The sequence below is a fragment of the Bufo gargarizans genome, chromosome 6 (assembly GCF_014858855.1).
Source record: "Bufo gargarizans isolate SCDJY-AF-19 chromosome 6, ASM1485885v1, whole genome shotgun sequence".
In the NCBI taxonomy this organism is placed as follows: Eukaryota; Metazoa; Chordata; class Amphibia; order Anura; family Bufonidae; genus Bufo; species Bufo gargarizans.
In genome coordinates this window covers 30,820,105-30,934,546 of record NC_058085.1, presented here as the reverse complement: position 1 = coordinate 30,934,546, position 114,442 = coordinate 30,820,105, and the positions used below count along the sequence as shown (strand labels likewise).

General features: G+C 45.4%; 1 protein-coding gene across 1 annotated transcript; it reads left to right on the top strand.

Annotated features, from left to right (window-relative positions):
• Nucleotides 1-34,363: 34,363 nt before the first annotated feature.
• Nucleotides 34,364-92,468, top strand: LOC122941917 (oocyte zinc finger protein XlCOF7.1-like). Its single transcript, XM_044299415.1, has 8 exons — nucleotides 34,364-34,458; nucleotides 37,942-38,038; nucleotides 66,073-66,217; nucleotides 66,342-66,521; nucleotides 66,604-66,727; nucleotides 66,811-66,905; nucleotides 85,972-86,074; nucleotides 90,329-92,468. Exons 3-8 carry the CDS (start codon nucleotides 66,146-66,148, stop codon nucleotides 91,348-91,350), a joined length of 1,596 nt encoding a protein of 531 aa, XP_044155350.1. The 5' UTR covers nucleotides 34,364-34,458; nucleotides 37,942-38,038; nucleotides 66,073-66,145; the 3' UTR covers nucleotides 91,351-92,468.
• Nucleotides 92,469-114,442: the final 21,974 nt, after the last annotated feature.

Below are 114,442 nucleotides of genomic sequence, written 5' to 3'. Positions count from 1 at the left end.
GGTGTGTTCAATAAAAACATGGTAACATTTAATTATTTGTGTGTTATTAGGTTAAGCAGACTGTGATTGTCTATTGTTGTGACTTAGATGAATATCAGATCACATTTTATGACCAATTTGTGCAGAAATCCATATCATTCCAAAGGTTTCACATACTTTTTCTTGCAACTGTGTATATATATATATATATGTATATATATATATATATATATATAGGATCCATAAAAGAAGTTTCAGGCAGCACTCCTGTCGTTTTACTCAGCCGTAGCTGTGTGGTGCCGGCGGTGGTCCCTCGATGCGAGACGTAAAACAATGAAGAAAATCCGCAGCACTCGCGTCTCTCCCTCCTCAGTGCGCATGTGTCAATTCCATCCCCACTGACAACGCAGTACATAACCTCTCTGCGTCATCCGAAGGCGGAGATCTAACGTCATGACGTCAGATCCACTCCGTCCGCCACCACCATGCACGCATGCGTGCCAGTAAGCCGCGGCAGTGATCCACGCCAAGTCATAGATCTCTTCCGCCATTTTACTCTAGGGCAATTGTTTGGGCATTGTATTGCGCCTTTAACTCCTTCTGTTCCTTCTTGCCTCTTACCAACCAGCAAAGGTAAAGGCTTGAACCATATTTTCAAAAAGAGCATAGAATATTCTATCATGAATTCGTCATGTAACATCCATTGGGTCCACCCCATACATTATACTGAATACACACAGAAGTTAGATCAGTGAAAGGGCATTATCCAACCATCCCTCCTGTCACCCTAAATTCGACATTTAACCCTTTGGGTTTCAGAGTATCTAACCGAAAAATCCATCTAAGCTCAGTTTTCTTTAAGATGGTTAAACGGTCCCCTCCTCTGTCCAATGGTTTTACATGATCCAAAAGCATGAATCTCAACTCACTCTCTTTATGATTTTTTTCGGCAAAATGTTTCGATACGGGCAAATCTCGTCTTTTATTCCTGATAGATTGTCTATGGTTATTCAACCTAGTTTTTACATCGCATGTGGTTTCGCCCACGTATAACACCTTGCATGGACACCATAAAACATATATCACCCATGATGAATCACATGTGAGATAATGCCTTATCTTGAAGATTTCTCCCGTGTCTGGATGCGCAAACGCTGATCCTTTTTGCATCAGTTTGCAATTAACGCATCCCAGACACAGGAAAGATCCCAAGCGCTTCGTCTTCAAAAAAGTCTGTCTCAACTGACCCTTTTCGGGCAATCTGGGTGCAAGATCATATATTAGGGATACTGGGGATTTCATCACCAAAATTAGTGGGACACGGATCCCGCCAGGGGCGATTGTAGCATCTTTTGACATTGTGTCATTATACACCTCGATCAATCACGAAAAGGGTTTGAGGGCTGTAGCGGAGATGTTGCAAGGTTCAGAACATCCCGCTGCAGTTCAGCAGTTTGTACTGATACTATTGGAGTTGTCCCTAAGGAACAATTATTTTGAGTTCCAGGGGCAGTTCTATTTGCAGGTAAGGGGCGCGGCAATGGGGTCCAATGCCGCGCCCACTTACGCAAATATATTTGTACGGTCATTTGAGGAGCGTCTCGTCTATGTATCTCCCCACTTCAATCGGGTTTTGACGTGGTGGAGATACATAGACGACATTTTCCTCATCTGGACCGGCACCATGGATCAGCTGATGGACTTTCACGCATTTTTGAACTCCCTTGATCGGGAGATCCAATTTACGTTAACGGCATCGGCTGACCGGGTCCAGTTCCTGGATACGCAGGTGTATATTGAGGATGAACAACTACACATGGATTTGAATGTTAAACCCACCGATAAGAATACATTGTTACACTTTACGAGTGGTCACCCTAGGAGAATGGTGAATTCTTTGCCATATAGTCAAATGTTGAGAGTGCGGAGAATAGTTGATAAGGACGAAAATATGACTTCAGCATTGTCTAAGATGCAACAATCCTTCATAACTAGGGGGTACCCTAGTGGGTTAGTGAAGAAACATGCTGATAGAGCAAGGGATATCCCTAGAAGGGAATTATTGATGTTGAAACCAAGACAGGCCAATGACAGATTACCGTTTGTGTCAACTTATAATGAATTGAGCCCAAATATTGAAAAAATAGTGAGACGCCATTGGGGGCTGCTTAGCAGTGGACATCCCAACATAGAGGCCTTTAAACAACAGCCTATGATGGCATATAAAAGAGCGGGCAATATTAGGGATAAAGTGGTGCGTTCCAGATTGCCCGAAAAGGGTCAGTTGAGACAGACTTTTTTGAAGACGAAGCGCTTGGGATCTTTCCCGTGTCTGGGATGCGTTAATTGCAAACTGATGCAAAAAGGATCAGCGTTTGCGCATCCAGACACGGGAGAAATCTTCAAGATAAGGCATTATCTCACATGTGATTCATCATGGGTGATATATGTTTTATGGTGTCCATGCAAGGTGTTATACGTGGGCGAAACCACATGCGATGTAAAAACTAGGTTGAATAACCATAGACAATCTATCAGGAATAAAAGATGAGATTTGCCCGTATCGAAACATTTTGCCGAAAAAAATCATAAAGAGAGTGAGTTGAGATTCATGCTTTTGGATCATGTAAAACCATTGGACAGAGGAGGGGACCGTTTAACCATCTTAAAGAAAACTGAGCTTAGATGGATTTTTCGGTTAGATACTCTGAAACCCAAAGGGTTAAATGTCGAATTTAGGGTGACAGGAGGGATGGTTGGATAATGCCCTTTCACTGATCTAACTTCTGTGTGTATTCAGTATAATGTATGGGGTGGACCCAATGGATGTTACATGACGAATTCATGATAGAATATTCTATGCTCTTTTTGAAAATATGGTTCAAGCCTTTACCTTTGCTGGTTGGTAAGAGGCAAGAAGGAACAGAAGGAGTTAAAGGCGCAATACAATGCCCAAACGATTGCCCTAGAGTAAAATGGCGGAAGAGATCTATGACTTGGCGTGGATCACTGCCGCGGCTTACTGGCACGCATGCGTGCGTGGTGGTGGCGGACGGAGTGGATCTGACGTCATGACGTTAGATCTCCGCCTTCGGATGACGCAGAGAGGTTATGTACTGCGTTGTCAGTGGGGATGGAATTGACACATGCGCACTGAGGAGGGAGAGACGCGAGCGGTGGCGTGCCTCCACACAAGTTCAGACGCCATCTCCTCCTGTTCCTTCATATATAACCACAGCAAGGTAACTTAGGAAATAGGGTTTATATTGCACTTTGCACTTTAATTTTGGCACTTGTATGTAGGAAATGGGAATCATGAATGGAGAAGCACTGTGATTAGTCTCTATCTGGGCACAGAGAGAGAAGGAATGAATTGTAACATGCCCTAAATATGGGAGTGCACTGATTTTGTATTGGTTGATGACTAATTGATTACAATGTGATGATGTATTTATACTAGCACTTATGCACTTTATGTTCACTTGACTTGAAAAAGGTTCTGTGAGAGAACCGAAACGTTGTCTTATTTGACATGTGTGAATAAAACTACACATTTTTTCTACACTTCAAGGAGTGCTGCGGATTTTCTTCATTATATATATATATATATATATTATCAAAAAAAGTAGACTGAGGCAGCACTTCAAAGTAGTGAAAAATGGTGGACCGCTTGTCACGGCTGAGGATGGGGAAAACCCTCAGCCGTGCGATGCCAGAAGATGTTACGCGCTGCTTGACCATGACGACAGTATTAGGGAGCAGGTCACCTCCTATCGCGTCCCTAAATTGACCCTGACTCCTATCCATATGAGTCAACCCTGAAGGTGGGAGGACTCATACACCGTATGCCTAGGGGTCCCTACTAGCCCTCAGGATTGCCCTGGAACAAGGAGCAGGGTAAGACGACCTGTTCTTTCTGGACACTAATGAACAGGAGTCTCACTGGCCAAGCTGCAGGGAAAGGAACATAAACAGCCTATGGATATAGCAGGAGGCTGAAAAGCACTTCCACACCTACCTGCCACAGACACTCAGACTGGATCCCGTGCAAGACAGCAAGTGTCCACACCCAAACATAGATGGACACACACACAAACACACAGGAAGCCAGATCCATAGGTGCATAACATAACAAAGGAAAACATCAAATGGACATCAACATAAACTTAAGAGTCACAGTTAGTTTGTTTATGACCACAAGGGTGGCCCCCACTGGCAGATGGAATGCACAGGAGGCTGCTCCAGCTAAGCATGGCTGAAGCAACCCACTGAGACATGCCAGACACAGAGGCTTTATAGGTTTAAGTGGCCACACCCACACAGACACACGCAGTGTCTCACACACACAGAAAGGGAGTTAACCCTTCCACCACCAGGGAAGGGAAAACACCACTTAAAGGGGAAGTGCACACCATACACACACACCTAACATAAAGGTAGTCAGGTGTAACCGCATGCCACTGCAGCAAGCTGCCTAGCACCGCTCAGACTGCTCTGCTGACACATACACAACACAACTAGTTGCCCGTGGCAACCACAAGTGAGGCCACACACCAGCGGCCCTCACCTGTGGTTGAACACCCAAACTAAACCGCAGGCAACTGCATGCGGTAAGGAGTCATGACCATTACCGTGGCCGTGACACTCCCACCCCTCAAAGCCCCCCCACCAAAAAAGAAAACTAGTGGGGGACTCACACAAGGGGATAGGAAAAGGGAACATCCACTCTCAGGACAATGGTTCCCACAAAGTCGCTGCCAGCTGCATCCTCTCCCAGCACACACTAAAGCCAGTCCAACGAGGCCTGCAGCCAGCCACACCTACACAGGGAAGAGAACCAGTGAGACGTGGACGAGGGGACTCTCCACTCACGTCCCCACTCCAGTCGCTGCCAGCAGACACTTCTAACCAGCAAGCAGCCGGACCACTAACGGAATGCTGCCAGCAAACGACCAGAGATGGGAACATGGAGAGGGACGAGGGATCACCAACACGGACACGGAAGGTAAGGTGTCGGAGAATAAGCCACCAACCGTGCCGTTAACGGTGATCCTCCTTAACACTCTCCCTCCGGAGAATGCGCATGCAGGCCACAAGCAGATGGCACTGCATGCTGCACCCTCTTTCGAAGGTGTGCACCCGCACACCAAACAAACACCACGGTGCAATAAAAAATCATGGGACGCCAAGACAGAGCACAGTGAAGGGATGGCGGGGAAAAGCCAGGTCACCGCGCCGCCAGCGGCGAAACCCCCACAACGCTCTCCCTCCGGAGAACGCACATGCACCCCTTCCGCAGATGGCGGTACATGCTTCACCCTCTTTCGAGGGAAAACCAAGTGAGGAGCCTTTGTGGTCATACTGTCACAGCTGAGGATGGGGAAAACCCTCAACCGTGCGATGCCAGAAGATGTTACGCGCTGCTTGACCAGGACGACAGTATTAGGGAGCAGGTCACCTCCTATCGCGTCTCTAAACTGACCCTGACTCCTATCCATATGAGTCAACCCTGAAGGTGGCAGGACTCATACACTGGATGCCTAGGGGTCCCTACTAGCCCTCAGGATTGCCCTGGAACAAGGAGCAGGGTAAGACGACCTGTTCTTTCTGGACACGAATGAACAGGAGTCTCACTGGCCAAGCTGCAGGGAAAGGAACATAAACAGCCTATGGATATAGCAGGAGGCTGAAAAGCACTTCCACACCTACCTGCCACAGACACTCAGACTGGATCCCGTGCAAGACAGCAAGTGTCCACACCCAAACACAGATGGACACAGCACACACACAAACACACAGGAAGCCAGATCCATAGGTGCATAACATAACAAAGGAAAACATCAAATGGACATCAACATAAACTTAAGAGTCACAGTTAGTTTGTTTATGACCACAAGGGTGGCCCCCACTGGCAGATGGAATGCACAGGAGGCTGCTCCAGCTAAGCATGGCTGAAGCAACCCACTGAGACATGCCAGACACAGAGGCTTTATAGGCCTAAGTGGCCACACCCACACAGACACACGCAGTGTCTCACACACACACAGAAAGGGAGTTAACCCTTCCACCACCAGGGAAGGGAAAACACCACTTAAAGGGGAAGTGCACACAATAACATAAAACACAGTGCACACCATACACACACACCTAACATAAAGGTAGTCAGGTGTAACCGCATGCCACTGCAGCAAGCTGCCTAGCACCGCTCAGGCTGCTTTGCTGACACATACACAACACAACTATTTGCCCGTGGAAACCACAAGTGAGGCCACACACCAGCAACCCTCACCTGTGGTTGAACACCCAAACTAAACCGCAGGCAACTGCATGCGGTAAGGAGTCACGACCATTACTGTGGCCGTGACACCGCTTCATTCACCCAACTTACATAACACAGTCAGTGTTGAGCAAGTCTCCACAGTTAATAAATAAATAGAAGACAGAGGAGTGTTGCTTCAGATATTATTCTAATAGAAATGTACGATTTAACTAATTAAAGTATATTTCAAAAATGGTCAGTATCACTGCCCCTACTCATTACAAAAAAAAAAAAAGAATGACAGTCACACTTTAAACAGGTCCGATCTTCTGACTCATCACAGACTTTAACACAAAATAAAAGTTACAGAAGAGGTGTTAAGTGTCAAACAGCGCACGTGAAAAAGGAGCCATTTTCATGTTTAGAATGTGGAAGATGTTTTGACTATAAATCAGGATTTGTTAGACATGAGAGAAGTCACACAGGGGAAAAGCAATTTTTCATGTTCAGAATGTGGGAAATGTTTTAACCATAAATCACATCTTGTTTATCCATCAGAGAATTCACACAGGGGGGAAGCCATTTTCAAGTTCAGAATGTAGAAAATGTCTTAAACATAAATCTGATTTTGTTATGCATCAAAGAATTCACACAGGGGAGATGCCATTTTCTTGTTCAGAATGCAGGAAATGTTTTCACCGTAAATCATCTTTTGATAAACATCAGAGAATTCACACTGGAGAAAAGCCTTATTCATGCTCAGAATGTGGGAAAAGTTTTAGGCATAAATCAGTTCTTGCTACACACAAAAAAAAAACTCATATGAAAAGGTATTTTCATGCTTAGCCCGTTAATGACCGCCCTTACATGTTTTTATGGTGCCCTCAAACTGGCTGTATTCCAAAAGATACTTCTTTTTGCAGAGAGCATCTTGCTTTTGAGGACTTGGAGTGATGATCGGGGCCACTGTGAAAGGTCCCAAAACACGCATGGTCTCCTGTATTGAATGAATACCTATGATCAACTGACATACAGTTAAAAGTGAAAGTAAGTTTTCTTTTTTATATATATCTCCTCTAAACAAAAATGTTTGGTGAGAGGAAATATAAAAATCAACCCTAACATTTTCCAAAGCTGACAGCTCTGCGTAGTCAATAACTCTCATTCTAGATAAACAGTAAGAGTCAATGAGTCAGAATAGTCATTAAGATTCGATTTGTGCCCTTGATCTCTTTCCTTGCTGACTTTCTCCGCCGCCATAGGCAGCCATGTTGAGGAACAACTGTCCGTCGTCTCACAGACTGTTTCTCTACAGGCCAGGGAAGATTGTCAAATTGAAGCACCTCTTTAGCCTCTTGGGGGGAATAATTAGGTCTGTGTGAAGTCATCCTTGTGGAAAATTATCAAGACTGCTGGATATACCACAGCAAATTTTATTTGTCACGGTATAGTGCTGAGCAGATTATGGAGAATTCTCTTCTGCATCTTATGACCAGATAAAAAAAAAACACCACTTAATGGCCTCTTATTTCTAATGGTGTTCTAGATCTCTTGAAAGGTGCGTACAGTCTTATTTGCATTCATGAGGGTGATAAGTGGAAGACCTCTTTTAACATCCGTGACCATCACTACGAGTATGTCGTCAAGCCTTATGATCTATGCACTACTCCCGTGGTGTTCCAAGAATTTGTTAACAACATCGTCCGAGACCTGCTCTATGCCTGAGTGATAGTTTACCTAGTTTCCAGATCTGACTTCTCACCAAAAGCATGTACAGTTAATTTTACAGTGGTTAAGGTAGAATTGATTATATGCCATACTTGAAAAGTGCATCTTTAAGAAACCTTCTCTGCCTTCCTTGGGGTACATCATCTCCGATATAGGGTTGCAGATGAATACAGATAAGCTGAATACAGTGGTGAACTAGCCATGCCCTCGGGTTCTTCATGGGATACAGTGGTTTATCTGCTACACAAATTTTTATCACCAGTTCATTCCTAATTTTTTGTCTCCTATATCCCCAATCTCTGCTCTTACCAATAAAAGTGTGAACACCAGAGCCTGGACTCCAGAGGCTGAAGCCGCCTTCGTTCAATTAAAGAATCCCTTTGCATCAGCACCTATTCTTCACCATCCTGATGTTTCCAGACAGCTCTTCTTAGAGATGGATGCTTCCTCCATGGGAGCTGGGGCAGTCTTATTATAGAAAAATTCTAAGGGTAAGCTGTTACCTGTTTTTTTTCCCAAGCTCTTATCCCGTGCTGAGAGGGAATACTGTATAGGAAATTGAGAACTTCTGGACATAAAACTAGCCTTAAAGGAGTGACGTTATTTGTTGGATGGTGCCCAACATCCAGTGGTTATCTTCACTGACCACAAAAATCTTACATATTTTCAAATGGCACAGCATCTAAATTCATGCCAAACCAGATGGGCACTCTTCTTTTCTCATTTTAATTTTACGTTACACTTCCATCCAGCTGAGAAGAAAAACAAGGCTGATGCTCTGTCTCAGTCATTTGATTCCTTGGACCAGCAAGTGGAACCCCAGTACATTATCGAGCCCACACACCTGATTACCATGGCCTCTGTCCTGGTTAAAGACACTCCTCATGGGAAGACCTTCGTGCCACCTGCCAAAAGGAGACTAGCCTGGGTACATGACTCCAAATTGGCTGGTTATCCGGGGATTCGCAAGACTTTAGAACTTTTATCGCGTCGCTACTGGTGGCCCACATTTCCAAAATACCGTATGTACATGATTACATGCCTGCTTGTACCATCTGTGATCAAATGAAGATCTCCAGGACCAAACTACCTGGTCTGCTGTTGCCTCTTTTATCTACTAACGCCCCGTGGCAACACATTGCCATGGATTTTGTCACTGAGCTTTTAACCTCTGGCAGGTGTACAGCTATCTGGTTTTGGACCGTTTCACCAAAATGGCTGACTTCATTCCTTTATCTGTTTTGCTCTCAGCTGCAAAACTTGCCAAATTGCTCATAGAGCACATATTCCGATTGCATTGACTACCTTTGCACATAGTTTCTAATCGTGGAGTTCAGTTTACCACAAAGCTCTAGAGAGCTCTTTACTGGCTGCTCGTGATGGAATTGGATTTTTCTTCAGGATATCATCCACAGACTAACAGGCAGGTAGAGTGAGTCAATCAAATACTAGATAACTATCTTCAACTCTTTTTCTCTGCACAACATGACAATTGGGTACAATTGCTACCTTGGCCAGAGTTTTCTTATAATAACATAACTGTTCTTTGTTGTTTATGGACAACATCATTGTACCCCTCTCCTTGTTCCTATGTTTTCTGGGATTCCATCTGCAGATTCTTCCTTTAGAAAAGATATGGTGTTAGACCAAAGACTGCATTATCAAGTTCTCGTCAGGAGACAAAGTATGACGCTCCTCTAAAAAATACACTTTTAAAGTCCCTAGGTTAAAATTCGCCCCTATGTTCCTGCAACCTTTTGAAGTGTTATAGAAGATCAATGAGGTCAGCTATAAGCTACATCTGCCTCTCTGTCTGCAGATTCCCAACTTCTTCCATGTGTCCTTGCTGAAACTGGTAGTTCTAAATAGATTTTCTGTGTTCCATCTAATCCAACGCCTGTGACTGGAGATTCTAACAATGCATATAAGTATTGTTTTATATGAATGATGATGGGGTCAAAAACATGCTTGATATCAAGAAGCGTGGCAAGAAGACCTACTATCTTGGAGAATATCTGTGCCCCAAACTTGATAAAAAGGTTCATGTCCCGTTTTGGACCCAAGAAGAGGGGGTTTAAGGTGGTGGTTACTGTAACTGCAAGTGATCCTGCCCTCTTCCTAGTTGCCTGAGTGTCATAGGTCTATGTGTCCGACAAAGATCCTCATATCCCTTTCTATACCTTTCTGACGCTTGCCTTTTCTGCCTTGGCTCATGACCCGGACTGTCTGACCAGTACCATGTCCATTTAGGATCTTCCTATTTGGACTGGATGCCTGTGGCAGCCTATCGCCCCTCCAGTAATTAAATACACCTGTGTCATGGAACCATGAACCAGACGTACAACAAGAGATAAGTGGAAAATAAGAAGGTTTTATTGAAGAGCAAGCCGTAGCAAAGTCCGAACGGATGGCTAAACCGAAGCAGGGTCTTGCGGAGACAGAGGTCAGGAACCAGAAGGGTAGTCAGACGAAGCCAGGAACAGGAACCAACGGGGTAGTCAGACGAAGCCAGAATCAGGAACCAACGGGGTAGTCAGACGAAGCCGGAATCAGGAACCAACGGGGTAGTCAGACGAGGCCAGGATCAGGAACCAGAAGCAGCAGCAGTCTTGGAAGCATGTGAACACAGGAGGACCAAGCAAGGAACTGAAGCCACAGACCTCCTATATATATGAGCTAGGCATCCAGCTCCTCCCAGTGGGAAGGAGGAGCCGCAGGGTGGGAGGCTACAAGAAAACCCAGAAACCAAGATGGCCGCCAGCACATGTCAAACGAAGGGAACAGCAAGGAGGTAAGACCATGACAGTACCTCCCCCTCAAGGGCCCCTCCTCCGCGGAGTAAGGAACGGTTTCTGAGGGAAGCGTGCGTGGAAGGCTCGGAGCAAGACAGGAGCATGGACATCTGCGGAGGGAACCCAGGAACGCTCCTCTGGACCATAACCACGCCAATGGACCAAAAACTGCACCCGGCCGCGGACCAGGCGTGAGTCCAGGATATTGCTCACCTCATACTCCTCACGATTGCCCACTTGGACCGGACGAGGCCGAGGAATCGAGGAAGTGAAACGATTACACACCAGTGGCTTCAACAGGGAGACATGAAACACGTTGGAGATCCGCATGCCAGGAGGAAGCGCAAGGGCATAGGCTACCGGGTTTACCCTGCGAAGCACTCGGAAGGGACCAACAAAGCGAGGCGCCAGCTTGGGAGTGGGCACTCGAAGGTTGAGGTTGCGGGTGGACAACCATACGCGGTCTCCGACCTGGTAGGAAGGAGCGGGCGCTCGTCTGCGATCAGCCTGGAGTTTCTGGCGCTGCGCAGAGACCTCAAGGGACCTCTGGATCTGTACCCAAGAAGCACGTAGGACGGAAAGGTGATCCTCCACAGCCGGAATATCCTGGGGAGAGAATACCTCCGGTAACACGGCAGGTTGGAACCCATAATTGGCCATGAAGGGAGACGTCCCAGAGGAAGAGTTCACCGCCGTGTTCCTGGCAAACTCAGCCCAAGGCAGGAGGTCAACCCAATTGTCTTGGTGATCGGAGACATAGCAACGAAGGAATTGCTCCAAGGCCTGATTGGATCGTTCTGCGGCCCCATTGGACTGAGGGTGGTAGGCCGAGGAGAAAGAGAGATGAATCCCCAACTGGGAGCAAAAGGCGCGCCAGAACCTGGACACAAACTGACTCCCCCGATCCGACACAATCTCCTTGGGCAAACCGTGCAACCGGAAGACCTCCCTGGCAAAAATCGAGGCCAACTCTTGTGCAGAGGGTAACTTCTTGAGAGGAACACAGTGGCACATTTTGGAAAACCGATCCACAATCATGAGAATGACCGTATGGCCTCGGGATGCAGGGAGGTCCACAATGAAATCCATCCCCAGGTGTGACCATGGACGCTCCCCGGTGGCTATGGGTTGCAAAAGGCCCAACGGAAGGTGCCGAGGGGACTTACTCTGGGCACAAACGGAGCATGCCGCTACATATGCGGCGATGTCGGAACGTAGAGAAGGCCACCAGAACAGACGTGAAACCGCCCAGGACAGCTGATTCTTTCCAGGGTGCCCCGCGGCCTTGGAGTTATGGTAGGTTCGCAACAACCGAGTGCGCAACTCCTCAGGCACAAAACATCTGCCGTTGGGTCTCCCAGAGGGAGCACCAGATTGAGCCGCCAAAATCTGCTCACCCAGAGGAGAAGTCAGGCTGGTGCGAATAGCGGCCAGGATCTGATTCGGGGGTATGACCGTAGTCGGAATCGACTCCTCCCCGGACAGCTCGGAGTACTGCCGTGATAAGGCATCCGCTCTGATGTTCTTGGAGCCGGGTAGGTAGGAGACCACGTAATTAAAACGTGACAAGAACAGAGCCCATCTGGCCTGACGTGGTGTCAATCTCTTGGCCTCAGAGAGGTAGGTCAGATTCTTGTGGTCCGTCAGGATGAGAACCGGAACCACCGAGCCCTCGAGCAAGTGCCTCCATTCTTTAAGGGCCTGCACGATGGCCAATAACTCCCTGTCAGCAATCTGATAGTTGCACTCCGCGGAAGACAGTTTCCGGGAGTAAAACCCACAAGGAAGCAGAGGACCCTCTGGTGTTCTACGCTGAGACAGGAGGGCGCCTACTCCCGTCTCAGACGCGTCCACCTCGAGGACAAAAGGCAACCCAGGGTTGGGATGCGACAGAATCGGAGCCGACACAAAGGCGGACTTTAGAGCCTCAAAAGCTCGGATGGCCTCGAGCGGCCAGACCTGAGGATTACTGCCCTTCCTGGTCAGATCCGTGAGAGGCTTGGCTAGCATGGAAAAGTCCCTGATGAACTTCCGATAATAATTGGCGAAGCCCAAAAAGCGCTGCAGGGCACGAAGCCCACTGGGCTGGGGCCACTGTAAGACAGCCGAAACCTTCTCAGGATCCATGGAGAACCCCTCAGCGGAAATGATGTAACCTAAGAAGGTTACCTGGGATCGGTGAAATTCGCATTTCTCAAGCTTACCGAACAGCTTGTTCTCTCGTAAGCGTTGCAACACTCGTCTGACATCCAGAATGTGGGCCTCCATGGATGCAGAATATACCAAGATGTCATCCAAATAGACCACCACACACTGCTGCAACAGGTCACGGAAAACATCGTTGATGAATTCCTGGAAGACTGCGGGCGCATTGCACAACCCAAAGGGCATAACCAAGGATTCATAATGACCGGTCCTGGTGTTAAACGCGGTCTTCCACTCATCGCCCGCCTTGATCCTTACCAGGTTATATGCCGCCCTCAGGTCGAGTTTGGTAAAGACCGTGGCCCCTTTGAGGCGATCGAACAGCTCGGAAATCAAGGGTATCGGGTAAGCGTTCTTGATCGTGATGCGATTGAGACCCCTGTAATCGATGCAAGGCCTCAACTCGCCGCCCTTCTTTTTCACAAAGAAAAATCCAGCCCCTGCCGGGGACGAGGATTTGCGAATGTGTCCGCGTGAAAGCGCCTCCCTCACGTACTCCTCCATGGCCTCATTCTCCGCTACCGACAGTGGATAGACTTTGCCACGAGGAGGAACGGCACCGGATTGTAACTCTATGGCACAATCGTATGGGCGGTGCGGAGGTAGGGCAACCGCGCGCACCTTATCGAATACATCCCGGTACTCTTCGTATTCAGGAGGCAACAGAGAGTCCGAGGAAGTACACAGCAACTTGACAGGCCCATGGATGCAACTAGCCCCACACTGCGGTGACCACGAGAGGATCTCGACCGATCTCCAATCGAAAGTCGGATTATGCTTCTGGAGCCAGGGGTACCCCAAGACCACCGAGTAGTGTGGAGACGAAATAACCTGGAGACAGACCGACTCTCTGTGAACGGCACCAATGGCCATCCCCACTGGAAGGGTCTCATGAGTCACGTGTGGCGGCAGAAGGGGTCTGCCGTCTATCGCCTCAAGAGCCAGTGGGGAACCTCGAGGCTGCAGAGGAATGGAATTGGCGGCAACGAACACTCTATCAATGAACAAACCACCAGCACCAGAGTCCACCAACGCCTGGGTCGTCACCGAGCCCCCGACCCAGGAGAGGACAACCGTGATCAGTGGTTTGTCAACACGGGAAACCGGGGACGAGGAGACTCCACCCAAGATCTGCCCCCGACAGGACCTCAGGTGCGAGCGTTCTCCCGGACGGTTCGGACATGCCAACCGAAAATGCCCACCGAGACCACAGTACATGCATCGGCCCTCGCGTCTCCGGAGTACCCTCTCCCCCTCAGACAGGCGAGCAAACCCCCGCTGCATGGGTTCACCCCCAGACAAGTCATCCCCAGGAGGCGTGGGAGGAGAGGGAGGCACGGGTGGGACAGCAAACGTAGGCGCCAATCTGTTAGGAGACCTCCGCAGGCTCTCCTTAAAGGAAGGTCTCTCCCTGAGTCTGGTGTCAATCAAAATCAGGAAAGAAATAAGAGACTCGAGCTCCACTGGTAGGTCCTTAGCTGCAACCTCATCCTTCAAGGCATCCGAGAGACCATGAGAGAAAGCAGCGACCAGAGCCTCATTATTCCAGCCCACCTCTGCTGCCAGGGTACGAAACTCAATGGCGTATTCAGCTACGGATCGTGAACCCTGTCTGATGGACATAAGGAGCTTCGCAGCAGAGGCAGCACGAGCCGGCACATCGAATACCTTCCGAAGAGAAGCAACAAAACCGGAAAACTCGGCAACCACCGGATTGTTGTTCTCCCATAAAGGGCTGGCCCAGGCCAAGGCCTTGTCCGAGAGCAGCGAGATCAAGAAGCCCACCCTTGATCTCTCAGTAGGAAAGGCATGTGGCAGCAACTCGAAGTAAATGCCCACCTGGTTAAGGAAACCTCGGCACTGAGTTGGCTCTCCCCCAAAGCGCTGTGGAAGGGGGGCAGAACCGGTCATACCCTGAAACACCACAGGCGCAGCAACAGGTGTCAGGGTAGACTCTGGCGCAACAACCGGAGCGGCAGTAGGAGCGGGCCCAGGAGCGACAACCGACCCATCGGCAACGGAAGCTAAATGAGCCGTGCGTTCAAGCAGGGTTTGCAACGCCACAGCGAACCGACCCAACAGGTGATCCTGCTGATCAAGTCTGGCAACCAGCGTAGGTAGCGAGGGTGGCCCTGTACCGTCAGAATTCATGGCTTGGTCCTAATGTCATGGAACCATGAACCAGACGTACAACAAGAGATAAGTGGAAAATAAGAAGGTTTTATTGAAGAGCAAGCCGTAGCAAAGTCCGAACGGATGGCTAAACCGAAGCAGGGTCTTGCGGAGACAGAGGTCAGGAACCAGAAGGGTAGTCAGACGAAGCCAGGAACAGGAACCAACGGGGTAGTCAGACGAAGCCAGAATCAGGAACCAACGGGGTAGTCAGACGAAGCCGGAATCAGGAACCAACGGGGTAGTCAGACGAGGCCAGGATCAGGAACCAGAAGCAGCAGCAGTCTTGGAAGCATGTGAACACAGGAGGACCAAGCAAGGAACTGAAGCCACAGACCTCCTATATATATGAGCTAGGCATCCAGCTCCTCCCAGTGGGAAGGAGGAGCCGCAGGGTGGGAGGCTACAAGAAAACCCAGAAACCAAGATGGCCGCCAGCACATGTCAAACGAAGGGAACAGCAAGGAGGTAAGACCATGACAACCTGGAACTTTTTCACCTACGGTCCTTCCTTTGGCGCCCTGCCTGGATATCTCAGACTCTTTCTATCCAAAGGGTCTGTGACTAACCTCATCTCTTTTTTTATTCCTCTTGTCCCTGCCTTACATTTGTTCGGCCGATGGGGGACCAACGGCCGACCAGAGTAGCAGAGGCTGACTTAGGTCAGACCTACCTTGAAAGAGATTTGCCTGATCTATTTGAAAGAATAATAAGAGAAATTGAAAGATTACCTACAAATGAAGATTTCTCAATGCCTGAAAATATCCAGACATGTACATGGCGGAATATCTGTAAAGAAAAACGATCAAATACGAACAATAAAGCTACTGGAATACAAAGTAAGACTACCAATACATCACCGCTTGGGATTACCAAAGATTTTGTGAGAAATTAGATAGACTGGTTCTTTCTCACAATCTACCTTCATTTAAAGATCATTCCAAGAGGTTTGAGGATTTCCCTCAAACCCACTTTTGGAAATGATCCTGCTTTCATCAAATCCTGGCTGCGGCTCAGTGATGTCTGTTCCCTGGACTATATCAAACTCCTAATAGAAAAAAGGAAAAAGATATGTAGAGACCTAGGCACACAACTAATAAATTTCCTGGAAAAAAGCCCTGACATATCATTAAGTTTTAACACTAACACCTTAAGGGCCTTTGAATATAATGAGGCCTTAAAGAAATGTAGAAAACAACTTAGAGATCGAACAGATTACCATAATAACACCATTAGGCCATGGGAGAAAAAACGTGCTCAACAGACTCTCCATTGCTTCCCAGTTTGGCCTATCACTACTCCAATGGGTTTATACATTAACAACGACAGCCCATCCACCACGTCACATGGAGTAATGAAACCATCCAGAGCTCCCTTTGCTCAGAGATCTTGGATCCCCAGAAGGACTATCTATAACAGTAATCACCATAGACCCCCCTCAAACTTCCACCAACAAACAAAAACATCCATTCCCCAAACCAAAACAATTATCCCACACCCCTTTCCCCCGGCCCCCACCACCTCTGACATTCTACCTCTCAAAGAATGTCTCCTCTCTAACAAGACTACCCTTGACACAGATAATATATCCATTTATAATGCCTCACCTTCTGTACATAATCACTCTCCCCACCCTACAATAGAACCCTTTTCACCAACCCAAACAGGAATGGAGAAGATATCCACTGATCCCTCCTCTACATCAAATCCCCATTCATCAGGGGAGTGCAACTCGTCCAGACCCATCCCCAATTTACCCACTTATCGCCCATCAACTCCCCCATCAACTTCACCAACACTAGCAGCAACTGAGAACAATCCCACTAATGCCTCTTCCCCATCAAATCCCCACCCACTAGGGGACTGTAGTCTATCTGGATCTATTTTTAATACAACCACCCATTCCCTATACAGTACACTATCATATACTTTTTTAGCCTTGCCTTCAAACCTATCAGGAAGCTCTTTTTTTAGGAAACCTTTCTCCAGGACCACCACTAACACCATCGACCACTCCGACCCAGAAAGTAATCTCGAGCATACAGCTGTTGAGTCCCTTTTTCACAAACAAACTTTACTCCCCACCCAAGCCCCCACTTGCAGAATCGGAGAATCACACAATTCTTCAGCCCATTACCAATGACACGAAAAAGACCAATAAAAGAACAAGGGGATGCAGAGGAGGAAGACTTAGTCACACCAAAAAACAAAAAAACAAAACCCCTGTGGGTATCACCCAACTTATTCAATCAGAACGCCTGAATTCATTCCCTTCCACCAGTCCATTGAATACTAACAATATTGATACATCAAAAACTAATGGAATCTTAAATCTCTCTAGATACCCTCTAAAACCAGAAGAATCACTACTTTTAAGCAAAGGCCTTTCCTTTTGCCCAACCTATTACCCTGACCCCTTTCAGCTATTCGTTGATCTTAACCAGTTTATCAGAAGACTTACCCTCAAGAGACACTTTTCCATCAAAAGCCTCAATGATAGGGACTAGGCTCTCCTAACCAACATCTTTGATGTCAACAACAGCATTGACGCCAAAGATGGATTTATGATTGATTCCAATGAACCTCCTCCTGTACCCTCCAATCTAAAACCAAAATCTTCCTTTTATCCTCTAGGAAGTAGAGGCCCTCATCTTCTTCAATCTAGTCCTTGAAGATTTTAAAATCCTAACCAAGGCTCAATATTTATGAAAATAGAGCCTTAAAGGCCCTCAAAAACAATAAAGATATAGTCATTAAGAACGCCGACAAGGGAGGGGGGGTTGTCATTATGGACCGTGACTACTACCTAGCAGAATCTAATAGAATCCTGTCAGATACCAACTATTACAGGACCATTACCAGTGACCCAACACCCGTCTTCAAAAAAACCTTACCGTTATTAATAGACTCCAGTTTTGCTTCAGGAATTATCAACAAAAAGGATAAAGCGTTCCTTTACAATAACCACCCGACAATAGCCCGCTTTTATTTTTTACTAAAGATATATAAATCCATTGAGCATCCCCCAGACAGACCAATCATATCCGGCATTGGTTCTCTCACATCTAATTTATCTGCTTATGTGGATAAATTCCTGCAAAAATATGTCATAGAACTTCCCTCTTATCTCAGAGATTCCTCACACCTAATTAGCACTCTGGATACAGTCCAATGGAAAACCAATTACTACTGGGTGACACTAGATGTAAGCTCTTAGCAACATCCAACATGAACTAGGCCTACAAGCAATCAAACATTTTTTAACCAAAGACTGCGAAATGCCCTCAATTTAAAGAGATTTTATCCTTAATTCCATTCATTTTATTCTTCACCATAATTTTTTCACTTTTAACGATAAATTTTATTTACAAACTAAGGGGACAGCAATGGGGACCAAATTTGCACCTTTCTACGCCAACTTATTTGTAGGCCTCTTTGAAGAAAGACTACGCCTCCTCTCCCATGATCATATCATATTCTATAAAAGATACATCGACGACATTATACTTATCTGGGATGGACACAAGGAGGGACTAGTAAATTTCATCAAGGAGCTGAATACTAATAGTTGGGGCCTAGAACTCAGTTCTGAATATGACCCCCAGGAGGCCATTTTTCTAGACATCCATATTAAAATATTATCAAACAAAATCACAATCGAAACTCACTTTAAAAAAGTCGATGCAAATAGCTATCTTGATTACTCCAGTTGTCACTATTCCAAATGGAAAAACAACATTCCATTTGGCCAGATGAAAAGAATAATGCGAAATTGTTCCAATGACAAAGTGATGAGTGAACAACTAGAGATTCTCAAGCAGATTTGTCCTGTTCTCACAACATGTACCCCCGGGGTCTATATGCAGTTCAACAGGCAGATATCACCATTCTACTAGTTAATAAGATGAGACTTCCTTCTGTAATCTGTGGCTTTATTAACCAGCAGTAGATAAGGTAAACTATAAGAAAATGAACTTACAAGAACTGAAAATACAGCACAATGTACACAAAACCTATACAAAAACATGAATTAATCCCTTACCGACGATGCTTTAGTAAGAGACACACAATGTACAGCTGCTCCTTCAATGAGATGAAGGGAAAAGGAAGAAGGTGCCTGTCTCTTTCCCAGAAAGCACTGTGAGCAGGAAGTCAGGTGACCTAATGAATGTGCATAGTTTAACAAGGCAGAAGATGCACTTACAGCTAAAGGTTACTAGATGGTGCTGAAGGCACACATATGAACACACACATTTACAAACTATGCAATAGTTCGTGAAGAGAAGACAGTACAAGATTCAAAGAGAAAGGATACCCAAAAGGGTTAATCAATGCCACTGCAAAGAGGGTACGTACCGTAAACCAAAAATTAACCCCTGAATCTGCCAGACCTAAAATCACAACAGATGATAAATATCAGTACAACCTTATTACCCGTTTTAATGCCAAACATACGGTAAAAAATTAGGCAAATACTTACTAAACATTGGGACATCCTTCTTAAGGATCCGATTTTATGTGACTCCCTACCCAAACAACCTTCCATCACGTTTAGGAGAGCCCAAACTCTTAAAAATCTAATCACTCCACCCTGCCCAAAACTAGAAACCAAAAAATTGACTCTGTCCCTAGGGACTATCCGAGACCCGAATATGATAGGGATATGGAAATGCCAACTTAAAAATGCTGCACCATGATCACCCATGGTGTAAAAGAGCTGCTGATCGATACACCAAAAGAGGCCCAACATGAGATATGGAAGATTAAACAAGATTTCCATTGTGGCACAAAAAATGTGGTATATCTACTGACCTGCCCCTGCAAGCTCAAATATGTCGGTAGAACCACACAAACAATTAGGGAGAGAATGAATGAGCATCGCTCTAACATCAGACGAGGCATTCTAACCCACAGAGTCTCTCGCCATTATTCATAAAAACACAATAGTGATCCATCAACCCTAAAAGTGTCACCTATAGAACATATCACTACCGCTTACCAACAACTTTTTTATCGTTTCAATTCACTAACACCTTTCGGACTCAATGAATCAATGGAATACTCAAACTACTAACCAGTACCATCGACACAATCCCGTACACTACGGTGCCATTGGTGAATACAATTTAGTACTATCCCTCTGTCATCAGAGAATAACCATGAGGACCCCCAGTTTTACATTAATTGCCGTACCACCCTCTTTTATGTTTTTCACATGAGAGGTATATATCTCTCCCTGTGGACACTGACTATGCGACATTGGCAAAGAATAACTCATTATCACCATTATATCCCCTGTGAAGTGTTATGCACCCTTTTGTTGCACTGACCAATCATGTCTTCTGTTCTTAGACATGATACTCCCATGTAACATACACTATTCATTACCCATTTATCTATTGATTCATGTATTTAACAACATATTGTTATGGATTACCATTTTTTTGTGTGATCTCCCCTATGTAATATATACTATTTGTGTAATATATACTATTTATCTACTATTTATCATCTATTTATTTATTCATGTATCTAGTTTTTATTTTTTTATGCATTTTTATGTACTGTATACTACTATTTTCCAGCGATTTTTGTATATATATATTTTTTGTGATTTTTATACCACCAAGAGATTACGATATATCTATATATATGTGTGTACATTCTTTAGTGACCAAGACATATTTATACCCATCTATTCCTTTTATATATATATTTCCTTTTTATATAAATAAAGGGAAAAAGGAGCCGCACTGCAGAAGATAGTACAAGCGGAGTGCCAGCGGCTGTGAAGGCGATCCCCCTTCAAGACGTCTAGTAGAAAGAAATCCACGGCACTTCCAAGGCGTAAAATAAGAACAACTTTTATTCTCCAGACAGCGACGTTTCGATCCACCTCTTTGGGATCTTTCTCAAGCAGTGACACATATAAACATATACTTTTATAATTTATATGTGTATTTTATACTCAATTTTATATTCATATATCTATTTCACGGCACATACGTATATACCAATAAGCAGCCTCCTATTGATCTTAAAGGGCTTCTGTCACCCCACTAAACTGTTTTTTGTTTTTTTTTGTTTACTTATAATCCCTATAGTGCGATTTCTGCAAACATAAGCTAAATAATCATTTCGGTTCAGTAGAATTTGTTAAAAACGTAATTTTAAAATATGCAAATTACCTTGCTACCAGCAAGTAGGGCGGCTACTTGCTGGTAGCAGCCGCATCCTCCGATCCTAAAGACGCCCCCTCCGCATGTTGATTGACAGGGCCAGGGAACGGAATCGTTCTCTGCTGGCCCTGTTTGAATTCAAAATCTCGCGCCTGCGCCGTACCTGTCTTCAATCGGCGCAGGCGCACTGAGAGGCGGCCGCTCCATCTTCAATGCACCTGCGCCGATGACGTCACATCTACACCCGGCGCAGGCGCATTGAGGATGGAGCGGCCGAGCGAGCCCCGCCTCTCAGTGCACCTGCGCACCTTAACCCCTTATGATGTTGGAAATCCTTAGACCAGCGGCTCCACTAGCAGACCCGGATCATGGTGCTCAGCGTGGGTAGAGATACAATACATGGACGGTAGATAGAAAAGACGCGGCACTCACCAGGGTCTGAATATCTTCAAAAGGCTTTAATGCTTACACGATAGCATGGCACAGGCTGGGGAGCAGGATGGCCAAGGTGTGGATCGGCGGTGACGGCCTATGACGCTCAGGTGCACGAGCGTGCATTTAAGAGCAGCCGCCGATCATCTCCATAGTGACCACGGACGCTCCACAGGTGCGCAGCTGTAGCGGATACAGAAAGGAAACATGGAAACATTACAAGCGCATATAAAGTAGCACTAAAGCACAACATGGCAACACAATATCTATCCTGGAGGCGACAGATTCCAAAAGCATGACTTAATAATGGGGGGATGCAATATAAATAGTGCATAGAGAAGCAAGGTCTCAAATGGCATAATTAAGCCCATACAGACCAATAGCACACCCCGTTGTTCAGGGTAACCTCCCAGTAACTGTAGGTAAACCTTCCCGAAGGGGTGTACGTTAAAGCGCCGATGCTAGTCATAAGAAGGGGGTGAAAAAAGGGATAAGATGTTCAACAGTGACCATCCCAGACGGGACATCCAGAAACGGACAGAAAGGCCGTGACGGAGCCCGTCAGTAATACAGAGGCCGAAAGGCCTAAAGAAATACAGCCATGTAATTTTTATTGTTCAAACCATGGCATCCGTTCTGATGATCCATCGAGCCTCCTGCTGTAGCAAGAGGCGGTGGCGATCCCCACCCCTAGGGATGGGTCCCACAGCCTCAATGCCAGCAAAAGAAAAGACTGGATGGATCACCATTATGGGCAGAACAAACATGATCAATCAAGCGGGGCGAACCTCGACCAGTCCTGATCGAACTGAGATACTCCCGTACTCTCTCTCAAACAAAGGCCTGATGGTTTTACCTATGTAAAACCTACTACAGGTGCATAGTACAACATAGACCACGTAAGAAGTGCGACAGGTGATAAACTCTTTGACCTTATGTGTCTCATCCCCCAGTGATAGTACCTTTCCCTGTGAATTATGGGAACAAAAGGAACATGTTCCACATTTATAGTTGCCCTGGGGTCTTCTACTCTGCTGCTTTGGATTTCTCAACACACTGTGAACCAATCTGTCTTTCAAGGTGTGGCACTTTTTAAAGGTGATCAGGGGTCTTCTAGAGACAAGGCCCCCCAAAGAGGATTCACCTTTCAAAAGGTCCCAGTTATTCAACACAGCTCTTCTCACTATATCCGCAGCAGGGCTAAATTTGAAAATAAACGCAAACCTATCCTGGTTGCTATCCTGGACCTTGTCACTAAGGAGACTATTACGTGGGCGGAGAGTGGCTCGATGGAGTGCATCGATCACGTCCCTCCTCGGGTAACCCCTTTCAAGCAGCCTCTCCTTAAGTTTGTGGGCCTGCCTAAAGTAATCTTGATCAGTGCTGTTGATTCTGCGTAGGCATATAAATTGCCCAAATGGGACAGCATCTTTTACTGCCGGGGGGTGGAAGCTGGTCTGGTGGAGCAGCGAATTGGTTGCAGTAGGCTTGCGAAAACCTGTAGTGCGCAAGACCCCATGTTCATGTTCATTGGTCTCATTCAGGTACTGCACAAACTGCCTACACAAACATTCACTGCCCGACCAGATCAGGAACACATCATCCACATAACGCAGATAAAGGTCGACATACATAAGAAAGGGGTTTTCCACGGAAAAGACGTACGTTTCCTCAAAGACCGCCAGATACAGTTTAGCGAAAGTGCACGACACTGGTGTGCCCATCGCTGTACCTAGTATCTGCCGGTACCACTGACGATTGAACTGAAAAACGTTATTAGTAAGTATCAGATCTAAAGACTCTTGTATGAACTGAGAGAAAACAGCACTTTTGTCTGAGCGACTGAGGACAGACACTATGGCTCTCAACCCTACATCGTGGGGAATGCGTGTATAAAGACGCTCCACGTCTAAGGACACAAGGTGGAATTCCTCCCGCCACTCAACATTGCTGACGGCGCGGAGGAAGTCCCCGGTGTCCTTTAGATACGTGGGAGTACCTCGTAGCAAAGGCCTCAGCAGCCAATCCGTATATCTCGAGATAGGTTCAGTCGCTAATCCCATTCCGGCGACAATAGGTCATCCTGGGGGATGGGATACGGATTGGTGCACCTTAGGGACGAAGTACCAGGCCGGGTTCTTAGGAAACTTGGGGACCAATTTATCTAGACTACTTTTGGGCAGACTTAGAAAGAAGTGACTGATCCCTGGCCAGTATAGACGGGCCGTCACCGCCGATCCACACCGTGGCCATCCCGCTCCCGAGCCTGTGCAGCCATGCTATCGTGTAAGCATTAAAGACTTTTAAAGATATTCAGACCCTGGTGAGTGCCGCGTCTTTTCTATCTACCGTCCATGTATTCTCATTTTATATACTAACCTTTTATGTGGCACAGTATCAAATGCTTTGGGGAAGTCAAGATATACGACATCCATTGATTCGCCGCTGTCAAGTTTAGAACTTACCTCTTCATAGAAACTGATTAAATTAGTTTGACATGACCGATCCCTCATGAAGGCATGCTGATATGGCATTATTTTCTTATCTTCGTTAAGGTACTCCAAGATAGCATCTCTTAGAAAACATTCAGTTTACCCACGTCAGATGTTAAACTTACTGGCCTATAGTTTCCGGGCTCTGTTTTTGGAAATTTTTCGAATATTGGCACCACATTTTCTATGCGCCATATCCTGTCAGTATAGAGTCCTCAAATATTAGAAATAAAGGTCTGGCTATGACATTACCTAATTATCTTAGGATACAGGGCTGTATGCCATCTGGTCCCAGTGATTTGTCTATTTTCATCTTTTTAAGATGCAGCTCCACTTTTTCCTGGGTCAGACAGGGCACTTTTAATGGGGAATTTACTTTTACATTCTGCATTTCATCTGACAGTATATTTTCCTCAGTGAATACAGTGGAGAAAAAAAATATAATAATATCATAGAGTAGATAATAAACATTTATTTCAAGTAGTGAATACATGTTTAGAACACAATATATATATATTTTTTTTTATTAATTAAGCTAACTAGTATTACATTTGGCCTCGGCTGAAATGGCTGCCTCAAAGAAGTCTGCTTTACCTCTACCGTCAGATAAGTATACACAGGTAGCGATCATCATGTCATAGATCCCTGAGAAAAGAATCTATATTTGTGTTTTGAACCATGTAGTATAAATTGTTGCCATAGACACCGGACCTCTTAAGGGGTTTTCCAAGTGTTTTTTACTGAAAACCTATCCTCTTGATAGTTCATCAGTATTTGATCAGTATCTGACCACCACCAATCAGGGTACTTTCACACTAGCGTTTTTCTTTTCCGGCATAGAGTTCCGTCACAGGGGCTCTATACCGGAAAAGAACTGATCAGTTTTATCCCCATGCATTCTGAATGGAGAGTAATCCGTTCAGTTTGCATCAGGATGTCTTCAGTTCAGTCGTTTTGACTGATCAGGCAAAAGAGAAAACCGTAGCATGCTACGGTTTTCTCTCCGGCGAAAAAAACTGAAGACTTGCCTGAACGCCGGATCCGGCATTTTTTCCCATAGGAATGTATTAGCGCCGGATACGGCATTCAGAATACCGGAATGCCGGATCCGTCGTTCCGGCATGCGCATGCGCAGATCGGTAAAAATGAGAAAAATGTGCATGACAAGCGGAGAGACGGATCCGTCCTTGCAATGCATTTGTGAGACGGATCCGTATCCGGATCCGTCTCACAAATGCTTTCAGTCAGTGGCAGATCGGCGGATCCGGCGGCCAGTTCTTTCAGTATCTGTGTGACGTCACGTTCGTCACTCACATGACCTAGGCACAGCTCATCCCCATTTGAGTGAATGCGGCTGGGCTGCAATCCCAAGCAGGACCGCTATACAACGTGCAATGCTGTGCTTGGTGAGGAGAGAGAAGGCTGTAGCGCTACTGCAAGCACCACTGCAATTTTCAAACAGCTGATCAGCGGGGGTTCTGGGACAGGTAGAGGACAGGTCTAGCAGAGTTCATGTGAATTCTTCAGTAAGAAAGAATTAATCTCAGGGCAAATCTGAAAGAAATGACTGGCAGCAGAGTCAGTCACTGGTACTTCATAAGAGACAAGAAGAGGAACTTTACTTTGGGCCCTTAACTGGACCAGCTTCATTAACACAATATCGGTAGGATAGATTGTAAAAAGCAATGGATGTGGACCCACTGTGCCAACTAACCAGTTTGGGCTAAACTAAAGTCATTGTCCTGGTGATTCCCTGGTATACACCCTTTGATTGCTGTACAAGGATCTGGATTTCACAACAGGGGACCAACCAGACCGCTACCTCCTGGAGTACTTGGCTGCTGACCCAGGGAGGTCAGAGACACCGGTTTGAAGCACCAAAGATTCCGGAAGAAGACATATTCTGAGCACAGTCCAAGTTCTGAGTACATGTGTATTTGAGATACCAATTCCATGGTCGGGGCAGGCAGAGTACGTGCAGAATCCAGATAGCAATTCCAAGTTCAGGGCAGGCGGTAAGGATCAGAATTGTAGGACAGGCAAAGTATGATACAAGGGTAGTCAGATGTGAGATCACACCTTAGCTGGTTACTAGAGACTAGACAACCTCAAAGCACAGGTGAGGAGGCGGATACAAAGCCCAGCTAAATAGGATGGTTGATCACCTCCTTAATCAACAATTGGGCTGGGAGCACTAGTGTCACGGAAGGTGTACAGGAAACAAAACAACACAAAATGAATATACGACTCACTGGATCCAAAACTAAGGAACAAAAAGGGAGACCCCTGCATCAGACCTGGCACTCTCCCTGACTGCTCAGCCTATGCGAAAATCTCAATGGTAGATGATTGCATATCCTCGTACCTCGACTGTATAACACCTGAACACCCTATAATAGTGAGGGGACACGACCACCGACTCCCTACACTAGATACGGAGGGAGTCAGGGTCACCTAGGATCCAGCAAACAGAAAAACACAAATGAATGCACAACACTTATCTTGTAGAAGACTGGGAAGTAGGATCAGCATGCACACACACTCCAGGAAATAATATAAACCGCACACTGATGCACTATGGGGAGGAATTTAAAGGGATGCAATCAGTCCAACTACATGACAGCTGAGAGAGGCTAACGAGATGAGGAACTGAAAGCAAAACAAAGGAAGCTCAAGGAGGAGGTTCTGAAAGGCATCTGTCAGAGCTTCTCAGATGTCTGGTGGTGACAGTACCCCTCCTTCTACGAGTGGACTCCGGACACTCAGAGCCCACCTTCTCAGGATGGGACCTATGGAAAGCCCTGATGAGACGAGTGGCCTTAATGTCCGTCACTGGGACCCACATCCTCTCCTCAGGACCATAACTCTCCCAATGAACGAGGTACTGGAGAGAACTGCGGAGAACACGAGAATCCACAATCCTAGTGACCTGAAATTCAAGATTACCATCAACCATAACCGGAGGAGGAGGCAAAGACGAGGGTACAATGGGTTGGACATAAGGTTTTAATAAGGACTTATGAAAAACATTATGGATCTTCCAAGTCTGAGGAAGATCAAGACAGTAGGCAACAGGATTGATGACAGACAAGATTTTGTAAGGCCCAATAAACTTAGGACCCAACTTCCAGGAGGAAACCTTCAATTTGATATTCTTAGTAGACAACCACACCAGATCACCAACATTCAGGTCCGGACCAGGCACACGTCTCTTATCTGCCACACGCCTATATCTCTCACTCATGCTCTTTAGATTATCTTGAATCTTTTGCCAAATAGATGACAAAGACGAGGAGAATCTGTCCTCATCAGGTAAACCAGAAGACCCCTCTCCCGAGAATGTCCCAAACTGCGGATGAAACCCATATGCACCACAAAATGGTGACTTATCAGAGGACTCCTGACGACGGTTATTTAAAGCAAACTCAGCAAGGGACAAAAAAGAACACCAATCCTCCTGATTCTCCGCCACAAAACAGCGCAGATATGTCTCCAGATTCTGATTGACGCGCTCTGTCTGGCCATTCGACTGCGGGTGGAAAGCAGAAGAGAATGACAACCAAACCCCCAAGCGAGAACAGAAAGCCTTCCAGAATCTGGAAACAAACTGCGTGCCCCTATCAGAGACTATGTCTGAAGGAATACCATGCAATTTGACAATGTGATCAATAAATGCCTGCGCCAGCGTCTTAGCATTGGGCAAGCCAGGAAAAGGGATGAAATGCACCATTTTGCTAAAACGGTCCACCACCACCAGAATCACAGTCTTCCCCGAGGAACGAGGCAGGTCCATGGACAGATGGGTCTAAGGACGGGAAGGAATGGGTAAGGGAAGGAGAGGACCTGATGGCCGTGAATGAGGGACTTTGGCACGAGCGCAGGTCTCGCAGGCTGCCACAAAACCCTCAACCGACTTACGAAGCGCCGGCCACCAGAATCTCTGAGCTATGATATCCACTGTGGCTTTTGCCCCCGGGTGCCCAGCAAGGACCGTATCGTGGTGTTCCTTAAAAATCTTGTGTCTTAAAGCGAGAGGCACAAACAACCTCCCAGGAGGACAAAGATCAGGAGCCTCTGACTGGGCTGCCTGCACCTCTGCCTCCAATTCAGGAAAAAGAGCAGAGACCACCACACCTTCAGCCAAAATGGGACCCGGGTCTTCAAAATTCCCACCTCCCGGAAAACAACGTGACAGGGCATCTGCCGTCAAATTCTTAACCCCGGGGCGGAATGTGACAACAAAATTAAACCTTGAAAAGAACAAAGACCATCTGGCCTGTCTCGGGTTCAGACGCTTGGCTGACTCCAAGTAGGCTAGATTTTTATGGTCAGTAAACACGGTAATAGGGTGTCTGGCTCCCTCTAGCCAATGGTGCCATTCCTCAAAAGCCAACTTGATGGCCAACAACTCCCTATCTCCCACATCGTAATTTCTCTCTGCGGAGGAGAGTTTCTTCGAGAAAAAGGCACACGGTCGCCATTTGGCAGGAGAGGAACCTTGAGACAAGACCGCACCCACACCCACCTCAGAAGCATCAACCTCAACTATGAAGGGTAGAGAAATATCAGGTTGTACCAAGATGGGAGCGGAAGCAAAACTCTCCTTGATATCAGAAAAGGCCTTACGCGCCTCTACCGACCAGGAAGAAAAATCTACCCCCTTTCTAGTCATATCAGTGAGTGGTTTAACAACAAAGGAATAATTCAAAATAAACTTCCTGTAATAATTGGCAAAGCCCAAAAAACGCATCAGCGCCTTCTGATTTTCAGGAAGCTCCCACTCAAGCACAGCGCGGACCTTCTCGGGATCCATGCGAAAACCAGAAGCGGAGAGAAGAAACCCCAGAAATTGAATTTCTGGAACCGCAAACACACATTTTTCCAGTTTCGCGTACAATTAATTCTCCTGCAGGATGAGCAAGACCTGACGTAAGTGTTCCTTATGAGTTTTGAAATCAGGAGAAAAAATCAAAATGTCATCCAAATACACTAATACAAATTTTCCCATTAAATGATAAAAAATGCTGTTCACAAAATGCTGAAAAACGGCTGGAGCATTCATCAAACCAAAAGGCATAACCAAATTCTCAAAATGGCCCTCAGGGGTATTGAAGGCCGTCTTCCATTCGTCTCCTTCTCTGACCCTGACCAGGTTGTATGCCCCTCTTAGATCTAATTTGGAAAAAACTTTCGCCCCAACAATCTGGTTAAACAGGTCCGGGATCAGAGGAAGCGGATAAGGGTCACGAATTGTGATACTGTTCAGCTCCCTGAAATCCAGACAAGGTCTTAAAGAACCATCTTTTTTCTTAACAAAGAAAAAACCAGCGGCAACAGGTGACTTCGAGGGTCGTATGTGTCCTTTTCTCAGACTCTCAGAGATATAAGCACGCATAGCAACCCTTTCAGGTTGGGAGAGATTGTATAAACAAGATTTAGGCAGCTTGGCGCCTGGGATGAGATTAATAGGGCAATCGTACTCCCTGTGCGGGGGCAAATCCTGAACTCCGCTCTCAGAGAAGACATCCGAAAATTCAGAGAGAAAAGAAAGTACAGTCTTAGTAGAAACCTCAGAAATAGATGTCGTGAGGCAATTCTCTCTGCAAAAGTCACTCCAACCATTTATTTGCCTCGCTTGCCAATCAATGGTGGGGTTATGTTTAGTGAGTCAGGGTAGCCCCAACACTAGAGGAGTAGGCAATCCGCTAAGGACGAAACATGACACATCCTCAACATGAGCATCACTCACAATTAAACGGATATTGTGAACTATGCCCTTTAATGATTTCTGGGAAAGTGGAGCGGAATCAATAGCAAAAACAGGAATATCCTTTCCCAAAGTGCATACCTGGAAACCATGAGTTATCGCAAATTGATTATCAATGAGATTGACAGCTGCTCCACTATCTACAAAAATCTCACAAAAAATGTTCTTGCTCTCTAGCGCCACCCTGGCAGGCAGGACAAAACGGGAACTACAAGAAAACGGAAAACCTTCAATTTCCGCCTCAACCCTGCCAATGTTAACAGATGGAACATTTTTAAAGGATTTTTTCCTTTTTGTTTCCTTATTATTCTCAAAAGACTGTCTGAATCTCCTAGAGGGACAAACATTTGCCAAATGATTTATACCTCCACAACAAAAACAAACCTGCCCATGCGGGCTGAATCTTCTATCGTCAGAGGCAATCAACCCCAGCTGCATGGGCTCCTGCTCAGAAGGGGTTGACAGCGCCTGAGACCCCTGCGCACTGAATGAGACCACTGCACTGTCCTGGGATTGAGTATGACAGGAAGTAGTGATCTCTCCTCTCTCTCTAAGACACCTGTCAATACGAATGGCCCGAGACATGGCCGAGTCCAAGGAGGTAGGCCTCTCATGAAAGGCAAATGCATCTTTCAATCCCTCTGAAAGACCATGGCAAAATTGACTTCGGAGTGCAGCATCATTCCAACCAGTATCAGCTGCCCATCTCCGAAATTCTGAGCAGTATATCTCTGCGGATTGTTTACCCTGGCATAGCATACGATCCGGATCATCATATATCTGACCCAGGGCTAAAAAGAATTCATCCACTGAACGGAGGGGCCGTGCCCCCACCGGCAGCGAAAAGGCCCACGACTGAGCGTTACCCCTGAGCAGCGATATAATGATCCCCACCCTCCGTTCCTCATCACCAGAGGAATGGGGAAGAAGGCGAAAATGGAGTTTGCAAGCCTCTCTAAAACGCACAAAATTCTCACTACCCCCGGAGAACGTATCCGGGAGCGAAATCTTAGGCTCAGAACAAACTCCATGAACACAAGCTGAACCGGTCCCCAGAAACTGAGAAAGAGTCTTACGGAGATCAGCTACCTCCAATGAAAGACCCTGCAAGCGTTCAGTCAAAAGTGAAACCGGATCAATGCTTGAGACGGTTTTGGGCGGTTTATAATGTCACGGAAGGTGTACAGGAAACAAAACAACACAAAATGAATATACGACTCACTGGATCCAAAACTAAGGAACAAAAAGGGAGACCCCTGCATCAGACCTGGCACTCTCCCTGACTGCTCAGCCTATGCGAAAATCTCAATGGTAGATGATCGCATATCCTCGTACCTCGACTGTATAACACCTGAACACCCTATAATAGTGAGGGGACACGACCACCGACTCCCTACACTAGATACGGAGGGAGTCAGGGTCACCTGGGATCCAGCAAACAGAAAAACACAAATGAATGCACAACACTTATCTTGTAGAAGACTGGGAAGTAGGATCAGCATGCACACACACTCCAGGAAATAATATAAACCGCACACTGATGCACTATGGGGAGGAATTTAAAGGGATGCAATCAGTCCAACTACATGACAGCTGAGAGAGGCTAACGAGATGAGGAACTGAAAGCAAAACAAAGGAAGCTCAAGGAGGAGGTTCTGAAAGGCATCTGTCAGAGCTTCTCAGATGTCTGGTGGTGACAACTAGGAAAGGATTAACTTTTGCAGGATTAACTCTTGCAATTAACTGAGCACTAGTCTCAATTCACACAGGGAGTGTAGAGCAACGTTCATGCCTGCCTGGGACAGCAAGATAGGGGCGGGCGCAGACTGCCGGCGTGACATAGATAATATTTTAATCCAATATATATCTTGTACCTATATATCATGCATGGAACCATAACATAAACCCCTATATAACCACTTAAAACACCACACAAAATCATGAGCAAAAAACTTTAATCATCCAACATATAGACATATACATCTGACATAAATATTAAAAAATATATACTGAAGAGAGTGCGAGGATATGAAGAAAAGACCCCTCCAACCACAGGAACAAATAGTCATCAATAGTGAGGCTCAACAGTCACAGTAGTGTCTAATAAACACTGGACTATAATACTGAAATTGATAGGTGACAATCGGCATCCTCCAAAAAACCTATCACTGAAGACATCAGCAGTAAGCCCACGATGGGAACTGCCAAGTCAACCAAATATAGACTGAGAGCTATAATGCTAATTAATAATACAGACCCAGGTTAGAGGGAACAGCCCAACTTCTGTTTTCACAGTCGCGCTTTTTCACAGGGCACAACCCACCTATCATATACCTAAGGTATATCATACATCCCTGTATCCCCCTCCTTCTCTAAGGTATATCATACATTCCTGTATCCCCCTCCTTCTCTAAGGTATATCATACATCCCTGTATCCCCCTCCTTCTTTAAGGTATATCATACATTCCTGTAACGCCTCCTTCTCTAAGGTATATCATATACCCTGTGTATCCCCCTCCCTCTCTATAATATATCATGTATCCCTATATCCCCCTCCCTCCCAATAATATATCCCTGTATTCTCCTCCACCTCTATAATATATCCCCTGTATCCCCCTCCCTCTCTATATTACTGTATCCCCCTCCCTCCCAATAATATATCCCTGTATTCTCCTCTATCTCTATAATATATCCCGTGTATCCCCCTCCCTCCCAATAATATATCCCTGTATTCTCCTCCATCTCTATAATATATCAGCTGTATTCTCCTCCACCTCTATAATATATCCCGTGTATCCCCCTCCCTCCCAATAATATATCCCTGTATTCTCCTCCATCTCTATAATATATCCCCTGTATCCCCCTCCCTCCCAATAATATATCCCTGTATCCTCCTCCATCTCTATACTATATCCCCTGTAGCCCCCCCCCCCCCCCAGCTCTCTCTAATGTCATGGCCGGAGTGTACAGATGTAGTCAGAGTAATTGCGGGGAAGTTGCACTATTGCTTCCCCGTGTCAGCTGCCTGCAGCTCGGGGTGACAGAGGACGGCACAGAGGGGTGGACACTCACAAAGAGACTGCAGCGAGCAGGAGAGATCAATAGCTCCAGAGCCGGGTACTGGGGGAGCCCTGACACACAGCCCCCCCCCCCCCAAGTTATGTGGCCCTTTATTTCCCGACAGCTCTACAATATCGGGCGCTCTACAATATCGGGCGCGCAGGTATAGGCGGTGCAGGCAGTGTGGCGGTGCAGGCATGCACAATTAACAATTTGGCAAGTATGCGCAATTAACAATTCGGCACACACGCACGGACACAGCGCAGGCACGCAGGGCTTTTATTAGGTAGGAAAAGCCCTTGCCCTGCGCGATACAGCACAGGGCACGGGAGATCATTGGAGAATGAAATGCTCCGATGCTCATGTCAGGGGGGCTGCCTGGGTGAACACAGGGACAGGTCTGGGTTCAGCTCTGTATCCGGACAACCCCTTTAAACATCAGACACATACAGCTCAACTACACAGCCATTACACGCGTACAGCTCAGCTACATAAACATTACAGCTCTACAGCACTGCTACATACACCCTGGAATTACAAACAGCACAGCAGAGCCCTGCATACACAGAGCAGACAAACCTGGTCATGTGATCTCCATGACTCCTCCCACACATGATTACATAGTCATGACATCATCACAGGTCCTTTACTTCCTCCTACAGCACAGCCTGAAGCCTGACTCCTCCCACACATGGTCACGACATCATCACAGGTCCTTTACTTCCTCCTACAGCATATCTGTAAAGAATAAATCAAGTCAACTGGATGTACTGTAGATTTCTTGAAAACGTTTCACTCGTTCTTCCAACGAGCTTTCTCAATTCTGAGTGACTGTACAAGAATTCTGGGAATAAATATATAACTGAATCCACATCTGGTAATTATACCCAGCATTGGGTCAAAGGTGTTGATTCATTATCCTAATTGGAGTCAGTAGGTGATAAAGATTTCCCAGAAAAAGGTGTCAAGACAGCATTGTATGTAGTGCACAACCTGGAGCATGACTCCGCCCACATTTGGTCACATGGTCATGACATCATCACAGGTCCTTTACTTCCTCCTACAGCACAACCTGGAGCATGACTCCGCCCACATTTGGTCACATGGTTATGACATCATCATAGGTCCTTTACTTCCTCCTGGAGCATGACTCCGCACACATTTGGTCACATGGTCATGACATCATCACAGGTCCTTTACTTCCTCCTGCAGCACAGCCTGGACCCTGACTCCTCCCACATCTGGTCACATGGTCATGACATCATCACAGGTCCTTTACTTCCTCCTACAGCACAGCCTGGAGCCTGACTCCTGTAGACTCTGGAAGAAGTGCAGTCACAGAACTCTCCATGGTGAAGGGTTGTCAGAGGAGGAGGACACGTCCGACCCCAGGTAAGTGAAACACTCACCACATCCACAGATGTCTCTCTGCATTCAAGCTTTGCTGTCCGGCCCCATTCACTATAATGGCGACCAGCGGCGATCCGGCAAATATGCAGAGAAGTGTCTGTAAGGATGGAATTAAGGGCCCGTATCTCTTTGATTACCTCCTTATCTGCACTTCACCCCTCACTCGTCCCCTGGATGAAGCCACGCCCTTTCTGGTACCAGGAGAGCTGATCAATCAGACAATTGACACAAGGTAGACTGAAAAACGGCTCTGTTTATTTCTAGCATAGCATATATATATATATATATATATGTTCCTTGTCAGCAACAGGAAGTCGTCTTAGCTCCAATAAGAAGTAAACACAAGCAGACGTACCTATTTGGCAATTACATATAAGTTTGATCATATGCTAAAAATGTCTTTGGAAAGTACATGGCATTTTCTAGAATCTTGTATGAGTTACATCCTTGCTAAGCAATAGTCACACAACGGAGTCCGGCCTCCTTACCCTTCCTTCACCCCCCTCTTAGAACCATATTTTATTTGATACAATATGATTCTTCTTACCGCTTTTCTTCTTAGCCGCTCTGTACTCCTCCAAATAACGCTTGTGTGCCTTAAGAGAGTTGTCAGATGCACCGGGAAGTTGGTTATACATAGTAAGGTTGGCAGCCCCTTTAGTTATAGGGGTTCTGCACTTTCATTTAACTGATGATCTATCCTCTGGATAGATCATCAGCTTCTGATCGGCCGGGGTCCGACACCCGGGACCCCCGCCGATCAGCTGTTTGAGAAGGCAGCGGCGCTCCAGCAGTGAACAGAGCTTAGCTGCGCCTACGCTAGTTGATACAAGTCGTGACGTCAGTGGGCCTGCGGTAAACAGTGAGAAGGCCGCGGCGCTGCTGGAGCGCCACTGCCTTCTCAAACAGCTGATCGGCGAGGTCCCGGGTGTCGGACCCCGGCTGATCAGAAGCTGATGATCTATCCAGAGGATAGTGCAGAACCCCTTTAATATTTATCTTATGCATGGTATAGCGCAAAGCATAACAATAGCAAGTAGGAGAATCACCACAAGGATGGTGATACATAGCTGTGCCAGGGTCTGTTTCCAATTTCCAACCCAGTCAAAATATTTGTCCCAGGGATTGGAAATACCTGAGTTCCGTATCGGATAATTCTGTGAGTTATTTTACCATCAGGGCCCGTATTATTGGGGATAAAGGTACAGCAGGAAGTGCAGACCCCTCCTTTCTCAGTCAATATCATATCAAGGGCCATGCTATTTTGAAATGTCATGATGGAGTCGGCCTGTAATTGCTCAGCTACACCCTGAAGGGCGTCTATGGTATAGTTTACAAACCTCTGCTGATTGTAGAAAATGTAATTGATCCAATTAACATTTTTGTTCACAGTAATAATAGGAAGGATGGACTCAAGGCCAGCTGCCAATTGGTCCCTGCCTTTGAATTCATCAGGAACCCCTCTTGGGACACCTATGGCATCTATATAAACACGGGGATCAAAGCTACCCGGGATAGGTGCTGATCTCTTGGGACGTACCTTTTATAGGGCTGCGGTGTGGTTCTTCCTCTGTGACTATATGGATATTCATGATAGCTTTGACTAGGGCACACTCGCCTCTCCACCTGCCCTCAAGTCTGGAGCAGATCTTGTGATCACCACATATCCAATAAACATCACCCAGGGAGAACACTTGGTTCTGTGTAACGTTGGGATCCAGAACGCTGTAATTTGCACAATACCCTTCAGTGAAATTGCCCAGAAACCGTCCCCTGTTCCCTTGCCGGTGGCAGGTGTAGCTGCCTTGGTACACATAGATACCTGCCCCAGGGGCGGGAGTTTTGGTAAGTAAGGGGTATCTCCCTTTCCATTCTTCACAGGCGGAGTGATTTGTGGCTGTATTGGTGAAGAGGCTGAGGAAACACTCTTTGACGTTCTCAGGGAGAACTAGCGGGACTGTACCCAGGTGGGGTTTAGCTGCCCCGCACACATAACAGTTTGATTTATTTACTGACAAAGCATTAAACCGCCTCCACTCCAACCACAAATTCACATCAGAGTATCCCGCCTCTACGGCTAAGGTGTCCTCATATGTAGGATCTGCTATAGCAACCATGTCTTTAAGGGTCTGAATATGGGGGCGGAGAGGATAAAGAAGAGGTTGTGGATTTCCGGGATATTCTCTATTGTCATACATATCTTTTAAGTAACAGGGGGTGATAGATGATCCATAGAGGTTATGGTAATACACCCCTAAAACATACTTGGCTGCATCACCTGGTGAAGGGTTTTCTATATTTAACGCCAGCCTAGCATGTGGAGCTGTGACAGTGTCCTGAGTCCATGTCTTGACATGGTACTTGTAACAATCTCCTGAGGTGGTGAGCTTCATTCTGGGGATAAGAGATTTACCATGTTTATCCTTTCTATTTAATGCTGTGGAGGGGTTATATCCCAAATCTAACCCCACATTCCATCCCACAGCTTTCCAAGTATAGCATTCTTCTCCCCAATGATCCCCTGTAACACAAATATATGCCTGAGAAGCACTGCCAGAGTAATCTCCTGCACCCAAAGTAAGATGATTGCAAGTGATAATATCACACAAACAGAAAGTATAGGTAGCTACATTAGCTATCACTTCGAGGTCAGGGCTGCCTGCCTCCGTTATTGCCTCCTTGTCACCTGGTTCTCCTGGCCGGTTGATGAACTTTACCCTTGTGGCGTGTATCCAGGTAGGTGAACTGTCAGTGAGGATAGCGGTGCGGGTGATGGCCACTACTGTGGTAGGGGGGCCAAATGTGAAGTCTCCCGGTTTTCTCCCCTTCTTAAAGGGGTTGTCCAAGTTATATTTATTGATGATCTATCCTGAGGATAGGTCATCAATAAATATAACTTGGAGAACCCCTTTAAGCGTCTTCGCGAGGCCCTTATCTCCAACCTGGAAGGAATGTGTCGGCTCCTGTGGGAGAGAAGGAGACTTACAGGCAACTTTTTCCTCAAATTTGGACAAGGTTTCCACCAGCTTCCTTACATATTCATCCTGGATTTGTTCCAGGTCCCCTTTAAGCATAATGCCTGGCGTTCCTGCCTATGGGGTTGGGAAGGGTCTTCCCATGAGGATTTAAAAAAACGGGACAGTCCTGTCCTCTTATTTGGCGTCATTCTGATTTCTGCAAGAACTATAGGTAAAATTTGCTTCCATTTCTCAAATGTTCCTGCCGTGGCCTTTCTGAGTTTATCTTTAATTGTGCGATTCATTCTCTCTACCACTCCTGATGATTGTGGGTGCCAAGGGATATGGAATTTCCATTCTAGCTTAAGGAGCTTCACTAATTCCTTATTAACTTTAGAAGTGAATGCGGGGCCCTGATCAGATTCTATTATTGTAGGGAACCCCCATCTGGGAATTATGATCTGTGTCAATACCCTTGCAACAGTTTTAGCATTTTCTGTTTTGATAGGGAAAACTTCTGGCCATCTTGAGAACATGTCCACTATTACTAAGGTGTTTTCCTGTTTCCCTGTTTTACCTGGAATATGAGTGAAGTCTACCTGTAGGTGAGTGAACGGTAAGGTAGGATAGTCCAAATGTTGGTGCGGCACTTTAATTTTGTTATTGGGGTTGTTCCTAAGGCATGTGATGCATCTTCCTATGTAATCTTTCACTATCTCATCAATATCAGTGATGTAGAATCCCTGTTTGAGGAGCATAAGTGTTGTTTGTATACTGTTATGCCCTACCCCATGAAAGTGTGCCACAAAGAGAGGTGCGCTGTGTTGGGGTATACATAGCTTCCCCTCCTTGCAGACTAATCCAGTTTTTGGATTCTTCTGCAAGACAGGATAACGCCAATCTTTCATTTCCTCGTCGGTAGCTGAAGCTTGCAAATCTACTAACATTTGTGACTCCTCGAGGGAGGAAGTAGGACGGACAATTGTAGAGTAGCTGTACTCTGCAGTGCAGCCCTCTTTGCTGTGGCGTCAGCCTACGGCTGAGTTCACACGGGCGCAATGCGGGAGGTGAACGCATTGCACCCGCACTGAATCTGGACCCATTCATTTCTATGGGGCTGTGCACATGACCTGTGATTTTTCACGCAACACAGGCCCCATAGAAGTGAATGGGGCTGAGTGAAAATCGCAAGCATCCGCAATCAAGTGCGGATGCGGTGCGATTTTTCACGCATGGTTGCTAATATGACAGTCTATTCACTGTATTATTTTCCCTTATAACATGGTTATAAGGGTAAATAGCATTCTTTAATACAGAATGCTTAGTAGGTGGTCAATTCAGGGTTAAAAAATAATTAACTCACCTTCTCCTCTTGATCGCGTAGCTGCCGGTCTCTTCTTACTTCTTTAATCATGAGCTGCCGGCTAAAGGACCTGTGGTGATGTCAGATCACATGGTCCATTATTTTAAATCAGATTTTTATTTTATTTTATATAAAATGCATTTATGAGGAAAATATATTTCCATCCAAAGGTTATTCCATCATGAAATAAAGATTAGTTTTTTAATTATGTAGAATAAGGCTGTACATGGACTCCCATATTGTTGAATGGATTAGGCAGTGGCTGAGGGACAGACAACAGAGGGTTGTAGTCAATGGAGTATATTCAGACCATGGTCTTGTTACCAGTGGGGTACCTCAGGGATCTGTTCTGGGACCCATATTGTTTAATATCTTTATCAGCGAAATTTCAGAAGGCCTCGATGGTAAGGTGTGTCTTTTTGCTGATGACACAAAGATTTGTAACAGGGTTGATGTTCCTGGAGGGATACACCAAATGGAAAAGGACTTAGGAAAACTAGAGAAATGGTCAAAAAAAATCTGGAAACTAAAATTTAATGTTGATAAGTGCAAGATAATGCACCTGGGGCGTAAAAACCCAAGAGCAGAATATAAAATCAGTGATACAATCCTAACCTCAGTATCTGAGGAAAGGGATTTAGGGGCCATTATTTCAGAAGACTTAAAGGTAGGCAGACCATGTCATAGAGCAGCAGGAAATGCTAGCAGAATGCTTGGGTGTATAGGGAGAGGCATTACCAGTAGAAAGAGGGAGGTGCTCATGCCGCTCTACAGAGCACTAGTGAGACCTCATTTGGAGTATTGTGCTCAGTACTGGAGACCATATCTCCAGAAGGATATTGATACTTTGGAGAGAGTTCAGAGAAGAGCTACTAAACTAGTACATGGATTGCAGGATAAAACTTACCAGGAAAGATTAAAGGACCTTAACATGTATAGCTTGGAAGAAAGACGAGACAGAGGGGATATGATAGAAACTTTAAATACATAAAGGGAATCAACAAGGTAAAAGAGGAAAGAATATTTATTTAAAAGAAGAAAAACTGCTACAAGAGGACATCGTTTTAAATTAGAGGGGCAAAGGTTTAAAAGTAATATCAGGAAGTATTACTTTACTGAGAGAGTAGTGGATGCATGGAATAGCCTTCCTGCAGAAGTGGCATCTGCAAATACAGTGAAGAAGTTTAAGCATGCATGGGATAGGCATAAGGCCATCCTTCATATAAGATAGGGCCAGGGGCTATCCATAGTATTCAGTATATTGGGCAGACTAGATAGGCCAAATGGTTCTTATGTTTCTACATGTGTAATTTTTTGGGGTAAATAAATTCCATTAATCCATTCACAGTGTCATGCTCTTCCAGAGGTTTTTGTAAGATTATTGGGCAGTTCCTCTGCCTACAAGATATTATCACAGATGCTTGGTTTACTTTTGCAGTTCTCAAAACTGAATTTGACTCGGCAGAGATCACATACTTCTTCTTCACAGCAAAAATGTTATAACATGAACAAAGTTGAGAAAAAGACCTTAATCCTAACTTCTACAAACCTATGAATGCAGAATCAACCTAATCAAACTAATATGAAAAGTTGTTATTCTAAAAATCTTCATCTACTTGCATATTATAAGTTATACCAGCAAGAATTAGTCTTTATGTAGAAAACTATTATTTAAATCAAGCCTTACTAGTGATTTAAATAATTTTGATTTAAATCAAATCCACCCTGGTTTAAGCCAGGGTGCAAACTCCACTCTGTTGTACCCCAACATAGCAGAGTGGACGTGTTACCTTTATCATACCTTGCAGCCCGTAAAGCTATTCTGTAGTTTGAAAATGGCCTTGTTGGCTGAGAAGTCGTGATTCGTACATCTGCCTTTCAGTAAATATCACTTGAATTTGACAAGGTCCATTTCGTGCTGGAGTTTTTTTTTTTTTATTGTATACGAACGGGGTGGAATGTGGATGGCACTGTTGTGGGGATGAAGTCTGAATATGAATATGTCTCATCATTTGGAATCCATTGGGTCTGCTAAAATTTTGCTCACCTCTAGATGAAGTGAAGGCTCTTTGGCAATGTTTGTACTTGAATAGTTAAACTGTGTCCTTGTTATTTGTCTTAACTGTTTATTTGAGACCTTGTCCATTTCTATCAGATGAAATGAAACCGGTGTGGAAATGTTTGTGGAAGGTGTATTTCATTTTATCTGATAGACTGAGCAAAAAAGACCGGTCTGAAATCTGTACCAGGTATTGTTCATTCAGAGGTCCTCTAATAAATGACAAGGACCTGGTTATAAATGTGTGTACGGGAAAGGTAGCATTTTCTGTATAGTTTGTCTTGGGATTCAGATTTATTGTGGATCTGAGAATTGGCCGATCCAAGGTCCACAATAATAACAGATAAACAAGGTATACACAGTGACCATCATGGATTACATAATATAGCTACATTCCATTAGGGGGTGAAGCTCTTTGGTTAAAATAGTATGAAATCTTGGGGGTGTGGCCAACTGCCGGCATGAGCTCACGCATCCGAGTCCTGCTAACAATCCTGATCCATCCTGACTTGCCAACAGCCGCAAACATAGAGTGGCAGGTGCAGAAGAGAAGGGGATCAACCCACAGGAGGAAAATAAGCCCCAGCAAGTCGCAAGTGGCGGTGGGTCGGCTTAAGGAGTTCGCTAGAGCTGAGAGCCAACATGGCGCCTCGGCCCCATCCATCCCGCGCGCCCCAGTGACTCGTGGCAATGCGACCTCGCAGCAAGATTCTCCCAGTGATGAAAGACCTGAGCTCTCCCTTAAAGCAGCCCATGAACAACTTATGGCTGCCATCATTATGTGCCAGACCTCCCTTACGAGTAAAATCGATGAGGTGAAGGTGGATCTTGGTCTCCTTAGACATGACGTGCAGCAGCTGAGAGAGAGGGCGAGACAGACGGAGAGCAGAGTCTCTGAATTGGAGGACATCATCCGACCCATGCAGGTCAAATTGACACATCTGGAGAAAACGGTGCAATTATGGCAGCAGAAATGTGATGATCTGGAGAACAGATCCAGACGGAATAATGTGCGCATCCTTGGCTTTCCAGAAAGGGGGGAAGGATCGGATCCAGCGGCCTTCATAGAAAGATGGTTCAAGACCACGTTCCCAGAGGCCACGTTTTCAGCGACATATGCCGTGGAAAGGGCACACAGGGTCCCGGCTAGACCTTCACCTCCAGGTGCCCATCCTAGACCTCTGCTAGCCAGACTTCTAAACTGGAAAGATGGGGATCTGCTACTCAATCTGGCCAGATCTGCACCAGACATATACTACAACAACTCTAGGATCTCACTGTTCCCCGATATTTCGGCGGAACTTCAGAAAAAGAGATCTACTTTTGTCTCGGTTAAGTGAAAGCTTCGAGAGCTGAATATCCAATACTCCATTGCGTATCCTGCTTGACTCCGGATCGTGGACGGCGGGAAATCCATATTCTTCACTGACCCGAGTGAGGCTGACGAGTGGCTAGCCAGCAGACCGGGACGTTGACCCACCCTTTTTTCATTCTGTTCAGGACTCCTGGATTTGTCCTCACTTCTCTGATCCAGGCCGACCTGAGGACAGTACTTTCCTGTTAAAGCCGTACGCCGCTTCCAGATGAGGACCCTGGGTATCGTATGTGGCCTAGGACCACTTATCCGTGACATGCGGGGCCGTTAGTCATATATAATGTTTATTTACTGCACCTTTTCTGGAAGTTATTTGGTAGTTTTACAAGACATGGCTCTGGGACCCACCCCGCGGACACCTGCACTGGGATAACACCTAAATACACTGTGGAGGTCCCCGAACATATGGCCATGTTTGCCACAGACTTTCAGTCTATCCAGTGTTTTTATGCATTGTTTCTACTGGTTGTTGTTTTCTGGGATGCATGTACTTCATGGTGGCGCTTTAATATTTCTTTGAGGGTGTCGTGTCAAATCTGCAGAGTGGGTGGCAGGGAAGAGTGCTTTGATGTACCATTCAAAGGGATAATGCTTATGCGACTTCTTGTATTTAAATCAAAATGACGGGATTAACAGTCATGTCGTGCAATGTGTGTGGGCTGGGCGGACCACTGAAGAAGGAGCCTTAGCCTCCGAAACGCGTATGGTAATGAATCCCATGATATACAGATTTGAAGACTAACAAGCGCTTTAAAGAAGGGATCGGTGAAGTTGTACTTTATGGAAAAGAAAAAATTAACATCCGTCTTTATGCTGAGTCCTTCATTTCCTGGTGAAAGTTAACCCTGCACACTGTGAACAAACAACGCAGAGGGCGTATACTTCCAGGCGACCTGTGAGACGATACAGCCAATTTACAATCACCGAGGATCCCGCAAGTCTACACTTCATCTTTTTCTGCCGCAGCCTATAAGAGACTCTCACTGTACGTGGGACGCCACGAGTGATAAGGAAACCGGCATCATCTAAAATAGTGAGTAAAACCACTCCGGTAGAAGTCTTGTTTCTGGGCAGCGTTTTTTCTGCGGCATTGCCACAACTCAGTGCTAAAACACACAGATATAAGTGACTTTTTAAACGGCATCGGAATTAATCATAGGATTGAATTGTAATCTTCAAAGACATGTATTGAAGCTACCATCATATAAGGAAATTTGCGGCCGTAGCCGAATCCATTTACTTACATTTAATTTGTATTGATGACTATATTTTAGTATTTATATTTTAACAATTTTACCGTATTTGATTGTATTTTATATGTTCTAGACAGTATAAGTTATAATAAATATCCGTGTGACATCAAGTGGTGGTGTGCCCTACTATCTTTACCTCTTTTTGAAATTTTTCTAAAGGATTGGGTGAATCCTTTTTGTAGGTGCACCCTTTCATTGCCTGAGCAGTAGGTGAGCCCTCTCTAAGTACTAGAAAGAGGATTGCTGTGTTTTCCCATGTGCGCCGGCATTCTCCACATATCCTGGGATTGCAAGAAACCCATTTGACACCGGAGACGGGCAGCAGAATTAAGAAACCCTGGGTTCAGTGGAGCGCCAACGCATATGGGAACTCATACTCTAGAGGTGTTGCTATGTTGGTGCATCGCTGCTTGCGTTGGGAGACGTAGACACTTGTTGTCGATTCCGATGGATGCTATATATTTGTGTTTGCATATATTATTTGCACCCCACATGTTGTTATTAATGCATATAACCCACCACCGGCCAGCGTATCAGTCCTGCGGGCTATGGTGAGTTTTGTAGCACAATACCCAAATGTAAGATTGCTTTGTATGGGTGACTTTAATATGCTAATGAACCCTGACCTAGACCGCTTTCGGAGCGCGTCGGGGGATGGAGTGGTAGTTTCCTCAGCCTCCGTGCTCTTCAAAGTGACCTCAGAGATGGGATCCTCTGACGGTACAATACTCTTGTTTCACCCCTTCTAGGGGAGCCTTATCTAGGATTAGAGTTGAGCGAACACCTGGATGTTCGGGTTCGAGAAGTTCGGCCGAACATCCCGGAAATGTTCGGGTTCGGGATCCGAACCCGATCCGAACTTCGTCCCGAACCCGAACCCCATTGAAGTCAATGGGGACCCGAACTTTTCGGCACTAAAAAGGCTGTAAAACAGCCCAGGAAAGAGCTAGAGGGCTGCAAAAGGCAGCAACATGTAGGTAAATCCCCTGCAAACAAATGTGGATAGGGAAATTAATTAAAATAAAAATTAAATAAATAAAAATTAACCAAAATCAATTGGAGAGAGGTTCCATAGCAGAGAATCTGGCTTCCCGTCACCCACCACTGGAACAGTCCATTCTCAGATATTTAGGCCCCGGCACCCAGGCAGAGGAGAGAGGTCCCGTAACAGAGAATCTGTCTTCATGTCAGCAGAGAATTAGTCTGCATGTCATAGCAGAGAATGAGGCTTCACGTCAGCCACCACTGCAACAGTCCATTGGCATATATTTAGGCCCAGCACCCAGGCAGAGGAGGGAGGTCCCGTAACAGAGAATCTGTCTTCATGTCAGCAGAGAATTAGTCTGCATGTCATAGCAGAGAATGAGGCTTCACGTCAGCCACCACTGCAACAGTCCATTGGCATATATTTAGGCCCAGCACACACACAGGCAGAGGAGAGAGGTCCCGTAACAGAGAATCTGGCTTCATGTCAGCAGAGAATCAGTCTGCATGTCATAGCAGAGAATGAGGCTTCACGTCAGCCACCACTGCAACAGTCCATTGGCATATATTTAGGCCCAGCACACACACAGGCAGAGGAGAGAGGTCCCGTAACAGAGAATCTGGCTTCATGTCAGCAGAGAATCAGTCTGCATGTCATAGCAGAGAATGAGGCTTCACGTCAGCCACCACTGCAACAGTCCATTGGCATATATTTAGGCCCAGCACCCAGGCAGAGGAGGGAGGTCCCGTAACAGAGAATCTGTCTTCATGTCAGCAGAGAATTAGTCTGCATGTCATAGCAGAGAATGAGGCTTCACGTCAGCCACCACTGCAACAGTCCATTGGCATATATTTAGGCCCAGCACACACACAGGCAGAGGAGAGAGGTCCCGTAACAGAGAATCTGGCTTCATGTCAGCAGAGAATCAGTCTGCATGTCATAGCAGAGAATGAGGCTTCACGTCACCCACCACTGCAACAGTCCATTGGCATATATTTAGGCCTAGCACACAGGCAGAGCAGAGAGGTCCCGTAACAGACAATCTGGCTTCATGTCAGCAGAGAATCAGTCTGCATGTCATAGCAGAGAATGAGGCTTCACGTCACCCACCACTGCAACAGTCCATTGGCATATATTTAGGCCTAGCACACAGGCAGAGCAGAGAGGTCCCGTAACAGACAATCTGGCTTCATGACAGCAGAGAATTAGTCTGCATGTCATAGCAGAGAATGAGGCTTCACGTCAGCCACCACTGCAACAGTCCATTGGCATATATTTAGGCCCAGCACCCAGGCAGAGGAGAGAGGTCCCGTAACAGACAATCTGGCTTCATGTCAGCAGAGAATTAGTCTGCATGTCATAGCAGAGAATCAGGCTTCACGTCAGCCACCACTGCAACAGTCCATTGTCATAAATTTAGGCCCAGCACCCAGGCAGAGGAGAGAGGTCCCGTAACAGAGAATCTGTCTTCATGTCAGCAGAGAATTAGTCTGCATGTCATAGCAGAGAATGAGGCTTCACGTCAGCCACCACTGCAACAGTCCATTGGCATATATTTAGGCCTAGCACACAGGCAGAGCAGAGAGGTCCCGTAACAGACAATCTGGCTTCATGACAGCAGAGAATCAGTCTGCATGTCATAGCAGAGAATCAGGCTTCACGTCAGCCACCACTGCAACAGTCCATTGTCATAAATTTAGGCCCAGCACCCAGGCAGAGGAGAGAGGTCCCGTAACAGACAATCTGGCTTCATGTCAGCAGAGAATCAGTCTTCATATCATAGCCTAGAATCAGGCTTCACGTCACCCACCACTGTAAGAGTCAATTTTCATAAATTTAGGCCCAGAACCCAGGCAGAGGAGAAAGGTCCCGTAACAGACAATCTGGCTTCATGTCAGCAGAGAATCAGTCTTCATATCATAGCAGAGAATCAGGCTTCACGTCACCCACCACTGCAACAGTCAATTGTCATAAATTTAGGCCCAGCACCCAGGCAGAGGAGAGAGCTCCCGTAACAGAGGATCTGGCTTCATGTCAGCAGAGAATCAGTCTGCATGTCATAGCAGAGAATGAGGCTTCACGTCACCCACCACTGCAACAGTCCATTGGCATATATTTAGGCCTAGCACACAGGCAGAGCAGAGAGGTCCCGTAACAGACAATCTGGCTTCATGTCAGCAGAGAATCAGTCTGCATGTCATAGCAGAGAATGAGGCTTCACGTCACCCACCACTGCAACAGTCCATTGGCATATATTTAGGCCTAGCACACAGGCAGAGCAGAGAGGTCCCGTAACAGACGATCTGGCTTCATGTCAGCAGAGAATCAGTCTGCATGTCATAGCAGAGAATCAGGCTTCACGTCAGCCACCACTGCAACAGTCCATGGTCATAAATTTAGGCCCAGCACCCAGGCAGAGGAGAGAGGTCCCGTAACAGACAATCTGGCTTCATGTCAGCAGAGAATTAGTCTGCATGTCATAGCAGAGAATCAGGCTTCATGTCAGCCACCACTGCAACAGTCCATTGGCATATATTTAGGCCTAGCACACAGGCAGAGGAGAGGTTCATTCAACTTTGGGTAGCATCGCAATATAATGGTAAAATGAAAATAAAAATAGGATTGAATGAGGAAGTGCCCTGGAGTCCAATAATATATGGTTATGGGGAGGTAGTTAATGTCTAATCTGGACAAGGGACGGACAGGTCCTGTGGGATCCATGCCTGGTTCATTTTTATGAACGTCAGCTTGTCAACATTGGCTGTAGACAGGCGGCTGCGTTTGTCTGTAATGACGCCCCCTGCCGTGCTGAATACACGTTCAGACAAAACGCTGGCTGCCGGGCAGGCCAGCACCTCCAAGGCATAAAAGGCTAGCTCTGGCCACGTGGACAATTTAGAGACCCAGAAGTTGAATGGGGCCGAACCATCAGTCAGTACGTGGAGGGGTGTGCACACGTACTGTTCCACCATGTTAGTGAAATGTTGCCTCCTGCTAACACGTTGCGTATCAGGTGGTGGTGCAGTTAGCTGTGGCGTGTTGACAAAAGTTTTCCACATCTCTGCCATGCTAACCCTGCCCTCAGAGGAGCTGGCCGTGACACAGCTGCCTTGGCGACCTCTTGCTCCTCCTCTGCCTTGGCCTTGGGCTTCCACTTGTTCCCCTGTGACATTTGGGAATGCTCTCAGTAGCGCGTCTACCAACGTGCGCTTGTACTCGCGCATCTTCCTATCACGCTCCAGTGCAGGAAGTAAGGTGGGCACATTGTCTTTGTAGCGTGGATCCAGCAGGGTGGCAACCCAGTAGTCCGCACAGGTTAAAATGTGGGCAACTCTGCTGTCGTTGCGCAGGCACTGCAGCATGTAGTCGCTCATGTGTGCCAGGCTGCCCAGGGGTAAGGACAAGCTGTCCTCTGTGGGAGGCGTATCGTCATCGTCCTGCCTTTCCCCCCAGCCACGCACCAGTGATGGACCCGAGCTGCGTTGGGTGCCACCCCGCTGTGACCATGCTTCATCCTCATCCTCCTCCACCTCCTCCTCATCCTCGTCCTCCTCGTCCTCCAGTAGTGGGCCCTGGCTGGCCACATTTGTACCTGGCCTCTGCTGTTGCAAAAAACCTCCCTCTGAGTCACTTCGAAGAGACTGGCCTGAAAGTGCTAAAAATGACCCCTCTTCCTCATCCTCCTCCTCCTCCTCCTGGGCCACCTCCTGTTCCATCATCGCCCTAAGTGTTTTCTCAAGGAGACATAGAAGTGGTATTGTAACGCTGATAACGGTGTCATCGCCACTGGCCATGTTGGTGGAGTACTCGAAACAGCGCAACAGGGCACACAGGTCTCGCATGGAGGCCCAGTCATTGGTGGTGAAGTGGTGCTGTTCTGTAGTGCGACTGACCCGTGCGTGCTGCAGCTGAAACTCCACTATGGCCTGCTGCTGCTCGCACAGTCTGTCCAGCATGTGCAAGGTGGAGTTCCACCTGGTGGGCACGTCGCATATGAGGCGGTGAGCGGGAAGGCCGAAGTTACGCTGTAGCGCAGACAGGCGAGCAGCGGCAGGATGTGAACGCCGGAAGCGCGAACAGACGGCCCGCACTTTATGCAGCAGCTCTGACATGTCGGGGTAGTTGTGAATGAACTTCTGCACCACCAAATTCAGCACATGCGCCAAGCAAGGGATGTGCGTCAAATTGGCTAGTCCCAGAGCTGCAACGAGATTTCGCCCATTATCACACACCACCAGGCCGGGCTTGAGGCTCACCGGCAGCAACCACTCGTCGGTCTGTTGTTCAATACCCCGCCACAACTCCTGTGCGGTGTGGGGCCTGTCCCCCAAACATATGAGTTTCAGAATGGCCTGCTGACGTTTACCCCGGGCTGTGCTGAAGTTGGTGGTGAAGGTGTGTGGCTGACTGGATGAGCAGGTGGAAGAAGAGGAGGAGGAAGCCGAGAAGGAGGAGGTGGCAACAGGAGGCAAAGAATGTTGCCCTGCGATCCTTGGCGGCGGCAGGACGTGCGCCAAACAGCTCTCCGCCTGGGGCCCAGCTGCCACTACATTTACCCAGTGTGCAGTTAGGGAGATATAGCGTCCCTGGCCGTGCTTACTGGTCCACGTATCTGTGGTTAGGTGGACCTTGCTACAGATGGCGTTGCGCAGTGCACACTTGATTTTATGGGATACTTGGTTGTGCAGGGAAGGCACGGCTCTCTTGGAGAAGTAGTGCCGGCTGGGAACAACATACTGTGGGACAGCAAGCGACATGAGCTGTTTGAAGCTGTCTGTGTCCACCAGCCTAAATGACAGCATTTCATAGGCCAGTAGTTTAGAAATGCTGGCATTCAGGGCCAGGGATCGAGGGTGGCTAGGTGGGAATTTACGCTTTCTATCAAATGTTTGTGAGATGGAGAGCTGAACGCTGGCGTGTGACATGGTTGAGACGCTTGGTGACGGAGGTGGTGGTGGTGGTGTTGGTGGTACATCCCCTGTTTGCTGGGCGGCAGGTGCCAACGTTCCTCCAGAGGCGGAGGAAGAGGCCGAGGCGGCAGCAGCAGAATAGGCCGAGGCGGCAGCAGCAGAAGAGGTAGCAGGGGGAGCCTGAGTGACTTCCTTGGTTTTAAGGTGTTTACTCCACTGCAGTTCATGCTTTGCATGCAGGTGCCTGGTCATGCAGGTTGTGCTCAGGTTCAGAACGTTAATGCCTCGCTTCAGGCTCTGATGGCACAGCGTGCAAACCACTCGGGTCTTGTCGTCAGCACATTGTTTGAAGAAGTGCCATGCCAGGGAACTCCTTGAAGCTGCCTTTGGGGTGCTCGGTCCCAGATGGCGGCGGTCAGTAGCAGGCGGAGTCTCTTGGCGGCGGGTGTTCTGCTTTTGCCCACTGCTCCCTCTTTTGCTACGCTGTTGGCTCGGTCTCACCACTGCCTCTTCCTCCGAACTGTGAAAGTCAGTGGCACGACCTTCATTCCATGTGGGGTCTAGGACCTCATCGTCCCCTGCATCGTCTTCCACCCAGTCTTGATCCCTGACCTCCTGTTCAGTCTGCACACTGCAGAAAGACGCAGCAGTTGGCACCTGTGTTTCGTCATCATCAGAGACATGCTGAGGTGGTATTCCCATGTCCTCATCATCAGGAAACATAAGTGGTTGTGCGTCAGTGCATTCTATGTCTTTCACCGCTGGGGAAGGGCTAGGTGGATGCCCTTGGGAAACCCTGCCAGCGGAGTCTTCAAACAGCATAAGAGACTGCTGCATAACTTGAGGCTGAGACAGTTTCCCTGGTATGCATGGGGGTGATGTGACAGACTGATGGGGTTGGTTTTCAGGCGCCATCTGTGCGCTTTCTGCAGAAGACTGGGTGGGAGATAATGTGAACGTGCTGGATCCACTGTCGGCCACCCAATTGACTAATGCCTGTACCTGCTCAGGCCTTACCATCCTTAGAACGGCATTGGGCCCCACCATATATCGCTGTAAATTCTGGCGGCTACTGGGACCTGAGGTAGTTGGTACACTAGGACGTGTGGATGTGGCAGAACGGCCACGTCCTCTCCCAGCACCAGAGGGTCCACTAACACCACCACGACCATGTCCACGTCCGCGTCCCTTACTAGATGTTTTTCTCATTGTTATGGTTCACCACAACAACAAATATATTATTTGGCCCAATGTATTGTATTCAAATTCAGCGGGATATAAATTTGAGGCCTAGTATTTAGGCGCTGGGTGACCGGTATGGATTTAGTGACAGAATTAGACTTGGAAATGCACAGAAGCGTGTGTGTGAAGTTATTCTGAATGACCCTATGTGCACCTTCAATATTATATACCCTTTTAGGGATAGATTTCAAATAGCTCTGATATAGCAGAAACCACTAAATTATGAAATTGCTAAATTGGGAATTGTACTTCAACCCAGAACAAAAAATGTGCTTTGACGGACACTAAATATCTTGCCCAGCAACAACAGTACAGCGGTGGGTAACGAGAGATTTAGAGGGATTTAAATTTGAGGCCTAGTATTTAGGCGCTGGGTCACCGGTATGGATTTAGTGACAGAATTAGACTTGGAAATGCACAGAAGCGTGTGTGTGAAGTTATTCTGAATGACCCTATGTGCACCTTCAATATTATATACCCTTTTAGGGATAGATTTCAAATAGCTCTGATATAGCAGAAACCACTAAATTATGAAATTGCTAAATTGGGAATTGTACTTCAACCCAGAACAAAAAATGTGCTTTGACGGACACTAAATATCTTGCCCAGCAACAACAGTACAGTGGTGGGTAACGAGAGATTTAGAGGGATTTAAATTTGAGGCCTAGTATTTAGGCGCTGGGTCACCGGTATGGATTTAGTGACAGAATTAGACTTGGAAATGCACAGAAGCGTGTGTGTGAAGTTATTCTGAATGACCCTATGTGCACCTTCAATATTATATACCCTTTTAGGGATAGATTTCAAATAGCTCTGATATAGCAGAAACCACTAAATTATGAAATTGCTAAATTGGGAATTGTACTTCAACCCAGAACAAAAAATGTGCTTTGACGGACACTAAATATCTTGCCCAGCAACAACAGTACAGCGGTGGGTAACGAGAGATTTAGAGGGATTTAAATTTGAGGCCTAGTATTTAGGCGCTGGGTCACCGGTATGGATTTAGTGACAGAATTAGACTTGGAAATGCACAGAAGCGTGTGTGTGAAGTTATTCTGAATGACCCTATGTGCACCTTCAATATTATATACCCTTTTAGGGATAGATTTCAAATAGCTCTGATATAGCAGAAACCACTAAATTATGAAATTGCTAAATTGGGAATTGTACTTCAACCCAGAACAAAAAATGTGCTTTGACGGACACTAAATATCTTGCCCAGCAACAACAGTACAGCGGTGGGTAACGAGAGATTTAGAGGGATTTAAATTTGAGGCCTAGTATTTAGGCGCTGGGTCACCGGTATGGATTTAGTGACAGAATTAGACTTGGAAATGCACAGAAGCGTGTGTGTGAAGTTATTCTGAATGACCCTATGTGCACCTTCAATATTATATACCCTTTTAGGGATAGATTTCAAATAGCTCTGATATAGCAGAAACCACTAAATTATGAAATTGCTAAATTGGGAATTGTACTTCAACCCAGAACAAAAAATGTGCTTTGACGGACACTAAATATCTTGCCCAGCAACAACAGTACAGCGGTGGGTAACGAGAGATTTAGAGGGATTTAAATTTGAGGCCTAGTATTTAGGCGCTGGGTCACCGGTATGGATTTAGTGACAGAATTAGACTTGGAAATGCACAGAAGCGTGTGTGTGAAGTTATTCTGAATGACCCTATGTGCACCTTCAATATTATATACCCTTTTAGGGATAGATTTCAAATAGCTCTGATATAGCAGAAACCACTAAATTATGAAATTGCTAAATTGGGAATTGTACTTCAACCCAGAACAAAAAATGTGCTTTGACGGACACTAAATATCTTGCCCAGCAACAACAGTACAGTGGTGGGTAACGAGAGATTTAGAGGGATTTAAATTTGAGGCCTAGTATTTAGGCGCTGGGTCACCGGTATGGATTTAGTGACAGAATTAGACTTGGAAATGCACAGAAGCGTGTGTGTGAAGTTATTCTGAATGACCCTATGTGCACCTTCAATATTATATACCCTTTTAGGGATAGATTTCAAATAGCTCTGATATAGCAGAAACCACTAAATTATGAAATTGCTAAATTGGGAATTGTACTTCAACCCAGAACAAAAAATGTGCTTTGACGGACACTAAATATCTTGCCCAGCAACAACAGTACAGCGGTGGGTAACGAGAGATTTAGAGGGATTTAAATTTGAGGCCTAGTATTTAGGCGCTGGGTCACCGGTATGGATTTAGTGACAGAATTAGACTTGGAAATGCACAGAAGCGTGTGTGTGAAGTTATTCTGAATGACCCTATGTGCACCTTCAATATTATATACCCTTTTAGGGATAGATTTCAAATAGCTCTGATATAGCAGAAACCACTAAATTATGAAATTGCTAAATTGGGAATTGTACTTCAACCCAGAACAAAAAATGTGCTTTGACGGACACTAAATATCTTGCCCAGCAACAACAGTACAGCGGTGGGTAACGAGAGATTTAGAGGGATTTAAATTTGAGGCCTAGTATTTAGGCGCTGGGTCACCGGTATGGATTTAGTGACAGAATTAGACTTGGAAATGCACAGAAGCGTGTGTGTGAAGTTATTCTGAATGACCCTATGTGCACCTTCAATATTATATACCCTTTTAGGGATAGATTTCAAATAGCTCTGATATAGCAGAAACCACTAAATTATGAAATTGCTAAATTGGGAATTGTACTTCAACCCAGAACAAAAAATGTGCTTTGACGGACACTAAATATCTTGCCCAGCAACAACAGTACAGTGGTGGGTAACGAGAGATTTAGAGGGATTTAAATTTGAGGCCTAGTATTTAGGCGCTGGGTCACCGGTATGGATTTAGTGACAGAATTAGACTTGGAAATGCACAGAAGCGTGTGTGTGAAGTTATTCTGAATGACCCTATGTGCACCTTCAATATTATATACCCTTTTAGGGATAGATTTCAAATAGCTCTGATATAGCAGAAACCACTAAATTATGAAATTGCTAAATTGGGAATTGTACTTCAACCCAGAACAAAAAATGTGCTTTGACGGACACTAAATATCTTGCCCAGCAACAACAGTACAGTGGTGGGTAACGAGAGATTTAGAGGGATTTAAATTTGAGGCCTAGTATTTAGGCGCTGGGTCACCGGTATGGATTTAGTGACAGAATTAGACTTGGAAATGCACAGAAGCGTGTGTGTGAAGTTATTCTGAATGACCCTATGTGCACCTTCAATATTATATACCCTTTTAGGGATAGATTTCAAATAGCTCTGATATAGCAGAAACCACTAAATTATGAAATTGCTAAATTGGGAATTGTACTTCAACCCAGAACAAAAAATGTGCTTTGACGGACACTAAATATCTTGCCCAGCAACAACAGTACACCGGTGGGTAACGAGAGATTTAGAGGGAATTAAATTTGAGGCCTAGTATTTAGGCGCTGGGTCACCGGTATGGATTTAGTGACAGAATTAGACTTGGAAATACACAGTAGCGGTGTGTGTGAAGTTATTCTGAATGACCCTATGTGCACCTTCAATATTATATACCCTTTTAGGGATAGATTTCAAATAGCTCTGATATAGCAGAAACCACTAAATTATGAAATTGCTAAATTGGGAATTGTACTTCAACCCAGAACAAAAAATGTGCTTTGACGGACACTAAATATCTTGCCCAGCAACAACAGTACAGCGGTGGGTAACGAGAGATTTAGAGGGATTTAAATTTGAGGCCTAGTATTTAGGCGCTGGGTCACCGGTATGGATTTAGTGACAGAATTAGACTTGGAAATGCACAGAAGCGTGTGTGTGAAGTTATTCTGAATGACCCTATGTGCACCTTCAATATTATATACCCTTTTAGGGATAGATTTCAAATAGCTCTGATATAGCAGAAACCACTAAATTATGAAATTGCTAAATTGGGAATTGTACTTCAACCCAGAACAAAAAATGTGCTTTGACGGACACTAAATATCTTGCCCAGCAACAACAGTACAGTGGTGGGTAACGAGAGATTTAGAGGGATTTAAATTTGAGGCCTAGTATTTAGGCGCTGGGTCACCGGTATGGATTTAGTGACAGAATTAGACTTGGAAATGCACAGAAGCGTGTGTGTGAAGTTATTCTGAATGACCCTATGTGCACCTTCAATATTATATACCCTTTTAGGGATAGATTTCAAATAGCTCTGATATAGCAGAAACCACTAAATTATGAAATTGCTAAATTGGGAATTGTACTTCAACCCAGAACAAAAAATGTGCTTTGACGGACACTAAATATCTTGCCCAGCAACAACAGTACACCGGTGGGTAACGAGAGATTTAGAGGGAATTAAATTTGAGGCCTAGTATTTAGGCGCTGGGTCACCGGTATGGATTTAGTGACAGAATTAGACTTGGAAATACACAGTAGCGGGTGTGTGTGAAGTTATTCTGAATGACCCTATGTGCACCTTCAATATTATATACCCTTTTTGGGATAGATTTCAAAGAGCTCTGATATAGCAGGAACCACTAAATTATGAAATTGCTAAATTGAGAATTGTATTTCAACCCAGAACAAGAAATGTGCTTGAACGGACACTAAATAACTCGCCCAGCTACAGCACTAGGGACAGATTTAGCTGGATATAAATTTGAGGCCTAGTATTTAGGCGCTGGGTGACCGGTATGGATTTAGTGACAGAATTAGACTGGGATATGGCCAAAAAATGAACAGACTATTGCTGGTTAAATGCACTTGGTGTGACAGCTTCACCCTGATGTAGGCTTTAGCCAAAAAACAACCACACCATTGAGGGTTAAATGCACTTGGTCGCAGCTTGTGCTGGCGCACCACAAGACACAAAATGGCCGCCGATCACCCCAGAAAAATGAGACTGACAAACGGTCTGTGCAGCCTAAAAACAGTGAGCAATTGAGGATCAGCAGCTCAATGATCCACAGCTGCAGATCGATCAGTTAATCAAGTCCTTTGGAGGAGTTAATCTGCCTAATCTCGCCCTACTGTCGCAGCCGCAACCTCTCCCTACGCTAATCAGAGCAGAGTGACGGGCGGCGCTATGTGACTCCAGCTTAAATAGAGGCTGGGTCACATGGTGCTCTGGCCAATCACAGCCATGCCAATAGTAGGCATGGCTGTGATGGCCTCTTGGGGCAAGTAGTATGACGCTTGTTGATTGGCTGCTTTGCAGCCTTTCAAAAAGCGCCAAGAAAGCGTCACAAAAGCGCCAAGAAAGCGACGAACACCGAACCCGAACCCGGACTTTTACGAAAATGTCCGGGTTCGGGTCCGTGTCACGGACACCCCAAAATTCGGTACGAACCCGAACTATACAGTTCGAGTTCGCTCATCCCTATCTAGGATAGATTACCTTCTGGGTAACGCATTAACTCTGACAGAAATATAGAGCATTGAGTATTGCCCGCAGGGGCCCTCTGATCACGCACCAATGGTGGCTAGGTTCTCATTGCTGGGGGATGTAGTGAGAGGGAACAAAATGCGCATACATCCGTTCTGGCTTACCCTCATGGACTCCCATGATAGGATCCCGGATCAACTGTGCATGTTTTTTTGAGGTCCAGGGTGACATTATAGACGAGCTGTTAATGTGGGAGATGTTAAAAGCTTATTTGAGGGGATGGTTTAAATCATCCATAGCATTCATTAAAAGAGAGGCCCATCGTAGAGAGGAGGAGCTTCAGAACTCCTGTAGGGAGGCTGAGAGAAACGTTACTAATGACACCACTGAACCCAACAGGTTGGAGTGGCTGCTCAGGGGTAGACAGTATATGCAGCACTTGCAAGAGAAAAGCGATCGTAGACTGTTTTTTCCTTAAGCAGCAGTCCTTTGAGCTAGGGGGTCAAGCGGGTAAGGTACTTGCTCACATTGCCCGGAACAACTCGGCAGCCCCTCCGGTTATACGCATGCGCGGGGCGGATGGATGGATACTAGAATCGCTAACTGGCATCCTCGCTAGATTTCAAGAGTTCTACCAGGATCTGTATAGCTCAGCGGCACATTATTCCACCCGAGAGCTGAGGACATATCTGCAGGAGGGGATACACCCCCGGCTGAGTAACGAGGATAGGAAGTTGCTAGAGGGTGACATCACATTGGAGGAGGTACAGGAAGCTATAAGAGGACTTACAACAGGGAAGGCACCCGGCCCTGGCGGCATACCGATCGAAGTGTACACTAGATATATAAATATTTTGGCCCCTAGATTGGAAAAAGTGCTACAATCGGCGAAGAGACAACATAGACTACCAAATTCATTCTATGATGCCACCATAGTGGTGATCTTGAAACCAGACAAAGATCCTTTGGAGTGTGGGTCGTACAGACCCATCTCCTTATTAAACCTGGATTATAAAGTGCTCACGAAAATTATTGCCAATAGGTTGAATAGGGTCATAACATCAGTTGTACACCCGGATCAATCCGGATTCATACCGGGGAGGTCTACTTCCAATAATATTAGGAGAGCGCAGGTGATTACGCAGGTTGGTGGGTCCCTGAGCAAGCCATGGGCTTTGGCCTCCCTGGACACAGCCAAGGCCTTTGATTCGGTAGAGTGGCCATATTTATTTGAAGTATTGAGCTGTTTTGGTTTTGGCCCAGTGTTCATCGAATAGGTTCATATGCTTTATAGGCAACCCAAAGCGAACATCCTTGTGAACGGCTCTCATTCAGGACAGTTTACCCTTGGCAGGGGAACCAGACAAGGGTGCCCCCTGTCACCTCTTCTCTTTGCAGTTGCAATAGAACATTTAGCTCTCAGACTGTGACAGGATGAGGTCTACAGCGGAGTAACCCTAGGGCTTAGTAAATATGCAGAGTGCCCTTGTCTTTGCTGTTATTATATTGTTATATTGATTATCACATCCACATAATTGCTATCTTGTGTAGGAGGTCTGTTGTGGTACTTGTGGTCCACCGCAGGCATCCTCCACTGTATGCATTTTTGCTGGGGATCGCCATTAGCAACGGGCCACAAGTGCAGGATTTGCTCCCCTATTTATATATGCACAACTGCTTATGGGTTTGAGCACTTACTGCCTGTTAACTCCTTGAGGACACTGCCATATTTCACCTTAAGGACCAGGACATTTTTTGCAAATCTGATCAGTGTCACTTTATGTGGTGATAACTTTAAAACGCTTTGACTTATCCAGACCATTTTGAGATGACAGATGACAGATAAAACGTTTAATCCGAGTAAATGTATCATTTTAAAGGAAAAATACGTTGATTCAAATTTTCATGGTGTCAACAAATCCCCCAAAAGTTGGGACAAGTAGCAATAAGAGGCTGGAAAAAGTAAATTTGAGCAGAACGAAGAGCTGGAAGACCAATTAACACTAATTAGGTCAATTGGCAACATGATTGGGTATAAAAAGAGCTTCTCAGAGTGGCAGTGTCTCTCAGAAGCCAAGATGGGTAGAGGGTCACCAATTCCCACAATGTTGCGTAGAAAGATAGTGGAGCAATATCAGAAAGGTGTTACCCAGCGAAAAATTGCAAAGACTTTGCATCTATCATCATTAACTGTGCATAACATCATCCAAAGATTCAGAGAATCTGGAACAATCTCTGTGCGTAAGGGTCAAGGCCGTAAAACCATACTGGATGCCCGTGATCTCCGGGCCCTTAAACGACACTGCACCACAAACAGGAATGCTACTGTAAAGGAAATCACAGAATGGGCTCAGGAATACTTCCAGAAACCATTGTCAGTGAACACACTCCACCGTGCCATCCGCCGTTGCCAGCTGAAACTCTACAGTGCAAAGAAGATCCACAAGCTCCGGCGTTTTCACTGGGCCGGGGATCATTTAAAATGGAGTGTGGCAAAATGGGAGACTGTTCTGTGGTCAGACGAGTCACGATTCGAAGTTCTTTTTGGAAATCTGGGACGCCATGTCATCCGGATCAAAGAGGACAAGGACAACCCAAGTTGTTATCAACGCTCAGTTCAGAAGCCTGCATCTCTGATGGTATGGGGTTGCATGAGTGCGTGTGGCATGGGCAGCTTGCATATCTGGAAAGGCACCATCAATGCAGAAAATTATATTCAGGTTCTAGAACAACATATGCTCCCATCCAGACGTCATCTCTTTCAGGGAAGACCCTGCATTTTTCAACAAGATAATGCCAGACCACATTCTGCATCAATCACAACGTCATGGCTGCGTAGGAGAAGGATCCGGGTACTGAAATGGCCAGTCTGCAGTCCAGATCTTTCACCTATAGAGAACATTTGGCGCATCATAAAGAGGAAGGTGCAACAAAGAAGGCCCAAGACGATTGAACAGTTAGAGGCCTGTATTAGACAAGAATGGGAGAGCATTCCTATTTCTAAACTTGAGAAACTGGTCTCCTCCGTCCCCAGACGTCTGTTGAGTGTTGTAAGAAGAAGGGGAGATGCCACACAGTGGTGAAAATGGCCTTGTCCCAACTTTTTGGGGATTTGTTGACACCATGAAATTCTGATTCAACACATTTTTCCCTTAAAATGGTACATTTTCTCAGTTTAAACTTTTGTTCCGTGATTTATGTTCTATTCTGAATAAAATATTAGAAGTTGACACCTCCACATCATTGCATTCAGTATTTATTCACGATTTGTATAGTGTCCCAACTTTTTGGGAATCCGGTTTGTACATGGTAATACCTACATAAATAGTTATTACTTTACATTCCCCATATGTCTACTTTATGTTAGGATCATTTTGGGAATGACATTTTATTTTTGGGAGACGTTACAAGGCTTAGAAGTTTAGAAGTAAATCCTTGAAATTTCTCAGAAATTTTCAAAAACCAACTTTTTAAAGGGGTTCTACCACCAGATTTGGTCCTATTTAGCTGACTGATACTAGCGATGTGCTAGTGTCAGCAGTCCATAACAGTGTTCTTACTTATCATCTGTCTGCTGCCGTTCACCTTAAAAACGTACTTTTATAGATATGCTAATGAGCCCTTAGGTGCTATGTGGGCGTCATTAGCACCTAGAGGGCTTCGTCCACTAAACATTTCAGCCGCCCATCGCGTCCCTCCAGCCCGCCCTGCTCCTGTTGATTGACTTGAAACTTCTCAGTATCTCGTACCAATTCCCGCACCTGCGCCGTGCGCTTCTGTATTCGGCGCAGGCGCAGTGAGTGAATGCCGTGCTCCTGGTGCTGACTTCCTTACTGTAACGTAGTTGGTGCAGGCGCAGTGAGGAAGCCGGCGCCGGGAGAATACAGAAGCGCACGGCGCGGGAATTGGTACGAGATACTGAGAAGTTTCAAGTCAATCAACAGGAGCGGGGCGGGCTGGAGGGACGCGATGGGCGGCTGAAATGGTTAGTGGACGGAGCCCTCTAGGTGCTAATGACGCCCACATAGCACCTAGGGGCTTATTAGCATATCTATAAAAGTACGTTTTTAAGGTGAACGGCAGCAGACAGATGATAAGAACACTGTTATGGACTGCTGACACTAGCACATCGCTAGTGTCAGTCAGCTAAATAGGACCAAATCTGGTGGTAGAAACCCTTTAAGGACCAGTTCAGGTCTGAGGTCACTTTGTGAGGCTTACATAATAGAAACCACCCAGAAAATTACCCCATTCTAGAAACTACACCCCTGAAGGTATTCAAAACTGATTTTAGGTGTTCCACAAGAATTAATGGAAAATAGAGATACAATTTCTAAATGTAACTTTTTTGCCAGATTTTCAATATTTTTTATTTTTTTTTACCAGTTACAAAGCAAGGGTTAACAGCCAAACAAAACACTATTTATTGCCCTGATTCTGTAGTTTACAGAAACACCCCATATGTAGTCGTAAACTGCTGTACGGGCACACGGCAGGGCGCAGAAGGAAAGGCATACCATACGGTTTTTGGAAGGCATATTTTGCTGGACTACTGGATAGTGTGGAAGTTTTGTTGGTACTAGTTTAGGGTACGTATGATTTTTGGTTGCTCTATATTACACTTTTTGTGAGGCAAGGTAACAAGAAACAGCTGTTTTGGCAACGTTTTTTTTTTTTTTTGTTATTTATTTTATTTTTTTGTTATTTACAACATTCATCTGACAGGTGGTATTTTTATAGAGCAGGTTGTCACTGACGCGGGAATACTTAATATGTATACAATTTTTTTATTTATGTAAATTTTACCAATGATTTCATTTTTGAAACAAAAAAATCATGTTTTAGTGTCTCCATATTCTGAGAGCCATAGTTTTTTCAGTTTTTGGGCGATTATCTTAGGTAGGGTCTCATTTTTTGCAGGATGAGATGACTGTTTGGCACTATTTTGGGGTGCATATGACTTTTTGATCGCTTGCTATTACAGTTTTTGTGATGTAAGATAACAAAAAATGTGTTTATTTAGCACTTTATAATTTATTTTTTACGGTGTTCATCTGAGGTGTTAGGTCATGTGAGATGTTTATAGAGCCGGTCGATACGGACGCGGCGATACCTAATATGTCTCTTTATTTGGGGAAAATGAAGTTCTTGTTTATTTGTACTTGAAACTTTTGATTTTTTTTTGGGGGGGGGAACTTAATTTTTTCAACTTTTATTTTTTTTAACTTTGTTTTGTCCCACTTTGGGACTTCAACTTTTGGGGGTCTAATCCCTTTTACAATGCATTCCAATACTTCTGTATTGAAATGCATTGGCTGTATGAGTTATACTGTGTGTATTACTCGTACAGCTTCCAGCCTGTGAGATCCAGGGGGCTGGATCTCACAGGCTCGTCAACGGAAGGCAGCGCAGATGCCTTCTTTAGGCATTGCGCTGCCTTCCATGCCATCGGGTCCCCCCTACAGCCGCATGGGGACTCGATGGCGCTGCCGATGGCCGCCGTCGCATAAGGTAAAAGCCGCAAACTGCAGGTCTGAATTGACCTGCGGTTTGCAGCGATCGCCGACACGGGGGGTTACGGGGCCCCCCCCTCGCATTTACCCAAGGTGCCTGCTCAATGATTTGAGCAGGCACCGGGCTCTGATCACCTCCTGCCGAGCTGCGGTGATCGTGATCGGAAATACATAGGACGTACCCGTACGCCCTGTGTTCTTAAGTACCGAGACATCAGGGCGTACCGGTATGTCCTATGTCTGGAACAGGTTAAACACCACACCATTTTTATTATTTTTTTCATTGGTGTGCTCTTTAACCTCCTCAGGACCGCCGTACGCAGGATTGCGTCCTGCCGGCGGTCCTGCTCTTCTGGGTGGACGCATTTACGCGTCCTCCCGCGAGAGCCGAGATTTCCTGTGAACGCGCGCACACAGGCGCGCGCGCTCACAGGAACGGAAGGTAAGCGAGTGGATCTCCAGCATGCCAGCGGCGATCGCTTGCTGGCAGGCTGGAGATCCGAATTTTTTAACCCCTAACAGGTATATTAGACGCTGTTTTCATAACAGCGTCTAATATACCTCCTACCTGGTCCTCTGGTGGTCCCTTTTGTTAGGATCGACCACCAGAGGACTCAGGTAGCTCAGTACAGTCGCACCAAACACCACACTACACTACACCCCCCCCCCCCGTCACTTATTAACCCCTTATAAATCCCTGATCACCCCTGATCACCCATGATCACCCCATATAAACTCCCTGATCACCCCCCTGTCATTGATCACCCCCCTGTCATTGATCACCCCCCTGTCATTGATCACCGCCCTGTCATTGATCACCCCCCTGTCATTCTCCGTTCAGACGTCCATATGATTTTTACGGATCCACGGATACATGGATCGGATCCGCAAAAAGCATACGGACGTCTAAATGGAGCCTTACAGGGGGGTGATCAATGACAGGCGGGTGATCACCCATATACACTCCTTGATCACCCCCCTGTCATTGATCACCCCCCTGTAAGGCTCCATTCAGACGTCCGCATGATTTTTACGGATCCATGGATACATGGATCGGATCCGCAAAACACATGCGGACGTCTGAATGGAGCCTTACAGGGGGTGATCAATGACAGGCGGGTGATCACCCTGATCACCCCCTGTCATTGATAACCCCCCTGTAAGGCTCCATTCAGACGTCCGCATGTGTTTTGTGGATCAATGACAGGGGGGTGATCAGGGAGTCTATATGGATGATCACCCCCCTGTCATTGATCACCCCCCTGTCATTGATCCCCCCCCCCCCCCCCCATTTTTTTTTGGCACAAGTTAGCGGAAATTTTTTGTTTGTTTTTGTTTTTTCTTACAAAGTCTCATATTCTACTAACTTGTGTCAAAAAATAAAATCTCACATGGACGCACCATACCCCTCACGGAATCCAAATGCGTAAACATTTTTAGACATTTATATTCCAGACTTCTTCTCACGCTTTAGGGCCCCTAAAAAGCCAGGGCAGTATAAATACCCCACATGTGACCCCATTTCGGAAAGAAGACACCCCAAGGTATTCCGTGAGGGGCATATTGAGTCCATGAAAGATTGAAATTTTTGTCCTAAGTTAGCGGAAAGTGAGACTTTGTGAGAAAAAAACAAAAAAAAAATCAATATCCGCTAACTTATGCAAAAAAAATAAAATTCTAGGAACTCGCCATGCCCCTCATTGAATACCTTGGGGTGTCTTCTTTCCAAAGTGGGGTCACATGTGGGGTATTTATACTGCCCTGGCTTTTTAGGGGCCCGAAAGTGTGAGAAGAAGTCTGGGATCCAAATGTCTAAAAATGCCCTCCTAAAAGGAATTTGGGCCCCTTTGCGCATCTAGGCTGCAAAAAAGTGTGACACATGTGGTATCCCCGTACTCAGGAGAAGTTGGGGAATGTGTTTTGGGGTGTCATTTTACATATACCCATGCTGGGTGAGAAAAATATCTTGGTCAAATGCCAACTTTGTATAAAAAAATGGGAAAAGTTGTCTTTTGCCAAGATATTTCTCTCACCCAGCATGGGTATATGTAAAATGACCCCCCAAAACACATTCCCCAACTTCTCCTGAGTACGGCGATACCACATGTGTGACACTTTTTTGCAGCCAAGGTGGGCAAAGGGGCACATATTCCAAAGTGCACCTTTCGGATTTTGCAGGCCATTTTTTACACATTTTGATTGCAAGGTACTTCTTACACATTTGGGCCCCTAAATTGCCAGGGCAGTATAACTACGCCACAAGTGACCCCATTTTGGAAAGAAGACACCCCAAGGTATTCCGTGAGGGGCACGGCGAGTTCCTAGAATTTTTTTTTTTTTTGTCACAAGTTAGCGGAAAATGATGATTTTTCTTTTATTTTCTTTTTTCCTTACAAAGTCTCATATTCCACTAACTTGCGACAAAAAAAAAAAAATTCTAGGAACTCGCCATGCCCCTCACGGAATACCTTGGGGTGTCTTCGTTCCAAAATGGGGTCACTTGTGGCGTAGTTATACTGCCCTGGCAATTTAGGGGCCCAAATGTGTGAGAAGAACTTTGCAATCAAAATGTGTAAAAAATGCCCTGCAAAATCCGAAAGGTGCACTTTGGAATATGTGCCCCTTTGCCCACCTTGGCAGCAAAAAAGTGTGACACATCTGGTATCGCTGTACTCAGGAGAAGTTGGGCAATGTGTTTTGGGGTGTCATTTTACATATACCCATGCTGGGTGAGAAAAATATCTTGGTCAAATGCCAACTTTGTATAAAAAAATGGGAAAAGTTGTCTTTTGCCAAGATATTTTTCTCACCCAGCATGGGTATATGTAAAATGACACCCCAAAACACATTCCCCAACTTCTCCTGAGTACGGCGATACCAGATGTGTCACACTTTTTTGCTGCCAAGGTGGGCAAAGGGGCACATATTCCAAAGTGCACCTTTTGGATTTCACCGGTCATTTTTTACACATTTTGATTGCAAAGTTCTTCTCACACATTTGGGCCCCTAAATTGCCAGGGCAGTATAACTACCCCACAAGTAACCCCATTTTGGAAAGAAGACACCCCAAGGTATTCTGTGAGGGGCATGGTGAGTTCCTAGAATTTTTTATTTTTTGTCGCAAGTTAGTGGAATATGAGACTTTGTAAGAAAAAAAAAAAAAAATCATCATCATTTTCCGCTAACTTGTGACAAAAAATAAAAAGTTCTATGAACTCACTATGCCCATCAGCGAATACCTTAGGGTGTCTACTTTCCGAAATGGGGTCATTTGTGGGGGTTTTCTACTGTTTGGGCATTGTAGAACCTCAGGAATCATGACAGGTGCTCAGAAAGTCAGAGCTGCTTCAAAAAGCGGAAATTCACATTTTTGTACCATAGTTTGTAAATGCTATAACTTTTACCCAAACCATTTTTTTTTTTTGCCCAAACATTTTTTTTTAATCAAAGACATGTAGAACAATAAATTTGGTGAAAAATTTATATATAGATGTCGTTTTTTTTGCAAAATTTTACAGCTGAAAGTGAAAAATGTCATTTTTTTGCAAAAAAATCGTTACATTTTGATTAATAACAAAAAAAGTTAAAATGTCAGCAGCAATAAAATACCACCAAATGAAAGCTCCATTAGTGAGAAGAAAAGGAGGTAAAATTCATTTGGGTGGTAAGTTGCATGACCGAGCGATAAACGGTGAAAGGAGTGTAGTGCCGAAGTGTAAAAAGTGCTCTTGTCATGAAGGGGGTTTCACCTAGCGGGGCTGAAGTGGTTAAACCTACTGTTTCCATAGAATGGCGCTAGAAGATTTAAAGCAGAGTAACAGCCTGGTTGGACTAAAAAAGTCAGTAATGTCAAAAATTCTTCTAATGCCACAGCGCAAAAGGCACTTCATAGTGCTGTGCCTGCCACAGTACTTCACACAATAAATGGGTTAATGTCACCCACCAAACTAACAGACACATTAGCTATATTAATTTCCCTGGCATGTATGCATTGCAGGTGTACCTCACGCAATAATTGAGTATATGAACCCACTGAACTTAGACGGATTAACTATTATATTTGTGTGTTAGGGGTACAAAGATGTTGCATTGCACCCACCCAAAAATTGCTATAGGTCACCCACAGAATTAACAGCCAGATGAGATTCCTAACACTCTCCCTCACTTCATCTGCCTGCTTCCTGTCTCAGAGCTGATGGGCGGTGCTACACGTGATCCAGCTCGTATAGAGGCTGGGTCACATGATGCACCGGCCAATCACAGCCATACCATTAGTAGGCATGGCTGTGATGGCTTCTAAGTGCCCACAGCTTAAAAGCTTGTTGATTGGCTGCCCTGCAGCCTTTCAAAAAAGCTTTATTAAATGCCCGAACTCGAACTTTTCCGTCAAAGTTCGGGTCCGGGTTCCAAAAATCGTAAAGTTCGGTACAGTCCCAAGCTTTTACAGTTCGGGTTCGCTCAACACTAAACACAGCATCTGCACTTTTATTATCTGCAGTTCTATTTTACATGGAATTTGGTAGGATTTTACATTGTCTACTCTTCTCTTCTTTCCATTCAGGTTCCTACAATATAGGATCTGCTCAGTGGATATCTTCTATATAAGATCCTTCTCCTGATTGACCCCCTCATGGATGGATAGGGACAAGATGGTGGAGAGTATAATAAATCTCACCCTAGAGATCCTCTTCCGGCTTACTGGAGAGGTGAGAGATTTTGATAATGTCACATTACTTTATCTTATCTATGTTACTAACAGATGGACATGACTGGAGAGGGGCTCTGGACATGTATGGAGTGATATTTATTACTGTGTTTTTCCATAACCAGGACTACATAGTAGTGAAGAAGACCTCTAATGAGCGCTGTCAGGCCCTTGTGTCTGAAGAATGGGGAAGAACCCTGAGCCCAATCACGGGGCCTCCACCTCACCCCCTGATGCATGAGGAAATCAAAAGAGAGAAGATCCTAGAACTCGCCAACAAGATGATTGAGATGCTGACTGGAGAGGTGACACTGCTGGGAATGCTAGGACATTACACAGGAACGCTATGAAGGGATCTGGGTGATGACTGTATCATTGTGTTGTCAGGTTCCTATAAGGTGTCAGGATGTCACCATCTATTTCTCCATGGAGGAGTGGGAGTATTTAGAAGGACACAAAGATCTGTACAAGGATGTCATGATGGAGGCTCACCAGCCCCTCACATCGCCAGGTAATAGACATGAATAAATCCACACGTCCTATCATTATTTGTATGTAAGGAATGAATTAAGTCACTGAATGTGTTTATTACAGTTAAGAAAGAGACGAGAACACCAGAGAGATGTCCCAGTCCTCTTTCTTCACAGGATGTTTCAGAAGAACATCACAATGTCCCACAGGATGATCAGGTAGATGGAGATTAGGTTTCATGAAATGTCCCCTGTGATCTGTAGAAGTCTGTGAAGATCTTGTGTTTGGTCTTGTTTTATCCATCAGTATTATATGTTTTATTCTTGTATAATGAGAAAGGTGAAGATGGTGTCACGGACGTTCCCGTGGCAGGAGATCGGCAAAACTGTCAACACGTGGTTTGAACTGACAGGTTTTCTTCTGGATCAATAGGCGTTGTTGTTTCTGGTAATGGCCACACCCCTTGCCTCAGGTATTGCTAATGTGGTCATTTAACCTTATTTATAGTTTCTTCTCCCACTATGCTGTGCGGTTTATAGATTCTGCTTTGAGTTGTGGATTGCTGGTGTCTGGATCTTAGCGGAGTTCCTGGTGCTTCCATTGCTTCTTTGCATTTAAGTATTTTTGTATTTTGTTTGAGTTCTGTGTGTTGTATTTCCCTGTCATTTGTATTAAGGCCTGAGGAGACTCCTGTTTGTCCTTTCTCTTGGAGGAACAGGTTGTCTCAGTCCTGACATTAGTCCAGGGTCCTATAGGGTCAGTTAGGAAACTAGGTTCCGGTGTATGAACTCACCAACCTCTGGGGTCTGTTCATACTGGTAGTTGGTGAGGACTTTGTGTAGGGTTTTATTAGGTGTCCATCACCTTTCCTTAGTTCCCAGGCCTTATTCCCTCACCCCTTTCCCTACTATGTTCGGTGTGGTGTTCCCTCCCACACCCGAACGTGACAGATGGCAGGATTACAGCTGACCATAGACATTAAATGTTGTTGGGTTCTTTTCACAATTTTCTGCCTATGGAGACTTTGAAGATTGGTTCCTCTGTGAACTGCTGCAGACCTTTTGTGGTTGCAGAAGAGTGCCTCAACAATTCTTGGAGCAGTCCTCTGCTAGGACCATATGATTCTACAACTGGTGCACAAGTGTTGAGTTGTGCCCAAATTGTCAGCTTTTTTTAGGAGGATTCTCCTTCGCGGAGGAAGGATGCTACTATGTGCACTCATGCACAACATGGTTCTTGTGGCTGATGTGACACATCCTTTCATGGCCTACCTAACTACTTATGACTGTAAACATGCGGTGTGCATATCGCACAACAGTGTACATTAGGTATGGTCCCAAGACACCAGGTGGCGGCCAACATAGTTCCAGTCCAGGTCCTTCATAGCACGTACAGTGTCTCAGAGGAGCCACTACAGCAAATGTAGTCTGGCACTTCTGATACTTATTCAAATACATAGAAACATAGAATGTGTCGGCAGATAGGAACCATTTGGCCCATCTACTCTGCCCAATTTACTGAATACTATGAATAGCCCTTGGCCCTATCTTATATGAAGGATGGCCTTATGCCTATCCCATGTATGCTTAAACTCCTTTACTGTATTTGCAGCTACCACTTCTGCAGGAAGGCTATTCCATGCATCCACTACTCTCTCAGTAAAGTAATACTTCCTGATATTACTTTTAAACCTTTGCCCCTCTAACTTAAAACGATGTCCTCCTTGTAGCAGTTTTTCTTCTTTTAAATATTCTTTCCTCTTTTACCTTGTTGATTCCCTTTATGTATTTAAAAGTTTCTATCATATCCCCTCTGTCTCGTCTTTCTTCCAAGCTATACATGTTAAGGTCCTTTTAATCTTTCCTGGTAAGTTTTATCCTGCAATCCATGTACTAGTTTAGTAGCTTTTCTCTGAACTCTCTCCAAAGTATCAATATCCTTCTGGAGATATGGTTTCCAGTGCTGAGCACAATACTCCAAATGAGATCTCACTAGTGCTCTGTAGCGGCATGAGCACCTCCCTCTTTCTACTGGTAATGCCTCTCTCTATACACCCAAGCATTCTGCTAGCATTTCCTGCTGCTCTATCTTTAAGTATTCTTAAATAATGACCCCTAAATCCCTTTCCTCAGATGCTGAGGTTAGGACTGTATCACTGATTTTATATTCTGCTCTTGGATTTTTACGCCCCAGGTGCATTATCTTGCACTTAACAACATTAAGTTTTAGTTGCCAGATTTTTGACCATTCCTCTAGTTTTCCTAAATCCTTTTCCATTTGGTGTATCCCTCCAGGAACATCAACCCTGTTGCAAATCTTTGTGTCATCAGAAAAAAGACACACCTTACCATTGAGGCCTTCTGCTATTTCGCTGATAAAGATATTAAAGAATATGGGTCCCAGAACAGATCCCTGAGGTACCCCACTGGTAACAATCAGTGATGGCCATTTCGCAGTGTTCGCCGACGAACACATGTGATCTGCCATCTTTATTGCCAAGCCCGGCGATGTAGAGGTAAGTTCTTACCTGTGCCTGCGCCGCGAGCTGCTCTGAAACACATGCGGTCGCCGGGAGCAGGCAGTTCCGAGAACAATCCTTCATCGGGCTGTTCTCGGAACTGCCTGCTCCCGGTGACCGCATGTGTTTCAGATCAGCTCGCGGCCGCATATTGCATATCGCGGCCGAACACTGCGAACTGGCCATCGCTAGTAACAAGACCATGGTCTGAATATACTCCATTGACTACAACCCTCTGTTGTCTGTCCCTCAGCCACTGCCTATTACATTCAACAATATGGGAGTCCAAGCACAAAGACTGCAATTTATTGATTAGCCTTCTATGTGGGACAGTATCAAAAGCCTTACTAAAGTCTATTTAAGCGATGTCTACTGCACCTCCGCCATCTATTATTTTAGTCACCCAATCAAAAAAAATCAATTAGATTAGTTTGACATGATCTTTCTGAAGTAAACCCATGCTGTTTTTCATCTTTCAATCCATGGGATTTTCGATGTTCCACAATCCTCTCCTTAAGTAGGGTTTCCAATAATTTCCCCAATATTGATGTCAGGCTTACTGGCCTATAGTTGCCCGATTCCTACCTACTACCTTTCTTGTGAATGGGCACAACATTTGCTCATTTCCAATCTTCTGGGGCGACTTCTGTTGCCAGTGATTGGTTAAATAAATCTGTTAATGGTTTTGCTAGTTCACCGCTAAATTCTTTGATTAGCTTTGGGTGTATCCCATCAGGCCCCTGTGACTTATTTGTATTATTTTAGACAGCTGACTTAGAACCTCTTCCTCTGTAAAGACACATACATCAAAAGATTTATTAGTCTTCCTTCCTAACTGAGGTCCTTTTCCTTCATTTTCCTTTGTAAAAACTGAACAGAAGTATTCATTGAGGCAGTCAACTAGTTCTTTATCTTCTTCCATATACCGTCCTTCCTTTTTTGTTTTTAATTTAATTCCTTGTTTTAGTTAACTTTTTTTCATTTATGTATCTGAAGAATGTCTTATCGCCTTTTTTCACTGACTGAGCTAATTTCTCTTTTGCTTGTGCTTTAGAAGCTCTTATAACTTTGGCCTCTCTCTGCCTAATCTTAAATAAATTTTGCCTGTCATCCTCGTTTTTGTTTTTTAAAATTCCTAAATGCTATCTTTTTTTGTTTTTAATGATTTTTGCCACTTCTGTTCAGTCAGTGGTGTCTTCCTTTTTTTGCTTTTACTGACAAGCCTAATGCAATTTTCGGTTGCCTTCAATAGTGACACTTTTAAGTAGTCCCATTTCTCCTGGACTCCATTGAAACCGTTCCAATCTGATAGGGACTTGTATACCACTAATCTAATTTTAGAAAAGTCAGTTTTTCTAAAATCTAAAACTTTTGTTTTTGTGTGGTGTGACTCAGTCACTGTACTTATAGTAAACCACACTAACTGGTGATCACTAGATCCCAAGCTTTCCCCTACAGTAATATCAGATACCAAACTCCCATTTGTGAATACTAAATCTAAAATGGCCTCCTTCCGGGTTGGCTCCTCAACTACTGTTGTAGAAATAATCCAAGTAGGGAATTTAGAATATCTGTACTGGCAGAACTAGCTATTTTGGGTTTCCAGTTTACATAAGTTAGATTAAAGTCTCCCATAATGATAACTTTCAATGTCATTTTAGTTATTTCCTCAACTAGTAGATCATCTAATTCTTTGACTTGGCCAGGTGGTCTATATATCACACCTACACAAGTTGCCTTATTATTATCAAGCTGCAAGGTTACCCAAACTGACTCTAAATTGGTCTTACTAACTTGTATTAAATTAGATTTTATGCTATCTTTCACATACAGGGCCACCCCTCCCCCTTTCTTGCCTTATCTGTCTTTCCTATATAGAGAGAACCCTGGTATTGTTATATCCCAGTCATTACTCCCATTGAACCATGTCGCAGTAACAGCCACTAAATCTATATTCTCAGATGCGATTATTGACTCAAGTTCATTGATCTTATTCCCTAAACTGCGAGCATTTGTAGACAAGACTCTGAGCTTGTCATTTCTTAACCTATGTGCTACTGGCATCTTCTGGCATTGTTCCGGGGGGCATCCGGACTGCTGGATTATCACCCATTTGCCCCCCTTTCCCAGTTTAAATGCTTCTTAGTAAATACTTTGAACTGTTCACTGAGGACATTCGTTCCTTTGAACGAAAGATGCAAACCATCTTTCTTGTACAGTTCTTTTCCATTCCAACGAGAGCTAACATGAGACGCAAAGCTAAGCCCTTGGTTCAGACACCATTCACCAAGCCATACATTGAATTCCTTAATGCACATCTTCCTGTCATGCTGAAGGTTATGCACAGGCAATACTGCAGAGAATGAAACAGTTGATGCTGTACTGTAGAGAGCAAGATTTTAAAGGAGAGAGATTGAGTATAACACTTCTACAAGGATCGTTAAAGGGGTATTCCAGTTAGAAAAGGATATCCCCTATCCACAGCGATCATGAGAATGGGGCCCCTTACCTCCCCCATCTCCGGTGCTCCTATAGAAATGAATAAAGCGGCAGTGTGCATTACGATCAGCCTCAACATCCATTTCAGTGGACTCCATGGGGCATGGTGTCCCCATTCTTGTGATAGGTGGGTGTCCCAGTGGTAGTACCCCCACCAATATAATTATTCTCCTTATTCTTTATCCTTTGAATAAGGAGTAACATTCTGTAACCAGAATACTCCTTTAAGAGTGGAAAATAGAAGTAGAAGCATGGAGATCCCCAGCCACAGAGGATGGTCAAGCAAGTGTGGCTTAAGACATTTTTCTGGCCACCTGCATTTTTTACATCAGGAATAAATGAATCGTCTACAAGGGTTATGTTGTCTAGGGTGTTGTTTCCGTCTCTTACAATCCCAGCTTCCTTTTCTGAATAAGGTTTCATCCTGGTACCTCCTTAATGTCAGAATGGCAGTACCAAGGTCATTCTAGCACATCTAGATATAGGACCCTTCTTATTTGCATACAATATAATATAGTATTGGCAGTTAATCATTGGAAAAGCTATGTAGGATTGCTTTCATCAGTGCATATAATGCTAACTCACCAGCAGTTTCTGGATGCTGAGATGCAGCCATAAATTTTGAACCTTTTTAATTATGGATACCTCGTCATATGATCTGCAGTCTGACCACCTGTCTGGAACTTACTGTTCTGACAGACAGAAGATCAGTCTCTCCTGTGTGGCTGACATCCTGTGAACTACAAGATTACAGAATCCTTTATCAGATCCCTCTTAAAGGCTCCCTCCCCACCAGCTCCTCCTGCTTGGTTTTTCCCTTAACCCCTTCCCGACCTATGACGAGTATACTCGTCATGGAGCACTGCTACTTAGCGCTCCATGACGAGTATACACGTCATGGCATTAAACTGTCACCATGTCTGCAGACATGGTGACAGCGCTGAGTGCCGGCTGTTACACACAGCCAGGCACCCAGGGTCAATGCCGAGGGGGGTCCTGTGACCACACCCGTATCGGCGATCGCTGCAAACCGCAGGTCAATTCAGACCTGCGGTTTGCAGCGCTTTCTGTATTTTCTGATCCCTGCGGTCCCTGATCGCGGGGATCAGAAACTTTAAAATTACAAAAATAAAGATACATTTTTCACACACCCCTGCACCCCTGGGGGTGTTGCGGGAGGCGGGCAGTGCGGCAGGCGGGATCGCGATCCCCCGCCCGCCTCCCCTTGAATAATCGTTGGTGGCCAGTGGGTATACCAGGGTGTCAGCACATTGCTGACACCCTGGTATAAACAGCTGACATCTGTGCTGCGATGTCAGCCGTTTAACCCTTTCCATACCGCGGTCCGTACGGACTGCTTTATGGAAAAGGTTAACAGTCAGGGAGCTCCCTCCCTCTCTCATCGGGGGGCTGCTGTGCCTTTTCAGCCCCCCGATGGGAGAGAGCCCCCAGACAGCCCCGTCCTTACCCTTCCCCGTCTGTGAAGTTGTGGCAGACGGGGAAGGTTCCCATGGCAACAGGATGCCTTCCCAGGCATCCTGCTGTCCATTGTGCTAAAGGCATAGATCTGTTCAGACAAAGTGTAAGTAAAATACAGTACAGTACACTATATAGGGTACTGTATTATACAGACATCAGACCCACTGGATCTTCAAGAACCAAGTGGGTCTGGGTCAAAAAAATGTAAAAAAAGTGAAAAGGGTAAAGATAAAAAAAAAAACACTTATCACTAAATAAAAAATAAAATACACTACACATATTAGGTATCGCCGCGTCCATAACGACCTGATCTATAAAACAATCATGTTACTTTCCCCGCACGGTGAACGCCATAAAAATAAAAAAATTAAAACTATGAGGAAATAGAAATTTTACCCACCTTACTTCCCAAAAAAGGTAATAAAAGTGATCAAAAAAATCGCATGTACGCCAAAATAGTGCCAATCAAACCGTCACCTCATCCCGCAAAAAATGAGCCCCTACATGAGACAATCACCTAAAAACGGAAAAAACTATGGCTCTCAGACTATGGAGACACTGAAACATGATTTTTTATTTATTTTTCCAAAAATGATATTATTGTGTAAAACCTAGATAAATAAAAAAAAGGTAGACATATTAGGTATTGCCACGTCCGTAAGAATCTGCTCTATAAAAATACCACATTACCTAACCCCTCAGGTGAACACTGTTAAAAAAAAAAAAAAAAGCTGTTTTTTGGACATATCCAATCATCCAGCAGGACGCCTCTCTCATCCCATGGATCCACATATCTGCAATACAAAACAAATATCATTATCCTCGCAAAAAATCATAACTGGTCTGTACATTCAATGTAATGATGTATCTAGTGATCATGCAATCGGGAGCCCGTGTCCCTTATCTCATCCCTACTGTAACACGATAATTTATATTCAAACCATGGGGTTTTAATGTACCAAGGCGATGTATCCATTTTAGTTCACATTTCTTCAAGAGAGTAAGTCTTTTTAACACATTAATTCTTTCCAAAATTGTAAATTTCAGATCTTGTTCCTTATGTTGTTTTTCAGAAAAATGTTTAGCCACAGGAAGATCTTTTCTTTTATCTCTAATAGACTGTCGATGATTTAGTCTCGCCTTAATATCGCACGTAGTCTTCCCCACATATACTACCCATGAGGAATCGCAAGTCAAGTATTCTTTGATCTTAAAACGTTCCCCAGTCTGCGGATGTGTGAAATCCCTACCCTTCTGTAGATACTTACAATTCACACACCGCAGACATGGGTAACAACCTGTCCTCTTAGATTTACATAAGGTCTGCTGGACTTGTTTTTTCTGCCCCTCTACCTCAGTTCTAACAATCCTGTATTTGATGTTTCTGGAGCGTTTATACGACATTAAGGGCGGTGCAGTGAAGGCCGAAATCCCAGGGAAACCGCTCCTCAATGCACCCCAATCTGAACGCACAATCCGCTCCACTGCCGGACTTAACTCATTGAATGTTGTGAGAAATGGTATCCTCTCTATATTTGATTTCGCTTTACCCCTCAAAAGAGTATCGCGAGTTACTTGGTCGGCTTTATTCCTATTCTCCTGAATAACCCTTTTAGGATAGCCTCTGATTTTAAATGAATTTTCCAATTTTGTTTAACACCCCTTCCGCGTGCTCCTCATTGTCTACAATTCTTTTTATCTGCAACATTTAGCCATATGGTAGTGACCTGATCGTTTTTTCATGGGTGCCCACTTGCAAAATGCAAAATCGTATTTTTATCTGTAGCTCTAATATTTAGATCTGTATGTAGGCTCCCATTTTCCACGTAGACCTGTGTATCTCAAAATTGCACCCGTTCACTCGAGGCTGTTAGCGTAAAAAATGTTTATGCACCCTGCAGATGGGTGGTGTTCACACTATGCGTTTTTTCAAAAAAACAGCAAGCTGGATTAAATGCATTCAAGTGCAGCACGCGTCTCTCTATCCTGATGAATTTAATATAGCCAAGTGGTTTTATTGTGATTTTTAAAATGCACTTTTTTTTATATGAGATTGTTCTTGTATACTTTGATTGGAAGCTGCACTTTATTGGCACAAGCACTTTATATACAAAGACGCATGAGAATATATATCAAGATCACAATACAAGAAGATCCGTTGAAAGATTGGAATGGAGCGAATTTTTTTACTTTGATTTTGTATCAGCTGTCACTAATTGTAATCACTTGATTAATTGATGTTGGATATGTATTTAGATGCCAGCATGTTGTTGGTCTGTGCACTTGGCTTGAGAAGGATCCCGGAAGGGGATTGAAACGTTGCCTATTTTTGTGTCACATGTGTGAATAAAGACACTGCGTTTTTTTACAAGAAGAGTGCTGCGTTGATTTTTTTTCCTTGAATATACAAGCCTATGGTCAAAGGCGAGACTCTTGCACCTGATAACCTCTAAAGTGAGTGCTGCCGGATTTCATATAATTAAAATATATATATATATATATATATATATATATATGACACACCTTCTCATTCAAAGAGGCATCAAAACTATGAATTAACACATGTGGAATTATATACATCACAAAAAAGTGTGAAACAACTGAAAATATGTCATATTCTAGGTTCTTCAAAGTAGCCACCTTTTGCTTTGATTACTGCTTTGCAGGATTTCTTGCCTTATAAATGGGGTTGGGACCATCAGTTGCGTTGTGGAGAAGTCAGGTGGATACACAGCTGATAGTCCTACTGAATAGACTGTTAGAATTTGTATTATGGCAAGAAAAAAGCAGCTAAGTAAAGAAAAACAAGTGGCCATCATTACTTTAAGAAATTAAGGTCAGTTAGTCCGAAAAATTGGGAAAACTTAGAAAGTGTCCCCAAGTGCAGTCACAAAAACCATCAAGCGCTACAAAGAAACTGGCTTGCATGCGGACCTCCCCAGGAAAAGAAGACCAAGAGTCACCTCTGCTGCGGAGGATAAGTTCATCCGAGTCACCAGCCTCAGAAATTGCAGATTAACAGCAGCTCAGATTAGAGACCAGGTCAATGCCACACAGAGTTCTAGCAGCAGACACATCTCTAGAACAACTGTTAAGAGGAGACTGTGTGAATCAGGCCTTCATGGTAGAATATCTGCTAGGAAACCACTGCTAAGGACAGGCAACAAGCAGAAGAGACTTGTTTGGGCTAAAGAACACAAGGAATGGACATTAGACCAGTGGAAATCTGTGCTTTTGGTCTGATGAGTCCAAATTTGAGATCTTTGGTTCCAACCACTGTGTCTTTGTGCGACGCAGAAAAGGTGAACGGATGGAATCTACATGCCTGGTTCCCACCATGAAGCATGGAGTAGGAGGTGTGATGGTGTGGGGGTGCTTTGCTGATGACACTGTTAGGGATTTATTCAAAATTGAAGGCATACTGAACCAGCATGGCTACCACAGCATCTTGCAGCGACATGCTATTCCATCCGGTTTGCGTTTAGTTGGACCATTATTTATTTTTCAACAGGACAATGACCCCAAACACACCTCCAGGCTGTGTAAGGGCTATTTGACCATGAAGGAGAGTGATGGGGTGCTGCGCCAGATGACCTGGCCTCCACAGTCACCGGACCTGAACCCAATCGAGATGGTTTGGGGTGAGCTGGACTCAGGGGCGTACCTAGAGCATTTGGCACCCGGGGCGAACCCAAGAAAGTTAAGAAAACATGCACAAACTTTTTTCAATGTTTTCAATAATATTTATTACAAAACATTCAGACATCCGCATGTGTTTTGCGGATCCGATCCATGTATCAGTGGATCCGTAAAAATCATACGGACCTCTGAATGGAGCCTTACAGGGGGTGATCAATGACAGGGGGGTGATCAAGGAGTCTATATGGGGTGATCAGTGGTTCATAAGGGGCATCTCCTCTCCTACATAGCGCCACATACCTCTTACATCCAGTGATGTCACCTTTGATGTAGACGTTCTCTTTCCTCATCTTCTCCATTCAGACCAGACCGCCATGATGATTTTTCTGCCATCTCCCGTCTCTGCAGAGATTGAGAAACAGACATTAGTTTCCTGCCACCCCCAATACTATACTGCAGAAACAGTCCCCCTGGGAATACTACTATAGTGCCCTAGTAATCATGTTCCTCATAGCCCCCAGTAGTAGTAAAGCTCCCCATAATACCCCCTAGTGGTACTAATTTTCCCTATAATATGACAGTACATGAAATACCCCCACTTAGTGCCCGCAGTTGAGCTAATGTCCCCATAATGTATGCCAGTATAAAATACCCCTATATAGTGCCCCAGTAAATGCCCTCATACTGCTCCTCTCCCCCTTCCCCATAGTGTCCCCCATAATATGCCAGTAAAAAAATGCCCCTTAGTGCCCCCAGCAGATGCCCCTATAGTGCTCCTCCCCCACAATGTGCCAGTAAAAAAATGCCCCTTCTTAGTGCCACCATATGCCTCAATAGTGCTCCACTCCCCCATAGTGCCGCTCTCCCCTATAGTGCCTCCCATAATGTGCCAGTAAAAAATGCCCCCTTAGTGCCACCAAATGCCAGTGCCCCCCATAATGTTCCAATACAAAAGACCACTTTAGAGCCCCCACTTCCCCATAGTGCCCCCAAATAATGCCCCTATAGTAACACCAGATGCCCCATAGTGCTGCTCTCCCCTATAGTGCCCCCCAGAATGTGCCAATAATTAAAAAAAGCCCACATATACCCCCATAGTGCTCCTCTCCCCCATGGTGCCCCCCCCCATAATGTGCCAGTAAGAAATGCCCCCATAGTGCCAGCTCCCCCCCCCCCCCATAGTGCCAGCTCCCCCCCCCCCCCTATAGTGCCAGCCCCCCCTATAGTGCCAGCTCCCCCTATAGTGCCAGCCCCCCCCATAGTGCCAGATCTCCCCCATAGTGCCAGCTCCCTCTATAGTGTCAGCTCCCCCTATAGTGCCAGCTGTCCCTATAGTGCCCCCCATAGTGCCAGATCTCCCCCCATAGTGCCAGATCTCCCCCCATAGTGCCAGATCTCCCCCCATAGTTCCAGATCTCCCCCCATAGTTCCAGATCTCCCCCATAGTTCCAGATCTCCCCCATAGTTCCAGATCTCCCCCATAGTGCCAGATCTCCCCCCATAGTGCCAGCTCCCTCTATAGTGCCAGATCTCCCCCCATAGTGCCAGATTTCCCCCATAGTGTCAGCTCCCCCTATAGTGCCAGCTGTCCCTATAGTCTCCCCCCATAGTGCCAGCTCCCCCTATAGTGCCAGATCTCCCCCCATAGTTCCAGATCTCCCCCCCATAGTGCCAGATCTCCCCCCATAGTGCCAGCTCCCTCTATAGTGCCAGCTCCCCCTATAGTGCCAGATCTCCCCCCATAGTGCCAGCTGCCCCATAGTGCCAGATCTCCCCCCATAGTGCCAAATCTCCCCCATAGTGTCAGCTCCCCCTATAGTGCCAGCTGTCCCTATAGTGCCCTCCCATAGTGCCAGATCTCCCCCCATAGTGCCAGATCTCCCCCCATAGTGCCAGCTCCCCCTATAGTGCCCCCCCATAGTGCCCCTCCATAGTGCCAGGCCCACCCCCCAAAGAGGAAAAAAAAACAAAAAAACGAATACTTACCTCCATCAGCTCAGCAGCGATGCAAGCCTTTTCCGGCCTGTGTCCCTGCTGTGTGCTGCCGGAGTCAGGCGTCGCGATGATAATGACATCATCGCGCTGCCTGAGCCGGCCTCTGGTAGGCTGCAGGCATTAGTGCCTGCGGCCTATCAGAAGAACAGGGGAGGGACACGCCTCTCCCTCCCCTGCCCCACAGCTCACAGCCGCAATTACATCCAGGGCCGCGCCGCCTGTGGCGATCGGCGGTGCGGCCCTGAAGAATAAAAAATTTTTTTTTAAAGACAGGCGGCCTGGCACCCCCCTTGTGAGTGGCACCCGGGGCGGCCCGCCCCCCCCCCCCCCTTGGTACGCCACTGGCTGGACTGCAGAGTGAAGGCAAAAGGGCCAACAAGTGCTAAGCATCTGTGGGAACTCCTTCAAGACTGTTGGAAGACCATTTCAGGTGACTACCTCTTGAAGCTCATCAAGAGAATGCCAAGAGTGTGCAAAGCAGTAATCAAAGGAAAAGGTGTCTACTTTGAAGAACCTAGAATATTTTCAGTTGTTTCACACTTGTTATGTATATAATTCCACATGTGTTAATTCATAGTTTTGATGCCTTCAGTGTGAATCTACAATTTTCATAGTCATGAAAATAAAGAAAACTCTTTGAATGAGAAGGTGTGTCCAAACTTTTGGTCTGTACTGTGTGTATATATAATATATATAAAATTCATTTTTTTATTAAAAGCATTGCTTTATTACAAAATCATTTTACAGCAATAACGCTGTAAAACCAATATCTTATCTATATTATCGAAAGCATAATTCAACTACATTTTACAGCAAACGCTGCATTGTTATATGTGTTTTAGAGGCTGTATTACTACATCAGACTGTTTCAAAAACATTTTAGTACAAAAATGTACTTGTTGAATCATTGATATCAAATGCATTATACAAAGATATTTCACTACACACTGCATTATTTCAGAAGTATATTGTTAATACCAGTGTGCAGTGTGTCTGTAGATGGGGGGGGGGGGGGGCATTTAATTGTGCCTATATCTCTGAATTACAGAAAACACACTTTGCCATTTTGCTAGTACTGTTTAATAATCTGTGTGTACCAAACCCATGACTTTTCATTTATAGCTTTTGTAACAAAATGTCTGGAAAACAGAAGAGGGCAAAATGAAAGACCTGTGCTTTGCCCTCCTAGAGTCAGAGTGTGGGTAATAGCAGCAGCAGCTCCAGCCAGTGTTAGTAGTTGGCCACAGTTCTCCCTGGCTCCTGAAAGGCGCAACATTATTATTGAGGACAAAGAGGATGAGATTATTGACTGGATGGCTCACCACTGACACCGTACCTTGGAGCAAAAGGTCAAAGCATTCCTCCTGCTACTCCTCCTTGCAACTTCAGAGAAGCCTTTTAGTTGCATGCTCTGTCTTTGTTGCCCCCTCTTAGTGGGGTGCCTTCTTTTTTATTAAGATGAGTCAACAAAACCCTACTTCATGCTACACAAGATAATCTCTCTGTTGATGAGTTGTGTAAGAATAGTCTTGGACTGCCATGAGGAAGAAGTTCAGGTGGAGGTGGCAGACTCATGCATAGCTATGTTCGTGGTGGTGTCAGTGGTAGCGGCAGTAGAACACAGGGAAAATATAAAGTAGGGAATCTGTAGGGGGGGCAGGGAGCCCACTATGACATATCGCAGTCTGATAAAAGTGGCAGGGATGTTGAGGACTATTGTGTGTTGGACAGGACCTAGGGTCTTGATCAGGGTGCTGAGGAGGAATTAACATCAGAGGAGGAGGCTGGTGGCAGTGACAGCAATAAAGAGCAGAGGCAACATACAACCAGAACCTCCCAAAAAACTGCTAGATCTGCTTCTATCATGGTCAGCTTGGGAACTGCTGATGCTGCTGATACTGTGGGCAGAGGCTTAAAATGTGCTAGTCCTAAAACAATGTTGAATGATGATAGTTCTGTGTGAAAATCTCTTTTCAGGCAGTCTTTCTCCACAGTGGTGGAAGACAAAAACTGTGCCATGTGCAAGATCTGCAGGATTAAAATAACCCATGGGCATTCAAACGTAGGCACCACGGCTCTATTGAACTATATGAAGCAGCATTAACTTTTACTGTGGGAAAACAGAAGTAGCAACAGCTACTAGTGTCCTCTTTCTCCTGGTCTCCTTTGCAGCAGCCAGGAAGCATCCACTTCCAGTACAGTGTTCTCCTAACTGGTGGAGAATGTAGGTTGCTTATTGCGATTATCGATGTGTGGCAGGGTGCACGCCATATTGGAAACCTGAAGCAAGGACAGCACAAGTCTTTCATAGCCCCCTATTATTATTATTTTTTTTTTTTTTGCGATGAGGCAGCACTGCAGCAAAAAGGTCAGGTCCTATTGACACCTGCATGTTTGGGTTGACCTGGTTCCCACACCAGGCACGTATCTGCCTCTTGCACCCCCTCCTCCTTGGACATCCTCCTGTTCCAAACAGAAGCAGGGCAGTGCATCACTACCTCTTCCCCTTCTTCCTATTATGTGTATAGTGAAGAATTGCCATTCCGCTTGGCAAAAGTAGCCACACAGCCAATCACTTTAAAAAGTGCATCAAGCAGGAAATATCCCACTGGCTGTCTCCCCCCCCCATCTCCCAACTTCAACTGGTTAGGTAATCAGAAACCTTGTAGCTGCTCTACATTTGGGGGAAATAACACATGCTCCTACATGGTTGGCACGATAAATCTACTTCTTATTAGGCAAGGACTTGCTGCAACAGAACAGTCTGCCGTGACATTTCAACTAGCTCGAATTACACTTTGCAGATGCTAGAGCTTCTCTACAAGCAGTGTAAACCACTGGATGATTTTGCACCAGGTCACCTCAGCAGGGCGCACGTGTTGTTTCAAGGTCAGGCAGTGGCAGCTCATCGGAGACGCCTGTCGCACACTGAAGTCCTTTGAAGAGGCCACAAAATTTGTCAACAGGGACAACTGCGGCATAAACTGTGTCATCACCCTGATATTTTTCTAAGAGCAGATGCTAATGTTGAAACAACAAGGGATGATGGAAGAAAGGTTTTTATGCTGGCAGGGGGCTTTGTGACACCAAACCAGATTAGTTTGTCCCCTGCTAGTGTAAAAAAACATCACTTTTATCAAAATAAATGAGGCATGGGACGTGATCATTTTCACAGTCCTCCGACTGAGGCTGATGAATAGATTTGCCCTTAGGACAGTGCCCCAGCCACTGTCTGCCTGCCTACCATCATGTTCCGTAATGTATGGCTGCTGCTGCCATCGTACCACTGTCTGCCTGCCTATCTTCATGGTCTATATTGTATGGCTGCCTACCTCGTTCTTTACCATATAGCTGCAGCATCTATTCTGTTATGCTAATCCCCTATTTCCAACTCCCTTTATCCCTACTACCACTATCATTATCGCTACAGAGCTGTTACTACCAATACTACCCCTAAACAAATAGTTTTTTTCTTATAAAGGTCTGTATGGTCAGCTTTCAATATTTGGTAATGGTGTTTTGAGAGGATGTTTAAGGCCTCTTTATGATAATACTCGGAGTCTATGATTATTACCCCCCACACACCTTTGTCTGCACTTTTGATAACTATCTTCTTGTTTTTAGGTAGCCCGGTAATGGCTTTCCGTTGGTTACTGGAGAGATTGTGGGTATAGGTGGGGGTTAGTTCACTGTAGGAGAAAGTGACTTTTAGATCATTGAGTACCAGGTAATAAAAGGTCTCAAGATGTGGCCCTCTACTGTCTAAGGGATAGAATGTGGATTTAGGTCCAAGTCAGGATGACATTGGGGCGTTGATGATTTCCTCAATGAGAAGTTTAATGTCCTGATCCCCCAGATCCGAATTATCCACCATCAGTGTATCAGTTTGGCCTCATGCACACAGCCGTTGTTTGAGTCCGCATCCGAGCCGTCGTTTTGGCGGCTCGGATGCGGACCCATTCACATCAATGGGGCGGCAAAAGATGCGGACAGCATTCCGTGTTCTGTCTGCATCCGTTGATCCGTTCTGTGACCCCGCTAAAAAATATAACATGTTCTATTCTTGTCCGTGCTTTGCGGACAAGAATACGCATTTATATTGAAGGCTGTCCGTGCCGTTCCGCAAATTGCAAAACGCGGATCTGCAATTTGCGGACCGCAAAACACACCACGGTCGTGTGCATGAGGCCTTTCTGGGAGTGTGGTTAGAGGATTCTTGGAAAGTTGTTGGCAATGGCGGTATTTAGCAGTATAGTGTCGCTTTAGGGTTAGATTACGAATAAAGCAGTTCACATCTACAAATAGTTCAAATATATCCGGTCCACTGGTGGGGCAAAAGGAGAGGCCCTTGCTAAGTTACTGAGTTGATGGAGGTTAGGCTTGGCGGGGTTTTTCTTTTTTGGGAGCGTGACCGTCTCTGGCCACCTCTACATTCTCATCTTCTCAGTTTACTCTTATCGCTACCTTGGCGCCCCTGTACTATTGCCTTCCCTCCCCACACACCATCTGGGCCATCTAGGGGAAGCACCAGCACTTAATTTTATTTTTTTCTTATTTCTATACTTACATAGCGGTGAGAAAAAGCCCAATTTTACAATTTTACTACAGTACATTTTTTATTACTAAATTATTGCACATGCCAGGCTTACTGGCTCCACAGAACTGAGGTGGCCAGCACGGGCAACAGGTACATAAATAATTTAACGTTGTATATAGAGTTGAGCAAAGCAAAACATAAGACACGGAATTTGGTTCGAAGTTTAGAAAGTTTGATTTGCAAAGCCAAATTTCCTTGCGCTTCATGGTAATGAATCAGGTTTACCTAAAATGGCAGCTGCACATGTTAGAAAGCGAAAGTAAGAAGCCTGGGAACAAGAGAATTATCAAAAACATTTTTTTATCAGCCTGCTTTAATATTCTTAGTATCTGCGCTGCCCACAATATATTTCTTTATATTATAGGTGTAATTTATTGCCCTGTACATAACTGCAGTGGAGCGAAATTTATCATGGCTAATCCATTCTGTTAGCGATACAGTTGTTATACACTATGGCCAACAGACAGCTGCCTGGGCCCTCCAAAGGAACAGGCAGTGTCAAAATTGTTGCTGTAGCCAGCACAATTAACAGCAGAAGAAGTGGTGGTAGCAGCATCCACAGCAACTGCCACTGTCATACAGCGGTCCTGTTTTGACCAACAATCCAGTTGTACTGGAATGGTTGACTCCCTCTTCAACATAATCTCAAGTGACAACAGATACACACAGCCACCACGCTTAGATTTCATGGCTCAGGAACTGCCTCTGTGCCCTCACCTGTCCTGAACCTGCCTCTTGATTTTACTGCTTAGTCTGTTAGCCAATTAATGTTTGCCGCCGACTTTGCTCCGATTTTCGGTGACTATTATCTTTGTGAGGAAAGTCAGCAGTTACAGGCAGCCCAGACTTGGAGAGGTCACTGCGGACTCCTTTAGATGTGCAACTAACGACGATGACAGTCGGATGGGAGCATATGTTTCGAGAGGTCAGGGACGTGAGCAAGAGACCCGTGAGCCGGCAGGGTGGAAGCAGTGGGAGATCTGCAGCCAAATGCAGGGGGGGTACACCGTCTACTACTCGGGAGACTACCTGTGAGGAACACACTAGCAGTGCACGGGTTCATAAAACCAGCGGCAGACAGGCATTATACAGTGTTGGAGCGCTAGCCCACTGCTGCCTCTGCAAGTTGTGCACCAATTTCCTCCTCTGCCTCCTCATTCTCCACCTTGTCTTCACCCTCTAGGCACGGTTCACAGTGGTCCTCCATCATATCACACATGCAAAGCTAGGCATTGTCATGTGGTTCTGCACCTGTTCAACCTTGGTGAACTGAGCCACACCAGGGAGGAACTTATTGGCGTCATCAATAAAGAAATCGAACACTGGCTGTCTCGTTGGAGATAGGAGCCATGGTTATTGATAACGGGAAGAACATGTCTTGTCTGTGATACGTCAGGGAGGGCTGACCCATGCTCCCTGCATAGCGCAAGTCTTCAATCTCGTAACTCGGTTCATCAAGTCTTCTGCTTAACTGCAAGGGCTGTTTAAAATGTCCTGGAATCTGTGCATGCACTTCAGCCACTCTTACATTGCAAAACACACCCTCCATGAGCTGCAAAGGCAAAATGTTCTTCCCCGACATTGCCTGATTTGGACCCACTCCTTCTTTTTGGGTTGATCAAATACTGACGCACAGTACTGACCATGTAAAAGAGGCCATTAAAGTTCTTCATGCAGGACTTTCTTTGTTTAAAAAAAAAAAACTATTTTAGATGTAAACACACACAACATGGATTAAAATGAAAAAATTTCACCACTACTTTTTTGGCGCTGTCTACATTTCTTTATTTTGTTTTGTTTGACTAAGAAGCCATTTGGACACAGCTCCTGCGGGGGCGCACATCCTTTTTTTTGCTTTACTGAAGGGTGGTTTATGCATTATTTTTTGTTTAACAGAAGGGATTAGCTATGAATCTTGGTGCACACTATTACTGCCACTGCTGCTGACTATTTGAATCTTGATGTACTGCACAGTAAAGTCCACGGCGATAAATTAAACCTGACTGTAACATTGACCTGAAATACTGACGCACAGTAAATCTACAGCTAACAGATGGGATTCACTAAGAATCTTGGTGCACTGAACACTGATGTACACGGTGATGGACTCTCTCTGCAGTTTAACTTCCAAGCCTCTAAACTGAGATTGGGCCACCAAGTGAGAAGAATATGATTTAGGCAGAGTGGCCTGGGTATACCGGATTTATAGTGATTCATGATGAATTAATTCACATGGAATAGAATTTCTTGGCAGACTTCATCGAAGCTGCCAAATCATATTTTTCAAAAATTTGCTTATCTCTAGTTATATACACACACAATTTAATGTTACTGATGGACAATAAGGACTACTCCACCTGCCTTGTAAGCTTCTGGTTGTAATAATGAAGCAATCAGATTGGATTCATGCATGAGACCTGCAGATATTTGGGTCAGATAAGTCCTGTTATCTGGTCACTTCTGTCATCATTCTAATTACTGATCTTCTTTGGTCATATAAAACCTTCCACTCGACTTCTCCAACTGTCCGATGACGTCTATAATATTTGTTTCACAGCTCGTGAATCCGGGTGAAGATCTGAACAATATTAATCCTACAGAGACATATGTGAGGGATGATGAGCAGAGCATAGAGGACATTCCTACAGATAACCGGCCAGGTGAGTAGTAACCAGTAAGTAAAGAGGTCTCACAGATTCTACTCCTTCACTGGATACTACAGTTTTATGTTACATTTTTAGGTTCTCTTTTCTGTCAGTTTTGTCAGCACTGCTCAGTACTGTTACTGCCAAACAAACATCCAGCGAACCTTATATATGCAGTGTGCGTGGTGCTCAGCTCCGGAAAACACAAGATGAAACTTGATTGCAGGTACAAGAAATGACAGGCGGCACTCACCACCGCAGATAAAATGCTTATTTATTCATACAACACACATGGACACAAAGTAAGCGCTGGGGCAGACACCAGCCAGATCACAGAGCGCCGAAGTATCGACGGCCGCTTCGTGCTACTGCGCTTCTTCCGGCTACTGACATGTAGCCAGAAGAAGCACAGCAGCGCGAAATGGCCGTCGCTACTTCGGCGCTCTGTGATCTGGTGTCTGCCCCAGCCCTTACTTTGTGTCCATGTGTGTTGGATGAATAAATAAGCATTTTATCTGCGGTGGTGAGTGCCACCTGTCATTTCTTGTACCTGCAATCAATTATATTCACTGATTCAAATGAAATTCAAATTTAATATAGATGTAAATGTGGTAGCATAGAGGTGAGATATACATTTAGTATATGTATTGTAACCATTTATGTAGACCCTGTTTTCCACTCTAAGCTTGGGACGCGATGTCCAATTTCACTTGCAGTGCAGAAGAGATCTCTACTACTACTAGGACACACCATGTCGAACAGTGCTGACGTCTCTTCCTAGTTGTATAGCGATGTGCCGGAGTGATACAGTTCAATTCAAGCAGGGGAGATGCAAAAGGCTCATGGGCCTGGTGTAAGAGTTCAGTTTGGGCCCCCCTTCCTTCAGTGCTGTGTGGCCAGGAGGGCAAGGAATCGCATAACCTTCGTGCTGCGTGAGGCAAAAAATGAACCATCCCCCCACCTAACCTCTTCCCTCCAGCCAGTATGCACTTTCTATAATACCAATGTCTTCTTATGAGGCACAAGGGTCTTTATGTCCCGCTCGATCTGCAACAAGTGGTGATAACTGGCACATCGATGAACAGATGGCAGCACTATCATCACACAACAACGTGATCCAATTGTTGAGGTTTCATGTGGCTAAAAAAACTTTGCTCTTAACCTGGCTTAAATGTCCCTCCCACATGCCACAGACTGAAACTGGGTGCTTGACAATTTCATCATCTGCAGATCTTAGCCACTCCTGCTACTTCCTCTGTTATGATAACCTCCCGGCTTGTCATTCTCCGCGTTGCAATTTCAGGAGTTGAGGAGTGTATGTCCCTTCTGCACTCTATGGTTATCAACAATTTATTTTATTTTATTTTTACAAAAATCAAGATACATTTTTGCAGATATTAAAGCTTGAGCAAATTCTGGATTGCAAGTAGGTCCATATAAAAACAATCATTTAGCTCAATGATTAGAAAAGATATGGACCTGAGGAATCAATCCGGACAAGTACTGCCTGGTGATGGAGCTAAATTCCTTTCCTTGCTTCTTCCTATGTATTGCTATTGGCTACTGTATTTGATTTTCATCCTGACCACAATTCTGCCTTGTCTTTTTGAATTGTATACCAGGAACCTATTGTCCTTCTGTCTTTGATCATTGGTCCCGTTTCTGAACATGCTCTTGTCCTTTTGGCATGTTGCAGTTTGACCGAGCTCCTAGTGATGAGCCTTGACTCCATTGCAGACCATAATACAACTGCATCAACACTACTGTCATCAGTCTGTTCAGATTGAAACTTGAGGATCTTCCATCAGAAATGTCCTTACCCCAGACCCAAACATCATAATTAGAGATGAATGACCTTTTTAAAAATTTGATTAGGGTGATTCGAAGAACTACGCAAAGAAATTCAATTTGTTCCGAATTGGTCATGAATTTCAGTAAATCTGGTATACCTAGGGCCCTCTGCCTAATCATTTTCATCTCACTTAGTGGCTCAATCTCAGTGTGAAGGGAGTGAGACCAAGATTTCTACACATTTTCATAATCAGTAATGTAATTTACTTTTAAGAATTTATCTGAACCCTTTTTAAAACTGTCCACTGTTCCTGCTGTGACCATGTCCACAGGCGTTCTTACAGTAAAGAATCATTGACTCTTCTGGAGACTGAACTTTTATTTTTCTCCAGTCAGAGGCAGTTCCCCCTTGTCTTTTGATGGCATTTTACATGGAGCAGTTTTTCCACAATATATATATTTTTTTTTTTTGTACAGTCCATTTATATATAGTACAGACCAAAAGTTTGGACACGCCTTCTGATTCAAAGAGTTTTCTGTATTTTCATGACTATGAAAATTGTAGATTCACACTGAAGGCATCAAAACCTATGATTTAACACATGTGGAATTATATACATAACAGAAAAGTGTGAAACAACTGAAAATATGTCATATTCTAGGTTCTTCAAAGTAGCCACCTTTTGCTTTGATTACTGCTTTGCACACTCTTGGCATTCTCTTGATGAGCTTCAAGAGGTAGTCACCTGAAATGGTCTTCCAACAGTCTTGAAGGAGTTCCCAGAGATGCTTGGCACTTGTCGATTGGGTTCCGGTCCGGTGACTGTGGAGGCCAGGTCATCTGGCGCAGCACCCCATCACTCTCCTTCATGGTCAAATAGACCTTACACAGCCTGGAGGTGTGTTTGTGGTCATTGTCCTTTTGAAAAATAAATGATAGTCCAACTAAACGCAAACCGGATGGAATAGCATGCCACTGCAAGATGCTGTGGTAGCCATGCTGGTTCAGTATGCCTTCAATTTTAAATAAATCACCAACAGTGTCACCAGCAAAGCACCCCCACACCATCACACCTCCTCCTCCATGCTTCACGGTGGAAACCAGGCATGTAGAGTCCATCCGTTCACCTTTTCTATGTTGCACAAAGACACGGTGGTTGGAACCAAAGATCTCAAATTTGGACTCCTCAGACCAAAGCACAGATTTCCACTGGTCTAATGTCCATTCCTTGTGTTCTTTAGCCCAAACAAGTCTCTTCTGCTTGTTGCCTGTCCTTAGCAGTGGTTTCCTAGCAGATATTCTACCATGAAGGCCTGATTAACACAGTCTCCTCTTAACAGTTGTTCTAGAGATGTGTCTGCTGCTAGAACTCTGTGTGGCATTGACCTGGTCTCTAATCTGAGCTGCTGTTAACCTGCAATTTCTGAGGTTGGTGACTCGGCTGAACTTATCCTCCGCAGCAGAGGTGACTCTTGGTCTTCCATTCCTGGGGTGGTCCACATGTGAGTCAGTTTCTTTATAGCGCTTGATGTTTTTTGTGACTGCACTTGGGGACACTTTCAAAGTTTTCCCAATTTTTCGGACTGACTGACCTTCATTTCCTAAAGTAATGATGGCAACTCGTTTTTCTTTACTTAGCTGCTTTTTTCTTGCCATAATACAAATTCTAACAGTCTATTCAGTAGGACTATCAGCTGTGTATCCACCTGACTTCTCCACAACGCAACTGATGGTCCCAACCCCATTTATAAGGCAAGAAATCCCACTTATTAAACCTGACAGGGTACACCTGTGAAGTGAAAACCATTTCAGGTGACTACCTCTTGAAGCTCATCAAGAGAATGCCAAGAGTGTGCAAAGCAGTATTCAAAGCAAAAGGTGGCTACTTTGAAGAACCTAGAATATGACATATTTTCAGTTGTTTCACACTTTTCTGTTATGTATATAATTCCACATGTGTTAATTCATAGTTTTGATGCCTTCAGTGTGAATCTACAATTTTCATAGTCATGAAAATAAAGAAAACTCTTTGAATGAGAAGGTGTGTCCAAACTTTTGGTCTGTACTGTATATTTAAATGTATACCATTTATTCCTATTATTGTATAAAATGTCACAATTAATCCTCTAATTCATACAAAACCTTAAACCTTCACACAAAATAAATATGGCCAATAAAATAAATTACTCATATAGTGCTTGAATTGAGATAATGTACAATCACGGTCTCTCTCTTAGTCTCGCCATATTTATTGAATGTGTGAAGGTTTAAGGTTTTGTATGAAATAGAGGATTAATTGTGACATATTTTAGACAATAATTGGAATAAATGGTATCAATTTTGTATATATATGTTGTCCTTTCTTTGGATGAAGAAAGCCTACAATTGAATATTTTCATGATATCAGCTAGGTGGTATAGCAGGCTGAGCTACATGCCGGTGAACTCCCTCAATAGCACTGTTTTTATTCTTGGCAGATGACTGTACCAGGAACTTAGAGAAACATCTTATATCTTCAGATTTTGAAGTATCTGATCATGGTATCACACGAGATAAATATGAAGAACATACCAATATCCAAGACTTACCTTCATCTATTCAAAGCAAAAATGTATCACTTGATCCTTTCAAACAGGTTCAATCTTCTGATTCATCACAGACTGTAACACAAAATAAAAGTCACAGAAGAGGTGTTAAACATCAAACAACTCACTTAAAAATGGAGCCATTTACATGTTCAGAATGTGGGAAATGTTTTAAGCATAAATCGGCTCTGGTTGTACATCAGAGAATTCACACAGGAGTGAAGCCATTTACATGTTCAGAATGTGGAAAGTGTCTTAGACTGAAATCTGATCTTATTGTACATCAGAGAAATCACACAGGAGAGAAGCCATTTTCATGTTCAGAATGTGGGAAATGTTTTAACCAGAAATCGGCTCTTCTTAGACATGAGCTAATTCATACAGGAGAGAAGCCATTTTCATGTTCAGAATGTGGGAAATGTTTTAACCAGAAATCGGCTCTTCTTAGACATGAGATGATTCACACAGGAGAGGAGACATTTTCATGTTCAGAGTGTGGGAAATGTTTTATCCAAAAATCGGCTTTTGTTAAACATCAGAGAATTCACACAGGGGAGAAGCCATTTTCATGTTCAGAATGTGGGAAATGTTTTAACCAGAAATCGGATCTTATTAGACATCTGAGAATTCACACAGGGGAGAAGCCATTTTCATGTTTAGAATGTGGGAAATGTTTTAAGCAGACATCAGCTCTTCTTAGACATGAGAGAATTCACACAGGAGAGAAGCCATTTTCATGTTCAGAATGTGGGAAATGTTTTAACCATAGATCGACTTTTGTTACACATCAGAGAATTCACACAGGAGAGAAGCCATTTTCATGTTCAGAATGTGTGAAATGTTTTAAGCATAAACCAGCTCTGCTTAGACATGAGAGAATTCATACAAGAGAGAAGCTACTTTCATGTTCATAATGTGGGAAATGTTTTAAGCAGGCATCAGCCCTGGTTACGCATAAAAAAAACTCACAAATAAGAGAAGACATTTTCATGCTTAGCTTGTTCGTGACTGCCTTTACGTGTTTTTATGGTGGTCACTAACTGGCTTTATTCAAAAACATACTCCTTTTTACAGGGAGGTAAAATATCCCATTGCTTTCAGCTACCAGGGGTAGCTAAGGGTTTGGAGCAATGATCAAGGCCACTGTAAAGGTCCCCAAACACATATGGTCTCCAGTATTGAATGAATACCAATCAGCTGACAGATCAATTTAAGAGTGAAAGTAAGTTTTCTTATATACATAAATATTCTCTAAAGAAAAATGTTTGGGGAGAGGAAATAAAAAAAACAAAAACAAACTAAAGTTTCCCAACGGTACTGCTCTGCCTGTGATCGGTATGGGGGGCCCCTCCATTCCTATAAAACTGAAAATACAAGGGCCTTTGGGAAAGTCCAAATAAAAAGAGATGAATTCCCACAAGAGCTGGTGTCCAGACATGTGGAAAAAGTGGCGACAATCACACTGTAAATGGGCAGTTACTTGCAGTCAAGTGGAATGACAGAAAGGATGTCTGCAGGCTAAACACTGAGCATGAGGACAGCACAGGGGTAGTAATAGAGAGAGGGGCCACCACTGGTAAGAGAGAGTCTGTCTGAGTGACACATTGTAAATTTATACGAGTAGTGTTTCTTTCAACCATATATATATAAAAATAAATAATAAACATATGTGTGTATGTTCCGCTATCACTTAAAAACACAACCATCGATTTCAACGAAACTTGGTATACACATCCCTTGCAACCTGGGAAGAAATCTTGTGGGGTCTCAGCTCTCTAGGACATTACCATTCCTAAAATATTACCAAAAAAGTCTTTCTCTTCATATTCTACCTGCCATACACACGGTCACATGTCCCTTATCAGCCAATAGAAGCTCGCAGGCCCTTACTCTCCACATACAGATTTACAGATTTACTCCAGGTTTCATAACAACCCAGCCAACCCAAGTTGCATGACACATAGGGCACAACCACACTGCTACATGCATCCATCTTGGATGGATTTTTTTTTTCGTGTCGCAGTCGCAAAATGTCGCATGTCCCAGTGCGACACCATAGCCTATCATTATAAAAATTGTTGAGACAAAATGTCGCACAACACATGTCGTGTAGCCCTAGCCTTAAAGGGGCAGGGCCCTGTGGAGGTCACTGTTAAAGGGGTAGACACTGTGGAGGTCACTGTTAAAGGGGCGGGGGTGCTGTATAGGTCACTGTTAAGGTGGCGTGCCTCTGAGAATGTCAATGTCAAGGGAGTGAGGTGCTGTGAAACTCCTGTTAAAGGGGTGGGCTGCTGTGAAGCTTAAAGTTAAGTGGATGAGCTGCTGTAGACGTCCCAAAGTAAGGAGGTGGAGCACTGTGTGGGGGTCAGTGTTAAAGGTGTAGACACTGTGGAGGTCACTGTTAAAGGGGCGGGGGTGCTGTATAGGTCACTGTTAAGGTGGCGTGCCTCTGAGAAGGTCAATGTCAAGGGAGTGAGGTGCTGTGAAACTCACTGTTAAAGGGGTGGGCTGCTGTGAAGCTTAAAGTTAAGTGGATGAGCTGCTGTAGACGTCCAAATGTAAGGAGGTGGGGCACTGTGTGGGGGTCAGTGTTAAGGAGTGAGGCGCAGTGGATTTCACTGTTAAGGGGGCAGGGTGCTGTAGAGGTAACAGTTATGGAGGATACTGTGGATATCTTTAAACAACACACAGAAACATTAGATGCAATATACCCGAGCGGGTCCTTCTGCTAGTAAAAGGATAACAATCTACCTATTCCAGCCCTGGTCTGTTCTACCCCTATAAGTATTTGTAACATTAAAAATAAATGAACATTACATCAAATATGGGCTTATCAATAATCATTATCATCAATAATCTGCAAGTTGCCTAATTACGTGTAAGCCGTCACTTGGCCTCCTAAAGGAATATCATCTTAATCTGTATGTCCTGACCAAAATGTACCTGTAGATAAAGCCAACAAGTTGTGTCCCCGCCACCCCTCTATTTGTAGAAGTCATGTGGTTCACTTATCTCGCATGAATTTACCCGTGGGTGAATCCTTGATCATTTTTTATTGTATGTCCACCAGCTCTAGATTGTTTAGTTTTATAATTGAAGATGACTTGATATAAAATGTATTCATTAGATATGTTGATCATTTTGTTTCCCATGACTATTCCCATTCCTATTATTGTCTGGTGATATGGACATATTTTTTTATTTGGAGGATTTCTAATATTCAGGCTGTTCCATGGGCATAATTACAGTTTTGTTAATTATTTTAAATTTTTTAATTGGATGTTTTACACCTGACAATAATTCTAGAAGTAATGACAATACATTTTTGAGGGGCTGGGGGAATAGTCCTTTTCTGTTCCCTTAGATTGTTTTGGACACTGCCCCATAATATATTCTGTAGGTGATTGCTTATTTAGTGCACATAAGCATCTACCATGCCAGGCAGGGGCCCGTTATTGTGGGGTAACTACTCAGAGGTAGATATACGAGTATTTAAATTTAGCGACTATAATTTTTATTTGGGCCCTACATTTCTTAGTTTCAGAGCCAATGGGTCCTAGTTTTCTTTTCTTTTTTCTTATTTTTTTTATCCGGAGCACGTTTTATACAAAATAAAAACTGTCTTTAAAACATTTGCAAAATAATTTTAAATGTTTTCATCTGCTTTGCATTAAATAGGTTTCCCAGGATTTTCATAATGATGACTTATCCTCAGGATGGGTAATCAGTGTGGGATCAGCAGGGATCCATTTCTCAGCCCCCCTGCCGACCTGCTGTTTTAGGAAACCATGATGCTCACTAGAGTTCTGGTGAGCACCACACCCTCCTCACAAGACCTTAGTGCTTACGAGGTGCTATGGCTTCATCATAGGCAAAGAAAGAGTATAGGCGTGCTCAAACCCTGTCACACCAAGCATGGACCACGCCAAGAACCACAGTGTTGCTTGAGTAAAAAAGAGAAAAAGGTGCAGCTTGGTTAAAATGTTACCTTTTATTTTTCAGTGCAGATAAAAGCCAGTTACAGTCCAGTCTATATCTGATCAGAGACAGTAGCGTTCCTTACTCATGACTCATGGCTTCCTCATATAGCTGACTGTGGGGGTGCTGGGATTTGGAACGCCAATGATCTCATATTGATTACTTACCCTTTAGGATAGGCCATTATTATCAAAATCCCAGAAAACCTCTTTAATTCCTTAAAACATGGGATCAAAATATTCATGACACCCTCTAATGAATACGATGGTGTGATTTGGGAAAAAATGTATTTTTATTATTCTCATATATGAGCTTTTGCAAACCTGGCTTGGTACTTAAATTTTTTTTTTAATTAAAATTGAAAATCTCCTAAATTGCCCAAAAATTTGAACTTTTTTGTGGCTAAAATAAAGAAAATAGATCGTATTTTTCACCTTATAAAACTAACTCTTTTTCCCAACCAAAGTGGGGAGAAAATGTCAGTGCATTTTATGGGGCTAATACTAATGAGCGCTTCCATTATGAAGATCACCCTTTTATGTGATGTCAGCCTACGTGAATCCTGTCATCCTTGGTCTTCCCTGACTACGACAGCACATTCCAGTCTTGGACTGGCACTCGGGTCAATTCCTACGTTGAGGATCCTCCCGTCAGTCCACCTGCTTATCGGAAGTCTGAACAGCTTTCTTGTCTCCAGTACCTGAAGATCTGTCTGGGCTTCCCCTGCAATATGCCAGCTTTGTGGATGTCTTTAGCAAGATGGAGGCTGAGACTCCTCAATGATCCCATGTTTGTCCGATACACCTCCTGCCCGGTGTTACTCCTCCTTGATTTCAAGTCTACCTGCTTTCACTCCCTGATACCCAAGCGATGTCTGATTTATATCAAGGAGAATCTCAGAAGGGGGTTTATGTGGAAATCTATGTCGCCAGCTGGTGTTGGGTTCTAATTTGTACAGAAGAAATGTCATGTGTCGGGGATCCCGCGAAGGACCTCCGAGATGTCCGGCGAGCAGGAACACCGGAAAATAAAATGGAACAACGGAACTTAATTAAAGAGAACAAGCTCATGACAGGAACAGAGGCACTCAAAGTACACACAAGGAACAATGGGTGTGAACCCACTGCACCACTGACTGGCGAGATTAAGAAGGGGCGTATGTAAGCAATACCCGGACTTCACTAGAGCCTCGGATAGTGAGGGTAGGCTTGAAGAGATGGTAGTGGCTAGGGGCTACTCCAGAGCAACACGTAATCAGTGGCATCTGGTCCAGCAGAACCAGGAGATACCAACAAAGGTACCAATAGTACTAGAGTCAGACAGGCAGAGAAATACCAGCAACAAGTATAGCAGAGACGGAAGCAGTTACCTATGCCGCAAGCAATAGGAGCTACGCGGCCCCAGGCAGAGCTGCCCACGGAAGGCGGAATGGCATACACAGACACGGGAATTCCCCCTCCAGGGAAACTAGGAACCCCCTTCCGGAGGCACTGCCAAACCAACATGAACAAAAAATCCTAAGCGAGATAGACAAGGCGGCAAATCAAAATGAGGTGGTTATTATGGGGGACTTAAACTACCCAGATATAGACTTGGAAACTGAAACTTTTAGATCTCGTAAAGGAAATTAAAGGTGGGGGGTTGGGGGACACCTGGGAAATAGTGACCATAAAGTAATAACCTTCTAATTATCATTCAAAAGAGTGTTTCTTCAGGGAAGAATAAAAATGCCAAACTTCAAAATAGCTAAATTTAGCCAACTAAGAAAGGCTATAGGCTTAACGAACTGGGACAAAGTCCTCAAAAATAAAAATACAGCTACAAAATGAGATTTTTAAAAGCATCCTAAATTCTAAGTGTGAAAGGTACATAACTTATGGGAATAAAAGGTTAAGGAACAAGAAAAAACTATGTAGATAAATAGAACAGTAAAGAAAACAATAAATGAAAAGAAGAAAGCATTTAAATCACTAAAAACAGGAGGGTAGCGAGGAAGCACTGAAAAACTTTAGGGAGAAAAATAGAATATGTAAAAAACTAATAAAAGCAGCCAAACTAGAGACTGAGAGATTGATTGCCAAAGAGAGCAAAACTAACCCTTAAATGTTTTTCAATTATATAAATGGTAAAAGGCATAAATCTGAAGGTGTTGGCCCTCTACAGAGTAATGAGGGGGGAGTTGCAAAGAGCGATGAGGAGAAAGCAAAGCTAGTAAATATTTTTTCTCCACTGTATTCACTAAGGAAATTAAACTGTCAGATGAAATGCAGAATGTAAAAGTAAATTCCCCATTAAAAGTGCCCTGTCTGACCCAGCAATAAGTACCGCGGCATCTTAAAAAGATTAAAATAGACAAATCGCCAGGACCAGATGGCATACACACCTGTATCCTAAGAGAATTAAGTAATGGCATAGCCAGCCCCTTATTTATGGACTCTATACTGACAGGGAGTGTACCACAGGATTGACGCATAGCAAATGTAGTGCCAATATAAAAAAAGGGTTCAAAAACAGAGCCTGGAAACTATAGTCCGGTAAGTTTAATATCTGTCGTGGGTAAACTGTTTTAAGGTTTTCTAAGAGATGCTATCTTGGAGTACGTCAATGAAAATAAGCAAATAACGCCACATCAGCAAGGCTTCATGAGGGATCGGTCATGTCAAACTAATTTAATCAGTTTCTATGAGGAGGCAAGTTCTAGACTTGACAGTGGCGAATCAATGGATGTCATATATCTGCCTTCTCCAAAGCATTTGACACTGTACCGCATAAAAGGTTGGTATATAAAATTAGAATGCTTGGACTTGGAGAAAATGTCTGTAAGTAACTGGCTCAGTGATAATAACCACCCTCTGTTTTCTATAGATACACACTCAGATTGGGTCACTGTCACTAGTGAAATATTAAAGAGAATAGGGCCCTGAGGTATATTTATTAGTGATCTTGTAGAAGGCTTGCACAGTAAAATATAAATTTTTGCAGATGACACAAAACTGTGTAAAGTAATTAACATGGAAGAGGACAGTATACTGCTACAGAGGGATCTCCATAGATTGGAGGCTTGGGCAGATAAGTGGCAGATGATGTTAAACACTGACAAATGTAAGGTTATGCACATAGGAAGGAATAATGCAAATCACCCGTACATAGTAAATGGTAAAACACTGGGTAACACCGACATGGAAAAGGATCTAGGAATTTTAGTGAACAGCAAACTAAGCTGTAGAAACCAGTGTCAGGCAGCTGCTGCCAAGGCCAATAAGATAATGGGTTGCATCAAAAGGGCATAGTCCTTCCACTTTACAAATCACTAGTCAAACCACACATGGAGGACCGTGTAGAGTTCTGTTTATTTGTGAACAAGGCAGATATAGCAGCTGGAGAGGGTTAAGAGGAGGGCAACTAAAGTAATAACTGGAATGGGGGAGGGGCGAACTACAGTACCCTGAAAGATGATCAAAATTAGGGTTATTCACTTTAGAAAAAAGACGACTGAGAGGAGATCTAATAATTATGTATAAATATATCAGGGGTCAGTACAGAGATCTCTCCCCTCATCTATTTATCCCCAGGGCTGTGACTGTGATAAGGGGACATCCTCTGCGTCTGGAGGAAAGAAGGTTTGTACATAAACATAGAAGAGGATTCTTTACGGTAAGAGCAGTGAGACTATGGAACTCTCTGCCTGAGGAGGTGGTGATGGTGAGTACAATAAAGGAATTAAAGAGGGGCCTGGATGTATTTCTGGAGTGTAATAATATTACAGGCTATAGCTACTAGAGAGGGGTCGTTGATCCAGGGAGTTATTCTGATTGCCTGATTGGAGTCGGGAAGGAATTATTTTCCATTTAAGTGGGGAATATTGGCTTCAACCTCATAGGGTTTTTTTGCCTTCATGTGGATCAACTTGCAGGATATCAGGCTGAACTGGATGGACAAATGTCTTTTTTCAGCCTTATATACTATGTTACTATGTAAATCATCAGAAGCAGTAAACAGATAACGGACGCAGTTACGCACTGCTAGGCGTTCAGATGCAGATACGCTCTGCTAGGCGAAAACAGGGAACATAATAGGATACAAAAGACAGGGCAAGTACAGATCAGAATCAGATGCAGTTAAGCACTGCTAGGCTTACACATACTGAACGGGTAACTGAAAACATGACAAATGACATAAATGCAGAATCAGGTGAAACCACACCGAAGTGCGGACAGAATGACCCCAAGGATCAGCAGAAAAGGGACAACAACCCACACATAGACAGAGTAGAGACAGAAACCAGCAGAGAACTGACCCCCAGCAACCAGCTGGTAGGAAGATAAGGTTGCCTAATGAGGGCACCTGGGAGGACACACCCCTGGAAACAACACAGGGAGATTAACCCTTCCAGGTCAGGGAGAAACACAAACCTCAGAACCCTGCAGTACGGAGCTTTCCCCATGGCAACCAGGAACACTGGAGCAGAATACCGGAACAGAAATACAGATACAGTCAAAGGGGTAAACACGTACATGGGCAGTTTCTGTCATGGAACCATGAACCAGACGTACAACAAGAGATATGTGGAAATAAGAAGGCTTTATTGAAAACCAAGCTGTAAGGCAAAAGTCCAAACGGATGGCTAAACCGAAGCAGGGTCTTGCGAAGCCAGAGGTCAGGAACCAGAAAGGTAGTCAGACGAAGCCAGGATCAGGAACCAGCAGGGTAGTCAGATGAAGCCTGGATCAGGAACCAGCAGGGTAGTCAGACGAAGCCAGGATCAGGAACCAGAAGGGTAGTCAGACGAAGCCAGGATCAGGAACCAGAAGCAGCAGCAGTCTTAGAAGCATGTGAACACAGGAGGACCAAGCAAGGAACTGAAGCCACAGACCTCCTATATATATGAGCTAGGCATCCAGCTCCTCCCAGTGGGAAGGAGAAGCCGCAGGGTGGGAGGCTACAAGAAACCCAGAAACCAAGATGGCCGCCAGCACATGTCAAACGAAGGAGAGCAGCAAGAAGGTAAGACCATGACAGTACCTCCCCCTCAAGGGCCCCTCCTCCGCGGAGTAAAGAACGGTTTCTGAGGGAAGCGTGCGTGGAAGGCTCGGAGCAAGGCAGGAGCATGGACATCTGCGATCTCCAATCGAAAGTCGGATTATGCTTCTGGAGCCAGGGGTACCCCAAGACCACCGAGTAGTGTGGAGACGAAATAACCTGGAGACAGACCGACTCTCTGTGAACGGCACCAATGGCCATCCCCACTGGAAGGGTCTCCTGAGTCACGTGTGGCGGCAGAAGGGGTCTGCCGTCTATCGCCTCAAGAGCCAGTGGGGAACCTCGAGGCTGCAGAGGAATGGAATTGGCGGCAGCGAACACACTATCAATGAACAAACCACCAGCACCAGAGTCCACCAACGCCTGGGTCGTCACCGAGCCCCCGACCCAGGAGAGGACAACAGTAATCAGTGGTTTGTCAACACGGGAAACCGGGGACGAGGAGACTCCACCCAAGATCTGCCCCCGACAGGATCTCAGGTGCGAGCGTTTCCCGGACAGTTCGGGCACGCCAACCGAAAATGCCCACCGAGACCACAGTACATGCATCGGCCCTCGCGTCTCCGGAGTACCCTCTCCCCCTCGGACAGGCGAGCAAACCCCAGCTGCATGGGTTCACCCCCAGACAAGTCATCCCCAGGAGGCGTGGGAGGAGAGGGAGGCACGGGTGGGACAGCAAACGTAGGCGCCAATCGGTCAGGAACCAGAAAGGTAGTCAGACGAAGCCAGGATCAGGAACCAGCAGGGTAGTCAGATGAAGCCTGGATCAGGAACCAGCAGGGTAGTCAGACGAAGCCAGGATCAGGAACCAGAAGGGTAGTCAGACGAAGCCAGGATCAGGAACCAGAAGCAGCAGCAGCAGTCTTAGAAGCATGTGAACACAGGAGGACCAAGCAAGGAACTGAAGCCACAGACCTCCTATATATATGAGCTAGGCATCCAGCTCCTCCCAGTGGGAAGGAGAAGCCGCAGGGTGGGAGGCTACAAGAAACCCAGAAACCAAGATGGCCGCCAGCACATGTCAAACGAAGGAGAGCAGCAAGAAGGTAAGACCATGACAGTACCTCCCCCTCAAGGGCCCCTCCTCCGCGGAGTAAAGAACGGTTTCTGAGGGAAGCGTGCGTGGAAGGCTCGGAGCAAGGCAGGAGCATGGACATCTGCGGAGGGAACCCAGGAACGCTCCTCTGGACCATAACCACGCCAATGGACCAAAAACTGCACCCGACCGCGGACCAGGCGTGAGTCCAGGATATTGCTCACCTCATACTCCTCACGATTGCCCACTTGGACCGGACGAGGCCGAGGAACCGAGGAAGTAAAACGATTACACACCAGTGGCTTCAACAGGGAGACATGAAATACGTTAGAGATCCGCATGCCAGGAGGAAGCGCAAGGGCATAGGCTACCGGGTTTACCCTGCGAAGCACTCGGAAGGGACCAACAAAGCGAGGCGCCAGCTTGGGAGTGGGCACTCGAAGGTTGAGGTTGCGGGTGGACAACCATACGCGGTCTCCGACCTGGTAGGAAGGAGCGGGCGCTCGTCTGCGATCAGCCTGGAGTCTCTGGCGCTGCGCAGAGACCTCAAGGGACCTCTGGATCTGTACCCAAGAAGCACGTAGGACGGAAAGGTGATCCTCCACAGCCGGAATATCCTGGGGAGAGAATACCTCCGGTAACACGGCAGGTTGGAACCCATAATTGGCCATGAAGAGAGACGTCCCAGAGGAAGAGTTCACCGCCGTGTTCCTGGCAAACTCAGCCCAAGGCAGGAGGTCAACCCAATTGTCTTGGTGATCGGAGACATAGCAACGAAGGAATTGCTCCAAGGCCTTATTGGATCGTTCTGCGGCCCCATTGGACTGAGGGTGGTAGGCCGAGGAGAAAGAGAGATGAATCCCCAACTGGGAGCAAAAGGCGCGCCAGAACCTGGACACAAACTGACTCCCCCGATCCGACACAATCTCCTTGGGCAAACCGTGCAACCGGAAGACCTCCCTGGCAAAAATCGTGGCCAACTCTTGTGCAGAGGGTAACTTCTTGAGAGGAACACAGTGGCACATTTTGGAAAACCGATCCACAATCATGAGAATGACCGTATGGCCTCGGGATGCAGGGAGGTCCACAATGAAATCCATCCCCAGGTGTGACCATGGACGCTCCCCGGTGGCTATGGGTTGCAAAAGGCCCAACGGAAGGTGCCGAGGGGACTTACTCTGGGCACAAACGGAGCATGCCGCTACATATGCGGCGATGTCGGAACGTAGAGAAGGCCACCAGAACAGACGTGAAACAGCCCAGGACAGCTGATTCTTTCCAGGATGCCCCGCGGCCTTGGAGTTATGGTAGGTTCGCAACAACCGAGTGCGCAACTCCTCAGGCACAAAACATCTGCCGTTGGGTCTCCCAGAGGGAGCACCAGATTGAGCCGCCAAAATCTGCTCACCCAGGGGAGAGGTCAGGCTGGTGCGAATGGCGGCCAGGATCTGATTCGGAGGTATGACCGAAGTCTGAATCGACTCCTCCCCGGACAGCTCGGAGTACTGCCGTGATAGGGCATCCGCTCTGATGTTCTTGGAACCGGGTAGGTAGGAGACCACGTAATTAAAACGTGACAAGAACAGAGCCCATCTGGCCTGACGTGGTGTCAATCTCTTGGCCTCAGAGAGGTAAGTCAGATTCTTGTGGTCCGTCAGGATGAGAACCGGAACCACCGAGCCCTCGAGCAAGTGCCTCCATTCTTTAAGGGCCTGCACGATGGCCAATAACTCCCTGTCACCAATCTGATAGTTGCACTCCGCGGAAGACAGTTTCCGGGAGTAAAACCCACAAGGAAGCAGAGGACCCTCTGGTGTTCTACGCTGAGACAGAAGGGCGCCTACTCCCGTCTCAGACGCGTCCACCTCGAGGACAAAAGGCAACCCAGGGTTGGGATGCGACAGAATCGGAGCCGACACAAAGGCGGACTTTAGAGCCTCAAAAGCTCGGATGGCCTCGAGCGGCCAGACCTGGGGATTACTGCCCTTCCTGGTCAGATCCGTGAGAGGCTTGGCTAGCATGGAAAAGTCCCTGATGAACTTCCGATAATAATTGGCGAAGCCCAAAAAGCGCTGCAGGGCACGAAGACCACTGGGCTGGGGCCACTGTAAGACAGCCGAAACCTTCTCAGGATCCATGGAGAACCCCTCAGCGGAAATGATGTAACCTAAGAAGGTTACCTGGGATCGGTGAAATTCGCATTTCTCAAGCTTACCGAACAGCTTGTTCTCTCGTAACCGTTGCAACACTCGTCTGACATCCAGAATGTGGACCTCCATGGATTCAGAATATACCAAGATGTCATCCAAATAGACCACCACACACTGCTGCAACAGGTCACGGAAAACATCGTTGATGAATTCCTGGAAGACTGCGGGCGCATTGCACAACCCAAAGGGCATAACCAAGGATTCATAATGACCGGTCCTGGTGTTAAACGCGGTCTTCCACTCATCGCCCGCCTTGATCCTTACCAGGTTATATGCCGCCCTCAGGTCGAGTTTGGTAAAGACCGTGGCCCCTTTGAGGCGATCAAACAGCTCGGAAATCAAGGGTATCGGGTAAGCGTTCTTGATCGTGATGCGATTGAGACCCCTGTAATCGATGCAAGGCCTCAACTCACCGCCCTTCTTTTTCACAAAGAAAAATCCAGCCCCTGCCGGGGACGAGGATTTGCGAATGTGTCCGCGTGAAAGCGCCTCCCTCACGTACTCCTCCATGGCCTCATTCTCCGCTACCGACAGTGGATAGACTTTGCCACGAGGAGGAACGGCACCAGGTTGTAACTCTATGGCACAATCGTATGGGCGGTGCGGAGGTAGGGCAACCGCACGCACCTTATCGAATACATCCCGGTACTCCTCGTATTCAGGAGGCAACAGAGAGTCCGAGGAAGTACACAGCAACTTGACAGGCCCATGGATGCAACTAGCCCCACACTGCGGTGACCACGAGAGGATCTCGGCCGATCTCCAATCGAAAGTCGGATTATGCTTCTGGAGCCAGGGGTACCCCAAGACCACCGAGTAGTGTGGAGACGAAATAACCTGGAGACAGACCGACTCTCTGTGAACGGCACCAATGGCCATCCCCACTGGAAGGGTCTCCTGAGTCACGTGTGGCGGCAGAAGGGGTCTGCCGTCTATCGCCTCAAGAGCCAGTGGGGAACCTCGAGGCTGCAGAGGAATGGAATTGGCGGCAGCGAACACACTATCAATGAACAAACCACCAGCACCAGAGTCCACCAACGCCTGGGTCGTCACCGAGCCCCCGACCCAGGAGAGGACAACAGTAATCAGTGGTTTGTCAACACGGGAAACCGGGGACGAGGAGACTCCACCCAAGATCTGCCCCCGACAGGATCTCAGGTGCGAGCGTTTCCCGGACAGTTCGGGCACGCCAACCGAAAATGCCCACCGAGACCACAGTACATGCATCGGCCCTCGCGTCTCCGGAGTACCCTCTCCCCCTCGGACAGGCGAGCAAACCCCAGCTGCATGGGTTCACCCCCAGACAAGTCATCCCCAGGAGGCGTGGGAGGAGAGGGAGGCACGGGTGGGACAGCAAACGTAGGCGCCAATCTGTTAGGAGACCTCCGCAGGCTCTCCTTAATGGAAGGTCTCTCCCTGAGTCTGGTGTCAATCAAAATCAGGAAAGAAATAAGAGACTCGAGCTCCACTGGTAGGTCCTTAGCTGCAACCTCATCCTTCAAGGCATCCGAGAGACCATGAGAGAAAGCAGCGACCAGAGCCTCATTATTCCAGCCCACCTCTGCTGCCAGGGTACGAAACTCAATGGCGTATTCAGCTACGGATCGTGAACCCTGTCTGATGGACATAAGGAGCTTCGCAGCAGAGGCGGCACGAGCCGGCACATCGAATACCTTCCGAAGAGAAGCAACAAAACCGGAAAACTCGGCAACCACCGGATTGTTGTTCTCCCATAAAGGGCTGGCCCAGGCCAAGGCCTTGTCCGAGAGCAGCGAGATCAAGAAGCCCACCTTTGATCTCTCAGTAGGAAAGGCATGTGGCAGCAACTCGAAATAAATGCCCACCTGGTTAAGGAAACCTCGGCACTGAGTTGGCTCTCCCCCAAAGCGCTGTGGAAGGGGGGCAGAACCGGTCATACCCCGAAACACCGCAGGCGCAGCAACAGGTGTCGGGGTAGACTCCGGCGCAACAACCGGAGCGGCAGTAGGAGCGGGCCCAGGAGCGACAAACGACCCATCGGCAACGGAAGCTAAATGAGCCGTGCGTTCAAGCAGGGTTTGCAACGCCACAGTGAACCGACCCAACAGGTGATCCTGCTGATCAAGTCTGGCAACCAGCGTAGGTAGCGAGAATGGCCCTGTACCGTCAGAATTCATGGCTTGGTCCTAATGTCATGGAACCATGAACCAGACGTACAACAAGAGATATGTGGAAATAAGAAGGCTTTATTGAAAACCAAGCTGTAAGGCAAAAGTCCAAACGGATGGCTAAACCGAAGCAGGGTCTTGCAAAGCCAGAGGTCAGGAACCAGAAGGGTAGTCAGACGAAGCCAGGATAAGGAACCAGCAGGGTAGTCAGATGAAGCCTGGATCAGGAACCAGCAGGGTAGTCAGACGAAGCCAGGATCAGGAACCAGAAGGGTAGTCAGACGAAGCCAGGATCAGGAACCAGAAGCAGCAGCAGTCTTAGAAGCATGTGAACACAGGAGGACCAAGCAAGGAACTGAAGCCACAGACCTCCTATATATATGAGCTAGGCATCCAGCTCCTCCCAGTGGGAAGGAGAAGCCGCAGGGTGGGAGGCTACAAGAAACCCAGAAACCAAGATGGCCGCCAGCACATGTCAAACGAAGGAGAGCAGCAAGAAGGTAAGACCATGACAGTTTCACACTAGACACCACAGCCAGCACGAGGCCAAAAGCAACCAGCCTGCACGGAATCACCCGCAGCCAGTATGCGCCTTGACAAGAAAGATGATTCTTTACAGCCCTGGGTTGATTTGCAAGGACAGAATAAGGTCACAGTCAAGATCCAGTAGCCTTTACTGCTAATTTCCAAACTCTTCGACAGGATCTAGTGAGCCAAGATCTTCACAAAATTAGACCTGCTCAGTGCATACAATCTTATCCGCATTCATGAGGGAGACGAGTGGTAGATCGCTTTTAACACCCATGACAGTCACTATCAGTATCTCGTCATGCCTTTTGCCCTATGTAATACTCTTGCGGTGTCCCAATAATTCGTTAACGACACCCTCTGGGACCTGTTCTATGTCTGTGTGAAAGTTTACCTGGATAATATTCTGATCTATTCTCCAGATCTGACTTCTCACTGAAGGCATGCACCGTTAGCTTTACAGCAGGAAGAACTGATTATATGCCAAAATTGAAAAGTGCAACTATGAGAAATCTTCTCTGCCCTTCCTGGGGTAAACCATCTCTGATGCAGGGTTTCAGATGGCTACAGAGAAGCTGGAATGAAGTGTTGAATTGCCATGTAATTAACTAATTTTTAGCACCAGTTCATTCCGAATCTTTCGTCTCTCACATCCCCTATCTCTGTACTTACCATCAAAGGGGCAGTTTTATTACAGAAAAAATTTGAAGGGCAAGATGTCACCTGCAATTTTTTGCAAGCTCTTATCCCCTGCTGAGAGGGACTACTGTATAGGAAATCGAGAACTTCTGGCCATAAATCTAGCCTTGGAGGAATTGGAGCATTATTTGTTGCAAGGTGCCTAACATCCAGTGGTCATCTTCACTGACCACAAGAATGTTACATATCTTCCAATGGCACAGCATTCACATCCATGCCAAGCCAGATGGGCATTCTTTTCTTGATTTAATTTTGAGTTACATTTCCGCCCAGCCGAGAAGAACATCAGGGCTGATGCTCAGTCTCTGTCACTTGATTCCTCAGACCAGCACGAAAAACCCTAGTACGTTATCAAGCCTACTCACATGATTACCATGGCTCCTGTCCTGGTTAAAGACATTCCTACAGGGAAGATTTTTACCTTCATTTTTTTAACACACGCTTGCAAAACGCAGTAAATCGCATTGCACATGCGCGATAACAACTGAACGCGATCGCAGACCAAACTGAATGACTTTGTGAAATTGCGCAGTTTTCACTGAACGCATCCAGACATAATCCGGACACGCTCGTCGGTAAGGGGCCTAACTTAGCACTAGTCTCAATTCACACAGAGAGAGTAGAGCGTTCTCAATGCCTGCCCAGGACAGCAAGACAACAGCAGGCACAGACTGCCGGTGTGACATAGATAATCAGGGCCGGATTAAGAGCATCATGGGCCTGGTGCTGAGGATTTTGCTGGGCCTTTTTATGGAAATATATACATAATATATAAAATCAAAACGCAAAGCATTTGTATTAAGACAAATGAATTTTTTTTATTACCATTAAAGTGCCATAATAGAAACGGATCTAAAAGGTTTATTTTTTTGTAAACAGTAGGAAAACAGTTAATTAAATAAAGCCATAATAAATACAACATTCAAAACAACAATTTTTTATAAATAGAACGTAAACCATATAAACAAATTAAATATAATTGTATGATATCAGTGCAGAGAGTAACAAACACAAAAACAGGGTTATTCACTCAATCCTAAACTCCATTTTACCCTAAAACGAATCAAACAGCCAGATTATAATTAAACTACACATTTGCTTTTCTTGCCTTCTTGCTTGCAAATTCTTCAATTGTAGTATCAAGATTCAGCTCATTCAGCAACCCATTTTCAATGCATAACAGAGCGAGTGCATTTAAACGCTCCTGACCCATTGAGGATCTCAGTTCATTTTTCACACGTTTTAATGTTGAAAACGAACGCTCACCACTGCAGTTGCTGACCATTAAACACAAATACAGGCGGAGGGTCACATGTGTGTTTGGAAATGCACCGACTAGGGATTGTGTGACCAGAAACTTGTACATTTGTAGTTCTTGACTTTCATTAATGCCTTTTTTTCACAGAGGAAGACTGGTAAATTTTGAAAAGAGAGGCAAACTGTACAATTTCATCTGCAAACAAGGGGTCAAGATCTTCAGGATATTGTGTCACTAGTGTTCTGGCTTTGGAGCATAGACCATCTGTTGCTAGGGTGCACATTTCTAACAGCAAGCCAAATCTTTCCTGAATGACGCTGTATGCCGCTTGTCTGTGCCTCAGTCAATAATAAGATCAAAGGTGCTCACTTTATACTTTTCAGATGGTGTCATATCAGCATCTTCTGCATCACCATAGTCCCACTTCTTATTTCTTTTAATTTTCCTCCCACGTTGTAACTGGTACTCATCGCAGCAGGTAATATCTTTGCCCTGCTGTTCAAATTCAGAGAATTTAGAACGCCGAGACTGAACAAAATCCTTCAGAGAGCTCAGCATGCCTGTTGCTGTATGCAAGTCTAATGTTCCATCTTGGAGACTCTGACTGGTTCTGTGAAACCTGGGTAAACTTACAGACCATATTTCAATCATTATTCCCGTTTCCAGCTGATCCATAACACTGCTTAGGCCCTTTGCTTGTAAACAGACCTCTCCCTTTGTGTTCTCATCATTCAAAATATTAGCAAGGACTTCTTTGATAGTAGTATACCCTTTTTGTAAGGCATTCACAGCATCATGATGAGCAGACCAACGCGTATCAGCTAACCTTTTTAATGTTGGTATACCACATGTTTGTTAGAAGATTCCACCGATGAGTTGATGCAGAAAAAAAACAATATAATTGCTGAACAAAATTAAAGAATGAAACTGCAACTGGACAGCTGTTTACTGCATTTTGTCCTACAAGGTTTAGCGAATGTGCACAACAAGGAATGTATTCAGCCAGTGGATTTTTTTCCCGAATTAAGGCCTGCATACCATTATATTTGCCACTCATATTCGATGCATTATCATATGACTGGCCCCTGCAGTCTTTGATGGAAATACCCTTTTCTTCCAGAAATTGAAGAACCGTGTTTGCTAGTTCCATACCAGTATGTCCAGATATTGGGATAAATTTAGTAAAACGCTCCACTGGACCACTGGCAAGTACATATCGAAATATAATGGTCAGTTGATCAGAATGTGCAATGTCAGGGGTGGAATCCACAGAAATTGAATAATATTTGGCTTGTTTCATTTCATTTACAATCTGCTGTAGCAATTGCTGACCAATCAACTCAATAAACTCATCACGATATGTGACCTCTTCCCTTGTTGCCATGCTTTTGAATATGTTCAGAAAGGAATGGATCATATTCCGCTAACAGCTCAAGACAGCCCAAATAATTCCCGTTGTGTACTGAGCCAATAACTTCATTACTTCCTCGAAAAGACAGACCTCGTGATGAAAGGAGCTTTATAACGCTCAGGATACGGCAAAGTATTTTGTGCCAATATTTTTTCTGATTCTCAAACTGGTTGACAAGATCTTTGTCTATGCGTTGTCCAGAAGTTTTTCTCCTGATAAGGGCTTCAATTGCTTTTCCATGAGAAGCACTATTTTCATGCCTGCTTAAATCTCTTGTGGCATGTCGCCAATCTGAATAACCAGTTGAAGTCAAATGTGTTGTTTCGTCTTTCAAAAAGAGTTTGCAAAGAGCACAAAAAACCTTGCCAGTTTTCGGAGAATAACACAGCCAGTCACGCTTAACTTTTTCGCCATTCAACTGTTCTCGGAAAAACTAAGATTTTGTACAGTGCCTTGTAAAAGTTTCACCTGGACATATCTTTTCTGAGGCACGAAAATCACTGTCCATATGTTGACAGTTGGTAACCCCATTTTCACAGAAATATTCTCTCAAGGCATCACAAATATTCCAATCTCCAATGTCATTTGAATATATTTCTTCTTGCCGTTTTTATTATATTTTCATAGTCCACCTCAGTGGATCCACTTGTTTCACTAGATATACTGACCGCAATTGTACTGGTTGAACTTGAAGCGGAAGCATGTATATCAGTTACACTGCTTGTTCCAGATGTTCTTTTTCCACAAAAATCTGTAATTTTTTTAGTTTTAGACAAGATTTTTTGCATTTGTTTTTCTTCCTCTTTTCTAGCTTTCAGCTTCTCCCAACCACTACGTTGTTTTTTTCGTCATTGGGTCAAATACAGTACTTTCTTTAGGACTGTGGTACGATCCATCCAGACACCGACTGGGGTACGATCCATCCAGACACCGACTGTGGTACGATCCATCCAGACACCGACTGTGGTACGATCCATCCAGACCCCGACTGTGGTACGATCCATCCAGACCCCGACTGTGGTACGATCCATCCAGACACCGACTGTGGTACGATCCATCCAGACACCGCCTGGGGTACGATCCATCCAGACACCGCCTGGGGTACGATCCATCCAGACACCGCCTGGGGTACGATCCATCCAGACACCGCCTGGGGTACGATCCATCCAGACACCGACTGTGGTACGATCCATCCAGACACCGACTGTGGTACGATCCATCCAGACCCCGACTGTGGTACGATCCATCCAGACCCCGACTGTGGTACGATCCATCCAGACACCGACTGTGGTACGATCCATCCAGACACCGCCTGGGGTACGATCCATCCAGACACCGCCTGGGGTACGATCCATCCAGACACCGCCTGGGGTACGATCCATCCAGACACCGCCTGGGGTACGATCCATCCAGACACCGCCTGGGGTACGATCCATCCAGAAACCGACTGGGGTACGATCCATCCAGACACCGACTGTGGTACTGTCACGGTCATGGCTATGACAGTGACTTTTCAACCGCATGCGATTGTCAGCGGTTTGGTTTTGTTGTCAATCACAGGTGCGAGCAGTGGTATTTGCCTCACCTGTGGTTGCCGCTGACAACGCTATGTATGTGGCATTGCCGCTGACAACGCTATGTATGTGGCAGCTTTCCTGCTGTGCATGCGGTTGTGCCTAGCAACCTCTATGTTAGGTGTGTGTGTGTATTGTGTTCACTGTGTTGTATGTCTGTGTGCACTCTGTGTAGTGTGTTGTGTGCACTGACACTCTTCCTGCACTGTGGTTGCCCGTGGCAACATCTGGCTGTCTGTACATGTGGTGGCAGTGTCCCGGCCTCCGGGCTATCTCCCAGGACACGGTTGCCACCCATGTCGTTGCCAGCGGCAACAACCACAGTGTGTTGCTACTGTTGGACACTTTTCCTTTTATGTGTTTCCCTTCTGTGGTGCTGGAAGGGTTAACTCCTTTCCCAGTGTGTGTGTGATGTCACTGGGTGTGTCCGACTGTGGGGTGTGGCTTCTTGGCCTATATAGCCTTGGTGTTTGGCATGGCTCAGTAGGTTTCTTCAGTCATGCTTGGCTGGAGCAGCCTCCTGTGCATATTACCTGCCAGTGAGAGCCACCCCTGTGGTCATAAAGATATTGTCCTTATGTTTATGTCTTGCTGTGTGTTGATGTTGTATGTTATGTTCTGTTGGGACGTTCCTATGTGTTTTGGTGCAGCTTACGGTTCTGGATTCCTGTTTGCACAGGGATCCAGTCAGCAAGGCTGTGGCAGGTTGGTGGAACTACGTGTTCGCCTGCCATATGAGTATGGCTGTATGAGTTCCCCTTTTCCCAACAGCTTGGCCATTGAGACTCCTGCTCCTCCGTGCCTAGGAGGAGTAGGTCGTCTTACCCAGCTCCTAGCTCAGGGATCTGCGGAGGGTAAGTCAGGGCTCCGAGGTTCCTGCGCATGGGTCCTCCTACCTTTAAGGTCGGCCCATGCAGGTTAGGATTTAGGGTCAGGTTAGGGATGCTTGAGGAGGTGACCTGCTCCCTATCCTGTTCTCATGGCCGAGTAGCCACAACATCATCTGGCATCACACGGCTGAGGGTTTCCCCCATTCTCAGCCGTGACAGGTATGATCCATCCAGACACCGACTGTGGTACGATCCATCCAGGGGCTGTTCACATGAGCTGTGATTTTCATGCATCACTTGTGCGTTGAGTGAAAATCGCAGCATGCTCTATATTGTGCGATTTTTCACGCGACGCAGGCCCCATAGAAGTGAATGGGGTGCGTGAAAATCGCATAGCATCCGCAAGCAAGTGCGGATGCAGTGCGATTTTCACGCATGGTTTCCTAGGTGACAGTCTATTCACTGTATTATTTTCCCTTATAACATGGTTATAAAGGAAAATAATAGCATTCTGAATACAGAATGCATAGTATAATAGGGCTGGAGGGGTTAAAAAAAAAAAATTTGATCGCGTAGTTCCCAGTCTCTTTACTTCTTGAATGATGAGCTGTGGGCTAAAGGATGCCAAACATGCGTGATTTTTCTCACGCAAGTGCAAAACGCATCACAATGTTTTGCACTCGCGCAGAAAAATTGCGCATTTTCCAGCAATGCACCCGCCTCTTATCTGGGCCAAAAATATGACGCCCGTGTGAAAGAGGCCCAAAGGTTTTCAAAACCCTATAAAACCTGTACATGGCATTGCTCAACCCAAATAGAAGTGTTCTAGAGCAGTAAAATGTAGAAGGAATATGACATCATTGGTGAAAGGGCAGTTTGTGTGTGAAAAATGCAACCAAAAATCATGAACACTAATTTTGGCAAGGGTTTGTGACTAACTGGCTACTAAAATAGACTGGACATACTCAATTTTGAATACCCTAGGTTGTCTAATTATGCAAATGGTATGCCATCAGGGGGGGTATTCTCATTCCTGGGCTGCCATACAGTCTGAAAGACAACAAAGGCCCAGTTGGCCAATCTGGCAACTTTTAATGTGTAAAAACTGAAATGGGCAAGCCCTATATCTGAACTTGTGAGGCTACTTTCACACTAGCGTTCGGGTGTCTGCTTGTGAGTTCTGTTTGAAGGCTCTTACAAGCGGTCCCGAACGGATCCGTCCAGCCCTAATGCATTCTGAGTGGATGTGGATCCGCTCAGAATGCATCAGTCTGGCAGCGTTTGGCCTCCGCTCCGCTCAGCAGGCGGACAACTGAACGCTGCTTGCAGCGTTCGGGTGTCCGCCTGGCCGTGCGGAGGCAAACGGATCCGTCCAGACTTACAATGTAAGTCAATGGGGACGGATCCGTTTGAAGTTGACACAGTATGGCTCATTTTTCAAACGGATCCGCCCCCCATTGACTTTCAATGTAAAATCAAAACGGATCCGTTTGCACTATCATGAACAAAAAAAAATGGTAATGCACACGGATCCGTTCTGAACGGATCTAAGCGTTTGCATTATAGGTGCGGATCCGTCTGTGCAGACACCAGACGGATCCGCTCCGAACGCAAGTGTGAAAGTAGCCTAAGTTTGTGAGATGAAAGCTCTCTTTCTCATGTTAAGCTCATGAAAGCTCATGTTTCTCATGTCTTATATTGTGTTTCCTTGCTGGCTTGATTGTAGGTGACCCTGACTCCGTCCGTATTAAGTGCAGGGAGCTGGTGGTCGTGTCCCCTCACTATTATAGGGTTTTCAGGTGTCACATAGTATAAGGTACGTGGGCATGCATTTGTCTACCATAAAGACCTTTGCATGCGCATAGCAGTCAGGGAGAGCTCTAGGGTTTTTATAGGGCTCACCCATATGCTCCTTAGTTTGGGATCAAGCCAGTCGGATGTTTATTTATAAGTTCCAGCTTTCTGCAACACCATCCGTGACAGCCAACCACAGATCCTTTATAACAGTGCCATCCAGAGATCCTTTATAACAGTGCCATCCACAGATCCTTTATAACAGTGCCATTCACAGATCCTTTATAACAGTGCCATCCACAGATCCTTTATAACAGTGCCATCCACAGATCCTTTATAACAGTGCCATCCACAGATCCTTTATAACAGTGCCATTCACAGATCCTTTATAACAGTGCCATCCACAGATCCTTTATAACAGTGCCATCCACAGATCCTTTATAACAGTGCCATCCACAGATCCCCATAACAGTGCCATCCACAGATCCCCATAACAGTGCCATCCACAGATCCCCATAACAGTGTCATCCACAGATCCCCCATAACAGTGTCATCCACAGATTCCCTCCATAACAGTGTCATCCACAGATTCCCTCCATAACAGTGCCAACTACAGATCCTTCATAACAGCGCCATCAACAGATCCTTCATAACAGTGCTATCCACAGATCCCCCATAACAGTGCCATCCACAGATCCCCTTCATAACAGTGTCATCCACAGATCCCCCATAATAGTGCCAACCACAGATCCTTCATAACAGCGCCATCAACAGATCCTTCATAACAGCGCCATCAGCAGATCCTTCATAACAGTGCTATCCACAGATCCTTCATAACGGTGCCATCCGCAGATCCCCAATCACAGTGCCATCCGCAGATCCCCAATCACAGTGCCATCCGCAGATCCCCCATCACAGTGCCATCCACAGATCCTCATCACAGTGCCATCCACAGATCCTCATCACAGTGCCATCCACAGATCCTCATCACAGTGCCATCCACAGATCCCTCATCACAGTGCCATCCACAGATCCCCCATCACAGTGCCATCCACAGATCCCCTCCATAAGTGTCATCCACAGATCCCCTCCATAACAGTGCTATCCACAGATCCCCTCCATAACAGTGCCATCCACAGATCCCCTCCATAACAGTGTCATCCCCAGATCCCCCATAACAGTGCCAACCACAGATCCTTCATAACAGTGCCATCAACAGATCCTTCATAACAGTGCCATCAACAGATCCTTCATAACAGTGCTATCCACAGATCCTTCATATCAGTGCCATCAACAGATTCCCATAACAGTGCCATACACAGATCCCCCATAACAGTGCCATCCACAGATCCCCAATCACAGTGCCATCCACAGATCCCCCATAACAGTGCCAACCACAGATCCCCTCCATAACAGTGCCATCCACAGATCCCCTCCATAACCGTGCCATCCACAGATCCCCCATAACACTGCAAATAGACCTCTAGCACAATTCCCTTAG

Excerpts from the sequence above, each read along its gene's own strand:
- LOC122941917 (XM_044299415.1), top strand. The coding sequence starts at position 66,146 with ATGGATAGGGACAAGATGGTGGAGAGTATAATAAATCTCACCCTAGAG. Across the intron at positions 66,728-66,810 it reads CCAGCCCCTCACATCGCCAG|TTAAGAAAGAGACGAGAACA; the intron begins GTAATAGACATG and ends TGTTTATTACAG. Across the intron at positions 86,075-90,328 it reads TCCTACAGATAACCGGCCAG|ATGACTGTACCAGGAACTTA; the intron begins GTGAGTAGTAAC and ends TATTCTTGGCAG.